Here is a 133511-nt window from a genome sequence, read left to right on the forward strand (position 1 = left end):
ATATGTCGCAGAAAACCATACATGCAGGTATTTTATTATCGTAAGACAGACATATTTGATGGTAAATATCTAACAATTGATACACAGTAGAGTGACCTCTGCTTCGAATATGTTTAATCGTTTAAATGGTTGTAGAGATGTTTGAACATGACTTTCCATAACTTTTCCTACACAACTAATCAGAGAAATAGGCCTGTAATTCTTGCCCATTTTATATAGCGGAATGACTGTAGCTGATTTCTACATGAATGGAAAGTCATATTCAGTTAATGATCTATTAAAAAATATGCATAATGGTTTACAAATTGTATTTTTACATTCGTTTATCATTCTGTTTCTAATTCCATCTGGTCCCGATGCTTTATTAATTAGCAAAGACGAAAGAAGATCAATACTTCTAGTTCTCTTATCAAGAGTTCATGATATTCCTACTTTTATGTTGGGCTTAACGTCGCACCGGTCATATGGCGACTTTCCAGCTTTGATTGCGGAGGAAGATCCTAGGTGCCCCTGTTTTACTAATAGTTTAACCATTTTCCCATAAAATCTTGAGTAACTAGAACTTGTTCCAAAGGGAGTGAATTCCAAGTTACTGAACTGTTTTGTTTTGCATGTTTAAATAAATTACTCTCCATTCAAACACATTTTTTTGTTTTAATACCTTTATGTTTTTGCGACCTTTTTGCCTAGATACACGACGTATTACAGAAGCGTACCATGGTTTATCATTTGGTCTTATTGCAACATACGTGGATTGAAAACAGCTCTTTGCTAGATCAATGAATTTATCAGTAAAGGAACTAGTTGCCTCATGTGAACTTATAAAATTACCAGTCTGTAGTTCTAAGTAACTCATTCCTTTTTTTTAAAAAGTCTGCTGGTTTATAGTTCAAAACACGTCTTTTAAACGGTACTGAAGAAGGTCAGTCAAATCTAATGTAAACAAATGTGCCTAAATGATCACTCATGTTTGCCGGAGTATTAAATGTCCCTTATATCGAGAAGTATGAATGAATGAGGCGTAATTCGCGTATTTTCCACTATAACTTGTACATATTGTTCAAAAGTACTATATCACCTATTTAATGATTGTTCAGATTAAGCTGGTCTTCATTTATGTCTTCTATAGTTACAGTTTTACTGCTAATATCGAAAGCATTTTCTATAGAAATGTTTAATCTGTCCCAAAAATCAACAGTTGTATTACGTGAGCTATATACAGTTGCAATCAAGTTTTACTCCACCGCAACATTTTACTTTAACCCACACTGATTCACCCAGTGGTATTTCTAGATAGAGAATTCTGCTACTTTGTGATACAAATTTAAAGGCCTCCTGAACGACAAATACTATCCACCAAAGTGGCCTAACATTAAAATGTTTGTGTTAATGTGCTCTCGGTGAAGCAGAGAACATCAAAACTGTCACTTGTTTCGGATACTTCTTATATTTCGATAAACAGTTATAGTCATTATTTACTGGTCCCGGATTTAACTCTCAGTATTGCCAGGTAATAATAGTTATAATTTTATCAAAGTAAAAACATAATATTCGAAAACAAAAATACTTCATCCGTTAAAGTTTCACATACGAAAAGTCCGGTTCGAAAAATTAACTAAAATACATATTTGTCATATATGGCAACAAAACGCAGAGATACAATTACGCATTACATGCGGTATAAAATTTTCAAAGTGCGGATGTGGTTGACTGTAAAACAGATAATATTTCATGAATTAACGAATGCCGTTACAAAAAAGACCTATTACCGCGCGGAAAGCACTAAAATCATTCATTATTTATACGGATATACAATGTAAACAAACAGGAGCTATTATCGTAGCAGCGATAAAACTTCTTTATCAATGAATTCATATAATTATATATGGCCAAAAAATGTAAATGTAATATATCTGCGTCAACAATGCTAATATACTGCATCGCAAATATCTTCAAATTTTATGTCTTTTCTCACAAAGAGCAGTTAAATTCATGAAGATTAATAATTGCTTTATAAATGAGATCAGTTTTCACAATATATTAAGCGAGGCATACGTCACACTAAATGATCTCAGCTATGTAGGTGTAGCTTTTATCTTCTATGGCAACAAAATCTTTAAGAAATGTTAATGATGTTTCATTCGGAATCTGTACATAGTATGCCAAAGAAATTGCTGAAAGGTCAGATATTATCAATCCTGTTACACATTGTCGTCTTCAGAGGACGTGGCAACAGGACATCATTTGACAATGAATTTGAACTTAATCCAAGGGGTTTTCTATAAACTATGTTTGCTCTATGAGGAGAAAATTGAAATGAATTATTTTATCCCTCTTTGGGGAATAGGTTTCACATTGTCCCTTCATCAGTCCGTCTGTTTGTTTGATTTAATAACCAGTCCATCTTCTCAACCGATTAAATACAAAATACAAATACATGGCATTTATATAGCGCAAAAATTATAAAATATTCTATTGCGCTTTACAATTACATAACACACATTTAACATATATACATACAAAATATGAACAGGATTCTAGAACTTAGATTTAAAGATTTGGACATATATAAATACTATTTTACACCACTTCTGAATATTTTGTATTTTAACAAGACACCCTCATTGTTCATAAAACTGCCTAAATAAATGTGTTTTCAGTTTTGATCTAAAGCTGGCTTCAGACTGAATGTTTTTCAGATAGCTAGGCAGATCGTTCCACCATTTGGGACCAACGACTGCCATAGATCTGTCTGCTAGTTTTGTTCGCCGTCTAGGGATGTTAAAGTTAGTGTCACTTTGTGAGCGAAGTCTGTATCGTTGTCGGGTAGGTACAAACATTTCCCTCAGATATACTGGAGCTGTACCATTGATGACACGGAAGACTATTACTAAAACTTTGAACATTACTCTAGCCTTAACTGGAAGCCAGTGTAATTCTTTCAGAAGTTCGGTACTTGGTTTTTCATAGGAAGCATTCTTGACCACTCTAGCGGCATGATTTTGGACTCGCTGTAGTTTATTGATTTGGTAGGCTGGAATTTCTGTAAATAAACTGTTGCAGAAGTCAATGTGAGAATGAACCAATCCATGCACTAATGATTCAGTTGACTTCTGTGTGAGATGTTTCCGTATAGCCCTAAGGTTTCGTAACTGTACATGAGCTATCTGACACTTTTTCTGAATGTGATGGTCAAAGTTGAGTGTATTGGTCATAGTTACACCTAGGTCTCTGACGTGATCGACGCATTTTACGTCACACCCACCAACGTTTACACTTGTGATGTCCAATTTCGCTAACTGTTGTCTTGTTCCATACATAATAATTTCAGTTTTAGACTGATTCATTTTCAGTTTGAAGGTTGTCATCCATTTTATGATTTCATTTAGACAACTGTCGAGTTGTTGAAGGACAGTTGTCTCATTTTGAGAATTTCCCGCTTGAATTTTTAACGCAATCTTGTGGTCGTCCGCGTATCCATAGAGATCAGCTGGATATTTCTGCACCACTCGGTTAAGAGCCGATATATACAGGGTAAAGATCACAGGTCCGGCACAAGAACCCTGCGGGACACCAAACCTTAGTGGCTCCGTGTCAGATGCTGACTGTTCGACTAAAACTTTCATTGTTCTGTTCGTGAGATAAGATTCTATCCATTTCATGGGTGTGCTATGTATACCAAAGTCATCTTGAAGGATTTGAATCAGTATCGGGATATCGATGGTATCGAACGCTGCACTCAAGTCGATCATGACCACGATTGTTATTTGATTTTCATCTATGGTTTCCAAAAGATCATTATACATTTTGACCATTGCTGTTTCAACCCCATGATATGTTCTATAGGCACTTTGGTAAGCTGGGAGGAGATTGTTAGCTTCAATATTCTTGTTGATTTGATTTAGTGCAGCTTTTTCAAGAATTTTGGAGAGGAATGTTAAATTTGACACTGGGCGATAGTTTTGCAGTTCAAGTGGGAGACCTTTCTTCTTCAACAAAGGTTTTATCACAGCACTTTTCCATTCATCAGGGAACACACCAGATAGCAGTGATCGATTTACAATTTCTGTCACAACGGGAACAAGTTGTGAAAAATGCTCCTTTAATTTCTTAGTTGGTATCACATCAAGTTCACAAGTTGTAGATTTTGATGCATATACAAGTTTCAAAATATCGTTTTCGGAAAGTGGTTTGAACGCAGTAAATGTATTCATAGTCAAAGGTGGATTTGAGTAGGAAGAATTACCATTGGGTGTTTCAGTTGATATGTTGTCAAGATCATTTCTCAACTTGATTATTTTATCAGCAAAGTATCGTAGAAAGTCATTTGCCAAAGATACTGCACTTGTGTGTAATGGGAGCGGATTGTCTTTCGACCTTCCCAGTAAATCGGATGTTACGACATACAGCTTTTTGATGTTCCCTTCTGCTTCTCCAATCTTGTTCTGGTAATACTCATCCTTGGCCCTAGAAAGCTCAGTGCTATATACATTTCTTACACCACTATACACTTTCTTTGAAAGGTCAGATTTGTCATTCATAAAGATTTTTTCTATTGATCGTTTGTATTGTTTCAGCTGTTTTAGGTATCCAGAGTACCAAGGAACTGTCGGTCTACAGAGAATAGTTCTTTCCTTTAGAGGGGCATGTTTCTGAACAATGTCGGACGTGATTCTAGTGAACTCAGACACAAGATCATTGACATTGGAAGTGTTCACTACAATTTCATTTAATTGACCGAATTCTGATTGTAATATGTCTTTCAGATTAAGAAATATTTTGAAACTTGGATGGAAAATTCATCTCATCAGTAATACGCGCAGAACCCATGCTTCATTTGTACTAGTCCTAGGTCAATGTCACAAGTGAAGATCAAAGGTTGAATCACGGGTTCTTGTCAGTCTATATTTTCTAAACTAAACTAAAGGTGAAGAACATATATTAACCTTCAGTTGAATGTTCGAGCAATCAAGACCTGCAGAACCTATGTTCCAGTTGTGTTAGCAAAATGTCAATGTCAGAACTGTAGGTCGAATAATTTTGCCTTTGGTATTTGTCCAGCTCATATCTTTTAAATCTTCCACTGATAGCGAAACGGTTCAGAGCCGATGTTTACATTGCACCAACATAAACTAAAGCTGAAAGTTAGTGTCTCAGCCTCAGATTTCGTGCTCGTTTCATGTCTTATAAACTCCTCCTTGACGGATATGTATATGCATGAAACTTGAGATGAATGCTCCACTTCCAATAACGAAGTGCAGAACCAATGTTTGAGTTAACACCAATTCCACCAACTGATAGTGTTGCAGATCCAAGGCAAAATAATAAGATTTGGATTTCGTGTCAAGTCAGTATCTTATAAATGCCAAGCATGATATTTATGTAACTTAGGCTGAATGTCCGTCGTAAGATAAATTGCAAGACCCGTGTTTATTTACATTCCCGTAAGGTAATTGCCTAATCAGTAAATCTCAGACGGTTTGCGCATAATTTATTTTTGCTTACTACAGTTAAAACCTAACACTACTTCTCGCTGTTTTTGTGCTCTCTCTCTCTCTCTCTCTCTCTCTCTCTCTCTCTCTCTCTCCAACCCCAACCGACTCTCTTTATTTGGTAGAAATGATTCGACTGCGTCCGAACAGCTATCTATACGCTCATGTTTATCGAAAAAAGTATTTGACCTAGTCATCCAACATCATGGAATTGTTATTCAGCATGTGAAGTAAAGCGTCTGTGTTTCAATCAGCAATATTATAATGATAATGTAAGTTATTGCCCTTGACTTAGTCAAAATATACATAAAGTGTCTAAAAGTTTCTGTCATATGTTCCTCAAACAAGTGTTTGACCTAGCCGTGGAACTTTATAAGAATGTTATTCAGCATGTGAAGTTCAGTACCTAAGGTTTTATATGGATTTACGCCACCCACAACGTACATTCACATTATTTCTTCACCTTCCGCACACATGCACACGTACACGCACACACACACGTGAACACCCACACCCACCCACACACACACACACACGCGCGCACGCGCACGCGCACACGCACACGCACACGCACACACACACACATGTCTCTTTTATTCTATGATTCTAATTGAAGAAATCTTTTTCCACCCCACGCAATATGAAGTTTATTGACGACAATTAAAAAGCGATCGTACAATGACAGTAAGTGCTGTGACCATACATCTTGCTTTTACATTAATTCTGTCATCCAGTGAACCTAAATTAACTATCACATATCCTTTGATTCGATAATGGTTTCATCTTAATGACAGAATTAGTGTTTTATCATTTTCTGTTAGTGTTGAAATCCCTTTTAGCAATGTGTGAGGTTATCTATCACACTATTCACTTTTCATTAACAGGAGTTAATGCTAACTAGTTATTCGGAGCATACGTTACTGTCATGTTTCAACTGAAGCAAGCTCGATCAAATCACATTTTATCGAAGCTTAAGAAACAATTTCTTTTCTATCTTTAACTAAAAGATTAGCAATGCCAGTTCAGACATTAAAGATACTTTAACAGAGTAATTATCTGAAATGTTTAAATATTTTCCATTATACTTTGTCAAGCTATCGTGAAATTGATGTCAATTGATATTCACTGAAACATTATTGCATTTGAGACAGAATAGTTAGAATTATATTATTTGAAAAGTTTTAGTGCCAAATCAACAAGAAAAACATTGTTCTCTACAATTCATTAAATTTACTCTTAATATAAAGTATGGTAGAAAGGGACGAAGCTAGCCAGTGATAAGATAACCGAAAACAGAACCAGGTATTGCGAGTTAGATTCCCCGCTCTTCCACTTAAATTCAGTAATAACATTCTTTAGTTTTTATACCTAAATACAAGGATAATATCAAACAGGGAAAGTCACATTCAAAACATTTAGCCTCCCCAAATCTAACAGCACGAGGACGCGCACACAAACAACACACACACACATATATATATACTCACACATGGCAAACACACTAGGACAAAACGAAAATAATAAAGGAACATAGTAGGGCACCGCCTTGGAACGGTCAGCGGCATAAACCAACCCTGTGGAGTTTAAACCGGTTTATGGTGCACCTTACCTCGCTCTTACCCCCATCATTTTCCAGTGTCACAGGACAGTGTAAATAAATTATCCCCGCCAGGTGAATCCTTAACTTACGCAATGGCAACAGAAGGCATATTATGTAAACCATAAAAAATGATCTTTATTTATATAAATAGCAAACATCAAGAACCAAAAACAAATGTGCTCAGTGCCTCTGCAGAAGACAGGACAACAAAGGAAACCCTGAAGCACCCGACGAAACAGACCAGAAGACAGAAATCAAAATAGCCAAGTCCCGGTGGGATTTAAGAACTACTTATCATAGAGTCCTCCATTTGTTCCGTCAGACACAATCAAAGAGGGAAGCGTAGTGTCTTACTGTAAAAGGGCTGAACAACAAACATGCTAAATTCAAGATTATTTTGCATTAATTGTGTGCCCTTCTATTCAAGAATATTTGCATTTGGCTTTTCAACAAGGCGATTATTTCAGATACCATCAAACACTTGCAAAAACGACGTTATCTACTTTCATTTTTCTCTTATGAGAATTTTTGTGTTTCTTGAATAACAGAAAAAAAAACTCAAAGACTACAATGCAGCAGTGATTAGTGCCTTTACTTCTATTTTTACATATTGTATATATGTGACAACACAACTTTGAAGCAGGCTGTTAATTTATAAAGACCGACTGGGCTTTTGTTATGGAAACATATTTCCTTTCAATTTTGTTTTTGAAACAATCTTAACATGCGTATCGTTATAATTCGTTTAGAAAAAAAACTTTTCTTTTTAGCGTGACAGAAATCCTATTTATCTTAAAATATTATATTTTAGAAATTGTTTTCTTATCGTACTGACGAAAGACGTTTTTAAAATCAGTATTTCTGATAATGAGTTAATCTTTATACATGTATAAGGTATGTAAAACGGAACGCGGCTGTCCATAGGTAAGATACCAACCTAAGAAACTTCTGTCCTCTTCTAGTTAACTTTAGTAAGTTTTTCTACGTGACTTTATCTATTGTTCAATTTTCTAGATCTTTGGGATCAAGGAGTTCATTCAATTTCGGGGCCTCCGTGGTCGAGTGGTTAAGGTCGCTGACTTCAAATCACTTGCCCCTCATCGATGTGGGTTTGAGGCTCACTCGGAGCGTTGAATTCCTCATGTGAGGAAGCCATCCAGCTGGCTTACGGAAGGTCGCTGGTTCTACCCAGGTGCCCGCTCGTGACGAAATAATGCACGGGGGTGGGGGATCTGGGGTCGTCCTCCACCATCAAAGCTGTGACTTATAATATGACAATATGACTTATAATTGTGTCGGTGCGACGTTAAACCCAACAAAACAAAATAAATCATTCAATTTCATTATAATAGAAGTCCGATTAAGTCAGTGCTATTTGAGGAGAAGGTGGGGTTTGAGGAAGGTTATACATTTCATTACTTCACATGAACATATTCAGTCAATCTGTGTCTGCTATAATTTTGTTTGCTTGAGATTTATTCTTCACTTCAAATGTATCTTATTATATACTTTTTAAAACAGATGTTCCGTTTTTGTTTATCTTGCACATTGTAGAATCAGGAGGATGGGAAGCACCTTCTGTTTCTCGCAATGCCCTCCAAAGAAATTGAAATGACATAAACGAGGGAACGAACGAATGAATAATAATAATAATAATGATGATGATGATAACGATGATGATGATGATGATGATAATACTTACACTATCAACATTAGGATTATAATAATAATAATAATAATAATAAATAATAATAATACATTCATTCCGAAAATACTCCCTTATTTTCAATACGGTCTTCAAAAGAAAAAATGAACTGTCAATTTCAAATATTTTTTTAAACGATTTGTGTTTTACGGTGCAGTAAGACAGTGCAGGTCACACGACGCCAAACAGTACCAAAATTTTAGTTTCATGTCTCAATAAGTATGTGGTATGGAATCTTAACTTATATACCTGTAATCAAGAGTTCAGACTCTATTAGTGGCCTTTTACGATCAAGCAAGGGTAGTGGTTCCAATTCTTTTTAATATACACAAGTTGTCCCAGAGTCACATACTACAGTGGTTATAATAAGGATGCCCTTCTTCCTCGACATGCTAGCTATTTTGTTTTCTATAAGAAATTCATACAACAATAGAAAATATGCAATATGTTTATATAATCAAATTACCTGTTCTACAAAAAGGACAAATAATTGTGTAACACAAAATTAAATTAAATTATAAAATGATATTATGTCGCTTAATGTATTTATATCAATATAAAAGTGATCTGTCTTCAGAACTTGAAACATTTAAAACAGTTGATAGATACTTAGCGGCTTAACATTTTGCACGGGTAATTTTATGAAAAGTATATCTAAGGGAACTCATATCATATATCGACTTAAAACTGCAATAAAATCTGTGAGACGATCTTTGGAAACATAGAATGCAACCAAGAAAAATAACAGCAGGCTCGGTTTGATTGAGTCTGTTAATGAGAGGTAATGAAATGCGCAACACCCTTTAAGCCCCCTAGCACCGGCTTTAGCAGAATTATTTTATGGTAAAAGTGATATTCCGTACTCCCAAAGGACCAGGAAATATAACAATTTCAGGGAGAAGTTTAATGTCGGCATACGGCACTTAAAGACTGTTGTTGTGTTAACCATTTTAATGCATTTTTACGGGATACAAGCTTTCCTAAAGTATTTTCTGCAATGGGGAAAGTGCTGCTTTTTAAACAACTTGATTACTTGTTAAAGGTGTTATATAATCAGAAACATTCTGTATTTCAAACTGGTAATAGTTCAAGAAATTAACATTTTTTCATAACAGAGATTTTCTACACGTAAAGGTGCATTGCTACTTCGTTGTAACTCTTGATTTTTTTTTTTCAATTTTTCAAATTGATATATTGTAACCATAAATGTTTAATGTTTCTTTGCTTACTTCCTTCCAACCGTTTTGGACATACTGCTACCCTTTATAGTTAATATCTACTCATCTCTCTGTTTTCGTTCCTAACATGATGTTTTCCTTTTTTACACCTGTAATATGTTTACAGCTGTTACGTTGATTGTCCATTTTAACATTTTTACAGCTGTATATAATTTATTTTGTAGCTAAAACATGAACTCTACAATTATAAATGCAATGTTCTACATGTACTCTACAGGTCGTAATTTAAGAAATAAAAACATGACTGTTATTCTGCACAAAAATACAGTCTTTGACTGCTGTAAAATGCCGTACAGGATATATATCTTAGAAAATCAAATGACTTTGTCAAAAGTAGTTTATTATTGTGTGTATATCATAGTTCACAGTACATGTCAAATTATTGTTAAATATGTAATAATTTTGTACTAAGAATGAATCGTGCTATGCCAAATTCATAAAACAGCAGTACGCAGATTATGAAATCCAATAACATCTCAGGAACCGATGAGCAGCAATTTCAGGATATTTGTTGAGTTGTATCAGCAGGAATATTATGTTAATAACGATTTTATTAACTATAATAACAGCCGGCGGCAACTGTAAAAGTGCCCCGTATTTGGACTTTTCTGGTTATTTAATATAATGGAGTCCGTTTAATGCCTCCGTGTATTAGAGGTTCACTCAAGCTGGTGCTAGAGGGTATGAAGAATATTGAACATTTGCTTGGCCACAAGCTGGTGCTAGAGGGTATGAAGAATATTGAACATTTGCTTGGCCACAATCTATGCTTCCATAGGATCTTCTTATAGATTGTATTTCCTAAGAATTCATATCATTATCTTAATGTAAAATCTCGGTGTCCGTCTTCTGGCTGTTGTTTTTTTTTTTTTTTTTTTTTTTTTTTTTTTTTTTTTCAAATATTAGCACAATTTTTATATTTTGTTTCTTCTAGAATAAGCCTGATTTTCTGTCTTCCTTTGTAACCTGAAGTTGATTTTTTGTCTCTCCGCATCCTCCGAGCACTAAAATTGTTTGTTTGTTTTTTTTTTGGTGGGGGGTGGGGTTGTTTTTGTTTTTTTTTTAACTTTTTTATTCAATTTTTAAATCTGTCCTTTTACCAGTTGTGAAGTGTTGTAAACTGTTAAATCACTCAAGATAAACGGCATTTATTTTAAGTATGCTTTATATCGAGGTCGGACATGTTGATATCACTAGAATGCTGATATTCCCGAGCTGAAACACTGTATTCTTCCATATATCCACTATTCTGATCCTGCACATTTGTCGAGGCAAATGTCGAGCTTTCCCTTCCGGAAATATTATTCTTCCAGCAGCATATAACCATCCGGAAAAATCTCTGTCTGAACTGACGACAGCACATGATGTAGACAAAGAAGTTACTCGAATGATTCAGTTGTTCAAAAGACGTGGCAACACCAGAAAGAATTATATATTCTGTCTTTTGTGAGCCGAAGATAGGTTCATTTGTCCAGAATGTGAGAATTAGAAGAAGGGTGATTGGCGTCACACAAATTATGTAATTTATTACAATGCCAATTAGCATTACGGTTACACGAGATGTATCTTTTGCTAGTCTGGAAGCGTTGTTGAGTTGCAAATCTTGTCGACGACGTTGACTGCGGTAGAGTTCAACAACTATTAGCGGTGTCAAGGTCAAAAGAATGGCCATCGGAGCGATAGAGTAGCAAGTGGCTCCGATAATAACAAGCGACTTATGTAAACTGACACTAACGGGCGAAGTAACGTCAGGACTGCATCTGTCGTTTACAACGTCAGTAGAAAATGTCCAACTTCCAGAAAGGGTAAGCATTATTATATAAATTATTGCTATAGCGATACAAACTGTCGTTTTCGTGAGAAAACGCTTTGCTTTCAGTGGAAACAGTATTGCGACAAAGCGTTCAATAGCGACTAAAACTATAAACCAAGATGACGACATTTTCCCCGTTCTGTACATGACAAAGAAAAATTTACACCCTTCACTTGAAAGGGCTCTCACATCCCGGCCCCAGATTTCCTTCATGAATTGTTGATTGAATGGATTCGTCAAAAGCAACAGAGAATCGGAGGTCGCCAGCGCGTACAACATATACCGGGACGTCATTTGATGAAACTGGACATGAGAAACAGTCAAAATTGTACACAAATTACCAATAATTCCAAAAACAAGCAATGTAGGACAAACAAAATACTGAGCTGTATTCATTTTCTCCTGAATCAGTTTAGCAGCTGATTTGTTGGACACCAACATTGGTAATAATGAACTAACATTATTTCCGTCATCCATGATTAAACTGACTTCCGTTGAAACGGAAATTGTGTGTGTAAATGTCTCTTCTGATGTGTTAGCCATTTTTAATTATAATATTTAATATTGTACACTTTTGGTATTCTTTCTGAAATGTCGTCAAGCTAACTTTTTGTTTAACACAAACTGTATATATTTTTAACTCTTTATTTTTTAAGAATTTCCACACAAGATCTTGAATAATTTCAGAATGTTTCTCATGTACAGAAAGACGTTGTTTTTTAAATTATTATAATCCAAAGAGTGTAACTGTTCTCATCACATATGGCGTGTGTACCGCACTGTAATGTCACATTTATAGGACTAGATTTCTATTGACTTTTCTTTCAATCAAATAACGTTCCAGCGAACCAATGATGCTGATTCCTCATTTACTGGTGTGTTGACGCGATCCATTTATTGTTTGTAATTCGACATGCTGTGTTTGCCTGAATCGAGCCGTCAGCTGAATTTTTTAACGTAATATAAGAAAACATTTAACTTTTTCATAATAAAGGTAAAAAGCAGAACTTTGTTGAAAAACAAATGTATATAAAACGAAATATATACATAGTAATTTAAAACTGGAAAATTATTTGATTTTACTGTCAAAATCCAGTGGTATAGTCACTTTTCAGAAACACAGATACGTCAAAAAAAAGAACTTGAACAGAAGATGCATGGATGTTAAGATGATTGACATAGAAATATGGAGATATAGTAGATATTTGGCATGTATCACAGTGTATTGGTCCCCTACAAAGTTTGTCTAAGATAACAATGCAAGACTATTATATACCGGTTAGACTTTTAGAAATAGTGCTACATATCAGCGGTCTGCTTGTACATGCTTCTCACAATATAAACATATTACATTGGAACCTGATCACGATTATCATTACAGAAATAGTTCCATTGTATTGTGGTGTGTGTGTGTGTGTGTGTGTGTGTGTGTGCGTGTGCGTGTGCGTGTGCGTGTGTTCGGGTTCAACGTCTTTTTCAACAATTTTTCAGTCATACAAACGACGGGTATTGTGGTATGTAAACACAGTTTTGTTTGCAGTGTAATTCTTTATTATATTGCTTAACGGCAAATCATTTTGAATAAAATAAAGTGTTAAGAGGAAACATCTTAATTGCGTTCTGTTTGCTGTAGATCAGTGCAGAAAATGTTCCATTCTTTGATCTTCTTGTTTTGGTTCTTATATATATAAGTCATCATAGCATTGCATGTAAATGACCATCCAACGCATTTCATTATCACTTTAATTGCCAGTATTATAATACATGTGATACACTTGTTCCATTGGTTATTAGTCCCCAAACAGTTGGAGATTGCGCTTGCCCGCTTTGTAATTTCTAAGACAAGGAGCGATTTTTAAACTACGTGGCACACCAAGATCCAGGGCAAATATCTTATTGACTTTGAGATGAAGGTTTATAACGATGATGACCATTCCATGATTCTGTAATCCGTCAAAAGATTTTCATATTTACGATTTACTTCAAACAAGTATTAGCCATGGAGAGACAATGTGTCATGCGCAAAACCCAGACCCTTAGCTCTGAGGTGAAGGTCACACTAATTAGTTAAAGATTTGTTGTCATTATTTCTTGTCCTGTAAAAAACTTTGCCATGCATTGGTCTATATTCAACTTCACACACAATACCCATCAGAAGACATTGTTTTTGCGCGCAAGATCCAGACCCGTATATCAAAGGTTGAAGTCAAACTTGAAGGTGATAGGCTAATCCTGACTGTTTCGTTTCCGCTCTATAACTCTGCTATCCAATAACTAATAGTTCAACATTCTATATTTACAAGTACACGTTCGAATTGCACATGTTTACTGGAAGGCGTAACAACTACAATACGACGATATTTTTTTTATTTGTCTTCTTTCCGTAGTTTCGTGGGCAAAACAACGACACAACTAAAGGACGACAGATTTAATGCGCCGTTAACGGCGCGCGCGTAGAAACTGTCTTCATTTCGTTCTTTCTCGATTCCTGCCACTGAAACGGCGCGCAAAATCATCGTCGTTTCATGTTTTCGCAGGGAACAAAGGGACAAAAAACGAAATGACGTCGAAAACGTCGTCCTTCCGCGGACGAAAACACGACAGAATGAAAAATCAGCAGCAGTGATTGCAAATATAATCAAACAGAATCTTCTTACTGTTTGTTTGTAAGTACGGTATATAAATTAAAGAAAAGATAACTTTCCCTAGTATGACCTTTTTTATTATAATAAAGGTAATGCAATTATTTTTGTCCAAAAACAATAAATAATAAATCGAGGTTTTACTCTCTATATCGATGTATGCATGCTAGATTTGCTCCCAAAATTACATAGACAAAGAGACAATAGGTAGACACATTCCACTAAAACCAGACATAAAACATATGTTGCATATGTAAAACAGTAACATTAAATAGCAACTGAATTCAAAATAAGCTTATTATCATTACATGTTATAACCACCAAATCCTTACGAAAAAATAAGATATGCTGCAGAAATTATCAAGATTTTAGGGTAATACCTCTGCAATGTTACCTATACCTTGTCCTGATTTGCGTGACTTTTTGGTACGAGTGCAAATATTTAAACAATTTGTAAGACTGAAATATATGTACGTAATTGTTTTAATGGAATTTCTGTTAATGTTTTAACATGTAATGAATATAAAGATACTGAATCTTTGTCTTACCAAAACATCAAGCTGGCTGGAAATTTTTATTCAGTGTATGTGAGAATCAGCTAGCCATTTAGATCATTTGTTACGAGTCATTAATGGTCTAATGGTTCCTATGAAAAAAGACGAAGGACTCTATACTTTTTACAGGCAATACCATATAATCATGTCAGATAATTATATACCTTCAAGGGTATTAGATTTTTTATTTGTGAAATATAGTCTAATAAGCCCCGGGAAAAATAAGCTCAGGGAGCTTTGATTTATAAGCCAATATACTCATTATTTGGTTGGTGTACTTTCTGTGATATATACGATATATATTACTCAGTTAACAGGTTTTGCAAGTTCATATAGTTATGTTAATAAATATATCATCAATAATTTCATTCAGCAAGGGTAACGTTATCATAAACTCCAAAATAAACATACCGACGGCTGATGTTAAAGAGCCTTTTACTAGCAAGAAAGGCTTAATTCGCAGCGGTTCCGCAATTAAAACAAAAAGTATCTTTAAAATTGATACACCGCCGCATTATTAGTCAATGCACACTTTAAGCTACGATACGTGCATGCACTCTGCACTTTTACATACGATCGGGTATTTATAAAGCAAAACAACATGTAGTTTTTAAAGTAAAATTTTCATGTTTTTATGTAGAACATATTTAACAGAACGCATATTTTACATCATAATTATATTAATTATAATCTAGGAAACTTTGACAAAAATAAGACTAAAAAGGAGAGGCCGAAAAGTGGGGGGACGAAATGACCATTTTTAAAATCGTAACTGACTTGGGGATTCCGGTTTATGACGTAATCTATTTCCACAGGAGTCTTACAACGGATTATACTGTCTAACAATACAGCTCATAGCACCTGCACATCCCGTTAGAAAATATTATTTATTTCATTCGAAAACCTGTGGAATTTCTCATCCACCAATCAAAATATACAGTTTTAATCAGTTTTTAAATGATCTTTACCTAAGATATTTACAGGAAGTAAAGGTGGAATCAATACCGGCTTGCCGCAGGAAAAAAAGGTAATGATGTACGAAGGAAAACCGACGAATATCGAGACTCGACTGTGATGCAAGCTATTGATTATACATGCTCTAACATACACTGCATAGGAACTTGTGTGCTGGCAACATTATTATATATTCACTTTTGCATATGTATCGTACTCTTTCTTAAGCATGCCCTCGTCGCCTTGGAATAATATGTAAGAGTCGCAAGAAAACTAAAAAGCAGATTGAAAAAAATAATTGTGAACCTTAACAAACGCCGCCTTGCCTTCCTTAATTAAACTGCAACCCTATAGCATTATATGTAAGAATACGTACATAATTAATATATTACAAGCAAATCATATAGGCATCGAACAAATGAAGGAGCACAGAAGGACACCGCCTTAACACTGTCAGCGGGAAGTTTAAATCAGTACACAAAACTCCAATTCTTTATCCCCACTATGTATCCGATTTACAGGTCAGTGTAAACAAAAGTTATCCCCGCAAGGTGTCTCTCTTAATGCACGATATGTATAGCACAAAAAAATAAAACCTAGCGAACCATAAAGGCATATACACAGTGTCCATGCAGGACGCGGAATAGGAAATGTAAACACCATTTAGGACCTTGAGTATCTAAGTTCCAGTGGGCTTTATTGGCTGTCTGTCATGGTGTCTTCTCTCCTCTCCCACCAGACACAATCAAAGAAGAAAGTGTTGTTCCACACACGCATGTTAACTGAGTCACGTCGGCTAGAATAGCAGCCTAGCCAAGCCTACCACCCAAACAGTCTACATTGTCTTGTCGGAATGTCACATAGAGCAGCCTAACTGAGTCAGGCAGTCCTGCCTGCCAGTCCGTCTGAAAGTAATCATAAGAAAACAAGACAAGAGCCATCTGATATGTCTCAACTGAGTCGAGAACGTTTACGATCTTGTGTAAATGCGAACTAGCCTTTGTGCTTTTATTGCTGCAGATAGGGCAATGCATTTCACAATATCGTACTTGCAATGTGACATGTACTTTGTTACTATTTTAAGCGGCTTTTGGTCGTGAGAGTAAATATTTAATGATTGTTACTGCATTTTCTTGGTTGCTCCGAATGAAATTTTTGTTAATTCTATTTTCAGGCAAATTATTTATGAAAATGACCTACCTTGTCAGTCATTTCCATAAAAAACACCCAACGTTTGCTCTAGATGCAGGATTAAACCAAAGCTAATGCGGACAACTCATCATATGTCACGAGTCATTAATGCCGTAATGGTTTCAAAATAATGAAACACAAAAATAAAAAGATAAAGGATTCGTTTTCTTTATTGGAAATGCCACACAAATCAAAGTTTAGTGATTAACTTATTCTTGCAGTTATGAACGACGTTTGATGTAAATGTTAACCACAAATTGTTAATTCCGTGAATACTTCCTTTTGGCCGTTGTAATGATTTGCATTGAAAGGTATACAGGGAATTGATTTTTCAAGCCTGAATACTAAAGAAGGCATCTAATAATTACAGACCTAGTTTTGTCTGATAAGACGTTACAATATCAAATTTTTTATAATATGTCGCTTTCCGTATAATCCGGCCTTCCCCGGAGAGCTTGTACACAAATGGCACTATGCCTGTATATAATGTGAACACACAAAAGCCGTAGCCCGTAGCCGCCTATGGTGCCCAAACAATACGCAAGGAAAATCGTACACTAATCAATCGCACGGCGCCCGGGTCAAATTTTAGGAATATTGGTAGCTGTGATAAAGATTGTGAGACGTAAGAACGAACAATGTTGGCGTTTTTGCGCACGCCGTGGATCTAATAAATTCTAACGGAATAAAGAAGTTGATTAGGTATTTTGCAATATGCATTGAGATTCCTCAGCACGAATAGTCGGTATAATGAGACAGGTTTTTTTCTTGTTTGCCCACATTCCTGATTAAACATTTATCCAACTTGATAATGAATAATGGTCTTGAAAACATCTGAGCTAAGACTGAAACTCAGTCATTTCAGATAAACAACTACGTCACCAGACTGAAATTAAGAACAACCTTGTGTACACAACACATTTCATTCCATATACCGAAACTTAGAATAAGTCAGTCAGTCAATAAGTAGGTCACTAAATACAACCATAAAAATCCTGCTCAAAACACAAAGACAAGGTTTTTTCTCCAACATTTACGAAACCCCATCAGACTGTCTGTTTGCCTAGGGTCTACAACAAAGACACCAGCATCGTCAATTCACCTGTTCTATCAGTACTACATACATTGCTTTGTTTGGCGCGGGGATTTTTTACGAAGTCAATAGTGTTATTTGCAACCAGTGACACAAGTGGTTAATTGCAAAGGGATCAATGTGAAAACTCAGAACACGCCCAAATTATTTTATATTTTTTCTGTCGGCATATACTGAAAAAACAATCAATATAATTTTTTATCAGAGGGCAAGACTCAGTCTATCGCTTTGTTAATAATACGTATTTTGTGATACAACGAAGTGAATAAAAGTACACTGAACGTGTATTGAGGGTATTGAGGAAGAGACAAACACTGCAATGTTTGACTTATAGTCTTTAATATATATAACGTATAAACTCAATGGGATGCAACTGTTCACTTCAAACTATAATTGTTTAATATTATTACATCTTAAATGAAATCATTTTCTGCCCTGACACTTCTTGTAAAAGAAGACAAAAGCTTGGAATATGAATAAATGAAGAAAGACTTTACCAGTACTTGATGAAGGGTCTTAGTTAAACTGGGTACGTTTACCAGGTTATACGAATATTAAGGCAATTGATTGTGCTGGATCTTATAAAAATTATAATCAAATGAGTTTTGCTGTCTATGGCTTTCTAGAAATTTCCAACGGGGATCTTGTGGCATTTGTGTAATCATCAATACTGCAAACTTATCTGGACATTCCATTTTTCTTGTTATCAAAAGTGTTTCTATAATGTAATGTCTGACTGGGATCTTAAATTTGTGTTATATGCTGCTGTTGTTTGTATTATGAAACTTAAGGAGATATTTGCCTTTCTTGTTATATCATTTAAATGATGGGCCCTATTTACATAAGAAGATATTGTAGCACCAAGATATTTTGTCGAGTCAGATGTTTTAATTCGGTTCCATATGAGGATGTTAAGGAAGATAATACCAGTTTTCTGTCTCAGGAAATCCATAATACTTCACTCATGATACAGACTTTTCCAAATGATTCCAGAGAGCAAAAATCTTTTTGTAACTTCAGCATACGTCTGAGAGTTTATGGGAATGTAAACTATTATATTTTGAGCACAACAAATTAGCAGACGCTGTATTCAGTCGGTATGGATGCCTACACATTTACACGTACCCCTATGTCCCTGTGGAGTGTTGTATGGGTGGCTACTGTCTTTGAGTTGCCTGTATCTGACTACCGTATAGCGGGTTATTTCTTCGGGGGGGAATATTTCTGCGTTTCTGAGGTCTCTCGTTAGAATCGCAAAAATATTTCCAGCAGAATATTCATCAAGCAAAAATTTAAAACGCAAAAAAACTGCACCTTTTCACTAACGTTGTTTCACGCTATGTTTCCCTATGTAATCCGAAGTTCACAACGGCATGGTCTAATTATTGGAAATTACCGTCGCCATCTGACAATTACCGATAATGTTATAATTAGGTGTGATGGTCAATCAAAGTCCTAACTGTTAATACCTCAGAAAACATTTTTCCTCTCTGAATGAAATAAACTGAGTGAATTTCTTATTAACACCTTGTAATTAAAGATATTCCTAACTATACTTTAATAAACTTTAAATAAGTTAACCGTTTTGCCGATATACCGTAGTTTGCAGTTGTTGTTTGTGCAATTGTTGTTGGACTTATATTTTTTCAATTCTACACATAGTCGACCTAAAAATAAAGGTTAATTTGTGGGAAAAATCAGGCATATAATGTTTTAAAATGCTGTAAATGAGATTACAGAAACAAAACATCTAGCTGGCTAGAAATCTTATTCGGTGTATGTGAGAATCAGGATAAAATTGACGGTAGCTTTGAAAACCCATAAAGATTATTTGTAATGAGTCATTAATGCTCTAATTGTTTTTAAAGATACACAATGCAAAGATTAGGAACAGAACTTTTAATTAGAAATACCATATAATCAGGTCTCATGATAATATACCTTAAAAGATTTTTTTTTCTATGATATAAAGCTTAAGAAGGTCGAAAAATAAGCTCAAAGAGCTGTAGTTTATACGCTTATCCACTAATTATTTTGGCGCTAATTGTCACTGTCGTGTTTGATGTTTGCTTTCTTTTTATATACTTTCTCAATTAATAAAATTTTCAAGAGCGTGTGGTCAATGGATTCAGTCAGCAAGGTTAACAGTATTATCAACTGCAAACATAAGCTAATAAATTATACTGTCGTTTTTCAGACTTGGTCATTATATGAGCCATGCCATGAGAAAACCAACATAGTGGGTTTGCGACCAGCATGGATCCAGACCAGCCTGCGCATCCGCGCAGTCTGGTCAGGATCCATGCTGTTCGCTTTCAAAGTCTATTGCAATTAGAGAAAATGTTAGCGAACAGCATGGATCCTGACCAGACTGCGCGGATGCGCAGGCTGGTCTGGATCCATGCTGGTCGCAAAGCCACTATGCTGGTTTTGTCACGGCACGGCTCAATTATTTAATAATAATCTAAAGATACTTCTGCGACAAGATATATAAACACGTCAGATCATTTACAAAGTTATAAAATTCAGGACCGTGGAAATTTTCAAATTATACCTGGTAAAATGATATAGCTAGATCCATATACTTTTACAAGAATTTAGAACACCACCAAAATATAGAAGGAAACTGATTGTTGAATAGTATATAACACATATACATTATAAGATAAAACGATTGCTACATAACTGCTGCTAATTTAAATGCCTTGATTTTCGAAAGAGGACTGCACAAAGGGACTCATTTTCGTGGAGTTCAACGAATTCAAAACTCATCATTTTCAAACAAATGTTACATATGTCCGTTTTGATGTACATGTATTTGTAATAATGTTCCAGTGCTGAAAATTCATAAAACTAAGTAAACATTGGTTTTAGCAAATTTGAAAATGGTTTATTTTTATTTCTTTACAAAAAGATTTTTTTTTAAATTGGGACAGCGTTTTGAAAACTATTTCCACATCCAGAAGTTAAGTAGTGAAACTTCAAATTCGAGAAACAGTCTATAGTTTTTCCTACTTCCAGAGCTGGAAACTATAATAGTCATTATAGTAAATTGCTTCCCGTTCGGGAAGCAAAGTCACCATTTTTTCTTATTTTAAAAGCTCGGTGCATAATAATATACAAGGTATCATTAAATAGTCAAATCGAGATATATTTCTGAATTACTACCGTTCAAACTGTTTATATGTTGAATAAATGTTTTATTTAACCAGAGTGGGAAGCTTGACTTCCTAATCGTGAAACTGTGATATAAAATCAACATTAAATTGTATGTAAATTTGCGGGAAAGTCAGTTTACTGAAGTGTTCTCATATTATGTACAGCTGATATTAGCAAAACTGCGCAGAGTCACTAGAAAGAGGTAGAAAATTAACTTGAAAAATCCTATTTTCCTCCAGTTGTCGATTTTGATATCCCATATTACATAATTACTAACACGTCTGATGCTATGGGATTTTTATTTGCATTGCTCTAAACATCCATAAAACAGATTAGACATGTTTTAATTTTTGCATTGCGTTTTTTTTTTCTTATTTCTAAAGAGATGTATTCCGTAAAACATCTTTTTCGGCATAGCTGTCTATGTCAACTTTTGACCTGCCTACAGAACCAATAAAAATTGTAAATTTATAACTATTCAACCAGGACTGGACAGAAGTATACTTTTTATTGGCTAAAATTAATATACTGTGCAAAATGTTTCGTTACAATATAGATGCAGAAGGTACTGTCGGAAGAAGCACAAATGATTACTATAGTCAGGAAGTATTTAAACACGTAATATTGGAGATTTATCTGAATGATAATTTGTTTTTATTACACGAATCTTGGAACTCCAAATTTGAGTAACTTTTATGTATAGTGTAGTTAACGGTCGTGGTAAGCTCACTCTGTAGTTTACACATGGTACATACGGATTGATTTCCACCGCTTTATTTAAATAATAGTAATAGAAGCAAGTGTGTGATATGATTTTGAATCATAAAATGCCGATATATCTACAGAAAAATGTCAGAAATGCAGTATTAATTTAAAATTGCACTCAAAATTTTGTCAAGAAGTAATGTATTTCCTATTTAAACAATGCACGGAACACTGAAAGTAATAGTGATCTCATGAAAGCGTGCACAGTATGAAAGAATGATTATACTTCTTTATCCCGGTCTAGGCACTTGAAATTTGTGAGATGCTCTTGAGTGTCTCCCATCTAACTATGAGGCATATATTGGTTCTTTCCAGGAAAACGGCTTCGCGTGTATTGAGGCTATACACCGGGTACGTTAAAGAACCAGACTGTCTATTCGCAAAGAGCTATGCTAAGTTAGCCGGAAAGCCTGTATCTAGAAACGATTTCTCTCTATCTGTTCTACTCTGTCTCTCTGGTCATATCGCTATGTTAGTCATGCATGCAAAATAAGTCGTCTAACACAGCAGCCTAGCCAAGCCTACCAGCCGAACAGTCCACATTGACTAGTCAAAATGTCATATAAAGCAGCCTAACCGAGTCAGAAAGTACCGCTTGCCAGTCCATCTGAAGGTCATCCTAAGAAAACAATACAAGTATTATCTGATCACACATACATTGCCTAGATCTCAACTGAGTCTCTTCTTTTTCCGGTTGAAAGAGGACATTAATGCGAACTAGCCTTCGTGCCTTTATCATTGCATGAAGGGCCAAACGAGATTTCAAAATATCGTACTTCTGATGTGACATACCTTATAACTGATAAATGCGATGTTGGCAATGGGGAACATTAGTCAGTTACTTCCCCTGATTATATCCAAGAAGTAGATTGGTCCTTCCTCTGTTTTTATCGTTGACTTCTTTGTAATTTTCAAAAGCAATGTCTATACTTAATTTCATTGGACTGGAAAATGATTAAGGGTAGGTTTTCTTTTAGTGGCCCTCTGCCAAATTTAGGTTTTATTAATCATTTATATTTAGAAACCTACACATAAAAAGCATATTTATTATGACCAACTGCAACATCTTGGATAAAGGTTATAACGAAAAAGTCAGAGGAATCCAACTGAAAGGGGCCAATGTAATATTTGGTTATCCTTGCGCTTTATCATACAACTTTTCTAGGGAAGTAACAAGCTAATGTTCCTCATTGCCTGTACTAAATTGCTCTCAATGAAATTTCTGCTACTTTTTAATTTCAGACAGATTAGAGGAAAATGATTTACCTTGTCAATTACTCCCATAAACAAAACAGCTGAATTTTGCTCAGTGCATACGAGGAGCAAGATTAAACCGAAGCTAATGCGGACAACTCATTATCTGCCACGAGTCATTAATGCCTTAATTATGTCAAAATAATGAAATACAAAAAAAAGAAGATAAAGGACTCGTTTTGTTATTGGAAATATTACATGAAAGTAATCAAAGTTTAGTGATTAACTAATTTCTGGCCAGATGAATGTTACCTTCCCTTCTTTGACATTAATGTAACATTAAAGTTTTTATGTAGCTTCAAGCAGCCTACCGGATTATCTAAGAAATATCATTGAATCGGCTGTAAGCCTATCAAGTAATTATTTGTGCAGTTATGGCCGACCTTTGATGTAAATGTTAACCACAAATTGTCAATTACGTGAATACTTACTTTTAGCCGTTGAGATGATTTGCATTCAGAAGTTACAGGGAATTTTGCAAATGTATAAAATCAGAGATGTTTGTAATATGTCGCTTAATGGTATTGGTAGCTATGATAATATCGTGAGAACATAGGAACGAACGGTATTGGTAATCAAAGCCCTGAGAGGACTGTACGGAAGCGTAGCTGAACCGGTATGCATTTTAATCGAGAAGCCAGGCAAGAAAAAATTTCATCATTTTGCAATATTTCACTAATGCTTCCAGTTTTTTGAACTCATTGAACCCAAAAAGTAACCTACATCAAGTCCAAAGTCAGTCTATATAAAAGTTAACACCCTCTTTTCTTTTTGTTTTTCTAAAGTAGCGATATAGTTCTTTATGGGAATATAAGTCTCTAAAAATCTGATATGCTAGAAAATGTCGAAAAACCGTTATAAAGTAAGTGGATTTTATATGAAATAAAGAACAGCCGGATTTAGTGGTGTTCAGCCTATAAAAGGTAGCGCTGAACCGGAACCGTGTGTTCTCGGTCTTGGTCACGTGATAAATATTTACGTCGTAAAGTAGTACAACGCGTAGACAAAGTTCTGTACAAGAACTTATAATCCCTGTCATATTTTTCATTTACAAATCATAAGTCTTCACATTTATTGCATAATTATGCTAAATAAATGTTATCGATCTGTTTACTATCAGACCCTTGGATTTCACAGAAGAACTGAACTACTTTTATAGCGTATGTATGGAGAAAGGTAGTAACGGCATTTGTAACTACAAGTTCACCAATGTCTGTAATACGTAGTTTGGCGACTTTGGGAAGACTAAGCTTGCCAATAAAACCCATAAAGCAACAGTGTTCTGTGGAGTTTTGCGCACGCTTTGAGATAACAGATATATTATGAGGGAATCAAGAAGTTTGCAATATTTACTGAGATTCCCAGGTAAATCGATGTAGGAGACGTGTTTTACAAAATTAAACCCTTATACATGTATTTAAGATAAAATCTGTAAACCGAGGTTTGCTTAATAATTTGGTATTAACTGTAGAAACCAAGTACGGAAAGTAGTCGCCTCACAATTCTGAGACTTGCTCAATATAATTTTACATTTCCTTTAATCACAAAATACGTTTTATAAACAAAGTGGTAGCTTGAATTTTGCCCACTGAAAATTATACAGAATAAAGTTGTTGTTGTTGTTTTTTTTTTTTTTGGCAATTCCGGATTCAATTTACATTCTATAGTAATTATTTAGGTGCGTTCGAGGTTCTCATGTAGATAACTTTGCAAGATACCATTAGTGTCATTTGCTGCAAAGAGCATCACTGACGTTTGTAAAATGGCGAATGGAACCGTTGTTTACTTCCATAAGCTATAATTTTATTTTACAAATATTGTAGTTTTAGGTATTGATACTCAGTAATAACGTTTTGATACTTTCATAATGCCGCACTCACTTCAGTTGACAGGTGCGCAATCTAGATCATTTCCTTCGACACATAATGTTTACAAAGTTTTTATCAGCTGTCGTAGATATTTTTTGAAATACTTCATTTGTCCCATTTATAGGAAACAACATCATACGTTGGTCATTAATTCATTTTCCTCACTTTTCTTCTACAAAGCATGACTACGAGGGATGCAAAGTAAATACTTATTTCTTCACATATCACCAAATCGTGATTAGACTGATACATAATGTAAGTACGGAAGTGTTTATCGATATGTAAAAGTCATTTTCCCTTGACAAACACTAACCAAATGCCAGTCCCCATCCTAGAGTCATGTTACGCTGTCCCTCTTTTTCCTACTTTGCATTCGCTCAAACACTACTTGTCACTTACATGTTTCCAATTACACGTTACGTTAAAAACATTAAATGATAAATATGACACCTTTAAAGTCTTTGGCAAACTTATTAATCCATGCTGAACGGGGCGATTGCATTTTATGTTAAACAGAGACAAAATTGGTAGCTGCATAATAAAGGGTCTACAACATTTAACCAGTTGTATGGGAAGTTTAAAAGTAGCTTGGAAAGTACGACTGACAACTCGTGGTTATCACGTTAGAAGACAACAACGTCAAGTTGAAATAATTAGTACAGCTTTGTCTTGGTTGAAAATACTTCAGTCATTTGATTAAAGGTATGTTAAATGGTTGGACAGGAATCAACAATTTATACATTCCTGACCGACGTCATGTATTGACCGGCGCTAAGAAAGCAACATGATAGCCCAATGGAACGTCCATATTTTGCTTCCATGACGATGATTGGTATTTGTATTATTTCAATATTTCAAAATGTTGCATGTTTCTGGATGTTAGCTAACTGGAAATAATAGAAAGCAGATATAATGAATTTATTTTGGACGTCCACATGTGTTTTTAGAAAGATACACGGCATAAGACAGTATTCGTAAATCACGAAAGACGCTTTTGGTCTATTCCGTATACTTTAGATATGTCAACAAATGATAATTTTCCCCTCTAAATGTTGACCTTTGGAACCGCCTACCTCAATATACCGTAAATCATCCTATGCTGGAGAACTTTAAAGTTGTTCTATGAAACATCAACATATTCTAACGTCAGATTTTTGTGACAGGAAAGGCCGTACCGGCGACAGTAACCATCAAAACAAATCAACACCCTTTACAATATTTACAAATTTATTTACATAAGATGATTATTAACAATGAATAGATGATATGAAACAAAACTGATTATAAGAAAAAATAAAATAAAAGTTCAGTATCGCCAAATACAAAGTTCGTATAGTTCCATTCTAATGTGACGTGGTACAGTTCTTTAATTTAATTGCGAATTTTAAGTAGCACAAACAATATTAAAACGTATCTTGAAATAAAGTCCCTTTAAACCGTGAATACGTTGATTCCGTATTGGCTCCCTATGGTGGTAGGTGATTGCATCCCTAAGCTGACTTCCGAGGATAACAAAAATCAGCGTCTTTGCGGTTTACGGCACAACCATGGGACGTAAGCTCTGGGCTGGGAATATCACATCCAGGCGAGTGAAGACAAGTGAACCACGGGCATTGTACTTCCGGGTTATGACATCACCAGGAAAATCGTCTGGCGGAAGAAGCTAAAATAAATAACATATGGTAAGTACCATAGCAAAACAAATGTCAGGGCATAAAACTGCTCCTTTGGGTACACCATACCTCCGTAGGCTCCCATAAATAATACATGCTACTTATACAAAACATATGTGCTACTAAGTTCAAACGTCACATGATTAAAAAACGTCACTTATTACTTCCATTATTATAAAGATTACTTACTTAAAAGACTAAAGTTAAAGTATGAAAAAGATATGAAAAGTTTATGAAGAAACATTATAGATACTGAAATGATAAACTGCAGCCATTATTTACAACTACAAATTAACAAAATTCAATGTAAATCAAACGTTATATCATAGTTGGCATCCATATAATATCAAATGCCATACACTACAACGGACATTAATTAGATGTGCTATAGACTTGCACACAATTTCATATTACAATAATATATACATGGTACTAGACTTGCCATATAGATTTATACATAACAATACAATGCAGTAATGGCGTTCCATAATTAACAAAATGTTTGACATAAGTTTTTAAAACAGTGCTTTACAATTATCACGATACAAATTTCAGTATAAATCTAACATCTTATATAAACGAAACATTTTTTAGATTCCTCTTTCGAAATAATTTACAAAAGTCTGAAAAATTTAATAAATCATCCTGACATACTGAAACTAGCCAAAATCATATGCCGAAAAGTAAATGTTACAGAATTCTGTAGAATGAACAAAAATTTACCAAATAAAAATCGTAATGCAAAAATCATACAAAAATCTAACAAATAAATTTTTTACCTCGATCGAGCATAAATTTCTAGCAAGAAAATAATTCAGACATAGATTCGTCTATAATGTCGGAAGGTGGTGTGCGCAAGGCATATCTAGTCCAGTCTATTTAAAGGGTAATGTCCCGCCAAATACTAAATTTCATGGGATTCACGGCCTATGCGTGAGCTATGACTATTGTCATTTTCACGGGATTCACGATATAGCCGGGGAATCTAACTACTTTGGCGCGGATTGAAATTGACAATTTGAGGCCCATTATAGTGGTTTTGGGGATAAAAACATAAATTACTGAAGTTTATAAAATATCAACTTTCTTATTACTGAACCGAATTTAATGAAATTTACATGGAAATTTAAGTTATGAAATACAGAAAAACATTAGAGGTATTTTATGCATGGAATCTGACATTTACCTCAATAACTCAAAAATTTACAAAAAGATGATGCAATACCTGCATTTACAATACAGATAAAATAAGGCCCGTATGTCAACTTGTGACACACGTCCCCCCTTAAAAAGAAAATTTATAATTTTCTTAAATGAAAACAAAATGACATACTGAAAATAGCAAACACAACAAAAAAAAACAAAAAAACACTGTCACTATCTGTACACATATAATATAGCACCTGTCTACACTCTACTCAAATAATCTGCACCTACATTTTCTCTACAGGAATTGCTCTTATACTGATCCTATATGGCTGCAATGCAATGCCCATCTCATCAACCTGGAATGCTAAGTTTCGCTTTATTCAAACAAGTGAGCGGCTGATGATCTGTCTCTAATACAAAGTCCTTACCGAACAAATACGGTGAAACTTAGCTATGCCCATACTATCGCTAAACACTCCTTCTCTATCACTGAGTACTTTTGCTCCCTAGGTAGCAATTTCCTACTAGCATTACGCTACAGGTAATTTCTCTCCATCACTTTCCTGAAGTAATACTGAGGCCTAAACCTAAATCTGAAGCATCTATCTCAATATAAAAGTCTGATCTAAATCTGGCAACTTCAAAATAGGCGGACCCATTAAGCTAGCCTTCAAAGTCTGGAAAGCCTTTTCTGACTTTCACCCCATCTACAAGATTTGGCTGACCCTTTTTCGTCAAATCTGTAAGTGGAACTGCAATGGCGGCAAAATTTGGGATAAACTTTCTGTAAAATCCAACTACACCTAAGAATTGAACGTATTGCCTTCTGGTTTTCGGTCTCTCGGCATCCTGTATAGCTGTACCTTATTTGGAATGGTTCAAGGATCTGGACATCTCCTAGCATGTGCCTAACATTCTAACTTCTGAAAACCTATAAAACACTTATGTCGGTTTTGCGGTTACTTAGCCTCTCTTAGTTGGTTAACAACTCAGAAAGAGCTATTACTTGTTCTGGACATGTGATTGTATACACCAGGATATCATCAATGAAGCTATCTGAGTGCCCTAGGTCCTTTAAAACCTTCCGCAATCAGTTAAAAAACGTTGCTGGTGCGTTAACTAATCCAAAGGGCATCTTACGGATTGAAACAAACTTTCGGGGTTTCAAAAGCAGTCATGGGTTTAGCCTTTTCAGACAAAGGAACCTGCCAGTAACCTTTGCTCAAGTCTAGTTTAGAAAGTATCTATACTTAGATAGCTTTGAAAACATCTCTCCATGTTTGGCATAGGTTCAGCATCGAAAACCGTCAGTTTGTTGACTGGCGAAAATCTATACAGAACCTTATACTGTTATCTTTTTTCCTTATGAGGACAATAGGGGAGGAAAATGGAGCATTTGATGGTTCGATTACTCCCAACTCCAACATTTTATCTACTTCCTCTTTCACTACTGGCTGCGAATGAAAAGGAATAGGATAACCCTTTACTCTTATCGGATCTGTAGTTGACAACTGAATATCATGTTCAACTAAGTTAGTATTTCCAGAAATATCTGTCAGTACATCTGAGAAATTTTCTAACAAGTCTACTACTTCCTGTTTACATTCTACTGGTAACTACGTTTCTGTACCCTGCTTTATAGGACACAAAACTATATCCTTTTCTACTCTACTCGAAAACTCATCACTACTTTCATTCGGATCTAATCTGTCATAATCTCTCTGATCCTCCTCTACAATAGCTGCTCCAACCTTACTTAATATACCCTTATCTGGTATAGACTTACTATCATCCTTCCTTTCACAGTACTGTTTCAGCATGTTTGCGTGAAAAGTTTTCAACTTTCCGTCTACATCTATCCTGTAATTAAATCTATTTACTACCTCTACTACTACATAAGGACCCTTCCAATGTAACAACAACTTATTATGTTTCGTAGGTAACAATACAAGTACCTTACTACCTGCCTTAAACCTCCTATCTCTAGCCTCTATTGTAATACTTCTTGTATCTGCACTACTTTTTGCTAACTGTTGCTGAGCTATCTTACACGTATCTCCAACTTTATTTGCAAATCCATAACATATGGTAAGTGGTTTTAACCTCATCATTCTCCGTCTTACAGCCCATAACTCTCTTAGCACAGTTATCGGTCCACGGATTGTTCTACCATAAAGTAACTCAAAGGGAGAAAATCCAAACTTTCTTGCGGAACTTCACGATAAGCAAACAACATAGCATTCAAATACCTATCCCAATCTCTAGGTCTCTCACTACACATACGCTTCAACATTTGCTTCAAACTAACGTTAAACTTCTCTACTAAACCGTTACACATAGGGTGATACGGTGATGTAGTTAACTGCCTTAATGACAATAACCTACTAACTTCTGCCATAAGTTCTGACGTAAACTGCGATCCACAATCGGTAAGCATTTCCTCTGGCACTCCTAATCTACTATACATATCTACTAATGCCTCTGCTACTCTCTCAGTTTCAATACTAGGTAGTGCTATAGCTTCTGGATATCTAGTAGCATAATCTACCATAGTCAAAATGTACCTGTTTTTCCTATCAGTCATAGGTTCGATCGGACCAACGATGTCGACAGCAACTCTCTTAAACGGAGTATCAATCAAAGGCATTTTTCCTAACGGAACTTTACTAACTCTACCCTTAGCTATAGTACGTTGACAAATACTACGTGACTGACAGTACCTCCTAACCTCTGCCATTACTCCTGGCCAGTAAAATTCGCCTAATACCCTATCACTAGTTTTCCTTATACCTAAATGGCCTGACAGTAACGAATCATGTGCAACTTTCATCACATTTTCTCTAAGACATTTAGGTACAATCAACTGTCTGCTTTTGTCTAAATTCTGGGCGGTATACTCTCTATATAACAATCTATTCCTAATATCAAACCTAACTGAACCTTTACCTCTACAGTGCTTAATCGTACCTTCCTCAGCCTCCTTTCTACACAAATCTAAAGTGCTATCTTTCAGTTGCTTTTTTGTAAGAATTCTTCTCTAGATACATCTAAAATCTGAGACGGAACTTTAAGCTTTACTTGCTTCTAAACTTTGGCTTGCGCCCTAGTTTCTACTGCTGACGCTAAGCTACTAAACTGAGGTTCTACAGCTCCCTCTACATTACCAATTATAACATCATTGGTAGGATTATCTGCAACCAACGCCTCTACTGTACCAATGAAATACGGACAATCAATATCGATTCTAGCTACATCTAGCCTATGTTCACTCCCATCTATGTACTTACATCTACGTGTTTTCTCTAAAAACTGACTTGCTTCTACTAAGTCCCGTTTCACTATCACACATGTACAACCTGTATCTCGCATAGCGATTACATCCCTACCATTACAAGTACCTGGTTTTGTAGGACATGCACTTACACTAAGCATACCTAACTCCTCAACATCACTGAGTTCTATAATACTATTTCCACTCTCTGACCTACTTGACTTACTCCTATCTCTATCTCTATTTCTTCCTCTACCTCTACTCTGAACGGTCACGGCCTCTACTCTATTTCTATTTTCCTTACTATTTCTATTCTCCCTTTACTACTTTCTGCTCTACCTCTACCTCTGCTGCTGCATTAGCACTATTACCGTACTTTCCACTCCTACAGTAATATGAACTATGCCCTATACGACCACAATTACTACAGTTCAGTACACCAAAGGGTTGATAACCTCTACTCTATTTGCAAACATTGCTACTACCTCTATTACTAGTGCCTACATTACGACTACTAGGATACTGTCTCTGAGGTATTTCATATGGTTTATGGTTCCGGTCCTTATTGGTTCGATTCACGACATACTTGGGACCTCCACGGAGTCTTTGCAAACAAATCTGCATCTTCTGCTACATCCCTAGCTTTAAACTAACCTCTTACTACTCAAATTCTGGTATAGTTCTCTATTACATACATCTAAAAATTGGTCCTAAGTATAAAATCTAATAATCCTTCGTACGTTTTCTCTACCTCACTCAATCTAAGCCAACCATCTAAATATCTACTTAATTTGGCTAGAAACATCACAAAGGTCTCATTATCCCGAGGCCTTTCAGTTCTAAACTTTTTCTTATAGCCGTCGTCAGTGAGTTCGAACTGACGTAGCAAAGCGGCTTTCAGTTTATCATAATCCTTCCTATCTTCCAACGGAAGCCTATCAAAAACCTCTCTTGCCGTACCCTATAGAAGGAACAGTAAGTTAAGTGACCATATCTGTTTATCCCAATCCTGCGCAACAGCGTACGTTTCATACACATTCAAGTACGCATCCATGGAATCAATTTTCTCATCAAAGGGAGATATCTTAACCTTTACCTTTTTCTTACTCATCTTTTCTAAGTCTGTCTTAAATTTATGCTCTGTTTCTAATTTCTACTTCTGCTTCCTCCTTCTCTGTTTCTAACTTCCTAGCTAACATTAACTTATCCTTTTCCATTTCTAACTTATCCTGTTCTAACTTACGTTCATATTCTATCTTTTCCTTCTGCAACCTAGCCTCTAACTCTAACCTTACTCTCTCTGCTTCTAATCTTTCCTTCTCTGCTTCTAAACTACTTTGTTTTTCATATTCTATCTTTTCCTTCTATAACCTAGCTTCTAACTCTAATCTTTCCCTATCTGCTTCTAATCTATCCTTCTCTGCTTCTAATCTACTATGTCTTTCCTCACGTTCCCTAGCCTGCTCTTCCTTAACAAAATTACGTAACTCCTCTCCTTCATAACCTAACTCCTTTCCTACCTTCGTTAACTCTACTACACTAGTCATGTTTAAACTAGAACTGTCACAGGAGTGACTCATACCCCCACCATACGGTCTTGTCACAGAAGAATGGCAACCATAAGGAATCTTAAAAATACTTTGGAGTACTTCATCCTGGGCTTCCACATATAAGTAATACTAGTATAATACTAGTATAGTAATACTAGTAAATATATTAAATCTCTAATATTAGAGATACACTAAAAGTGAATACAAAAAAACGTCTTACCGACCCATGTTACCACGGAAAAATGTTTTTACTTTTTACATAGGACTTATAACAAAAAGTTAGAAAAATACCTAAAATATTGAAAATCTAAAAATAGGATTTCTAAAATAGACTTATTCCTGGAATTTAAGGGAAGAAACTCAGTACAAAGGTTAAAACAAGGTTACTTCCCTTTGGCTCTAAGACAATCAGAATGAGATATAGTGAAAATACATCAAATTAACCTTAAATTTCTAGGTAAAAGGGGACACAATTCAAGAAAATATAGTGTCAGAGTTATGCACCTTGTGTCACATGATGTGGGTGATGAGGTGGAACATCTATTTTAAGTCTGAATCAAATCCATTCAGTAGTAATTGAGATAGTGAAAATACATCAAAATTAACCTTAAATTCTAAGTAAAAAGGTGCATAATTCATGAAAAATTGGTGTCAGAGTTATGCACCTTGTGTCACATGATGTGGGTGATGAGGTGGAACATCTATTTTAAGTTTGAATCAAATCCATTTTATAATAATTGAGATATAGTGAAAATTACATCAAATCAACCTTAAATTTAAAGTAAAAGGGGACATAATTCATAAAAAATTTTATGTCAGAGTTAGCACCTTAAGTCACATCATCTGGGTGATGAGGTGGAACAACTATTTTAAGTTTGAATCAAATCCATTTAGTAATAACTGAGATATAGTGAAAATACAACAAAATTAACCTTAAATTCTAAGTAAAAGGGGACATAATTCATGAAAACTTGGTGTCAGAGTTATGCACCTTGTGTCACATGATGTGGGCACATGATGTGGGTGATGAGGTGGAACATCTATTTTAAGTTTGAAACAAATCCCTTTTGTAGTAACTGAGATAAAGTGAAAATACATCAAAATCAACCTTAAATTCTAAGTAAAAAGGGGCATAATTCATAAAAAAAATGGTGTTAGAGTTATGCACCTTATGTCACATGATGTGGGTGATGAGGTGGAACATTTATTTTAAGTTTGAATCAAATCCATTTAGTAATAACTGAGATATAGTGAAAATACAACAAAATTAACCTTAAATTCTAAGTAAAAGGGGACATAATTCATGAAAACTTGGTGTCAAGAGTTATGCACCTTGTGTCACATGATGTGGGTGATAAGATGGAACATGTATTTTAAGTTTGAATCAAATCCATTTGGTAATAACTGAGATAATAGATTTCGGGACGCGACGCGACGGGACGGGACGGGACGGGACGCGACGGGACGCGACAAAACTGACTCTTATATACTCCCCTCAAACATGTTTGGTGGGGGTATAATGAGTACACTGCGTTAACACTATATAATACTACAGTACAACAGCTACTATAACAACCTGAGACACTAGTTAAACAAACGTGAGGGAATACTAGACTACACTAGTTTACACTAAGGCTATACAGTTACCACTGAAGCCAAAACAAAGTACTATACACTACGTATATACTACACAAAACGTCCTCACTAAAATAATAATACACTAAGTTGCGCAACAGTACTATGTGTCAATCAAGGTTGCATAGGCAACAATCAACAATGTACAGTGACAGTAGGCTGCAACAATACCCTAGCATTATCAAATATCAATCAACTGTAACTAGTGTTAACACTTTAGTGTAACAAATAAAACAAAAATAAATCAAAGTGCTTTATCCTAAGATAAAGTATAGGTATAACACAACTGTGTAGCACTAAAACTTAAAAGTAGGTAAAAGTATATGCAAGTAAACAAGCTTGCTAACACACACAAAGTAAAATACTGTATCTAGTATGTATACAGTACACTAATACCTAACAGGATCACTGGGAGAAGTAGGGCGACGCACCAGTAAGAGTGAGTAGGATAACTCTCCTTGTCAAGGGCGGTCACTCTCAGTACAGATATATGGTGGCTTAATCATAGAGTGACACAAAATAAACCCAAAAGAAAAATAAAAGGAACGAACTCACCCCAGAATCCAAGTGTCGTAAGCAACTGTCTATCAGTCTATGACCACTAAAGCTGGTTAGCTGAAGCTATGGATCTGTCTTGTCTTGTCTGAGGTAAGACGTCACTCTGAAAAATGAATAAAACTATTATATGTGTAACAATAGAACAAAACAAGAGGAATCTTTACAAATTATTGCTGCAGTTAAATGGGTGTTAATAATGTTCGAATAGCTACTGTGTCTGGTCGACCAATCCCACTTCTGACACCATTGTGACAGGAAAGGCCGTACCGGCGACAGTAACCATCAAAAGAAATCAACACCCTTTACAATATTTACAAATTTATTTACATAAGATGATTATTAACAATGAATAGATGATATGAAAAAAACTGATAAGAAAAAAAAAATAAAAGTTCAGTATCGCCAAATACAAAGTTCGTATAGTTCCATTCTAATGTGACGTGGTACAGTTCTTTAATTTAATTGCGAACTTTAAGTAGCACAAACAATATCAAAACGTATCTTGAAATAAAGTCCCTTTAAACCGTGAATACGTTGATTCCGTATTGGCTCCCTGTGGTGGTAGGTGATTGCATCCCTGAGCTGACTTCAGAGGATAACAAAAATCAGCGTCTTTGCGGTTTACGGCACAACTATGGGACGTAAGCTCTGCGCTGGGAACATCACATCCAGGCGAGTGAAGACAAGTGAACCACGGACATTGTACTTCCGGGTTATGACATCACCAGGAAAATCGTCTGGCGGAAGAAGCTAAAATATATAACATATGGTAAGCACCATAGCAAAACAAATAAGTCAGGGCATAAAACTGCTCCTTTGGGTACACCATACCTCCGTAGGCTCCCATAAATAATACGTGCTACTTATACAAAACATATGTGCTACTAAGTTCAAACGTCACATGATTAAAATACGTCACTTATTACTTCCATTATTACAAAGATTACTTACTTAAAAGACTAAAGTTAAAGTATGAAAAAGATATGAAAAGTTTATGATGAAACATTATAGATACTGAAATGATAAACTGCAGCCATTATTTACAACTACAAATTAACAAAATTCAATGTAAATCAAACGTTATATCATAGTTGGCATCCATATAATATCTAATGCCATACACTACAACGGACATTAATTAGATGTGCTATAGACTGGCACACAATTTCATATTACAATAATATATACATGGTACTAGACTTGCCATATAGATTTATACATAACAATACAATGCAGTAATGCGTTCCATAATTAACAAAATGTTTGACATAAGTTTTGAAACAGTGCTTTACAATTATCACGATACAAATTTCAGTATAAATCTAACATCTTATATAAACGAAACATCTTTTAGATTCCTCTTTCTAAATAATTTACAAAAGTCTGAAAAATTTAATAAATCATCCTGACATACTGAAACTAGCCAAAATCGTATCCCGAAAAGTAAATGTTACAGAATTCTGTAGAATGAACAAAAATTTACCAAATAAAAATCGTAATGCAAAAATCATACAAAAATCTAACAAATAAATTTCTTACCTCGATCGAGCATAAATTTCTAGCAAGAAAATAATTCAGACATAGATTCGTCTATAATGTCGGAAGGTGGTGTGCGCAAGGCATATCTAGTCAAGTCTATTTAAAGGGTAATGTACCGCCAAATACTAAATTTCATGGGATTCACGGCCTATGCGTGAGCTATGACTATTGTCATTTTCACGGGATTCACGATATAGCCGGGGAATCTAACTACTTTGGCGCGGATTGAAATTGACAATTTGAGGCCCATTATAGTGGTTTTGGGGATAAAAACATAAATTACTGAAGTTTATAAAATATCAACTTTTTGATTACTGAACCGAATTTAATGAAATTTACATAGAAATTTAAGTTATGAAATACAGAAAAACATTAGAGGTATTTTATGCATGAAATCTGACATTTACCTCAATAACTCAAAAATTTACAAAAAGATGATGCAATACCTGCATTTACAATACAGATAAAATAAGGCCCGTATGTCAATTTGTGACAATTTTGTTTTACTAGCCTTTTAGCTTTTTTATACAGTATACAAACGGAGACTTTTAGTCTAATTTAGATGTAAATAGTTGTCCCTGCACATGTACAGTATTTAATCAAATCGCTTGTAATCTCTCTCCTCGAGTGTGAGCATTGCTGAAGATGATGATGATGATGGTAATCAATAATACTTAGGTACTTTATTGTTGATTTGGGCTAATGTATCCCAGTTGTATACAATTTGTTATAGCAAGGACTCGTTGTCAAATTCTATGTTCGAATTTTGACGAATCAGAAATAAGACGTTCTATAAATAGCACCAATCAAAACGCCCCGCTTTAGATAGCGCGAAAGCGCTAGCTTACAAGCAGGTGAGGTTCAGCGTTATTGGCGAAGTACAGCCAAGACATCGTGGTCATACCTTTGTGGTAGTTGAATAACATATATAACAAACCTACACTTAACATCAAGGAGTCAGGGCAAATGTATTGAGTTGCCGCTTCTATTATAAAGACAAAGGCGGAAAAACTATGCTATATGACTTGCAAGTTGTTGATTCACTGAAACTTACATTTTTATTTTTATGCAATTAGTTTTAAAGTTTTAGTGATTTGCCTGTTCCATTGAATTATTGAGCTCGTAATCGAGATCAGTTTCAAAATCGTTGGTTAACGAATTATATAGGCAAGGTACTTAGAAAAACAATCTATATATTATAATTATAGGTTATTACCACGAGTTCTTCAGCGGAAATATTGCGCGACTTTAGGAGCGCAATACTCTTCCGCTGAAGAACGAGGGCTTATTTTCCGATGTAAAGATAAAGCCTTTTTATTACATACGCATCTATACGTATAGATATTATGTAAATATCATAAATATGTTCAATAGCCTGAATAGAATTGACAAAACTGAACTAAATAGAAAAAATAGTGCAACAATACACGCTGAATTACGTCACGCACCCGATATGAAATTCAGGCGTCAGTGTATGGAAAAATATGGGAAAAAAATCCGGTACCAGTGTAATTTAACGAGGAATAGAAACGAGAATGTAATAAGATATATATATCACCAGCGCTTTGAATTCACCATGTGAGAGTCATCCAGCTGGCTTGTGGAAGGTTTTTGGTTCTAGCCAGGTTCCCGCCCTTGATAAAATAATGCACGGAGTGGCACCTGTGGTCTTCCAAAAGTTTTAAAGTCGTCATGTGACTTGTTATGGAGTCGGTGTGACGCTAAACCCAACAAAACAAAACAAAAAATTATAATGAATCAACTGAATTGGCAAATGTTTCCGAAGAAGTGGTAACACTCAACATGTGTCATCTAAACCAGTCATGCACTGTAATTACATATAATTTGATTGTTATGCCCACGTACCAGTTGCAGAATAATCTAAAACCCCGTGGTTCGTAAAAGCAACTGCATTAGATGCAAATGTCGCTTTGTTCAGAATATAATAGAAACACTATGCTTGATTTAACTCCTTTTGCAGATGTACTCTCCAAACCCATATGATCTTAAAATAAACTTATCAAATATTCATTGATTCAATGGTGGTTTCTACTTCATAAAACGATTTGCGTTACTTATTTATTTTGCTTCGTATTAAAACTACCCTTAGTAATTTCTGAAGTCATTTTTGTGTAATTCAGTTTCATTGACAAGAGAAAACGAAAACTGATAACATATCATTAAACATGTACCACAAAGTCTCATGACAATAATCTGACTCCAGTGCTCTTGCAAATTAAATTAATAAATCTATATTCTGTGTTTAAAGTTTGGATTTCCCTCACTGAATAATTGTCTGTGATTCTTGTTGTTTTTGTAAATGGAAAACTACTCATTCCACCTACTGAAAACTGACAGATGATCGCTGATCAATTCTTCAAAAATTCTCACGGAGAACTTATCACTCGCAAATAGGATATACAAAATGAATAACACTTTTGTATCGTCAAGTGACTAATGTCAATCCGACCGTCCATCCACGATTTTTTTTAAAAATGCTGTAAAAAGTCTCCCCGTACTTGGATTCAGTGTTGTTATATTTTCTGGTCTTTTGGGATCATGGAGTCCATTCAACATATGTGTAATGGAGTTCCGCTTAAGCCGGTGCTAGGGGGCGTGAGAGGTGTTGCACATTTCATTACCTCTCATGAACAGACTCAATCAAACCTAGTCTGCTATTATTCTTCTTGGTTGCATTCTTTGCTTCAAAAGGATCTTTTTACAGATTTTATTAACTATCACAACAGCAATCTTTAATTGCCGTGTGGCGGCTGTAAAAAGTCTCCCCGTATTTGGATTCAGTGTTGTTATATTTTCTGGTCTTTTGGGATCATGGAGTCCATTCAACATATGTGTAATGGAGTTCCGCTTAAGCCGGTGCTAGGGGGCGTGAGAGGTGTTGCACATTTCATAACCTCTCATGAACAGACTCAATCAAACCGAGTCTGCTATTCTTCTTCTTGGTTGCATTCTTCGTTTCCAAAGGATCTTTTTACAGATTTTATTCTTTAAATAACATTTCCTCCTAAACCAACACGACAAATCTTAGAAGAATGTGAAGAATGTTCCTTTGTTAGTCCTCTTTTAAATTCCTTAAAATAAGGTAATCGGTGCAGATTTATGGTTACCACTGCAAAAAAAGTGAAATCAACTGATGAACTATTTGTGTCATTACCCACTTGCCAGATTTCAAAATAATGTCATGGATATGTTCGTCGATGAACCCCTACCAAATTCTTTCGAATCGTTCTGCTACATTAAAATAGAAAAAGTAGAAAATCCACAGGTCGCTCAACTCGACAAAAATAAAAATGTTGATTGCTCGGTTTGATTGAGTCTGTTCAGTGGAAGTGCATGCTACCGTCCACGCCCCTTAGACCGGGTTGAGCAGAACTCGACATCTACACATGATGTTACAGGTACCAAAAACTATCAAAAGATATCAAGATGTGTTCGTACTGCGGAGTACACGAAACCTTCAATGATACTCTAGCGTGTAATGCCATGAAAAGCGGGTATGGTCCAAAGATGAAACAGTAGGCTTACCCCTAAACGAGAAAGAAATGGGTAGAACAAACTGGAATTAAGAGAGGGAATCTGAGGTTAAGGAGCCTGCATATCACAGAAACTGAAAAAAAGACAACATTTCTGCTATTAGGGACTGGACATGTTCTATCTGATATAGACAGAAATGTTAGGGTTCTTCCTGTCAATCACTGATGGTGAGATTCCGATTTAATTTCACAGAAATTCTAAATTGGTAGTCGTCTAAGAAATTCCTTTGGTTCATTTGAATACGTTAACGCTTGGCTGCTAGGGGTTGGCAGACGCGGGTTCCGGGTCGAATATGATCTACATATAGTCAACCTAAAATAAAAATTAATTTTGGAAAAAATACAGGCATATAATATTTAAAATGCGGTAAATAAAAAAAATGAGATTACAGAAACAAAACATCTAGCTGGCTAGAAATCTTATTCGGTGTATTAGAGAATCAGACTTAAATCAACGGTGGCTTTGAAAACCCATTAAGAGTATTTGTAACGAGTCATTATTGCTCTAATGTGCAAGGAAAATAATAAAGGAGTCTACTTTTAATTAGAAATAGAAATCAGTATACATGATAATATACCTTAAACGATATTAAATTTCTTCTCTGTGATATATAGCTTTAGAAATTCGGGAATTTATCTCAAAGAGTTTTAATTTATAAGCTTATCCACTAATTATTTTGTCGCTAATTGACGCAGTCGTATTTGATATTTGCTTCCTTTTGGTATATATATTTCTCAATTAACAAGATTTGCAAGAGCGTGTGGTCAATGAATTCAGTCAGCAAGATTAACAGTATTGTAAACTGCAAAAATAATTTAATAAATTATACTGTCGATTTCAGATTTGGTCTTTATATTCAATGATTATCTAAAGATGCTTCTGCGACAAGATATATCAATACGTAAGTTTTATGGAGATGTTATTTACAAAGTAATCAAATCAAATCAACGAAACACTTACTTATTTCATAGGAAATTATTTTAAATATAAATAATGTACACGTTTTACAGCTCTAGAGTTATAGTATCGTTTTAAAAACTTCCAACCACCTTGTCTTTGCCAAAGTCTCTCGTTTGTTTCCTTATCAGCAGACGTTGAAGCAGCTCAAGACCGAAAAGAATGTAAAGAAAAACATTTATGATCCAAACCCATACACTTCATTTTTGACTTAAATAAATCCTAACCTGTAGAGTAACATAAAGTTGTTTTCTCATTTTGGCAAATATTCCCTTAAAACAAATTTCTTAACCTTTTACATAATTTCAGCCCTGAAAATGTATTTAGAAAACTCACCTCAAACAAATATCTCTCAAGCAAAGTTACAGGGCAAGATGGATTTCCTGTTCTACTTACAACGACATTAATACCTTCCCTGAAAACGTCATGGTAATTTCGCAATAAGATGTTAACAAATTAATGTCAGATTTCTTTAAATCAAGCACTTCACTTATCTTAAATGTTAACTGTTAACACAAGCAAATCGTGTGACAAAATTCTTTATTAGGTTAGGAGTAATTGGCTCTTTCTAGCGTACAGGTTTGGCTCTAATACGAATACAGCCATCTAAGCACAATTTTAGCCAACTATCAAGACAAGGATTGATTACATTCGAAATAATATGGACCCAGTTAATGGTAAAGAAAATAAGAAAATATACAACAATTTTGACTTACTGCAGTGCTCGCCATTTTGCGTAACGTGAACTAAATACAGCCCTACAGTCACAGGCGAGGCCGGTTACATTTGTAACAATCCATATAATACATGTCTCAACAAACTCCGAACTTCTTAAAAACTCGAATTACTAGTCGTTTAATTTTCACTCCCTCTGAGACACAACCGCCTCGGTAGCCTAGTGGTAGAGCGTCCGCTTCGAGTGCGGGAGGTCATGGGTTCGATCCCGGCCGCGTCATACCAAAGACGTAAAAAAATGGTACATGCAGCTTTCTCGCTTGGCGCTCAGCATCAAGGGGATAGTGCTAGGACTGGTCAGTCCGGTGCCAGTATAATGTGACTGGGTGGGGTATCATGCCAGGTGTCTACGGCGTGATATTCCAGTGAGGCAGCACTATAAAGTTGGGCATTGTGCTCACTGCTACAAGCAGACACCGTCGTTTATATGACTGAAAAAAATTGTTTAAAAAGACGTAAAACCCGAACACACACACAGAAACACCCTCTGAAACACCTCCTAAAAACAAGTCAGCGCCCCTTGACCAATAATATTTGCTTGCAGTTGTATATCATTCCATCTGATCGTTCAAAAATGCCTGTAACACAAAACTATCTTCCTCACAACATTTCGTTTCAATCGACGTTTAAATCATAATAGAAATAATCGGGGAAAAATCCAATACTTATCATTCTCACTTTGGACAATATCACTGTTTTTCTGTTTTGCACCTGATTAGGTTTGGGTAGAGATCTGTCTGGCGTCTTCAACGGCTCCGGCGGAAACAGGGCGCTGGAGGTGTGCGGTGTAGGTGCAACCGGAAGAAAGCATTACCAACTTTTAGTAACATCGATCTATTGGAAAATCGATAAATTTGCCTATATAAACAAAGAAGGAAAAAATCACTTAAACTTCAATAGAAAAAGTTCTATTTGGAAATCAAAAATTCGATACCCCACAAATTAAAGTTTAATTTATTCCGGATATTATGAATGTTTTTTTAAAAAATATTTTAATATTTGGTTGGTCCTTTTTGACTTTAAATAGACCCACCTCAGTTCATATAGACTCTGTAGGAAACGGATAAAAAAAACTGACTTTTTCAAATATAACAGATAAAATGAGATATTTTCCGCAAAAAATCAAAAATTCCATACCCCTAAACATGTAGAAAAATTATTAAATTTTCGTTATGTGTAATTTGTTTTAAATTTTATAATGGTTTGTTTGGTCCTTTTTGCATTTTAGTGTGTACAGTGAACATTTCTTAAAAATTCCGGCATTTTCCGCCGTTATCCGTAAGTACTCGGAAGCTGTTACGGAAAATATTGTCGTCTGCTAGTCTGACTTTGGCGGTACAAATTGCTATAGATTGTAGGCAACTTCACAGTGACAAAAAAAAGAAGATTGTAATTAGAGAATTTAAAACAAATTAATTGTTGAACTCAGAAACGCCAAAACCTAGATCCGCTGTCGTTTAAAATAACACTATGGAGGATTTAGTCTTTAATTCGCAATTGCTTTTAGTTTTCATCGCAAAATATACTTAAAGCAACTAATTCTCATGTGTTTCCGTAAAATATAGTCTGTCAGTAATTGAAATGTTCTATGTGTCCATAGCTGAAACAAACGTCTTCCCCTTGTCTGAAGTGTTTGCTGAATTGTCTCACCATGGGAGGGCAGGAGGCGTTTCTAGCATCAGAACTACAGAAGGAATTTAATTGATTTGCGGGCTTCTCTGACTTTTTCTATGTTTAATCTTATCTAGAGCTTCCCCTAAATATTCTTTGACTTTACCAGCGTCACGTAGTTCGATAGCATGGAACGTGGCAGACAAGAGGTCGGAAACTTCGAAATTAAATCCAAACTGTTTTTTGTTAGCTGCGCTTTTGAAAGGAAAAAATTATCTTAGCTTTCTTCCGAGCAGACTCCACAGCCCAATCCGAATATGCTTTAATGTCTCAGCGAAATTCGTTGAATTTGGAGCTGAAGAAATCTTTGAGCCCGTCCACCGCTTTTTTCTTCAAGTCTCTGTCCGGAAACTGCTCATTGTCACTCATTGTAGTACATAAAAAGAAACACCTAACGAAGTAAATCGCTGCCAATAATTCAAGGGGGGAAAACGTGCCAGTAAACCGCCAAATCTCATAAGGGGCAGTAGCTAATCAAACAAAAGAACTTTCAGATAGATTCAAAACGAGAATACGTAATATTGGAGACTGACCTGAATGATGATTTGTTTTTAATATACGAATTTTGGAAATTTGAAACTTGTGTAAATTTTATGTATAGTGCACTTGAAGGTCGTGGTGAGCTCGGCTATCTTCGTTAATCCTTTAGTGTACGTACGGATTTATTAAATAACAGTTATAGATGCAAGTGTTTCATATGATTTTGAATCACAAAATGCCGTCTTTTTGCTGGTATATCTACCGAAAACTATCAGAAATGCAGCAGTAATTTAAACTCGCACTCATTATTTTGTCAAGAAGTAATGCATTTCTTATGTAAACATCGCACGTGGCACTAACACGTCGTCTAAAACAGCAGCCTAGCTAAGACTACCAGCCGAACAGTCTACATTGACTAGCCGTGATGTCACATACAGCAACCTTTTTTTTCATGTGTCTCAGTGATGTACGTGGTAAGGATGCATATTAAAGATTCAAGAAAGACCATTTCTTTAAATGATAATCAATTTTGTTTTGCATTATTGCTATTTCTTTTTCTAGACAAATTCTGATATTTAAATAGGATAAAAACTGATTGAATACGGGAACCTTTTGTCTATTTTTCATTTGAAAAATAAAATATTTCATCAAAAAAATCATGAAATTTATGGTATTGCATTTTAACCCCGTTTGCACAGTGCCAAAACTTATACATTCTAGATTGAACAGGCACGATATTCCCTTTTCTGCAAGAAAGTTACTTAGTCTATTCCACAAAATTTGAACATGATTACATTCCCAAAATAGATGTTCTATACTTTCCACTTGCATGTTACAAAAATCACATAAGTTTGTTCTAGACAATTTCATTTTGTACAAGTATTTATTTGTTGGAACTATTCGCATTAAAAATTTATACTGGAAGTTTCTAATTTTTGTGTCTATCGTTGCTTTAAAAATTTGTCCATAAATTTTATTCCATTTTATGTTATTGTTTTCAACAGTAGATCCCCATTTCTTTTCTGATTTTATTTCTGGTTTAAGTTTTACATTTAATTGTTTGGTGTATAGTAATTTGTTTGGTGCTTTTGCTGCTTGAATTTTATTAAGCAGGTTGTCTGTAGTATTGTAAATAATGTTTTCTTTTTTAAGTGATTCTTTTAAATCCGGCTTAATGCTGGTGATAATTTGATAATATTTTAGGAATTCATTATCTTCTAGACTGTATAAATACTTGAATTGTTCAAAAGAGTAAAAATCTTTTTTCCTGTAATCAAATAAGTGTTCTAAATATTTTATTCCTTTTTCATACCATTCTTTGTAATACAATGTTTTATTCCCATTCCTTATGTCAGAGTTGTTCCAGATTATCTGTTTTCCACTTATGTCATTTAATTCAACCTTCTTAATGGTATGCCATGCAATAAGAACATCTTTGAGAAATGTGTTGTTTTTACATATGTTTTCAATGTCTTTATCATTTAAATTACATTCAAATACTAACTTTCCACCTGCTGGTTTTAGAATTGTATTATAGAAAGTACCCCAAATTACACTTTCACTGTTACACATAAATCGTTTTATCCAACAGGCTTTTATCGAGTTCAAAAAACACTTAATATTTATCATTTTTATTCCTCCTTTCTCGTAATCAAGTTGTAGTACATCTCTTTTGATTTTTTTCAGGTTTATTGTTCCATATAAAATTATACATTATCTTTATTATTTCCCTTAATTTTTCTTCAGACGGACTTGGTAAAACTGTACGGAGATATATAAGCTTCGGTAACGCAAAGGTTTTAATCACTGTAATTTTTCCTAGTAATGTTAGTTTTCTGTGTTCCCATTGTTTCAAACAGTTTTTAAAGCTATTTAATTTTGGGTCTAGCTTAAGGTCTACATTTTTATTAATATTGTTCGAGAATGTCATACCAAGTGTTTTTGCCGATTCAGATGTCCAATTAAATTTTTTATCATTACAAAGTTTCATATTCGTATTTACTAAAGATCCCGCTCTTAAAATTGTTGATTTGTTGAAGTTAAGTTTTAGTCCTGATATGTTTCCGAAATTAGTGATGACATCAATAAGTTTTTCGAATGAGTTTCTTTGTCCGTTGTTTAAGAAGGTTGCATCATCTGCAAAAAGTGTTTGTTTAATTTCTTTACCATTGATCGTCACTCCTTTAATAGAATTATCGGTGTTGATATAATTTGCTAAAAATTCAATGCATATTATGAAAAGCAGAGATGACAATGGACATCCTTGTCTTACACCCCTCTTTATTGGAAAGGATTCGGACAAGTTTCCGTTATTTATAACTACGCTACTTATATCGTTGTAAAATAATTTTACCCAATCAATAAAAGAGACATCAAAATTCAAGTGGTGTAAGCACTGAAACATGAAAGTATGATCGATGCTGTCAAAAGCTTTTTCATACAGCAACCTAACTGAGTCAGAAAACACCGCCTGCCAGTCCATCTGAAGGTCATCCTAGGAAAACAAAGACGAATTATCTGACCACCCATGAATTGCCTAGGTCTCATTTGAGTGTTTTCTTTTTCCAATTGAATGAGAACGTTGTTTCTGTTGCGTCTCGTCCTCTCGTGCTTTTATTGCTGCATGAAGGGCCATATGAGGTTTCAAAATATCGTACTTATGATGTGAAAAATACCTTATTAGTTAAATTAGTTAATATTACTGATTGATGCGAAGATGACAATCGCCTGTACTCAGTTGCTCTGATGAAATTTCTATTTCATTTTAATTTCAGGCAAAATAGATGGAAATGATTGACAGTACCAGTTACGTCCATAAACAAAACAGCTGAATTGTGCTCAGTGTATACGAGAAGCAAGATTAAACCAAAACTAATGAACACAGTTCATTATCTGTCACACAATCATTAATGCCGTAATGGTGTCAAAATAATGGAAGATAAATGACTTGTATTTTATTGATCAAAGTTTAGTGATTAACTAATTTCTGGCCAGATGAGTGTTATCATCTTTTGATTGATGTTACATTAATGTTTTATGTAGCTTCAAGTAGCCTATCGGAATATCTAAGAAATATCATTAAAAAGTCTGTAAGCATATCAAGTAATTATTTGTGCAGTTATGGCCGACCTTTGATGTTTATTTTAACCACGAATTGTCAGTTCCGTGAATACTTACTTTTAGCCGTTGTAATGATTATGAATTGCAAAGCCCAAATATTAAAGAAGGTATCTTATAATTACAGAGCCAGCATATATTAAACCAGCAAAGATATAAAATCAGACATGTGTATGATGTGCCGCTTAATGGTATTGGTAGCTATGATAAAATCGTGAGAACATAGGAACGAACAGTATTGGTGATAAAAGTCATATAACAACAGTGTTCTGTGGAGTTTTGCGCATGTTTTGAGATAACTGAGACATTATTAGGGAACCAAGTGGTTAAAAATTTTGCAATATTAATGGAATTCCAAGGTATAAATCCATGAAGGAGACGTGTTTTACAAAATGAAACCAATATGCATATATTTTAAATAAAATCTGTAACCATGGGTTTGCGTGATAATTTGGTAACCACGGTAGAAACCAAATACGGAAAGTAGTCGCACGCTCTATATAATTTTACATTTCCTTTAACACAAAATACGTATTATCAACAAAATGGTAGCTTGAATCTTGCCCACTGATAAAAATTATACAGAATAAAGGTTTTTTGGCAATTCCGGATTCAATTAATATTCTTTATCAATTAATTATTAAGGTCGTTCTAAGTTCTCACGTAGATAACTTTGCAAGATACAGTTGGTGCCATTGTTGAAAATTTCGTCTCTTTTCCTACTTTGCATTCGCTAAAGCACTACTTGCCACTTACCTATGTTTCTAAAATTACACGCTACGCTAAACATACCATATGATAAATAGGTATGATACCTTTAAAATCTTTGGCAAACGCATTGTGTAAATTCATTCGTTAGAAGGCAATAGCGTCAATTAGAAATAATTAGTACCCTTCTATGAGGGAACTTTGTCTTGCTTGAAAATACTTCATTCATTTAGTTAAAAATATGTTAAATTGTCAGACAGAAATCAAGAATTTATATATTCCAGACCGACGTCATTTATTGACCGGCGCTAGGAATGCAATCTGTTAGCCCGTTGAGAACGTCCATATTTTGGTTCTATAACGATGGACTCGTGACATTGGTATTTATATTATTTCAGTATTTCAGTACTGTTGCATGACGCTTTTGGTCTATTCCACATACTTTAAGATATGTCTAGAAATAATGATATTATCCCCGCTAATTTTTGACCTTTTGAACCGCCTACCCCAATATACCGTAAATCAGGCAACGATAGAGGGCCTTAAAGCTGTTCTAGTATATAGAAACACATTCTAAACGCCAGATTTTGTTTTACTAGCTTTTTAGCGTTTTATACAGTATACAATCGGAGACTTATAGTCTAATCTAGACGTAAATAGTGTCCCTGCACATGAATTGTTACAGTACTTTAATCAAATCGCTTTAAACTCTTCAAGATTGAGGCCATTTCTGCTGCTGCTATTAATACTGCTGCTGCTGCTGATAATGATGATAGTAATCAATAATACTTATAGGTACTTTATAGACGATACTTTATAGCTGATTTAGGCTAATGACAGTCCTAGCGGTATCCCAATTGTATACAGTTTGTTATAGTAGCAGGTACTTGTTGTAACGTTCATTGAATCAGAAATAAGAAGTTCTATAGATAACACAAATCAAAGCGCAAAAGTGCCAGCTTAAAAGCAGGTGAGGCTCAACGTTATTGTACCTTTATGGTAGTTGAATATCAACAAACAGACACTTGTCATTGAGTTGCAGCTTCAATTATAAAGACAAAGGCGGAATAACTATGCTATATGACTTGTAAGTTGTTGATTCAAAGACATCGTCTGAGGGGAACTCTCATTTTACTTCTATGTAATTAGTTTTAAACTTTAAGCGATATGCCTATTCCATGCAATTACTGAGCTCACAAGCTAGATTAGTTTCAAAATACATGTATTTGGTAAACGAATCATTTAAGCTAGATTTTTATATATATATATCACCAGCTCTTTGTGAATTATCATGTGAGAAAGTTACCCAGCTGGCTTGTAAATGGCTTATGGTTCTACCCAGGTTCCCTCCCTTGATGAAATAGTGAACCTGTGTTGATTGTATTATGTGCAAAATAAAAATAAATGTTCAGCATGCAATTACATTTAATTTTATATTGTTATGCCCACGTACCAGTTGCAGAATAATCTAAACCCCCGTGGTTCGTAAAAGCAACTGCATTAGATGCAAACGTCGCTTTGTTCAGAATATAATAGAAACACTATATGCTTTATTTAACTCCTTTTGCAGATGTACTCTTCAAACAAATACGAACTTTACATTTACTATCAAATATTCATTGATTCAATGGCGTTTTCTAATTCATAAAAAGATTTGTATAAATCTTTTTGATTCGTATTTAAACAACTTTTAGTCATTTCTGAAGTTATTAATTGTGTAATTCAGTTTCGCTGACAAGATAAAACGAAACTGATAACATTTCATTAAATATGTACCACAGAGTCTCGTGGCAATAATCTCATTCCAATGTTCTTTCAAATTTGCAATTAAACTGATAAATTTAACACCATCAATTTATAATTTGTGTTAAGTGTTCAGATTTCCTCACTGAATAATTTTCAGTGAGTAATGTTCATTAACAAAACTACTCATTCCACACACCAAACGATGATCGCTTAGAGAGTAATCACTTCCAAACAGGATATACAATAAACGAAACGAATAACATTTTAGTATCGTCTGTCCGTCTTCCTCAATTTCTTTAAAGAACATTTCCTCCTAAACCAACATGACAATATGAAACGGTTCCCAAAAGGATGTTCCTTGCTTAGTCCTCTTTAAAATACTTTTAAATCAGGGCATCTGTGTGGCTTTCTGGTTACCGTTGCACGTATGTATAAACATCTTGTGAACTATTTGTGTCACTAGCCCCTTATCAGATTTCAAAATAATTTCATAGAAATGTTCGTTTATGATCCCTTACAAAATTATTTGTATCATTCTGCTACATGCCATAATATGGCCGCCATTAGACGTGGGACATGCTCTGTCTTATATATGTAGAATATAAGATTCTTTCACTGGTTGTAGGTGCAGATGCGAATTTCCAGTCTCGAGGGTAAATGTTGAGGCCGTTACGAGGCATTTCTCGATTTAATAGCTTTATCTGTGCTGTCAAGTAGGTCATCAATATCATATCTGATTTGGTATTGTTCTCATTTGATAAACTTTTTAAAGAAAAAGACGACTCTTTTCTGACCTATTTTCTAGTAGTATCCACTGAATCAGTCTGAACGCTCTTTTTTTAAATCATTGAATTTACTGTTAAAAACAGTCCTTCGGCAATCTCTGATCGCCTCTCACTTTCGTCTTCTCTCATTTTGTATATGACAACAACACATGTATCCACTGCCAAATATTAGTGTCGAGTGAAGAAAGCCGCGACACAGCTATATAAAATAGATGGTTTATACTCACTAACATAGCTTAATATATCCGGTACGATAATGAATTATTTTTCTGGTGAATACGGATTCATCGAGGAAGACATTAAAATATTCAGACCTTAGTGTGATTTCACAAAATTGCAAGAACACTAGTATTCTTTGAGTATTGCTTGCTATTAATCACTGAATAATAGTGAAATACTGAAATGTATGTCCGCGAAAACACTTTGACATCTGTGTGTTACATTTTATTATCAAACTGTAAAGCAAGTAACAGCTTATAAAAGCCGAGAAAAAACGGACAAAGACATCTAAAAATGTATTGCAGCGATACCTCTGTATTTGACTGATATTATCGCAAGGAAATGAAAAGTTGTGCAATTAATTTTGCAATATGTAAGTCTCGGTGAGATATTATTTATGAAATGAAGCTGTTTTTCTTTAATTTATTATATTTAAAGATAAGCTTCATTCCATTTTATAGTAAATGTGAAAGTCAAGTACAGTCATCGTAGATATACTAAAATTTATATCACAGACGTGTCTTTAACTGGTGCGTTGTAAAACGGTAACAACGTTAACCAACAAAAGAAGGTCCTCCTAAAGACTGGTAATAACAAAAGTGTAGAATATGGTCTTTGCTACCACCATCATCGTACGGGTGAACGCCGCCTCTGCCTGATGAATTTAACGTATCTTCGTCGTCCCATCGAACATACACGTCATGTACACTCATACCATGCACAGACTGACATACGGTACCGTATCGTAATAAGATAAAAGGTCTTTCTGTTGGTAGAATTATTTCTGAACTTGTACGTCCATCGCCTCTATTTAGACAAAATGAAAAACGCATTAAAACACAAAAATATAACAATTTTTCAAAGCTAGATAACGTAAGGTTCTTACACTGATTTTTTTTTTTTTTTTTTTTTTTTTTTTTTACTTCTTTGATAGTTCTGATAATCTTCTGTATTTGTTCACGTGGCAAATCCACACAAAGAATTTTCAAAAAAAAAATAACTGACTACTTGGCAACATAAATTGAAAGTCTGTCTTGTTCGACGTTCCATGTGATAATTAATCGCTCGTGACTTATCAGTTCAAGCTTAGTTCTAGACTATATAATATTAAAACATCTTAAGGTTGTACAGAATGGTTAACAAGCTGTACTACAAACCTGCAACAATAATATATTTTGGTATTACCATCGTATGTCCCATCTGGAAGTGCACCACCATGACTGTTACCGTTTCCGGAATCTTCATCGTCCCAAAATATAAACCCGCTTCTAAAACCTTAAAGCAATAACTGGACACTTAAGCAATTACTGAATTTTGTAAGTAGAAAACAATTTTATAAATCAAAAGGTTCTCGTTCGATTCCAAGGCGATGCGAAAGATCTTCGTGACGATATGACAAAAGATAACAATAAGGTAGAGGACACGTTATTATACTCGGTGATTTCCGTATGGTAACGTTGTCAGTAATACGCAGTTCGGAATTCTTCGGACAAAAAATATACCTCAAAGTATACATGACTTTCCGTTAAAACCGGAAAATGACGGAAAATGACGGAACCGCATACGGATAATTCGTACTTTGTTGACTGACATTATTGGGTCCACTGCTTTAAGTCAAATTGGCAAACTCTAGCTCTTACTTTTGTGGGGAAGATGTCAAAACTCTAAGTAGTGGTTTAGAGTATTGGAACAGAATCTAAGGTAAATGGTAAGTTAAAGTAGTCGAGTTTAAGGTCAGGAAGGTCATTTGGGTGATATATACAATGGTATGTGGTTATAAACTCGCCATTGTCTATTGTTTAAAATAAGCGCATAAGCAACAAATGTTTTAATTGAGTATTAAATTCTAGTATACATGTCATTTTAATCAAAAATATTTTAACTGAGTGCGGTGACATGCAGACAATGCTCCACTATATTGGGTCAGAGGAAATCAAATAATAGCGCTACCTGCTGGACAATACTTATGTTTGAGTATGCAATATGTTCCCCTAGGCCAAGGTTTATCATATCGGCTAGTAGTCGCTGTATCCTTTATACAGAAAGCTGTCGCTAAGTTGTTGCTTGCAAATTCACCTGAAAAGAAAACAGATACTGGCATTATATTTATGATCTAATAATGACCTCATCCCAACCTCTCTCATCCTTTTTCATTATTATTATTATTAGAACTTGATAATATTATTTGACTAAACACCAAACGAAGTTCCTATCAAACAATACAGTCAGCAGCTGTTTTTTTATTGTTTATTAATGTTATGGACGGCTATTACTAATTGTACTTACTTTTCCTTATAATAGATCTATCGACTACACAACTTTCGGGATTGACATTGTTACTTGTTACTGAACTATTCTTATAGACCATTCCTGTAACGTATATCGATTTGCTGCTTTGCATATTCTATTAACCCTTACCCTGCTAAATTTCTATAATGAATGTGTCAGTCTTTCAATTTGGACAGTACCATTAACTGTCAAAAGGGGTGCATACCAAAGAGATACTGACTGAATGGCGAGCAGTGCAGGTCATGATCAGACTGCACGGAAGTGTAGGCTGATCTTGCTGCGCTCTGTTCGCAAAGGCAGAATCAATCGTGTCCAGCATGGCAAGGTTTAATTAAAGAAACAGCGTATATAAAATTCCTGTAAACACGTAACATGTTTACTACCTCCAAGGTAGTTCTGAATGTTAGCAGAGAAATAGTTATGTGAATCACTATCCTCTGTATCCTGTTTTCTATAACCTGTAACCCATCGTGTGTTGCCCCCTGGACATCCCTGTCTTGTTTGCATAAGACCATATGTTCCTATCGGCCACGTGACTGGTGCCGGTGTTGTAGTAGGCCTCTCTGCAAAGAAATTAGTACTGTAACTTATATCTTCCTAATATACAAATATATGTACAAATTGATAAGAGTAGTAATATGAAATATATTTAAATGAAAATGCACGAATCATTATTTAATGCCAAAGCAAAGATTACTGCACATTACCAATAACAATTATTAAACAAGAAATATCTTTAAAAATGATGGTCGGCGAATTGTAATAAGGAAAGAAGTTTATGAATTTTTCATCTAACATTCATCTTTCATCTAACATTTTTCAAATTGCAAAATTAAACACCGCACTTTAACAATTTAAATGGTTCTCTTTTAATTTTTCGCAAAGGTTTCGTAGGGCTGCAATTTTGTTTCGTTTATCCTTAGACGAATAATTACAGTAGTAGTTTGATGAAGATTCATGAAGCTGTTCATGAGAAGAGGTCATTAAACGTGTTTATATTTTTAGCTAAATTGGTCCCTATCCCCATTTGTAACGAAATAGCAGGAGACCTTACGATAATGTTACACATCGAGTTTGATAAAAATCCATTACATTTTAGTTGTTAATGCGAAGAAAGGCATATCTACTTTTAGCTATAGTGGTCCCTAATAGGGCCCAAGTTCCTATATAAATAAATTTGGAAGAGGACCTTATAATGATGCTCCAGACCAAGTATGACAAAGATCCACCAAGCTGTTCATGAGACGCTGTATAAAGGCATTTCTAGTTTTAGCTCTAGCAGCCCCTAAGAGGGGTTAAATGTCCCAGCTGAACAAAGTTGGCTGCGGGCCTAATAAAGATGCTACAAATCAAGTTTGATTAGAATAATTGAGAAAAAAACAATTAAAGGATTTTTTTATTTATTGTTTTTATCTATTTCTAAAATAGGCCAACTGATCCCGCTTTAACAAATGCATATTCGCTATTCATGAATCTTTGGACAATGACGTCACACCAATAAAAAAGTGAAGGTCAAGCAAAACATACAATTGTAATTATTTCAATATTTCTGTTTCATAAGCAAAGTTTGACCGTAGTCATATCGCATAGATAAACTGTATGCAGCGTACCTTCAATTCAGGGTAAAGAGATTCATTCGTTATATAGCATATATATAATAAAACAGATTTCAACTGAGTTCAATATTTGCATACCATACTAAAGAAAAATATTCATATATAATAAATCAGTTAAATATTTTATAACTAATATATCAAAGCAAACAAGTACTCATTTTAATATGCAATCTGAATAAGTCACAAAAGCAAGAAACCTTTTCATATACAGACGACAATTGTAACAAGGAAAATCTTTTAAAAAGCACTTCTCTACATAAAAGACTCTTATCACACCCTTATTCATGTGATACGCAGACCGTATTCAGCTCTTTCTTTAATTTGATATATGTTGGTATTTGAACAGGTTTTTATCATATTTATTAAACTTACTTATCATTTTGAGATATATCAATATTCTTGCTAAATATACTGAGCCAAAGTTAGCTTTAAAACTGTGAACAGCGTCGTTTAGGATAAACGCTTTGTCTACATTTTACTCAGCGTAGCACAATCAACAGAGTGAAAGAAATTGACACTCTCGTCCAATCAGGCAGTGTTGCATAAATCTTCCATTTTGATAAATTATCTATAATGCGTTATCAAGTAGTTTGATTTGCAAACTGAAGTCACGTGGCATAGGTAACGAAAACGAATTTAGACGGCGTTCGCCGAAAAAATAAGGTTAGATTTAGCTGAAAGCAAGAGCCATCCAGAGCCTCTTATCGCCAAGAAGGCCCACCAGAAATAGAAACTGTATTGGGAAGAGATATTAGGCGAGTTGCTTCAATTATCCATCAACAAATGCATATTTAATTATATGAAAGATTTAAAAATGGGAATGACGTAAAGATGAAAAAGATGGTTTGGAGATTCTGGGGATGACAAAGAAACAAAAGATGATTATCCAAATGAGAAAACTAACCTAAATACATCCTCGTCCAAATCTAAATTTGGTTGCTTTCACCTTTATAAAGGTACTGTCTAGGCGCGTGAGAGATACGTCAGCAATAATAATAAAGGTACTATGTTATCTAAAAGTATTTTGAAAATGAGCACAAATGTCAACGTAAAAAAGACAATCAGACTTGAAATACCTGTCGTAGTGGGTGTTGTAGTTGGGGTCGTAGGACGAGTTGTAGGGGTGGTAGTTGGTACTTGTGTGGTTGGCGTTGTTGCACGCGTGGTCATTTTTGTTGTGGTTGAAGGAGTCGATGTTGTTGTAGTAACAGTAGTAGGTCTTGTTGTTGTTGAAGGTGTCGTAGACGTATGCACTGTTGGTGTATTTGTTGTTGATCTTTCTGTGCTTGGAACTTGTGTAGTAGTAACGAATGCAGTGCTTGTACTGGTTGGCGGAGTGGTTGTTTGTTGTGTTGTAGATCGAGATGTTGTTTTTGTAGATGTTGTCAATGCCTCAGTAGAGACAACATACTTCATTGTCGTTGTTGTTGGAACTGAAATGAAATGCTAGTATGCAATATTCTAATTACATCAGTCACAGTGCCTTAAATTGTCGTATTATTTTATTGTCTCTAAGAGTCGCCTCATTGCAATTTCTGACTTATTTGCCATACAAACTTACCAGCATGTATTTCAAGCGCGATAATAGAATGTAGTCAGTTATGATAAAGAGATGAACTCACTGCGATCTCCATCTGGTGGTTCTCCAGGGCAGATTTGTCTTTGAACTTGCTGTGACTTGGCTATGTAACCTACCTGAAACATGTGACATTGTTATGTAGTCTACCTGAAACGTGTGACTTTGGTATGTAATTTACCTGAAACGTCTGACATTGTTATGTAACCTACCTGAAACGTGTGACTTTGGTACATGTATGTTATCTACCTGAAACACGTGCCATGGTGCTTACTTTTATGCAATTATTTTTTAACAACTTAGTATACTTAAAAACATCGTTCAAAAGGACAGGTGCATGAAACCTGTAAACATGTATTATGACTCGTATTTTTTAAAACTCACTCCGACTTTAAAAATATGCCATATCTATAGAGTATACACCAAAAGAGTAGTGGTGTAACGTTTGTCGTTAATCTGGATTTTTGCTTACTTGCTTTTCATATTGAATACCGAAAAAATCGCCACCCTTGTCCTCAAATTCAGGCTTGCAATCAAACTCGTACATGTATCCGATCGGTTGACTGTTGCCGTTAGAGTTTGGATAAATTGCGTTCTCAACGGCGTAATTGCATATACAGTCATAGTCAGCCATTGCGCATGTCACCATGGAAACAATTAGGAAAGATGTTAGGAAATTATGTTCTTCCATTTTAGAACTGAAAATAGTATGTAATAGAAGGAACGTTAAAAAGTTCATATAGGCTAAAAGTGTATATAGGCCTACATTTGTGTGTATTTGAAAAATTTAGTAAACATAATTAGGCTATCTTTATCATTCTGCTGCTAAATTATGTTGTTATGTTATCTTTATTGAATGTTCGTTATCATTATTTAAGAAATAATATATCTCATCCAGTGTTTTTTGTCGTTGAATAAATCATTGTTTGGAGTTCAGATGCGAAGGAATTATATCACGAAGGCGTAGCCCGAGTGATATAATAATACGCATCTGAACGACAAACAATGATTTATTCAAGAGCAAATCACTAAATGAGATCTATTATTTCGATTCTAACACGTTACAAAGGATTTTAAAGTACATCCTTGATGACATGCATTAAGTATTTGCCCGTTTTCAATCGGTTTCTTTTCCAGCGCGCCGCTATGCCGTTTGACGCCATGACGTAATAACTGTGACGTCAGAACAGTGATTTGTTGTATGATAATTCACTGCTTTTTTCCTTCTTTGGTTTAATAGGAAAATGGATCGGATCGTGTTAGAATCAATGTTTTGTTATTCGTATCATAAACTTTGTTATTCTGATCTCCTTTATTTTTACTGTATATGTGTTGTCTATACTCTCAATGTCATTCATATTCATGATTTATTTGTACATGTTATAATTGTTATTGTATATCCGATTATTCAGGCTCATTGTATATTTAATATTAAACTGTTTTTAAGTTTTAAAACAAGGAAATAAGGGATTTAAATCAGAAAACTTTTGACACAAAGCCCGTTATGTAAATCGTAACATCACTGACTCACCTTGAAAAATACTACAAGCAGTTGTCTGTCCTTATTCCCTATGCGAAATCGTACGATCGCTACCAAAACTCTATTTTAATTTCTTTTAATCACGATAATTTAGGATCTCTGTACTTTATCGTTTATCATGACTTCGCGTATAAACAACTATGACCTATAAAATTTTGAACCAAACGACTCGGAAGCTCTATCTCCTGATAACGATTGCAAAGCAGTGTAGATATCTGTGTTATTTCATATATATGTGGTCAGGGTGGTCAACCCACGTGACTTTTGGATATCATACACATGGGGAAAATGTCCCGATTCGGGTAGTATTTTCAGGGGGTCGGACGTATATAATGTCTCTCGGGTTTTTAAGCGAGAATTCAATGTCATCTTGACAGAAATGGCGATGTAAACAAAGAAACGGGAGTTGTTTTTTTTTTCTTCAAAAAACATGTAAGAACGTGCTCCTTTTGGCATTTGACCGAACTGCTGATTTACTCTTTCGATAGCCACATGTGTATGGTGAGATCAACACATTCGTTTTTGGTCGTACAGTTGACAGTACAAAAACTATTGAAGGGACAAATGGATTTGAAGTGACCGTTTTTGGATTTCTGTCATGTTTTTGTGCAAGTTTTGACCAAAAAAGGCATTCTGCTCGTGTTAGATTGACTGTATTACGTACTATATTACTACATCTCAATTTCGGAAATGTTTGCACGTTTCTACAACCTGGCATTGCCGGGTTTTTTTAACTTTAAGCATATTTGGATGTCTGTCGGGTCTATTTAAGCAAATTTAATGTATCAACTGGTTTCAAAGCATTAGCAAATCAAATGCTAATTTTGAAAAAGTAAAACTTAACTTAAACCAATATTTGCATTACCATGTTACATTCTAGACCCTTGTATGTAAAAAAAAATTTTTTTTTTTGGTCTTCAATCACGTACAGTAAGATTACATGCATTAACGTTGTTTGAAGCCACCGCAGCAAGTAAAAGGTAGCCCTTTCGTATTATGACCATAGTGTCTAAGGATTGAACCTTTCCAGCGTTCATTTAGGTCTGTCTGTCAGTGTAGATCGTAGATATATTGTAAATAAGATACATTACTAATACGTTGTAAATTTACCCTCTCCGTATTTCCGTTCCTCTCTCCCTATCCCCCTCTCTCCTTACATCCACCCCTCTTTCTATCGCTCTCTCTCTCTCTCTCTCTCTCTCTCTCTCTCTCTCTCTCCTCAATTCGACCCCCTCTCTCTCACTCCCCCGTCCACCTCTTTCTATGTCTACGCATGCTGTAAATATAATAGTTACGAATATCGAAATAATTGTCCTTTAAGTCATTTTAAATGCACATGTATACATCTATACAGTATGCCGTTCACTTCATTTTGTTAAATGGGGGTATTTTAAAGGGATAGGCCCACACATCGCAATCATGTAAAAAAATGAATAAGCATAGAAATAGTTGTATTTATAAAGAGGGCTCTGAAACTAGGCTATTTACATATTAAACGTCTTGGTGAAACCTCTACCCCGTCAGTTTTTTTCGGACAGACAGGCGCAAGGAGTGGTTCACGTACCGCTAATTAAGAGCCCTCTCTCTAATGGCGGAATGCGCTGTTTTGAAACTAGATGATACATTACATTTGCTTAAATAGGCCCGACAGACATCCAAATATGCTTAAAGTTAAAAAAACGGCGATGCCAGGTTTTAGAAACGTGCAAACATATCCAAAATTGAGATATAGTAATATAGTACGTAATACAGTCTATCTAACACGAGCAGAATGCCTGTTTTCGGTTAAAACTTGCACAAAAACATGACAGAAATCCAAAAAACAGTCACTTCAAATCCATTTGTCCCTTCAATAGTTTTTGTACTGTCAACTGTACGACCAAAAACGAATGTGTTGATCTCACCTTATACATGTGGCTATCGAAAGAGTGTATCAGCAGTTCGATCAAATGGCAAATAAGCATGTACTTACATGTTTTTTGGGAAAAAAAACTCCCGTTTCTTTGTTTACATCGCCATTTTTGCCAAGATGACATTGAATTCTCGCTTAAAACCCCGAGAGACATTATATACGTCCGACCCCCTGATTTTACCTGTATTTTTCTAATTACTTCACGGATTTTAAAAGTGGAAAAGCGTCAAAGATAGAAAAATGTGTATTTTCCACCGCATAAAACGTCTGCAATCGGTTCTCAGTACTTTTCTTTGACATTCGCTCAACTGTGTACGTTATCTATACAGATAGTCAAGGAAAAGCAGTAAGGCAAAATGTTTGAGAGAAGTACAATGTACTGTGAACTGACAGATGCTTTGTGCGGAGGAAAACACTCATTTTTCTGTCTTCGACGCATTTAATTTTATGAAAATCCGTCAAATAATAAGGACAATGTTTGCAAATTGATACCTGAATGTCATGTGGATTGGCCACCCCTATGTGACTCAAAGCAAGACATAGACCAAAACGAATCTCTAAAAGTACTTGATGTTAACTATTTTAGATGTTTTTCTATAGAACTAATTATGTTGTCAGGTGTTTAGCTCACCTGTCACGTAGTGACTAAGTGAGCTTTTGTGATCAACCTTCGTCCGTCGTCTGTCCACAATTTCTTGACCACATTTTGCAATGAGTTTTAATCAAACTTTCACACAACTTTGCGTAATGTCTCAGTTCCTTTCGAAAACTGGCTCGATCCCGTCATAGGTTAGAGTTATGGCCCCTTAAAGGGCCAAAAAAAATTATTTTGGTTTGTGAACATGATAGAGACCACATTTTGCAATCAGCTTTAATCAAACTTGCACATAACATGTATTGGCATAATATCTGAGTTCCTTTTGAAAACTGGCAAGATCCTATCATTGGTCCAGAGTTATGGCCACTTAAAGGGCCAAAATTTGCTATTTTGGCTTTTGCAGACATATAGAGACTTCATTTATGGTTTGATTTGATACAAACTTGCAAAATATCTTTAACAACAATAGATCTTGAATTCGATGATGAATCCTTCAGATCCAATCATAGGTTCTGGAGTTACGGCCTCTGATTGACCCGTGAAAGAGCCAATCTTTGTTATTTTTTACCTTGTGAACACTATAGAAGTGACATTTTATATTCGATTTTAAATAAACTTACACACAATTTAAGTCACAATAAAATCTTGGTTCTTTTCGAAAACCAGCTAGATTCCATCATGGGTTCTAAAGTTACTGCCCCTGAAATGGACGAAATTTTCTATTTTAGCCCTTTCAGCCAAATAAGGGTTACATTTATGCTTTGATTGATACAAACTGGCACAGACTCTTTATCTTGATGATCTCTAGGCCAGGCTAGAAACTGGGTCATGTGGGGTCAAAAATTAGGTCACCAGGTCAAATCAAAGGAAAAATTTGTTAACACCATAGAGGCCACATTTAGGACCCTGTCTTCGTGAAATTTTATTAAAACGTTTATGTTGATGATTCCTGTGCAAAGTTCAAAACTAGGTCAGATGAGTTCAAAAGCTAGGTCACCCGGTCAAATCAAAAGAATTAACACTCTTAAGGCCATAATTATGACTCGTTCTCCTTGAAACAATGTTTATCTTGATGATTTCTAGGTCCAGTGTGAAACTGGGTCATAAGGAGTCAAAAACTAGGTCACACGCTCAAATCAAAGGAAAAGCTTGTTAACACTCTAAAGGCCATATTTATGATCCTATCTTCAAGAAACTTGGTTTGAATGTTTATCTTGATGATTCCAAGGCCAAGTTTAACAGGTAGGCGATATAGGGTCATTATGACCCTCTTGTTAAATTAGCCACTACTAACCTGTCATTGACATGTTTAAATCGCGAACGTTTCTTATTGCTCGTGGAATATATATAAGCTTCTGGAATGCTTTTTAAAAATCAAAATTATTTCCTAAAATTTATAGTACACATTCAACTACTTACGCTATATAGTTTCACACTACATTCATCTCCATTCGTTTTCAACATTGATAATCTAGACTCCATATTGCATACTTATATATTTACTAAAAGAATATCCTAAATACAATAATTAATGGATATAATTATTCTTATTCTTAAACATCAACAGAAAATATTTTTATAGTCGAGGTCTTTCTCACACATGGTCCGGGTCGTGCAAACCGTTTATATAATAAACATAAATAAATATATATATACAATAAACATAATAATATATAAACACTAAGAACATAAAGAAACTTTATTGTACACGAACTTTGGAATTAAAAACGTTGTCCTCTACGTCAACGTCTTACTAGTATACGTCGGATCAAGTCAGCATTTCCCACTGCAAGACCAACTTGAGGCCAAAAAGGGCATGTGAAAACTTCTGTGAACTGCTAATCTATACATGAACAATGATACAAATACCCAGGGTGTTCAGAATGCGTTGATTTAACATTGATTTCACGATTCTAAACGTTGTGACTATTGTTTCCACGTACTTCCCCACAGACGGATTGATGTACACAGGTTGTCGGAAGGATTGTTCTTGACTCTCCTAAAATTCAGTTTGAGTCAACACTGTATTTAAAGTACAGCTTAGATTTGCAAAGTGTAACGTTCCTAAGCGTCTCAGTGTATATCTAGTTGAACGAACAAAGTGAATAATTTCATTAATGAACATGTTCAGATATCTGGAAAACCATGATTATTGCTCTATTTCAATGGAGTTAATGTCTCTCGATTCCAGTGGCGTTGATTTATCACGGTTCAAATATTGACCGCTACTCCCACGTCACTTTTCTTCTGAAATACGCTAATGCCTGCTATATCAGTTCGAATTACAATGTATATACAGCCAGGCGCTTTGTGAATAGCCGAAACCGTAATCAAAATATTAGACAAAGACCAGTGATATAATTCAGCTCAAACAGTGGTAGGGGGCGTTATCGATGTTGCTCAGTGCATTACCTATCGGGGAACAGGCTCAGTCTAATAGAGTATGCTGTCATTTTTTCCTGGTTGTGTTTTATGTATCCGAAAGATTTTCTTTTAAATTTTATTTTAAAAATTTCAATAACTACTACCCAGAAAGCGGATAATCAAGTGTCAAAAGCCTGTGCTGGTGCCTATGTGCAACCTCCGACAGCGACTTAGACAAGCCGGTGCAAAATGAGCTTAACCTTTAGCCTGCTGGCGGCAAGTGATTCTGCCTTTGCGACCAGTGCAGACCAAAATTTGCCTGCAAACATTGTCTGCACTGTTCACTATTCAGTCAGTTAATTTTCAGTTGACACCTCTTCGTATAATAAATGGTACTGCTCAGATCGAATGATGGACCAGTCCAATTTAGAAATTTAGTAGGCTAAGGGCTTAAGGACTACAATTTTCGTTGAGATTTAAAGATTTCTATGTTGTTATTGCAAATATAACGTTAAGTCTTGAAGTAAACAAATCTTTAATTCCATTCAGTTATGTTACACATGAAAGCTTTCCACCAATCATAATAGCTCAAAATTAGTATTTTTCCAGGAAATAAACAAACTTAAAAAGGTAACCTCAAAGTATTACACTCGGACCTGGACTTCATACACATCATATTAAGAACAGAAAATGTCTAAGGCCTACTATTATTTCAGTGGAGGAACTTTCCCCGGTATGGCCTCTTGTTTACTGGGAGAAGTTTCTTCTATAGTATCTATAGCGACCATTTCCACGTGACCAACGACGAGAACTTCTATCCATATGTATGGAAATATGATTCCATCATTCTTCACGCTCTTGTATGTCTTACTACTTCTATCAAGAATCAGCATTTTGTTGTCAACCATATTGACACGTTTCAAACAATTCTTGTCACACCAGTCGTGTTCCTTTTTGTTCATTTCAGCGTCTACTAAAATCAGTCTAACAATTTGGTTTTTAGGGTTGGATTGAAAGTAATAAAATGATTCTAGAAACAGTCTTGGTTTGAACATGTTTTGTACAATAAAGTGACACGGAATTTTTATTCTGTTCTCACCATATGGTGATGTCATTGGATGTTCACTGTGATAAAGGCTTGCGTTAAACCATACACCGATTGGTGAATTTTGGTCACGTGCTAGTTTCGTCCAATATGGCGATTCTGTGTTTCTCGGGATCATAACTCCTTCTTCGAATATTTTGCGGATGTTTTGTGTAGTGGTCATGTGATAAAAGTATTGGATCGGTTCCAGTTCTCTATGTTCCAGAGAGTTCATAAATGCCTGAAAATGTATTAAATGTATCTGTAGTGAACGATAATACAGGTGATCATTGTGTAATACAAATCTTGAGCAACGAACAGTTGATGCCGACCAACATAATCATTATTCTGATGTGTTGCTGCTGTAATTTACCAAATATCCGTCGGAATTTGGGGAAAAACTTTCATTAGAAACTGTTTTACATATAACAATTTCAAGCACCAAATAAAATGTAAATTCATTATTTGCCTATTAAGAAAATGAAGGTTTATGTTGGTAAAACGTATGTTTTATTGTTTTGTAAAAGCATCCCGAGGTATTGATTGGTACCCTACAGGTTTAGGCAGTAACGTACCCCAATGGATTCTGCAGATGCTATCACATGAAACAAACATGAATAACCATTATCCTGGCATAAATCAATCGTGTAAAATGAATATGGAGAAGTGTTCAATTTCTTTTCAGAGTTGTTTTAATTCTAAGTTATGGGGTCGTTAAATTCTAGAATGCCTGACAGTGTGTAAAGAGCACGTGATCTCCTTGTAAACATACGTTTACTCTCTTGCTATATACAACTTAAAATTGACATATATTGCCAGTATATTATCATTTTAAGGGGTGTGTTAACAGGATGCTAAATTTATATTAACAATGATACCATGTGGTGTTAACACGCCTTTCTTTATTTCTGCACGATCCTTGAAAACGCAAGAGTATTATCACCCTGTACCGCAGGATTAAAACAAATTTTTCAGGAATTAAGTGATGTAAGTATTGCCTGGTATTGATTTTAGGAAACTGTATTAAAATCCAGTAGCAATTTGGTATTTCTACTGGCATTTTAACTGAATATGTGAATTTACTAAGAATAGAGTAACCGTGGTTACTAAGTATTTATTCACACCAGTTCTTTAATCATTTTTCTTTATTGCTGTTATCTGTGTTGATCGTAAAGAATTAATATAGAATAGAAATTAATTGAATTAAATTGGAGCAAAATAAAAACAAATCGAATTTAATGACAAAAATGGAAGTAACATTAATCTAAGAAAATATAAAGAGGAGTAATTCTGGTGAAATTCTCCTGGTCGTACATGATATTGTTGGACAGAAACTTAACAAGTCATATTTGACCTTATTTTATTTTACTTTTAAGATTCACCCTTGGATTACTCAATTAAGGCTCTAGGTCTTACATGTGAAACATCGATTTCTTCTGTTGTGTGTATGTGCCAAGTTGTTCTTATATCATTCTATGAATAGATGTAAAACAAATAACAATAGTAAATTGACCAAAAATATTTGACCTCTTAGTGTAACCTTGACATTTAACCTTTAAGCTAGGGATCTAGGTCTTGCGCTTGACATATTGTCTTTTTATTGGGATCACTCTTACCAAGTAAAATCAGAATCCGAGAGCTATTCTTGCTGAGAATGACATAGGCCCTGTTAACCTTTGACATCCAAGTGCAACATTGGCCTTCAAGGTACGGCTCTCGCGACATATTGCCATACATGTGCTAAGTAATATAAAAATCCCGTGACGGATAGCAAAGAATGACAGGAAAACAGACACATGAACTGGAAGAATAACGGACTGACAGACGGACTAGGCACAGACCTAAAGTCCATGAAAGTAGGTTTCCACCAGTACAGAACTAATAAAAGCGTAACGATCAGATATTAATATGTTAGGGTTTTGCATGTTTTAGCTAGAATATCGTTCAGACATGTATTTTTATTATAACTTCTGCAGAATCTCCATTGGGACATGTTGGTACCATCTAATTTAAGGGATCGGACATAAAACAAATCTCTCAGGATTCAGCAGTTTTATGCACGCTACAATTTTGCTAAGTCTTGGTATTTCAAGTTTACTTTTATCGCTGTCCTGATCGTTAGAATATAAAATTCAAACCTCTAGTTCGTTGGCCTCGTGTCCATGTGCATGGCTCTTCCTAAAGTCCCCGAACATATCTTTTTTGGTCCTTTTACGAAGTCTATTAAGGTTTATTACTTATAAAGAAGCCTATTTGTTACTAACAAATAACATGTTACAGTGGAATGCTTACGAATACGTTTAAGTTATTCAAACAATTCACCGTTTCTTCTTTAGTTGTTCCAAATCAGTGAACCTTATTATTAAATGTCTCCGATCCTTTAGTATCTAAGGGCGACCAGAACGTAAGTCCTGTTAAACCATAGCTTTAAGACGGAACGAGTTAACTTTCCTTATACATACGATTGGTAGTGAGGCACCAATGCAAAGGTAGGAGATATTCCGATGATAGGAGTGTAGCACTGTGTACCTACTGAAACATGTAACCAAGTGATCATTAAATGTAATGTAGAAAGGTAGAAGGAGAAGCTCCTATCATAGAAGACGTTGTGCTAAAACCTTCAAAAGGGTCATTTATTGTTCCAAATCAGCGAACCTTATTATTAAATGTCTCCGATCATTTGGTATCTAAGGGCGACCAGGACGTAAGTCCTGTTAAACCATAGCTTTAAGACGGAACGAGTTAACTTTCCTTATACGATTGATTTTTAGTGGTTGGACACCAATTATAATGTACATGCATGCGAAGGTAGGAGATAGAAATTGTATTCCGACGATGGGAGTGTAGCACTGTGTACTTACTTAAACATGTAGCTAAGGGATCATTTTTTCTTAAAATTATTTCTAACAACCCTAATGATCAATTACCGTATACTATAACATATTAATATCCAGATCATACTTTGCATGTTATGGACATAAAATTTAATTTTGGCCAAAACATCATACCCCAAAGATTTGCCTGGCCAAAACATCCTAGGCCAAAACATCCTAGCTGGCCAAAACGTTCTACATTCATTTTAAATACATCTGAACAGGCGTAATAATAGAAAGTGTGTACATGTCTTATAAGTCATATATAACATCACAAGGAAACTCTTATGTCAGCATATAAAAAAGGAATGAATTAGGTGTTTTTGAGTCTCCTGGTCGACATTAAATTTAATAACCTGACCTCAACATTTTTACGCTTCTACTACGCTTCTACAATCGAAAGAAAAGTGGATTTTGATGTGTTTTAGAACACAGAAGTAGATATAAGTAAAAATAATATTAAAAAAAAATAAATTTAGTCAGTCAGAAACGCATATATTTCTTTATCAATAGTTTTATATTCAACTGCAGAACCAGTGGTCTATATAAAAACATATTTGTAAAAATTTTGATCAAGAAGAAACATAGAAATTTAATGTTAGAATACAATTTACCCAGATGTTCAGTGCTATATCAGCCTTCAGTGTTGGGCCATAATTCACTGTGGTCAGTTAGCTTGTCAGTGATAATGAGATAACATGCTGGGCAGCAAACCACAGATATTTTCTGGGTCTGGCCAAGATTCCTTAGACTGAAAAGGGTCATTGACAAAGCACCAATAACATAGCGATCTAAGGGCGATTAGAACGTAAGTCATGTTAAACCATAGCTTTTAACACGGAACGAGTTAACTTTCCTTATACATACGATTGATACCCGTCCTGAATCTTTTAAGCAGTGGGACAGTAATTATTACGGCCGCAGGAAATCTTTCGACTTGTAATGTACATGCATGCAAAGGTAGGAGATAGTAATTGTATTCCCACAACGGGAGTGTAGCGCTGTGTGCTTACTGAAACTTGTAGCGAAGGATCATTAAAGGTAATGTAGAAAGGTTGAAGGAGAAGACAATTATCAAACTTTTCGTCCTATCATAGAAGAAAAAGATTTTTTTGTCCTAAGATCCTCAAAAGGGTAATTGACAAAGCATCAATATCACATAGTGAAGAAAAACATTGCAAAGCATGACAAGATTGCGAGATAGATACTCTGCAGTAGGAATTACGATTTTATTTCTATAGCTTGTCGAATAGAGATTAAAACATAAATGAAGCACACTTTCACATACTAGTAATATCCATTCCTGAGTTACTATGTTCAAAATATGATTAATGCGTACTATTTTGGCATAACCACATAACAAATGCTTAAACTAATGTGAAAAAAAACATTACATCATTTATAGCAAGGTAAGTAACGCTTGCGCCTTACCGTGCTAAAATGGGAGCACTCAGTAACCCTTGTCTCCGATCTAAAAATATCAACCGTGCTAAAATGAGAGCACTTAAGTAACGCTTGTTCCTTGAGTAACACTTGTCCCTTATCTAACAATATCAACCGTGCTAAAATGGGAGCACTAAGTAACCCTTGTTCCTTATCTAACAATATCAACCGTGCTAAAATGGGAGCACTAAGTAACCCTTGTCCCTTATCTAACAATATCAACCGTGCTAAAATGGGAGCAGTAAGTAACCCTTGTCCCTTACTAGAATCTAACAATATCAACCCTGCTAAAATGGGAGCACTAAGTAACCCTTGTCCCTTATCTAACAATATCAACCGTGCTAAAATGGGAGCACTAAGTAACACTTGTCCCTGATCTAACAGTATCAACCGTGCTAAAATGGGAGCACTAAGTATTACTTCTCCCTGATCTAACTAAATTAATCGTGCTAAAATGGGAGCACTAAGTAACCCTTGTTCCTTATCTAACAATATCAACCGGGTTAAAATGGGAGCACTAAGTAACACTTGTCCCTTATCTAACAATACCAACCGTGCTAAAATGGGAGCACTAAGTAACCCTTGTCCGTTATCTAACAATATCAACCGCGCTAAAATGGGAGCACTAAGTAACCCTTGTCTCTGAGCTAACAATATCAATCGTGCTAAGATGGGAGCACTAAGTATTACTTCTCCCTTATCTAACCATGTCGATCGTGCTAAAATGGGAGCACTAAGTAACACTTGTCCCTGATCTAACAATATCAACCGTGCTAAAATGGAAGCACTAAGTAACACTTGTCCCTATTCTAACCATATCGATCGTGCTAAAATGGGAGCACTAAGTTACCCTTGTCCCTGATCTAACCATATCGATCGTGCTAAAATGGGAGCACTAAGTAACACTTCTCCCTGATCTAACCATATCAAGCGTGCTAAAATGGGAGCACTAAGTACCCCTTGTCCCTTATCTAACAATATCAACCGTGCTAAAATGGGAGCACTAAGTAACCCTTGTCCCTAATCTAACAATATCAGTCGTGCTAAAATGGAAGCACTAAGTAACACTTGTCCCTAATTTAACAATATCAATCGTGCTAAAATGGGAGCACTATGTAATACTTGTCCCTGATCTAACTATATCAACCGTGCTAAAATGGGAGCACCTTGTAACACTTTTCCCTTATCTTACAATATCAATCATGCTGAAATGGGAGCACTATGTAATACAAGTCCCTGATCTAACTATATCAACCGTGCTAAAATAGAAACACCTTGTAACGCGTGTCCCTTATCTAACTATATCAACCGTGCTAAAATTGGAGCACCTTGTAACGCTTGTAACTTTATCAATCGTGCTGAAATGGGAACATGTTGTAACGCTTGTTCCTTATCTAACTATATCAATCGTGCTGAAACGGGAGCATGTTGTAACGCTTGTTCCTTATCTAACTATATCAATCGTGCTGAAACGGGAGCATGTTGTAACGCTTGTTCCTTATCTAACTATATCAATCGTGCTGAAATGGGAGCATGTTGTAACGCTTGTTCCTTATCTAACTATATCAATCGTGCTGAAATGGGAGCATGTTGTAACGCTTGTTCCTTATCTAACTATAGCAATCGTGCTGAAATGGGAGCATGTTGTAACGCTTGTTCCTCATCTAACTATATCAATCGTGCTAAAATGGGAGCATGTTGTAACGCTTGTCATTTATCTAACAATATCAATCGTGCTAAAATGGGAGCATGTTGTAACGCTTGTTCCTTATCTAACTATATCAATCGTGCTAAAATGGGAGCATGTTGTAACGCTTGTCATTTATCTAACAATATCAATCGTGCTGAAATGGGAGCATGTTGTAACGCTTGTTCCTTATCTAACTATATCAATCGTGCTGAAATGGGAGCATGCTGTAACGCTTGTTCCTTATCTAATTATATCAATCATGCTGAAATGGGAGCATGTTGTAACGCTTGTTCCTTATCTAACTATATCAATCGTGCTGAAATGGGAGCTGAAATGGGAGCATGTTGTAACGCTTGTTCCTTATCTAACTATATCAATCGTGCTAAAATGGGAGCATGTTGTAACGCTTGTCATTTATCTAACAATATCAATCGTGCTAAAATGAGAGCATGGTGTAACGCTTGTTCCTTATCTAACTATATCAATCGTGCTAAAATGGGAGCATGTTGTAACGCTTGTCATTTATCTAACAATATCAATCGTGCTAAAATGGGAGCATGTTGTAACGCTTGTTCCTTATCTAACTATATCAATCGTGCTGAAATGGGAGCATGTTGTTACGCTTGTCATTTATCTAACAATATCAGTCGTGCTGAAATGGGAGCATGTTGTAACGCTTGTTCCTTATCTAACTATATCAATCATGCTGAAATGGGAGCATGTTGTAACGCTTGTTCCTTATCTAACTATATCAATCGTGCTAAAATGGGAGCATGTTGTAACGCTTGTCATTTATCTAACAATATCAATCGTGCTAAAATGGGAGCATGTTGTAACGCTTGTTCCTTATCTAACTATATCAATCGTGCTAAAATGGGAGCATGTTGTAACGCTTGTCATTTATCTAACAATATCAATCGTGCTGAAATGGGAGCATGTTGTTACGCTTGTTCCTTATCTAACTATATCAATCATGCTGAAATGGGAGCATGTTGTAACGCTTGTTCCTTATCTAACTATATCAATCGTGCTAAAATGGGAGCATGTTGTAACGCTTGTCATTTATCTAACAATATCAATCGTGCTGAAATGGGAGCATGTTGTAACGCTTGTTCCTTATCTAACTATATCAATCGTGCTAAAATTGGAGCATGTTGTAACGCTTGTTCCTTATCTAACTATATCAATCGTGCTAAAATGGGAGCATGTTGTAACGCTTGTTCCTTATCTAACTATATCAATCGTGCTAAAATGGGAGCATGTTGTAACGCTTGTCATTTATCTAACAATATCAATCGTGCTGAAATGGGAGCATGTTGTAACGCTTGTTCCTTATCTAACTATATCAATCATGCTGAAATGGGAGCATGTTGTAACGCTTGTTCCTTATCTAACTATATCAATCGTGCTAAAATGGGAGCATGTTGTAACGCTTGTCATTTATCTAACAATATCAATTGTGCTGAAATGGGAGCAATATGTAACACTTATCTCATGATCACAAAAAATAAAAATTTCACATGTCCCCTCAGTGCTATCTTTTCTTTTATTTGGTGGAGATTTTTTTCTAATTTTCTGTAACTGAAGGTATATCCCTTTAATTGTTAAGATTTTGTGAGCCTTGAAAGTTGTGTCAATATGGACAATACACTTTGCAATGACATAACATGGAGACAGATTTATTGTCAGCCGTTATATAAATTTTAAATCCGTAAAAAGTACAAAAAGTATTAAATATTTAACATAAGTGGCGGATCCTAATCCGGATAGAAAGATTTTTTTTCTAATTGGATTTACAATTTTGTTTTAAGCGAACAATTTGTTCAAATAAATACCAATGTAAAGAGTAATTTGTATTTATTTTTCAGAGAGCTAACAACATATTTCAGTGAAATATATCTCGTATTTTCACAGTGAAAAAAAATCAAATTTATTCATTTAAATAAGATTTAGTCAAAATTGTTTAATACAGAAGTCATTAAGATTCGTAGATCCTGGTAAATTTAAATTAATTAAACCTTTAAAAGTAAAGTAAAAATAACTGATTTGCATCACCAAAGTAAAGAAAACTACGACCAACACTTGAGGCATATCAATAGTTATTTTGTTGTTGTTGTTGTTGTTTTTAAATAGATTTTAAAATCAAAAAACAAAAGAAAGGAACTTTAGAAAATGTATATTTAACGGGTCTTACAATGACTGATTGGCGGAAAAGCTTCATGTTCTGGTTCCGAGTTCTTATTTCAGTAATATAGTTTGGAATGTCCCTTACAAAATTCCATATATATTTTAAGGGTACCTGTGTGAACCGAAAAGGTATCGAAATCTGTACCCGTGTATCTGCGGAAGGCGACACATTTGGTATGTACTCCAAGAAAAGAGAGCATGTTGGTACTAGCATAAATCTAACAGAGCTCGGTTTGAGCCAAATGAGATTAATAGAACAGCGCACTTGTTCTGATTTGAAAACGTTAAAACGTGTCTCATATACATTTGTCTTAAATTTAGATCATAGATTAACAAAGCAGGGATTTTTATTGAATCCATTTTTGTATGCTACTGACAGTATACGTTTTGTGCAACATTAAAATAAGTGATTTCAGATCGTGTAATTATGCATATAATCTATTTTGACAGCAGCTTTATCTATTTTAGCACACTTGTTTGCACTAAATAGGTGCGAGCTTTTATAAAATAAAATGTTATTCTATCAATTTAGTAGCGTGAAATGTGCAGTTTATGCAACTTTTGGTATCAACAATGCCAGACCACACATAACATAAGATAAATTGCATGTAAATTTGAAAAAAAGGGAAGTCTCTTTAACGATTTTCTGCTGTTTTTCTTCTTTACAATGTCGGGAAACAGTGTAGCTTATCACACAAAACTGTCAAAAAGTTTTGTTTGTTTATGAATGGCGACAAAGCGGCGTTAATAGATAAATCAATGGACTTTTATTAAATATAAGGTCAAGAAACGTCGTACAATCTCATCGATAACTTATTGTTTGCATGTCAAGCCAAATTGAAAACCGTAACATTTATAGTTACGATATATATCTTTATTGTTCGTTCTGAATTTACTGCAGAAATGTGAAAAGGTTTAAAAAGCCCTGTGAGAAAGGCGACCAAACATCAAACATTGTTACTGTTAGAATACGAAATGTTTTTGAATCCTTTGGGGCGTTTTTGATTAACAGAATAAAAGGTCAAAACAAGATCAAATCTGGTTGCATAGTCATAACTTTCGAGCAGTTTGACATGAAATAAATAATATTTGTAAAGAAAAGAAAAGCGCCCCGGGTAGTTTACAACAGGTTTAAGCCTACCTTGTTTAGCTCAGTAGTTCCGTAACTGGCATAGCTCCAAGTAAGTATTGTATGCATCAGGCCTGCACACAGTTTGTTATGTAAAAGTAACTTTAGGTGGGTGGGCCGGTGGTCTAGTGGCAACACGCTTGACTGTCAATCTAGAGGGTCGGGGTTCGAATCCCGGTCCAGGCACTGGAAATTTCTGAGATGCTCTTGAGTGTCTCCCGCCTGACTAAGAGGCCTGTACTGGTTCTTCCAAGAAAAGACGGCTTCGTGACGGCGCTATACACCAGGCACGTTAAAGAACCAAACTGTCTATTCACAAAGAGTAGGCTAAGTTAGCTGGACAGGCCTGTATCATAAAAGGATCTCTCTATCTGTAATGAGGGCTTTATCGCACTCTGTCCCTCTGGTCAGATCGCTCTATGTACTAGCAGAGGATGAATTTCGCGCCCTGTGTGGCTGCGTTTGCTATATGTAAAGCGCCTTTGAACGTATTTATCATGAAAGAGGCGCTATATAAATCTGGTATAATAATAATAATAATAATAATAATAATAATAATTAAATGGGCGGAATTTGAGTTTAAACTCAATTAAACATACGCGTTTATTGTGTTGTTTTTTCTTTTCCTAAATATGCGGGGACACTCTTCTACATGCTCGCGGACTCTAAGCCAAAGAGTCTGGGATTCTGGGTCTGCACACATATATGGTATCTGCCATTAATCAAGAAATTCGAGAGTTTGTCCCCCGAGAAAGGCACAATTCTCTGTAGTCAATCCGTCTGAAGTCATTCATTCTTGACCTGTGCTCCATGTCAGAAAATTTTCAGTTACAGGTTTGTACTTGGAGGAGTATAGCAATATTGGCAATCTCCCTTAAAGAGTTGTTTTTCTTCCTCCCCCGCTTCTGAAGTAGTCAGGGAAAGAGATTGGATACACTGTTAAAGTTAAGGGACCGCCAGTACATAACCTAAAATTTTATTGAAACTAATACTATATCCATATAGAAAGAACAATAATCGAATCGTCAATACCGACGTTTCATATTGATATAGACCTATTTTTTTATCTTACAAAATTAGAAAAAAAATACGATTTTATCATTAAATCTAACGTTTTAGTGTTTTCCTATGGTTACGTTATGGGTCCACGCTGGGATGCTTGGAACCAGCTTAAACATCCATAGCAGACCTTAAAAACAAATGATGTCAGAGGACTCACCATCTACATGGAATATAGCGTTGCTCGTTTTTCTTCCTTTTTCGGATAAATTTCTATTTATTTTAGCTGTTTATGTTAGTCTCAGGGCCCGTTCCAGGAAGCCTACTTAGGACACAGTGAGAACTAAAGGAGTTATGTGTTTCATGAACATCATTTTAAGTAGATTCGTTTTAACTCTTCGGCTGTTCTTAGAATCTGTGCATAAGAGTAATAAGGTAGATTTGTTATAAAACTGAATTAACAACACCTTTTACAAATAATACAAGTTATAATCTATGAAATAAATGAGCCGCGCCATGAGAAAACCAACATAGTGCGTTTGCGACCAGCATGGATCCAGACCAGCCTGCGCATCCGCAGTCTGGTCAGGATCCATGCTGTTCGCTTTCAAAGCCTATCGCAATTAGAGAAACCGTTAGCGAACAGCATGGATCCTGACCAGACTGCGCGGATGCGGAGGCTGGTCTGGATCCAGACTGGACGCAAATGCACTGTTGGTTTTCTTACGGTGCGGCTCATTTAGAGTTTGACATACATGATAGATCTCTACCGAAAATGAATATACTTTATGTGAGAGATCAGGGGCCGTATTCATAAAGCATCTTAAGTTTAAGGTTTGACTTAAGTTGAAGATTTTACATAAGTTTGTTGTGATTTCAGCTTAAGTCTAAGTAAAAAACTTTAAGTCCTATTCATAAAACAGCTTAAACTTAAGATACGTAAGAAATGACTTAAGTCAGAAAACAAAATAGCGCCGCGAGTACGATTAAAGTGTTGTTTTTCAGATAAAGGCACTTTAAACATAATTGTGCATGTTGTATCTGTCTGAAATTAATGTTGTTGTTTTTTAATGTTTTCGTCCACAATAAAAGCCAAGAATTACTTATTAAGTTGTTTTATGAATAACAAATATACTTGAGTAAAATAAATTAAGTAATACTTAAGTAAATAATCAATTTCTTATAATTATACTCAAGATGCTTTATGAATACGGCCCCTAGTCTATAAAAATACACAGCATTTGCACTTCATTTCCTATATCATACGAATAGTAATAACATAAATCTAAAAAATAAGATGTTCAAATGTTTTTTTCAAATGAGTATCCTTGATCGCAATGAGGAAACGATGCGTGAAATTGAAAAAAGAAAATAAAAAGACGACAGGTAGCGATTTATCAAACTCAATCTTTTACTGAAATGGACTATTTTAACGACAGACCGAGAAAATACATTACGTCTTATTCGCATCATATACATGTATGACCCTAATATGGATATCTGAGGTAAACATAAAAGACAACACGCAGCGGTCTTTGCTTTAAAATAGAGTCTGTTATGATATAAGATTTTCCTTCTATTCAATGTTTTTCAATGGTTTGAACTAAATTTTGTATACAAGTCGTAGCATTTATTTGAAAACTTTAGTATTCTTCATTGGGAAATTTTCAGATATATTTCACTCTCATAATATGTATCATACACTTTGAGTGGAGACATAGCGATAGGTAAGCCTGGTACTTGCCACCATAAACCATAATCATTATTGATTTTCAAATGATTTTCTTGTCCATTCATCTTAAAATCAAGATTATATGCCAGCATATAACTGAATAAAGCAAAAAAAGGCGTGAAGCGATAATCAACTTTTATTATGATTTACATAAACTATTAAAATTCAATATAGCATATAGAACATGATTGTAATTATGAATTTTCACAAATTTAGATTAAACATGTACTGATGTTTACTTTTGCATTGGTTAAAGCATGCGCAGAAACTTAGTTTTGTTGGGTTTAAATTCAGCCAGTTTTCAGATTACTTGCGACTACAGACATCGTATTCCTCTGTGGTCAATATTACAGGCACATATGGGCGTACGCTGGGTAGAACCACCTAAATGCTAAAAGCTAACTGGTTGGCTTATCCATCAGCGGGTGAGGTGCAAGAGGTTTGAGGGCCACAAAGCCTCTCCCTCCATCGTTCAAAAGCAGGCATCCTAACACTTCAGCTGATCAAATCAAACTATTACAGAACTCTAGCAAAATGATTTTAAAGAAGCACATTTACAAAAGGTTTCAAAGAGTCACACATATCACAAACAATGGATTGCCTATATTTAACGTATGCAAATGCACATCTGTATACTGAAATATGAAGCAAATGTATATTTACTAATAAAGATAAGAAAGAAACATTATTTTACAATTTTGTTATGGATTAAGACTGGTACCATGTCCTGATGGGCTTGACTGGGTCCATGACCTTTGATCTTTCTGTGACTTTTGATAGGTGTCTTTAACCTGTAATCTCAATTGATTCCACGCACTTTGATCTAACCACTGTTTCTAAGAAGTCTTGATTTGAAGCTCTATGTTTTTAATCTACAAACTGGTTCCGTCTAAATTTTAGACCAATTGCATGCCCTTTAAAATTTCGTTTCAAGAAATGAAATCTAAACTGGTTTCACGACCTATCCATTGACTTACAATGTGATGAATTTTAAAACAATTTTCAAAGCTAAATTTTTATCCCACAATCGATCTCATGACCCCATTTACAAACCGAAGCACTTCTTATTAAGTTATTTCTACAGGACCATGGTTGCTTGAGAACAATTCACCTAACTGAAAACCAGACCAAAATACTTTAAAAATGTGTAAACGAGAATAAACAATGAAATGAACGCACTTTGTCTCTGCATAAAAAAGAATTATGTATATAATGTTTGAAAACTACTGCATATGTGTCAAATAACTGATAAGTAAACATATTTTGTATATAGTGTTATACAGGTATAGCATTCTACCAATATGTATAGACACAACTCACAATTCATATATATACATGCAGATACATGTCAATGTAATGTTGTAATAATCATATACATACAACAAAAATAATATCATTTCAAATAGTTAACAAGAATATAGATCCTACAAACAACACTTAACATTTTTACAGAAGCACCTAGCTTCGTAGCCAATCAATTTAAACTAGCTAAATTACAATATTAGCCAATCAAACGCAATAACTGAATTGTAACATTAGCCAGTTTAAACTTGCTAAATTATATTATACAATCAAAACCCGCTAAGCTATAGCACGAGATTTCCAAAAAAAAACTGTGTTTTCAGTATAACAAAAACTGTGTTTTCAGCATAACAAAAACTGTGTTTTCAGCATAACATTTAAATTAAACAGGTGCTGTTTGGACACGCAATTTCACTCATTCTAGAGTGCAGTTCATTCTCCCCCTTACTGTCAACTAACGGTAAAAGATGTAATTGTCGAGCACTCATGACGCACTATATAAAATAAAATAACACGGAAAAGTATAAGCACAGTCCGTGTCACATTAAAGATCATTTTTTCCTAAAATGCGTTTCATTTACCAATTTTTAACCTTTTTACATAATATCGTATATATCTTTAGCCATATCGGTAAATGACATTTAAATAACATGAGTATTTAAGCTGTTTCAATATTCTTAATTCCCGTTAGGCCGGCTTTTCCATTCTTCGCAAACTTTATAATCGTTTTCAAGTGCTGCTATAGCATGAACGTTTAAGTATATGAAAATATTTATGAAATAAGGTATTAACACATTGTTATGTCCGTATATCCACTATAAACTTATAAATCAAATTGAACAAATATTTCATGTTCAAGCAAGGAATGCATGTATTAACTGTAGCTGTCATGTCTATTAACATTGACTGTAAGTTCCTCCTCAGACTTCAGTTATTTCATTTTTACAAGTTTAGTTTCAACACTGAACATAAGGAATACGTAGTTTCTGCTACAGTTTCTGTAATATTTGCCACATAATCCAAGAATGATTTGGTATATTTTCGTCTGAACAACATTGTCTGTGTTACTTTTATTCTCATTTATGTTATTTAATCACATGTTCATCACGTACGGATCACCACGCCCTCTGACGGGGTTTCTTTATACAAGTCAAGTCCACTCACGTCAAGCAAATCGGCATCATCATTGTCATGCTTAACAATATTGTTATTTTGTTCCACAACCACATTTTGAACATTTGTATCAACACCATTAGTTTCTTTCACAAGAATTGAGGACCGAGCTTTGGCCGAATTTGACCTATATGATAAGCTGTGGTGCTTAGCATCAGGTCTGCCGATATAAACTTTATCAATTGGCTTGGCCACAGTGGTTGAAAGACCTCTGCTAGCGCGAAGGGATTGCGTTTTTCTATCTTGCATTTTCACAACTCGTGGATTAAATGAAACGTGTTGGTAGGCGGGCCCGAGGCCGACATTGTGGTGTCTGACTTTAACTCCCTTAACATGGGTGCTGTCTACAGCATCTGTGGACCATGATGGTAACGCTGAACGTGGTCTCACAGAAACCACGTGACTTGCACGGTTATCACGTGATTGCCATCGTATTCTCTCCGGCAAATCGCTGTAACGAATAGCATTCCGCTCTATTGTGTTTTTCTTCCAATTTTCGTACGAAGTCGTTTTGCCTTTTTGCTTCACCACCTCGTAATTCGGCTGAGATGTCATAGTCACGGTGTGATTTTGTACTTCCGGTCGAGACGTTGTGGTCACGGTGTAAGATGATGTTCCCTCGCTAAAATTTCTATAATCTGGGACATTGACACGTACATGGGTAACACCCTCATCTCCCGTCACGTGGTAGCCATTTTCCTGGTGAGTCGTTCGCACAGGCTCGTTAACAACAACGGTTTCGTACTTCGGTTCGCTGTATGTCGTGGTTCTCTTGACATGGACTTGTTCAGGCTGCACTGAGTGCGTATGCACCTGGACTTTTACTGGTTCAAATTCACGTGGTGATCCAGGCTCGGAGGCAATTCCTGTTGATTTCTCAAGCATTATTTTGATATCACGTAATTCCTGTGACAAATTTTCAAGCTCACTCCTCAAAGCAGACTCTGATACCTCCGACCTATTGTCACTCACGTCTGATTCAAATGACTCACGTTCCATTCGTGTAGGCCTTCCCTTCCGGTATAAAGGGATGCGCACGCCGTTTTCAAACACTTCCGTATGTCCATTTGTCATCACTGGTTGCTCCTCGTCATCATCGATATGAATTGTTGTTCCGTTACCAATCTTGTGTACCACCGCCTTTTCTCCATGTAAATCCACCAACTGTTTAAGTTCTCGTTTCGAATTATCGTACTCTTTACTCCGTAATGTCCAATTAATTTCATCATCTTTATTTCCTTTTGGCTGCGGAATTACCGTCTTGACCACCTTTACAGTGCGCAAATTCTTATGCAATGTCCTGAACGTACCGACATAAACACCAGCGTCTAAACCATTTGCACACCTAAACGCGTGCACCTGAAATTAACATAAAACTTTTATAGCAACACAAAAGAAAACGCATATTTGTCAAGAAACCGAATTTGTATGTAATATATGCAGTTAATAAATATTTCAAAATTTGGAAAAGAGGAAGCGTTTTTAAATCTGCTTGAACTATTTGAAATACGCTGGTAAAACAAGTGAAAATAAGAGCCATGTTACACATGGCTAATCCCCCCGCCGGGCATATTATAATTGAAGGCTAAAGTTCCTGGCAAGTTAGTGTCTGAAAGTATTAATTTTGGGGAAAGCTTTGAAGAACCGTTTAGTTGTGGTCCGCATCAGGGGCTTTAAAGTTAATCTTAAAAAAAAAAATAAATAAATGCAAGTCCACACAAAAATCTCTATCAGGTAGAAACTGGTCAAAATACCCTCAAAATTGGATATAGCATGCATGTTGTACTACAGAAAAGTGGTCTCGATTTTTCCCTACTACTTGCAATAAAAGCTATTTATAGTAACAACAAAGGGAAGTAATTCTAAAGAAGGGAACTGCGCATGACACTTTGTCTCATGATGGTGTATAATTAATTGTGCCAAGTTACATCAAAATCCCTCCATGCATGAAGAAGAAATGCTTCGGACAAAGTCATTCTTGTATCTGACCTTTGGCATCTAAGTGTGACCTTGACCTTAGACCTAGTAACCTGGATCTTGCGCGTGACACTCCGTCTCGTGGTGGTGAACATTTGTGCCAAGTTATATCAAAATCCCTCTATGCATGAAGAAGAAATGCTCCGGACAAGGTTTTCATTCTTGTATCCTTTGACCTCTAAGTGTGACCTTGACCTTAGACCTAGGGACCTGGTTCTTGTGCATGACACTCCGCCTCGTAGTGGTAAACATTTGTGCCAAGATATATCAAAATCCCTCCATGCATGAAGAAGATATGCTCCGGACAAATTGTTTTAAGAAAATATGATAAAGGGAAATAACTCAAAAAATAGGCAAGGTAGGGTTATTGTTCTTGCACACTGCACTTCCTCCCAATGTGTTCTATCAGTGTATGAAGTTTGAAGAAAATCCCTCCAGTACTTTTAGGGTTATGCTCCGGACAAAATGTTTTAAGAAAATATGATAAAGGGAAATAACTCAAAAAATAGGCAAGGTAGAGTTATTGTTCTTGCACACTGCACTTCCTCCCAATGTGTTCTATCAGTGTATGGAGTTTGAAGAAAATCCCTCCAGTACTTTTGGAGTTACGCTCCGGACAAAATGTTTTAAGAAAATATGATAAAGGGGAATAACTCAAAAAATAGGCAAGGTAGGGTTATTGTTCTTGCACACTGCACTTCCTCCCAATGTGTTCTATCAGTGTATGAAGTTTGAAGAAAATCCCTCCAGTACTTTTGGAGTTATGCTCCGGACAAATTTTTTTAAGAAAATATGATAAAGGGGAATAACTCAAAAAATAGGCAAGGTAGAGTTATTGTTCTTACACACTGCACTTCCTCCTAATGTGTTCTATCAGTGTATGAAGTTTGAAGAAAATCCCTCCAGTACTTTTGGAGTTATGCTCCGGACAAATTTTTTTAAGAAAATATGATAAAGGGGAATAACTCAAAAAATAGGCAAGGTAGAGTTATTGTTCTTGCACACTGCACTTCCTCCCAATGTGTTCTATCAGTGTATGAAGTTTGAAGAAAATCCCTCCAGTACTTTTGGAGTTATGCTCCGGACAAAGATCGTTGCGGACGGACGCACGGACGCACGCACGCACGCACGGAGAGCATTTCTAATATCCCCTTCGCCTTTGGCGGGAGGATAAATAATTAATAGCTGGTCAGCAGATGGAAGTAATTTTTTGCAGATACCATACTGAAATAATGTTTCATGTTTCAAAACAATCTGAAACAAGATCTCTGCCTAACGGGGCATAATACATCCGTTCGCAAACGGGCGGACGTTCTTACAGACATTTGTTCGGTATTTCTTTTGTAACAAATTACCCAACAAGCAACTGATAGTACCCATTTAGTAGAACAGAACGAATATAGTTTACCTTTACCTACTGTCCTGAGAAACCAACAAATGTCCTTTCGATTGCTCGGACAGACGGAGGGACTACGGACATCGCCATTCCATAATACGTCCGTTTTATTTTCAAAACAGACGTATGCAAGACGGAAGTGAAATAAAGAAAATCAAATATACCTGAAATTTTGCGGCATTATCCCCAGACGTCAAGGATATAACCATTAGAAGGTCAGGTAGATTCCGACTAACGGTCATAAACTGTATTTTATCCAGAGGAATGAAGTCATGAAGCATTTTCCCCTGTATCATAGTGGACTTGACCACACGGATTCCATCCCTGGACAGCTGCAACTTCACACGATTTCCCTTCTCTGTAGCAATCTGGGAGTTGATCTGTGCTATCGTCTGCAATATTAAGGACAGTACATGATTTTGTGCCTGATTTACTGCATACTAGTATACTGTATGAAAATAATTGAAACATATTACTTGCCAAGACAAGTACTGTAACATTAAGTTTGCATATTTTATTTACATTCTAGTTTTAAGTGCCCTCTAACTAAACAGTCTAGAGATATCTTTCGGAACCGAGTACATTCTCTGATTTTTATAAGGTTTTACTGTATTTATGTGCTCTATATACCAAGAGAAACTGGTTTAACATACATACTTGCCATCAAATGTGCCTAGCATAAACATGAGCAAATTTATCGCAGAATTTGACCGTTTTGTACCTAAAGACTTAGGTTTAATCTATAGTTCTTTTATATATACAGTGGCACTGTACGGATATGAACCCATCGAGGCAACTTTGTCTGACATTCACAGTTGAATTAAGTCTGAAACATTTACCTGATTATCTACACGGTTGTTCTTCCAGGATCCGAGAAAATGGACCTTCTTTTCTATGTATTCTGCCATTTTCATACGTTTTTCTACCGGCCCTTATTTGAAGTAATTTTAGTTCATACTACAACCTGCAGACAAAAAAGAAAAAACACTTAGAACGTACTTTGTTAACTTGGTTTATTATCCTCTGACAGCACTACAAATTTAGAGGTCGGTAACACTGACCAGGCAAATGTTCCACGGGACGATCGTCTCCACTTCTGATTCATGTTAAGAAGTTGGCAGCTACTTGAAATGGGAAAGTAAGTACTTGTGCGGATACCAGCAAAATAGACAGGCTAACTTATTGTTGTTTTTTATATGCATAATGGTATTAAAGCTGTTTACAGACCTCCACAAACCGCCGAAACTTAAAGTCTAAACAAATATTAAATGAAAAATGTCTCTTTTCCTTAGTGAAATTGTAGTCCTTTTTGTGTATAAAACTGAAAGGATAGGGTAACAATTTACAATTTTATCAATCTTTTCCATATAAATTTAAGCAAACTTCCAATGGTTGCAGTATGCATTCATACCTGTAATTTTGCGAAAACACCATATTGGCTAATGACAGTGACATATATATGAAAAAAATATTTCGAGTCTAATGCACTATAACTGTATCCCAAATTGTTATATTTTCTTTTTGCTTTGTTTTGTTTCTTAGGTATAACGTCACACCGACACAATGTAGGTCATATGGCTACATTCCACTTTTATGGTGAAGGAAACCACCCAGATGCTCCTTCCGGTATTCACTTATTTCAGGCATGTACGAGCACCTTTGTAGAACCACTAACCTTCCATAAGCCAGCAGGATGGCTTCCTCACATGAAGAATTTTACATCCCAACCGAGGTTTCAAGTCTACTGCGGTGAGAGGCAAACGATTTGAAGTCAGCGACCTTAATCACCCGGCCTCAAAGACCCTATACCAAACTGTAGTGGTGGTGTATAACCTGATTAATTTCGTATATTTTGCAACTGGCTTCATGAATCAGAATATTAGATAACATTTTACTACTTTTAATCTTCTTTTACCGACATATAAGGTTACTTTTAGTGCAATTTCATTAGTATACAATTTATGAGAACTTCTTCAATTTAAAAGAAAAAAAACTTCAAACCTGGTTTCTATTTCATTGTCCTTGGAAAAATGATCACACTAACACTTAAGTTTAATATGTATAGGATATCCTAAATAACACAGTAACTTCAAAATATTCTCACAAAAACATACAACGATTTATGCCATAATCATAATATGCAAAAAAACCGTTTCAAATTCATTTAACTCTTGACAACTTCATAAACAAGAGCTGTCGGAGGACAGCAACGCTCGACTATTCAACAGCCTTGTCAATTGAATGAATACAAAAGTTGAAAAAGGAGCATAATTTTGTAAAATGCAAAGTAGAGGTATTGAACCTCTGTACTGCATGTCATATCATGACAGTGAACAAGTGTGTGAAATTGATCAATCCTTTCCAATTTGTGGATACTGAGCTCCCAGCTTATATACAAAAACTTAACCAAAAACTGTTAAGTCGAAAAAGGGGCATAATTTTGTAAAAATGCAAAGTAGAGTTATGGGACCTTCACAGTGCATGTTAGATCATGACAGTGAACAAGTGTGTGAAGTTTCAATCCATTCCAATTAGTGGATACTGAGATATCAGATTACATACAAAAATTTAACCAAAAACTGCTAAGTCGAAAAAGGGGCATAATTTTGAAAAAATGCAAAGTAGAGTTATGGGACTTGCTTTGTGCATGTCAGATCATGACAGTGAACAAGAATGTGAAGTTACAATCCATTCCCATTAGTAAATACTGAGATACCAGCTTACATACAAATCTTAACCAAAAATTTCTAAGTCGAAAAAGGGGCATAATTTTGTAAAAGAGCAAAATAGAGTTATGGAACCTGTGCAGTGTAGGTCAGTTTATCACAGTGAATAAGTGTGTGAAGTTTACATCCATTCCCACAAGTGGTTGCTGAGTTACCAGCTTACATACAAAACCTTAACCAAAAATTTCTAAGTCGAAAAAGGGGCATAATTTTGTAAAAAAGTAAAATAGAGTTATGGAACCTGTGCAATGTAAGTCAGTTTATCACAGTGAATAAGTGTGTGAAGTTTCAATCCATTCCCACAAGTGGTTACTGAGATACCAGCTTACATACAAAACCTTAACCAAATCGGGACGCGGACGCCGACGCGGACGCAGACGCCGACGCGGACGCCGACGCCGACGCCGACGCATGGGCGAGTCCAATAGCTCCACTATTCTATGAATAGTCGAGCTAAAAAAGCTTACAAAAAAACAAGTGTTAAAATATTCATAACGACTTAAAATTCAAGCATGTTAACAACTTTGTCTCAATTGGATACAAATGAATTCCTACACAAATATTTTGTATGAGCATGTATTGGTGGGGAAAAATATCTAAAAACTTATTATGTTTTCATATTCGGAGTATTTAGCCTTGGTTTAAGATAAAATAGATAAAATACTATACAAATCAAAGGTTTTTCCTTGTTGATAATGAATGAATACGAAGTCATGCAAAATATTATACGTGTTTGGCGCAGATCTTCTCTCAAAGGTCGACACATAGGGCTGTGAAATTCAGAAAAGCGTTTCATAACCCTTTGAAAAGCTTATAACAAAACTTAGTAAAACGATAGCGGACTCATTTTTTTTCAATGGCGAGATGTAGTAAGCGCAACACCCATAAAGCCTGCCTGTCAGGTCAGCGGTACAAACAGATTTAAAATTTCATCTGACAGTCTCATCCTAGAGGTCGGAAGTTCGGTCCCTGGGCAAAGCAAATGTTCTCCGTATGTCAAGAGTAATTCTTCCACTTTCACCCGCTTACGCGAAAGAAGTAAGTACAATGTACTTGTAAGGAAACGGCGACTTTTTCTTATTAGGATTAACGACACAATTACAAAACAAGTGACCGAGTATTAAAGTGGCAGTACAGAAGTCCCCTACCGGTGTAAAACTTTGTTAGTGTTCGTCCCTTGTGGTTGTTGGCAATAGTTTTAGGACTAAAATGCTTCAATGCATTTAGGAGCTAAGAAACAAAAACTATTTTTACTTAAATTTCAATAGTGACGACTTACAAGCATATGTACGCGACACATTGTTTCACCATGGGGAACATTTGTGTGCAGTACTAAGATAATCCATCAATGCACATAAAAGGAGCTTAAACAATTTTTTGACATTCAATAGTGACCTTGACCTTTGACAGACACCAAGGTCATGTGTGTGATACATAGTCTAATCATGGGGAATATTTCTGTGTAGTAATATGAAAATCCTTCATTGCATTTAAATGTTTTAATTGACCTTCAATATTGACCTATGACCAACCAGAACATGTCATGTACGTGCATAATCTACATATTGCCCTCTATTCACATACCAAAATTTATGAACCTAGCTTGAATATGTTTGAAAAATTGCAGGATCCAGCTTGGCGGACGGACGGACGGACGGAAGGACGGAGGGTATTTCGGTTTGCACAGGTAGGGGACTAATAATAATTTCAAACAAATTCTTAATCTAACCTTCTACTTAAAGATGGTATTTAAATAAGTTTAAACCTGCAATTAATCATTTAAAATGTCATAGTATACTTTTCGACAATTTTCAATTAAATCTAAGCTTTTTAGTAAACATAATACATAATGTAAGTCCATTCAAGTATTTTCCATGCACTTCAATTTTTCACATAATGCCAACACTTATGTCAATTTAAACAAGAAAAGGTGTTATATTACGCTGTCCTACAGCAATCGAACAATGCTGTAAATGGCAGAATTGACGCAAAACATGACACATTTACACAGCACAGTAGGGTTAGTCTCTCGTTTGTTTGCAATTACTGAAATATGTTTATTCTAGCAGGTCAAGCATTAATTTCTCCTGAATTTGCAACCACATGTACATATAACAAGAGCACCACCTATGGATGTCATCGCTCGTCTGCAAGTGCTGGACAGTATGTAAGAAAAGATTTATAGTTAAGAATTTTAAGTACAAAAATGGCCATAATTCTGACAAAATGCAAATCAGAGTTATGGCTCTTTGCCTACATAGTCATCTAAAGACGATAAGTAAGTGTGCAAAGTTTTAAAGCTGTAGCTCTTACAGTTCTTAAGTAAAGGTTAACCTAAAGAAAACATTTAACCAAAAAAACTCAAATTTTCTAAGCACAAACTGGACCATTATTCTGACAAAATGCATATCAGAGTTATGGTGCTTGACCTACATAGTCATCTAATGATGATAAATAAGTGTGCAAAGTTTCAAAGCTGTAGCTCTTACAGTTTTTGAGAAAGCTGGACCTAACGAAAATTTTCAAAGAGAAACACATTTTTTTCTAAGTACAAAACGGGTCATAATTTTGATAAAATGCGTATCAGAGTTATGGTTCTTGACCTACACAGTCACCTAATGATGATAAATAAGTGTGCAAAGTTTCAAAGCTGTAGCTCTTATAGTTGCTGAGAAAAGATGGACCTGAACAAAAAGTTTAACCAAGAAAGTACAAAAGGGCCATAATTCTGACAAAATGCATACCAGAGTTATGGTTCCTGGCCTACACAATCATCACCTAATGATAATAAACAAGTGTGCAAAGTTTCGAAGCTGTATCTCTTACAGTTTTTTTAGAAAAGGTGGACCTATACAAAAAATTTACCAACGCCGACGCCGACACTGATGCCATCGCCGATGCCGACGATCAAGTGACGAAAATACCAAGGTTTTTTCTTCAAAAATCAGGCGAGCTAACAATGTTAACAAGAGATATATTTTATGTTGTAAATTGCTACGATATTATCATCTACATAGTTAAAGGTTGATTTTTATCTTGTAAATGTCATTTAAAGATTTTTTATTCTAATTAAGTTGAACTGGTGGCCATTTGATATTGTAATAAAGTTGCGAATAGGTAGACCAGCCCTCGTTTCTTCGCTTATTATTAGAAGATGCGAATAGACAGTCTACCCATTTCTGTCTCACTTTTTGTTCTCTATGTCCTTCTTTGCTTCGCTTCTTAAACTACGAATAGGAATAGGTACACTATTTGTTTTCTCTGCCTATAGGCAGGCTACATTTTCTTCACTTTATTTGCCTGTAACGAGCTACTAGTATCTTTTTTTTTTTTTTTACTTTTTGTCTTGCCTTTCGGTAGGTTATCCCTGTTCCACTTTTTGTTTTGCCTACAGGCAGGTTACTCCTTTTTACTTTTATTTAGCTTACACGAAAGTTACCCTTTTTTTCGTTTTGTTTTCCATGTAGACAGGCAAGTAGTACCCTTTTTTACTTTGTGTCTTGCCTTTAGGTAGGCTATCCTTTCTCCAATTTTTGTTTTGCCTAAAGGAAGTTTACCCTTTTTACTTTTTGTTTTGCCTATAGCCAGGTTACCATTCATTTACTTTTTGTTTTACCTAAAGGAAAAATACCATTTTACTTTTTGTCTTTCCTTTAGGTAGACTATATCCTTTTTCCACTTTTTGTTTTGCCTAAATGAAGTTTACCTTTTTTACTTTTTGTTTTGCCTAAAGGAGGGTTACCGTTACTTTACCTTTTGTATTGTGTAAAGGAAGGGTGCTCCTTTTTACTTTTTGTTTACCATAAGGAAAATTACACTTTTTTACTTTTTATTTTGCCTATAAGAATGCTACCTTTTTTCACTTTTTTGTTTTGTCTAAAGGAAGGTTACCAATTTGCATTTTTTGTTATTCCTAGAAGCAGGTTACCCTTGTTTACTTTTTTTGTTTTGCCTTTAGGTAGGGTATACTTTTTTGTTTTGCCTATAGACAGGTCATCCGTTTTGCTTCCCTTTTTATCCTGCGAATGAGCAGACTATCCGTTGTTAATCACTTTTTTGCTCTGCTTTTAGGTACTAGAGGAACTATCTATTTTTGGTAAGAAAAGATGTAAGAAGTGGCATAAATGGAGCTCTTTTCAGACATTTGTATTCTTTGTGCCTCCTCAAAAGAAGGAAGTTATAAAAGAAAATATTCAATTTTCGTTTTTTGCCATACTTTAATACTTTTAAGCCGGAGAACAAACTATATACATTCGAAAATCCATATCTTTATTTTACCAATACAAAATACCTACTTAAAGGTCCAATACTAAGGAAAGTGAACATTTTAATTTCTTTTAAAAAGCACAGAAACTATTTCATTTTATTGGACAATGAAAGTTGGTATGTAGAAATTCGAAATAAATCGCAGTATATGTACAATTATTTTTCTATGAAGTATGAAGAAGGTTAAAAAGACCTGGGGGGTCATTCTGTCGATTCATTGAAATTTCAACATAATACACATACATTTCTTTGAGTTCCAAAGACCTTCTGTAAATTTTGACCTGCCAATCTTCATTATTTAGTGTCTTGCAGAAGTCTATGCACTGGCTATGAAAAAAATTGCCAACTCACTTTCCCTTAGTAATGGACCTTTAAGTTCGTTAAAAACGTTTAACAACCCTCATCAAATAATAGCCACAGATGTTTTTTTGAAAACCACTGTGCACTGAATGAATGCAGCTCATATGATTTTTCTTACCACATAGCCGCTTAAAAAAATAAAGCAGCGAGGATGAAATGGATAAAATAGAAGTTTTGTTGTTCATGCTTTCTAGAATAAAGGCAATTATTAAATGTAGGTAGGATAGTTAAAAGCAGACGCATTTTTGAAAACATTTTTAGCACAATCCATTCAATGTATCATTTGTCCGCCATTTCATGAGCACGGCAGAGATTAATATAATAACTGGTTATATACTGAAATCGCCATTTTTGTATTTTCGCACATAATACATCTATATGAGATACGAAACCGCCGACTCTTATTTGCCGTTTTTCTCGCAGCTCCAACAAGCTTCTAGCTTCTGACAAGAAACAAAGGGGTAATTAACTTTTCTATGATCAAGTTTTTCCGTTGCCGAAATACTGATGCGGCGGTCGCTCCTGTCGCCCGATTCACGACGCCACTGCACAAACATCTGGGAATATTCCGATCGATTAGTTCCAGAGAATTTATCAAATCAGTAGAAATCCAGTGATACTACCACATGACAACCTGACTACAGTACAATTTATGTAAGAGACAAAAATATTTTCTAAATTATATATTTACCAAATCATTAAATTCCATGCATTTGGTCACGTTAATTTCCAAAATATTTTAGTAATCTCACTGTACGACTACGTCCCGGCTTCTGTGTTTATTCATCCAAAAGAACCATGTTAGACGATTATATGAATTCAACTGACTAAATACATAAAGTATTTGAAATTTGGGTCAATTGAAATGTTATGCCCGAGCGCACCAGATGAAAGCAGATTTTCACAACACGATGATTAAAGGTGAACAGAGGTAGTAAAGGTAATTTGTGACAAATTGAAAACTTTTCGACAGCCTGCTCGTTTTCAACATTTCTTATATATAGCGAATAAAATTAACACGTAAATTTGTTTATTTATATATAATAATATATTCGTAAAGCGCAAACTTCTGGTTGAATAAGGACCGCCAGATATTTCTGCCTTCTTGAAGAGGTTAGGGTACCCCTCATCTTTTTTGTTACATGTTAAAGTCCACAGAGGACCAGGATTATTTTCCGGTTTTTACTTTAACTACGTTAAAAGCTTTGTTGGAAACAACAAAACCTTAAAGTTATGTATAAGATAATCCTCTGTTTAGGCCAGGTATTTAAGGAAATTATCAAAATAGATTATATAAATATTAGGCATTGAAAAGATATTCCTATTTGGTTAATCCATGAATCAGATCTTTGCATACTGTCGATTTCTTTTCAAATCATCACGCAGTATTGTGCACCCTGGAGAGAAGCTTAAAAAGTTTCACAACATGATTTTGCGCATTAAAAGCACATACTTTTAACCACCTTTTCAAACAGTAGGAAAATTACTTGATAACTGGCCGGCAAGCCATTCAGTACATGTATACTATATTACTAAATCTTACAAACTATGAGTTAAATTTTAATTTGTAAGTTTTGTTTTTCTTTATACATGTAATAAAAAGTTAATTTTGATATCTAATGTATGGTGTACGATCAGGATAATGACAAGGCATGTAACACCCCATACACATGACTCCCGTAACTTCTGCAGGATTTACCCCCAATATTTTATAAGTTTTGTAAAGCTTATCATCATACAGCCAAAAAAAAAACAAGGATGAAAATGTCTTATTATTTCGTTTACAGATGGGCAGCTGGGTAGAACCATTGAAATTCAGTAATCCAACTGCCCGCCCGTGCATGAAATAATGCAGGGAGGACACCTGGGATCTTCCTCCACCATTAAAGCAGGAAAGTCGCAATATAAGCTACACTGTGTCACTGTGACCTAAACCCCAACAACAAAAAAGAAAAAAAAATACTTTAAATAAGTGTGTATATCTGTTGGCACTCAACCAGCCCAATACTGATGACACGGTAAAATGAATTGTAGACATTCTGTGCGTAGACACACCTAAAGTTATTTCGACACAATCTATAATTATGTTCTACCATTTCAACATTAATCATAAGGGATGTAACATGTCATTAGTTTTGCACGTCGCCTTTATTGCGCATCTGTGTGCGATGCGGAATTTCAAAGTATCCAGTTAATCACGCAATATTACTGAACATGTCAACAGTGTTTTAGTGTTTTAGTGTTTAAACAAATCATGAAAACAGAAATTATGGAAGCATTTCCATGATGTTGTCCGGACATTGTGAAAATGCAAAGATGAAAATATCTTTTACAGAACGGTTCACTGTTTTCTAAGATCACGTGTTCGAATACCATATACATTTTTACTCACAAAATAGTGTCAATAATTACAATGTATATCATAAACCGATGCGAATACTGGGTGGGAACGCACAGGAGGCAATGACTGGACGTAGCGCTAATCAATACCTTATCAGGTTTCGAACATGCTTTTTTATAAATTGTAAGTACCCAGGTATCTCATTCCCCATACATTTGCTCCAGTCATGGTACAGACATTCTATTTCCTCACTCTAACCCACCGTAAAAATGGGTTTAAAAACCCAAATAGACCTCGCGTGATGAGGGGCAAACGTTTCATTCATATGTCATACCCGGAGCCACACAACGATTTATTTCAAATTTCAATACCACCTTATGACCTCGAACCAAGACTGCATTTGGCTCTAGTGACCCGGAACTAACAAGATCAGTATCTGGAGGGTTTTTAAAGAATCAGATTTCAAAACAATGTGACATTCTTGTTATTGCAAAACATAAGTAATTATAAGGTGTTCTGTCGTCAAGTCACGAGATTTGATGGACAGTTGAAAAGGACCAGTTCAACTTGCAAAGTCTGCGTTTTTTTGCATGAGAAAAAAAAAAGAATATAAAGATCTGATCTAGATATTGACAGCGGATACAAATAGTTTGGTTTTACCACATTTACCACTTCACGGCTTTATTAACAGCATTAGAGTGTTCTTAAACTGCTAGGTAGTTTTAACACGTTGAAAAGGCAGACCAGTTGCATGGGTCTGAGTTCCTGAAGAGATTAGCTAAAAATCGCCATCAAACATGATAGGGCATCATGTTGTGGAGAAAATCAGCTGTCGCTCGGTCGCTAAATTAGGCAAACTCCACTGGCCCTAAACGCTGGAATATCATTGCACCATACCAAATTAAACCAATGTGACCAAAATATCTTAACAGGACCGTCTTTGTTTTCAAGGACAAGACTTTAAGATTGATTCAAATGAGTTTCAAACTTCATACTTGAACTAGAATAAACAAAATAGATGAACTTCTGTTGTGGTAAAGAAAATGGCCTTTAGATGTGAATCATCTTTTTAATTCGCTACATTCTTGTCAACACGTTTCAAACAATTTTTCAAACCTTTTGACCACTGTTTGATCTTTAGTAATTTGAAAAGCATGCACCGGTCAAGGCGATCAGAAACTCCCTTAAATGAAGAAACCTGTTATACTTTCTGTATTGAAAACATTTTAAGCACTTCGACTAATATCAATTTTCGCCTAAAGTAAAAGTGCACGATGACCTTAACTTGAACTGAGAGAAGCGGTAATAATTTACGAAAATATCTAGACACTGTTAGGCAACAATTAACATTGCCTATTAAAGTTTTTTTACAACCGCGTGACCCCAACAACAACTTGAAATTCTGAAGGGATTGAGAAACGTCAAACTGTAAAATATGTTGAACTCGGATTTAAAAATCTGCATCTATGGAGATATTTTTTTCTGTCCGATATTTTTCGTAACTATCTACGGACTACTTTTGAAAAACAAGAGGACCATCATGGTCCTGAATCGCTCACCTGTCCCCACATAACCCAGTTTTGAACTGAGTATGACGTCGTTTTTTCTATTATTTGACATAGTGACCTAGTTTTTAAGCTCATGTGACCCAGTTTTGAACTTGACCTAGATATCATCAAGATAAAAATTCTGACCAATTTTCACAAAGATCCATTGAAAAATATGGCCTCTAGAGAGGTCACAAGGTTTTTCTATTATCTGACCTAATGACCTAGTTTTTGAGGCAGGTGACCCAGTTTTGAACTTGATCTAGATATCATCAAGGTGAACTTTCTCACTAATTTTCATGAAGATCTCATGAAAAATATGGCCACTAGAGAGGTAACAAGGTTTTTCTATTTTTATACCTACTGACCTAGTTTTTGACCGCACATGACCCAGTTTCGAACATTATCTAGATATCATCAAGTTGAACATTCTCACCAATTTTCATGAAGATCTCATGAAAAATATGGCCACAAGAGAGGTAACAAGGTTTTTCTATTTTTATACCTACTGACCTAGTTTTTGACCGCACATGACCCAGTTTCGAACATTATCTAGATATCATCAAGTTAAACATTCTCACCAATTTTCATGAAGCTCCATTGAAAAATATGGCCTCTAGAGAGGTCAAAAGGTTTTTCTATTTTTAGACCTACTGACCTAGTTTTTGACCGCAGTTGACCCAGTTTCAAATGTGGCTTAGATATCATCAAGATAAACATTCAGACCAACTTTCATATAGATCCCATGAAAAATATGGCCTCTAGAGAGGTCACAAGGTTTTTTTTATTATTTGAACTACTGACCTAGTTTTTGACGGCACGTAACCCAGTTTCGAACTTGACCTAGATATCATCAAGATAAACATTTAAACATTCTGACTTATTTTCATGAAGATCCATTCAAAAGTATGGCCTCTAGAGAGGTCACAAGGTTTTTACTATTTTTAGACCTACTGACCTAGTTTTTGATGGCACGTGACCCAGTTTCAAACCTGACCTAGATATCATCAAGATGAACATTCTGACCAACTTTCATGAAGATCCATTGAAAAATATGGCCTCTAGGGAGGTCACAAGGATTTTCTATTTTTAGACCTACTGACCTAGTTTTGGACCGCACGTAACCCAGTTTCGAATCTGACCTAGATATCATCAAGATGAACATTCTCACCAACTTTCATAAAGATCCTACAAGCAAAAGTTTACGTACGCACGGACGCACGCACGGATGACGGACGCTGCGCGATCACAAAAGCTCACCTTGTCACTACGCCTTATTTAACTAGAAGGGCGATTTTTATGTAATATCTGAGCACAGTTCAACGAGTTGGAACGACCTTAAAATCGACAGGACTGAAAGATGCATTCTACATGTCGTCTCAATATAGAAAAAAAAATGTGTGACATAGAAAATTCTTAGAAACCGGTAAAATTATATAAAGCGGAAACAAATTGCTGATTACCAGACATATGATCCGGCCAAACGACATTAAACCGACATTACTGAAAGCTGCATTCTGCATGTCGTCTCAGTACAGCAAAATATTTTGGTGCCATTGAAAGTTCTTCAATCAGGGCAAAATGGTAGAGAGCGGACATGAATTCTGCTTATATGATATCTAAACCGGTCATACAACCTTGAACAAACATTTCTGAAAGTTTCGTTCTGTCTGTCGCCTCAGTATAGTAAACATTTGAGGCATTCATTTGTCAGATCTGAGAATCCTTTTAAGGGGTAAAGAGAAACAGTGTATATGAAAACATTACTGTTCGACCTCTGACCTTACCGTACGACCTTGACACTGAGCTGACATGACTGAAAGTACTGTTTAGTGTTTTGACGGTCCAAAATATCATGTTCCTACACCCTCCCGAATTTGGGAACGCACTTTTAGATATATCCGTACCTTTTGGGGATGTTGAGAAGGTGCACCTTTTCTTTGAAAATTATTTTTTACCCTTACAAGCTGCGTCCAATAAAAATATGTCCGATATGTACTAGACCGCTTATATTGCATTTCCAGACCATAGAAATAGAAATCTGACGGAACTTTAGATAGACGGTCTTCAACTACAATAGTGCTTAACTGATCCAGTGTAATTAAGTTGCAACATGAGACGATACAGCTGAGCTGTTGAATACGATATGCTGTGACATCAAAGTCCGCTATATGTATGTAACAAACCTCATTCTTGTGAACCATGCGGGATTTATACGTCTCAACAGGTATCAAGTTTATAACAAACTTAAGTTTATAATATGTCAGGAATTCTTTTTTTATGAATGTTATTTGAAAATTTTCAGAATGTATAATTCATGAAGTTAATATCAACGACCAGATAATTATATCGTCACTGAAATTAGTTAAGTTTCTCAAAATCGTATTTCATTGCATCTTTAATAAGGTTTATGGTCATCAAACGTATACCATCGGATATGGTGCATGTATTATCTACACTTGTGATAATTGCAAGATCCACAGTCTGTTTTTCAAATATTGTTTTTTCACTTTAACGATTATTTTAATTATAACAAATCATAATAAGGTAATTTCTCAAATATTCTACGAAAATGAATATAGGAAAATACACTTTTATGTAACAGATGGCAATTTAAATGTACATGAACAATGGTATAACACATGACACATCCTATTCAAGGTTACACGAATGTTTTCATCTGTAACTCTTTTATCTGTGGTGATCTCCAAAATTTGAATAGGTCTTAATAAACGAGGTATGACCTAAACTTTCTATTTCGATGAATAAATTTTATATGATACTATTTTAAAATTGGTATGTATTACACTATGAATTCAGTATATCACGTAGTACAAGGTCAAAGAACGACAAAACAGCAACAAACATAAAAAAAAATTGCTTACCTGTTTTTTTGGGGGGGATTTGATTCAAATTCTAGCCTTCTGTCTGAAAAGATAAGATAAAAAGATATTTATTCAAAACTTAAGGTAACAAATTTCGGCTTCAAATACGTTGTTTGTAAATAGAATCATATTGCACAGAATGCTCTCGAACCAAGTCACTTTTTCCATCTGAATTCAAATCATAGTTTCATTTTTCTTTATAATTCTGAGAAAGCAATTGGTTTCATATTATAAATAAATCTACGTAACACTGTTTATGTATATATTTATATCGTATCAATCTATGCGCAATAATTTTATTCATGCAGAATTCTTATTTCCATATTTCCCAAAAAAATAAGGGTGTATGTAGAGCCTTCATAATTTCTTAAAAACAAAACATATTGTAACACATGATATCCTAAATCATGCCAAATCAACAGCTTGCTTTTCTTTCTATTTATCAACGAATGCGAGTATAAAGTTCCATACATATGATCACAAAAAAAACAAGATCATAATAGTCTTTATTTTTATAGGACTCCTTACACAAATCGCCAGTCCATAGTCTGTGCTATATACCGGTCTATAGTTCAGCACTTAATTATGCTGGACTTTAGTCAAAACTAGAAGAAAACAAAAAAAGTTTTAAGATTTATTTCTGATGTCATGTAATCAGAAAGTATTGATGGCTTACCATCTGATAATCAAAACTATTGCCCTAGGTCCGAAAAAAATACAGAATGGCCTACAGAACAACAGTCAAAACTATTTCCCTTGGATAGTAGTTTTGACTACTAGTATTTACCTGCTATAACCATTTAGTACCTGTATGTTGTATCATTTACAAATGTATGTTGCTAAGGTGAGAGATGTCTCCATGATTCGAATATTACAATACTTTTCAACATAATCAAACTGAATGTTAAATTTACAGTAATGAAAAGTCTACAATGTATATGAATGTATTTAAGATATCTAAAAAAGGTCAGACTGTAAAATGTGACATCTATCCAAAGAAAACTGAAAAGCATAAAGAATTTGAAAGTAATTGCCAGCGATTTTACCTCAGATGGCAGGCCATGATCTATCTTGTACAGACAACAACGTACTTAATAGATGTCCTTCTTAATTCCTTTTATAAAGTGGAAAAGTTCTTAGTTAAAATAAAAATAGAAGTGGTATCATGGTTCATGCAAGAAAACCTTTTTCAGTCTAACAAACATTTTAAAGGGACAACATATTTTAGTGGTAGTGTTTGACCTTAGTTCCCATGTGCATTTATTTTTTTATGAAAATGCTTCCCAAACGTGGGGAATAGAGACCTGTCTTTTGATTTGAACAGGATAACGGAAGTCAGCAAGATGATGCAAATAAGCAAAATAACACAAGATTACGCACCAACAAGATAACAGCAACAACAAGGTAACGCACCAACAAGATAACGCATCAACAAGATAACGTACCAACAAGATAACAGCACCAACAAGGTAACTCACCAACAAGATAACAGCACCAACAAGGTAACGCACCAACCAGATAACGCATCAACAAGTAAACGCACCAACCAGATAACGCACCAACAAGGTAACAAACCAACAAGATAACGCACCAACAAGGTAGCGCACGAACAAGATAACGCACCAACAAGGTAATGCACGAACCAGATAACGCACGAACAAGATAACGCACCAAAACAAGGTAACAAACCAACAAGACAACGCACCAACAAGGTAACGCACCAACAATGTAGCGAACCAACAAGATTACGCATATTAGCAAGATAACGTATATCAGCAAAGATTACGCACCAGCAAGATAACGCAAATCAGCAAAAATAACGCACTAACTAGATAACGCAATATAACGCACCAGCCAGATAACGCACCAACAAGATAACACATCAGCAAGATAACGCGTACCAGCAAAGATAACGCACCAACAAGACCCCAAGATAACGTATCAGCAAGATAACGCACCACTGACAAGTAATGCAAGATAATGTATCAGCAAGATAACGCACAAACAAGTTTTTGCATCAGCAACTTACCGCAATGCAAGTTAACGCACAAGCAAGACTACGCACCATCAAGAAAATCAGCAAAAATAACGCACAAACAAGATATCGCTAAATAACATACCAGCCTACGAATGCACCAACAAGTATATCGAAAGATAACGCACCAACAAGATAACGCACCAGCAAGTTAACGCATATCAGCAAGATAACGCATGTCAGCAAGATAATGCATATCAGCAAAGATAACGCACCAACAAGAACGCAAGATAACGTCTCAGCAAGATAACGCACCAAAAAGATAACGCGTTTCAGCAAAACAACGCATCAGCAAGAAAACGCAAGATGACATATCAGCAAGATAACGTAACAGCAATATAACGTAAGATAACGTTTCAGCAAGGCAATGCAAGTAACGTATCAGCAAGATGATGCAAAGAAGAGTGAAGGAAAATGCTCTACACAATAGAAAAGGCTCGGTTTGATTGAGTCTGTTCATTGATTATAGTGGAAATGCAAGCTACGTCCCACGTCCTCTAGCCCCGGGTTAAGCAGAACTCAACATTTATACATGTTAAAGAATATAATTTAGAGACATCCGCAGATGTATTCATACGGCGGTGCACATGGAGGGGATTTGTGGTTATGGAGCCTGCATATTACAGAAACTGCCAACAGACAAAATTAAAAAGCAGGCACCATATCCAATGGGTGATTAAACAGTACCCAATGCTGTTAAAGCGGAAGAATTGGAACCACCCGAGCCGAAATATTCAAGCAGAAAAATTAAACAGTACACGAACACAACATAAATGTCGCGCTGAACGATCTGAAGAGATAAGAGAAAAGTAATAAACTGAGAACTGCTTAAATCCGCTATTATGTGACTACAATTTTTTGATCTTCTTAAAACGCAATATGTATAAGAAACATTACAACTTCATTGCCGCATGTAACCTATTAAAACATGTATATTGACAAACGCTTTACCATTTACTGACATGTCCATATGAGCTATATGCAATTTAAAGAAAACAATTTAAAAAAATAAGAACACAAAAAGTAGAAAGTCATTTTCGCCATACAGAGCATTATAATATTGTTGAATAGATAATATTTGAGATGTTCTTTTTGCTAATATTGTCTAACAGAGCAACATACGAATTTAAAACACTCGTGAATAATTATTTGCAATATATCCAAAAGTATTGTGTAAATACGGGTCGCGAATTCTTGTAAACACGAAAAATGTTTGATGTCCATGAAATCGCGAAATAATTTTGACGCGAAAATTATTCCAGCTACAGTACTCAAATGTTTTGTCCTTCGACGGATATTCTGCTCATTCTACCTATCCTAAACAGACAGGTGATAAGTGTTAATTATATGTAATTGAGAAGTATTTCTAAAGCAGTTTCTGGCTGACAGCCAGCTGTTATTAATGTTAAGAGAATTAAAAACAGTGTAGATATAATCAATATATTCATTTGATAATATGAGATGAAAAAAAATGAACGAGAAAGACGCAGGGAAAAATGTAAGGAGAAATAATAGAATTGGAAAATTGATTTAGAAGAAAAAGACGAAATTAACATAGTCAAATTCATTTCGTTCCTACAGATTCAAGAGAGAACATTTTATAGGGTCAAAATGGGGTGTGTTTTTTAACAAAGCTCCCAGAAAGTTTGTTTTGAACATAAATTATATTAATTTGTTATTTCCAATTTTCGGAAATTCTTATTTCAAATATTTGTCTTAGGTTATGATCATATCCAATAGATGTTACAATATGTAATGCCATGTTATGGTGCATATATTGCAGCTGCTTTATCTGGTTTATCAAATAGTGAAAGCACAATGGAATTTTAAGTGTGTACGATTTAGCAAAACGGAACAAGTTCACAAACATGCTAAGGAAAGAAACACAACTTGATCAAATACCGCTTCCGAACTGCAGCGGACACTCAGCATAGAACAGACTTTAAAGATATAAAAGCACACTACCAATCATATACACACGAGCACATCGGTCTTTACGTAGTCCGTGCAACGTTTATAGAACCTAACAGTTTCATTCAAGAATTACAAATTCGCCGCAACTTTATTTACAGCGAATCCACACTTCTGGTTTTGTAATTCACAAATCGATATTCCGACATTTTTCCTCAAAATTACTTAGTCGTAAAACAATATAATACAAAACATACAGAAAAAAAACATAACTATTATGTATATACCAGCAATCAACACAACAATTATGTATATACCAGCAATCAACACAACAGTTATGTATATACCAGCAATCAACACAACTGTTATGTATATACCAGCAATCAACACAACAGTTATGTATAACCAGCAATCAACACAACAGTTATGTATATACCAGCAATCAACACAACATTTATGTTTGTTTGTTTGTTTGTTTTGGGTTTAACGTCGTTTTTCAACAGTATTTTAGCCATGTAACGGCGGGCAGTTAACCTAACCAGTTTTCCTGGATTCTGTACCAGTACAAACCTGTTCTCCGCAAGTAACTGCCAACTTCCCCACGTGAATCAGAGGTGGAGGACTAATGATTTCAGACACAATGTCGTTTATCAAATAGTCACGGAGAACATACGCCCCGCCCGAGGATCGAACTCACGACCCTGCGATCCGTAGACCAACGCTCTAACTACTGAGCTAAGCGGGCGGGCTCAACATTTATGTATATACCAGCAATCAACACAACTGTTATGTATATACCAGCAATCAACACAACTGTTATGTATATACCAGCAATCAACACAACTGTTATGTATATACCAGCAATCAACACAACAGTTATGTAAATACCAGCAGAACACATAACAATTATGAATTATCAGCAAACAACACAACAAAGTAATCCAGTATGACTACTAACACTTACAGAAATACGTGAAGCCAACACACAATATTTGGTATTAAAAGTACTGCTCCAGATAGGTACCACTAATGGTCGTTATAATATAGTAACGCTAGTTTTGCCTTTCAGAACCTATGTGGGTGTGATATTTCAAAATGCTGCCACTTGCATAACATTGGGCGAACCGATATACATATAATAACTCCCCATACACCTACGGGTAGATCTTTTTGTCAAATATTGACAACGAAGACATCCATATAAGGTGAAAGAAAATAGATCTCTGTAAAATACATCAAACATACAAATACCACAAATATGTTGTAATGTTTAACACCTACACATGTAGTGTATACTGTAGTATAATGACATTTCAAATAACTATAATATTACAGCTTATTTAAATATCGTTAACCGCAAACGACTTTGAGCTATTTTTTTTTAACTTTCTAACAATGTAGGCGAAATAAATATATTTCCAACAAGTTTAAAGCCTACAATTGGTCTTGTGTGGAATTGTCTAGCTTGGAACATGCTTTCTCTATCAACATTACCAGGACCTCAAGATTTTAAGGCATTACATCCATCATTGACAATATGTACAAACTGAAAACAAGCAATATGCTAGATAATCTATGAACGTCATCTATATGCTTATGATTATATTGTTAATAGCAATTGAAAGGTATTCCAGTTGAAGATTTCGACTCGATGATAATAGGTGGAGTGCCTTAAACAAATGTTCACATTGCAACGTCGCAAATATGTCTGTTACTTTACAGAAAATAAAAAAAAAACGTCAAGATGCAGCTTTCAAAATAAACAACAGAAGAGGATCAATTTCCAGACAACACTTCATTATGTAATTCAAATACTTCCCTTTACAATACTCAGGATGTCAATTTCCATACAATATCTCAAACAAGACCCCAGACAAGATCTTTTTAACCACCTCTAGAGCGCCTGCATGCGACAGGTTTTGGATTCGCGAAAATGGTACCAGCATCGCCCTCGCTGAGTTCTCTTCTCTCATACCCTCATGGTGGCGGATAGTGTCAGGAACAGTGTGTCGAAAGTGATATAACTTGTAAGTCCTCTTTCACAATATACCAAAAAAAAAATTATATAAACAAAAACACCTGAGTCCACTTCGTAAAGAATGTTATAAACTGTGTATGTTAATTTACTATTTGTAGAAGTTCCAGCTGAAAACAATACCGCTTGGAGCCTGGGGGAGAGATTTTTAAACGAGAACGATACATTTTTGTGCAATTTTTAACTGATTATATATTTCGTTGCACAATAACATTTCGAGTGTACTTTTTGATGACAAACTGTTTGTTCGGAAGTTCGGACGAAAACAGTACCTGCAGCTTATTTTTATTGAAACTTTATTATAATGTTATACATTTGTATTTGAAAAGCGCGTAAAGCTGGCAGTGCGATGTAATGAAATTGTACGCTTGCACAGCAAGATAGTCTGATTTACATTGAAAGCAAACCTTTGTAGGTGGTCCAGCGAAACCTGGTATTTAAATCACATTTCTATGCAGCCATAACATGTCTCAATTGAGGTGCAGTGACAATGCATATTGTAAAAACAGACTTCAATATTCAAGATGTACGCATTCACTTGCCTATTTGGTTATTCTAAGGATCAGAGTCGAAAAAAAGGCTTGTCAAAACTTCAATCGATGCATATTTTGAGACAATATCTATGGAAAATGCAATGCACAATTTCATATTTAGGGAAAACTTTCCCCCTTTTTTAAACGAATATTACGACACCGTGTCAGTACTTCTTTTTTATTAACACAAAAGTTCTAAAGCATTTATACAGTCGTATAAGTATGTTCTCACGTATTTGCCCACTTTTCCAGTAGTTGACAGCGTCGTATTTATGGCCACTTACTTGCAGACTTCACGCGAAAAAATTTTTGGATTAATAGATGTGAAGAGAACATAAAATTAGTTATACATTTGAATTCAGTGTGTTTTAATGATCTTTTTATACTGTCGTAAAATTCAAACCATGTTTTATGACGTAAAAATGATGTAAAATATGAAATAAAAGCCGCACTACTGAAAGTGAAAGGTACAAATGTTTGCTATTTGCGGAAAGTAAAAGGTACAAATGTTTGCTAGGTACAAATGTTTGCTATTTGCGGAAAGTAAAAGGTACAAATTACGCTATTTGCGGAAAGTAAAAGGTACAAATTTCGGATGCCGTGTTGTTTGAAAGACATAATTTCACGCAACTTTAAAGGCAACAGCTTTTTGCCAAGACAATTTGACATCGCCGGAGTAAAGTTACAACATGTTCTTTAACTCATAATAAAGAAAACTGGCATATTTCCTGGTGCCGCTGTATTTCACACCACAAACACTTTTAAAATGTTTTAACTACAAATGTAGTAATTCTTAAAGAACAAATAATTTCTATTGGGCATCAGAGAACAAACAGATATCCTGTTTCATACAAGGATTTCTTGCAGGTCACTACTACACAGTACAACTGTTCAGAAGTTTGTCCAAGATTTTCAATTGTAGTGTATGACCTACGTTACCAAGGTAGATTCTGACCGTAAAAGACCATTCATCACATTAAGTAAATGGTGGAAGGGAAGCGATATTCTCTCAACAGTACGAAACTCCAGCAAAAGAATTTGGCATTATTTGATTTCGTCATTACCGGATTTTTTCTCTTCATGTGTAATTATGCAAAATGTGTTTGCATGCGTAAATCAGTAGCATTCGGATTTCCCCATTGATAACTTCTGGTACATTTTTTGCCATTAGCATACAAATAGTAATAGTATTTAGCAGCGGTGGCTTAAACAGGTAAAAGTATCCAAAATCCCCAGTTATGGGTAATTTTACCAACGAGAAATGAGGCTTCATTCAAAATGCTGCCAAGAGACCATATTGGAATTGGTGAAAAATGAAATGTTTTCCTTGAAAAATGGCAACTTAAAGCATGGCATGTATTTTTAACGACACGAAACACTGAATAGTTATCTACCGTTCGCCAAGGTTTTAAACGTTGGTTCCGGTGGTAAGTTTCCGACAAAAACGAAACTCCATTGAATACCATTTACGCATTTACATACCTTTGACCTCTGGTTGCATATCTCGTGACTGTAATACAACTTTATACATCTTACTCAGTAAAAGAAACAAAATGCTGTCCTGAAAATTGTAATCAAACGACTCTTAAAATCTTTTAGAGTTCCAATGTATAAGAATCATGGATGGGTCCGACAATTCTTAAGTTGTGTTTATAGGCTAAAAGTTACTAAAAAGTGCTTAAAAGTATTTTGATAGGAGTCAACAGTTGATACAACAATTATTCTGACACGATCTACATTGAGTGTTCTTTAATGGTCTGGTCATATGTCATCTTTCAGTGTTCCTGATACTGGACACAAAGTTTTGAGCGTCTTTAAATAAAAAAAAATGTTTTCTTTTCATAAAGTGTTTACATGCTGGACTGTCAAAGAGCTAAATGAGTCGATCATTTACACGACAAATCAGATTATACATGGTCTAATCAACACGAGCTTTACACGAGAATGAATTTTTATACACTTATTGTATGGTGTTGCCGCTACGGGATGGATGGAAAAGAATATAAAATTTAATGTTAAGCAAAGCGTGTGTTTTATGTGTTGGTTTTGCATTACTTCCCGATTTCTATTTTTTCATTCTAGGCACTAGGAAGGAAGTCAATCAGTTAGTGTTTAAGTTTAATTACAGTCCATCCGCCCTTTCAGACACAATGAAGCATATAAATGCCCCGTAGAGTATATAGACCGCAGGAAGGTGGGCAATCGATAACTGTTATTTAAATAGCCAGCGGCTCACCAGCTAATCTCTCTGCAATACCCGTGACCACCGCAGCTCGTGTGTTTACCAACTTTTGCCACAAATCTTGCAGATTATGCACAAAAAGTACCAAGAAGTCACGCAATTATCTTTATGTTCACTTTTTAGATGTATACAAATATTAAAGTAGTTCTAAAGTTCAGTCACATGACTCTGGATACGTGCCCTTATTAAGAGTTGAAAAGTGTTCCTACACCGGAAATGTACCGAACCACACGCTGTTCTGCTACCATGTTCACCTCATGACCGACCTGTTCAGTTTCTATAGTATTTGATTACTCGCTATCGGAAACGCGATTGAACGACGCAATTATGAAAGTTGTTTTGTTAAAAGTGTGGAATCTAATATCAGAAATCAATAAAATCCCAGGAAGGAATGTATCGATCAGTTTATCTCTCTTTTATTTTGATGGAAGCTCGCGATGTTTTTGTTGAATTAGCACTATTTTTCTCACCAGTTATGTTTGTGTCATCATTACAGCAGACTACCTGAACGCAATAAATGTTTTATGTTTGAAAATGCCATGACCATATACATGTGCTCCATTTTTTGACACGTACAATCATCAAACTGTTCAGTACTGAGCAGACAATAACTACAAAATGAATGGTTAAAAAGTCGACATGATTAAGTACACGAGTAGCCCAAATATACTAATATCGTACCAAGGTCTTCTAAAGGCCAAAGACCGCAAGTAAACGTTGAAGGAATTTAACACCAATAAGTCGCTTAAAAGATGAGCAACTAGCCAGGGCGAAACAGTTACATTGTCATTGAATTAACCAGCTCAGCAATTTTCTGTAAGCACGACTGTATAATACAGTCCCAACTTTAAGGCACAAAATAAACGCTCATTAACACTTCGAGTCTGAAATTCAGACCAAAAATACAAACTTTAAATACAAACTTTTCCATCAGATTATTTTTGGCAAGTTAAACTCGTTGCTTACAAGTCTCTTTTCTTACAATTGCAAATGCGTTGTAAACATTTGACAATGTTAGGCAACTTTGATATTTTGGTGCTTTGAAATTTTAGCTCTTGTTTTACCAAGAACATTGACGAAGACCGATTGCCGTTATTCCACGGATGATATTTGTGAAGTCTAGACACCTTACGTTAAATAATAAAGCTTGATATTGTATTCTGAATTTCTATGCGCCCAGGTTGATATTAGATTGTCTTTGCAAGACAATAATGGTTATTTAATAGAATAGATGTGAGGACATGACCGCTGTATCATCAATAATGATTTAGACAGTTTCAAATTTCGGAAAAATGTTCAAGTGTTGTGTTCATATTAAAAATCGATGTCGGAAGTCCGCGTCAACATTTTTTCATGTTTGCAAACATTTAAAATCTACGAAATACAGGAAATGACTGAATATTTTATTCTTTTTACAATTTACTATAATATACTTTTATTCTCATTAATTTTCTTAAGTATAACTTAGACGTTCTTTCTAAAATGTGAAGTTTATATCTGCGCAATTTATTAAAACGCAGGCGATATCGAGTTTGAGAAAATGCTTGTTTTTGCTTTTTGAAAACTTAATAAAAAGCAAAATAAAATTGAAGTGTGTAATCGGTTATGTGTGACACCAGATAAATATCTGCAACATTCCTTTTACATGACACACTTAATCTTACGATGAAAATTCAAAGCCGTCTTAAATAATCATTTGAAAACGTAATTTACCGATCGCTGTATAGTACAAACCTCTAAATATATATCCGAAAGAATTTCACAATAACACTATGAAACAAAGGTTTGTGACAACTAATTTTCTCCGCATGTGTTCAACAAATGCGACGGTCAAATTGATAATTGGACAGCGCGGAATGAATGAACTCTTTAAGAGTGAAGATCCAAAAATAACAACAATTTGATTTGCTCGACCAGCTTCTGTACGACGTCAATAGAATCCGGATATGTCAATGGCTAATGCTTTAGTATTGACAAACATGGAAAACGGGTAAATAAGATAGGTTATTAGTAATTTACACGACTTCTTATATAAATACCCGGTCCATAGTTTAAGGTATTGACCGGACTATATTTCAGCGCTCAATTCTGCAGACCTAAAGACAAAACTTGATGAAAAAAGTGATGAAAATTAATTTCGAATCACTCACTGAATGGCTTGCCGGTCAATACTTTTTGAAAGCCATCCAATTAATGTATATATACGTACAAGTCAATATCTAACTCGAATGCGTATAAATCTGTCAATATATATGTGAGTATAGAGCGGACTGCCTTAGAACTACAAAAAAAGTAATTTTCAGCTATGTGACAACAGTACCTTACGAATTTATTTTAATGAAGTAAAACTAGTAGAAGCAATGTTCTTACTTGATATATCGCGGCAAGGATACAACTAGCTAACTGCAATATAAGTTTAGGAGGGATTTTGAGCAGTATCAATATATACACAGGACATTTAATACTGACTCAATGCAGAATTTCCCCTGCCCTTGAACCTTTTATAATGACAAGCTGTTTTCTCGAATTACGAGTAGAGTATCAAATTTAAATGACTGTGGACAGCGGGTACTCCACAAATGAGACAAAATCGACTGACAAATTTTGTAGTTAAACACTGGAAAAAAGAAATTCATTACCGACATATTTCACGGATGACCCCCGGTTTTCTTCCAAGCGATTTAATACTCTTTTCATGACCATTTGGTGTACAGAAACATGTGGTATTTTCTCAATTTATATGGATATGGTTAAAAGTTTACGATGTTCATTCTATATTTTGTTTTCTCCCTTTTGTAAATATGTCAGTCTAATATAAAAATGACACACCAACAGAAACAAAATTCAAATTGGCAAAGACATGGATCATAAAATAACTCGAGATGGCCCTTTCATTATCAGCATATGAAACTGGCCATTTTTACCGCTCTGAATAGACAGTTAACTGTAAAATGTATCTCGTCGCATTTGGACTGGACTGAATTTGAATTTCTTATTCGTCGGGTTCGTGGGGTTATACATTGTAAATGCTATCAAAGCCAGGCTTGGGGACCAGTCTTAAAATGCAATATTGTCATTGGTCAGTTTCAGACTAAGCACAAAATCAACCAATCAGATGCGAGTGTTCTTTGTCTGATCCTAAAACGCCATTATAAAACCTTGGTCCCTGTTGCAGCAGTTTTCCCATGATGCAGATCGTCCTTAATTATTGACAGGTTTAATTATCTTACACACTGACAAACGACTTTACTGTCATAAATCAAATTCAAGAAATATATCAATTGAAAAAAAATCAACTGATTAATCATGAACGTTAATATTTACAAATACATCAAAAGTGACAGCTAACTTTACAACTCTTATATTCCATGTTGACAAAACATTTATTCAGACACTAGCGATTAATGTAGACTTGAATTTAGAAATCATTATACAGCTTATAGATAAAACCATCAGAATTACGAATGCATGCGGCTTTACTTTCCAAGCTACGTTCAAAGTTACTGTTGTCCCGCCACTCCTGTAAGCGTTTACATTTGTTTCTCTTTAACCTTTACCCTGCTATATTTCTAAAATAGACTGGTCCATCGTTCAATTTGGGCAGTACCATTTATTATTCAAAGGGATGTTCACTGAAAATATACTGACTGAATAGCGCGAACAGCTTATCTTGCTCTGCACTGGTCGCAAAGGCAGAATCGCTTGCCGCCAGCAGGCTAAAGGTTAACTGTAAGACACTACTTTTGTTTTGTTTTTTTGTTGGGTTTAACGTCGCACCGGCACAATTTATAGGTCTATTGGCGACTTTCCAGCTTTGATTGTGGAGGAAGACCCCCAGGTGCCACTCCGTGCATCATTTCATCACGAGGGGGTACCTGGGTAGAACCACCAACCTTACGTAAAGCCAGCTGGGTGGCTTTCTCACATGAAGAATTCAACGCCCCGAGTGAGGCTCGAACCCACATCGGTTAGGGGTATGTGATTTGAAGTCAGCGACTTTAACCACTCGACCACGGAGGTCCCGTAAAACAGTACTAGACATAGTGTACATCGTGCTAAAAATAAAAGGAAATTTCTAAAATTTCAAAATATTATGAATATATAATAAACTTTTCGATACTGTGTTTCCGCTGTAAATTTCATTCATTTTTACCTAAATCAGGAGTGTCGGAGGACAGCTTCGCTCGACTAGTCAAAAGCGTTTCACTAAAATAAGCCAAAGATATAAACAAGTACAACAGGGGAAACAGAAACAACTTGAATCGTAGAACTTTCCCCTCTTATGACATTGTGAAAAAGACTTAATGGTGTTATGGTACCTGTGCATTGCATACCATGCCATCGCTGTGAACAAGAATGTGAACCCTTCAGCAGATACCGAGATCAGCTTACATACAACAATAAAAGTAAAAAACGGAGCATTACTTTGTAAAAATGCAAAACAGAGTTATGGAACCTACGCACTGATATCAGATCAACATAGTTAACTAGTGTGTAAAGCTTCAGTCTATTTCCACTTGGGTCACTCATACCATTAACTGAATCGGGACGCGGACACCGATGCCGGCGAACTTGGCCTATATTCGAATAGTGGAGCTAAAAATTAAAACTTCATACTGGAATTGTGGATTGATTAAACTTGCATATCTTTGTAAGCATTCAAACTTTTGTTTGTTTTGTTGTTTTTTTTTTTCTAAGGTGAAGTTTCGAAAAAAAAATAATTACCACAAAAAATGCCAGCGAGTCTCTTACAATCCCATAAGACAGACACCCACCAACACTTTATGTGTACAAGAAGCAATGATTGAAAAAAGTTGATTGCGTCAGGTATGAATTTAATGAACCTCAAAGAAGTGATTCAATATGGAAAATCAAAGGCACTGTTCATACCTGTAAAGCCCTTTCAAAAACACGTAATATTCGAACCACAGTAAAGTAAATTCAATCAACTTTTTCAATTTTGATATAACATTAACATTGCATAATTAAATAAACTCAAAGGCTTATTAATTCTGCTGGGCTAGGTTTCAAAAATGATGTTATAAAAGCTCTTCTCGAGCTTATGTTTCCTGTTATGATGTCTTGCCGACTTTAAATAAAATGCATTGTATTGTATTGTATTGTATTGTATTGTATTGTATTGTATTGTATGTTAAAGTATTTAATTATAGTAATACAGCTAGTGCACAATCAATCTGCATGTCACATAAAATGCATTGCCGCTCAAGTTATGATGATTAAAATGGCGGCATATGTAGACATGTATTTGAAAGATCATGAAGATGGAAAAATAAAAAAAAAACATGCCAAATACCTTTCTTTGTCGAAATAAAGGTAATTTGCTTAATATTGCATTTATACTGCTAAACGTCAAATTATTTTAAACAAACTGTCTTGCCCCGTATATACACGTACATGTGATGCATTATATTCAACATATACAACCAAAAAATAGTCTATTGTCTATAAATGTCCTATCTAAACTCATAACCTTCAGAAACCTCCTAGGAAAGAAGGAATCAAGTCAATGAAAAAGAAACGAAATGTAAAAATAAGTAGACAGCTTAGGTTAAAAGAATCAATTAAAAAAATATTTAGATGACCCCGCTTCATTTATATGGGTACACAACTTACGTATTAATGTCTCTTTTTGCTCGTACTATTGACTTTTTCCGGGTGGTGATCGGGTTTCCTCCCACACACACCCCACCCTCTTAGTATTCAGTAAAAACCCATTTAAGCATAATGAGAGGTACTGTCTGGTCTCATTAGTGCAAAGGTTAAGATCTGTAGGAATAAAACATTTCTCAAAAGTGTCAGCTTTCATAAAAAAAGTCGTTATTACATAGTTAAACAGAGGCATTTCTTTTATGTTTATATAAAATGATATGCAACCTGGTGGCGAGATTTCGATGATCGCAGATGCTATCTCGGCACAGCACTAAGGAACTCATTTATTATAAAAATGACACTAGTGATGGATTGGAGTATGAACAAGTGTGGCTGTAATGTTTCTGTGGGTTCTTAATAGGATATAATCTTGTATAGTCATTAGACTAGAAAGACACAAGTCACTTTGATAGTTACTAAATCTATTCTAATTCTAAAATTCAACAACATAACAATTATATTGGTATCAGAGAGGTAGTACAGTAGGCGGGGCTTATCATAGCAGTGGGCAGCTTGCTGACCAATAGTCTTAATACATTACATCGGCGTTGTTTTAAACACCATGTCTTGAATTCATAGATTAGATACTAGTTCGTTAAAACATGATGAAAACTAACAGAATATATATCTCCGATACTAAGAAAAGATCAGCCAAAGTTTGAGAGTTCTATCCCTGAAGTGGGCAAACCTTTTCTGGTAGATATATTTTCTATAAGTAAAGCGCCTTTGAACGTGTTTATCATGAAAAGGGCGCTATATAAATCTGGTATAACAACAACAACAACAATAAAAATAATAATAGATCCCTAAAAGACAGAATGCCAACATATCTTGCTGTGAACACAAATGATGAAATAGGATCAAAGAATTACCGTAACTGTCACGTACCGTACTGAACTTTCATTTGAGCCATGCCATGGAAAAACCAACATAGTGGGTATGCGACCAGCATGGATCCAGACCAGCCTGCGCATCCGCGCAGTCTGGTCAGGATCCATGCTGTTCGCTAATAGTTTCTCCAATTCCAATAGGCTTTAAAAGCGAACAGCATGGAGCCTGACTAGACTGCGCGGATGCGCAGGCTGGTCTGGATCCATGCTGGTCGCATACCCACTATGTTGGTTTTCTCATGGCACGGCTCATTTTTCTTTTATCAAGGCTATAAGTCTGCATTTTCCTCACTTTCGTATCACCCTTACCATTTTATTAACCCTTACCATGCTGGACAGGATTGATTCTGCCTTTGCGACCAGTGTAGATCATGATCAGCCTGCATATCCGTGCAGTCTGATCAAGATCTGCACTGTTCGCTATTCAGTCAGTATCTTTTTGGTAAGCACCCCTTTTAACATTTAATGGTACTGTCCAAATTGAAAGATGGACAAGTTCATTATAGAAATTTAGCAGGGTAAGGGTTAAACGCATAGACTGATAGAGTCTCATTTGGTTATAGCGAGATGTCGCTCTATGGTGTTATGAGAGTTTTAGGTCCGATTCATATGTACGGCTTTATATGGAAATAATAACATACATAAGAACTGTACGCATGTGAAAGGATGTTACTTTGTATCAATAACCAAGTCATGTTTTTTTCCTACGGACTCTAAGTGATTTTGCAGAAGTTACAACAAGAAACAAGCACAGAAGTTTTATGCTATTTTCTTTAAGATACCAAAGATATAACAAATGATTACACTCTACTGATAGCACTGACATACTAAGCGAAAATCTGTCACAACTTACTGCATTAATTGTCACTAATTAAAAAGGTGTTATTGCAATGATACGCCTGTTAGTTTTTCGAAAATTATTGGGAAGTTAATAGTCTTCAAGTTTTAGTTAACTGCTTTTTTTAATATCATTTGACCCAAATTACATGTATTGTTTTACTTCAGATCTCGTAGAGTGGCGTTTTTTGTCGAGATGACACGAGGTCAATGAAGATTTTTTCTGTTGATAATACAAAGTTATAAACACAAACAATAGTATGTTTGAGGCCTACTTCGCAGATGTATACGTACACACATATTTTATCTTCTATGTCTTTGTAAACTATTATCGTCAACAAACTAGCTACACACAATCTCATAGTAAGATACATTAATGACAATAGAAAACTTTAAACCAGACGTTCAGAAATTTATGTATATAGTCAAAAATATCATCTTAAAACATCGCTGGTTTTGTATCTTTATAATTAATTCCTGTCTTTAAAGTCAAAATTTATGCATCAGGAAAACAACACAAGAATGAATAACGTTAATAGGAGACGCGAAACTGTTTTCCGCATGTCATGTTGCAGATCGTTTAAAACAGCTTATAGGGACCCGTAGCTACCAAGGAGTTAAGCCCACAAACCTAGGTCAATTGACTGAATATTAACTCAGATGTCATGAACTGTTAGCTATAGCCCAGAATCTATGTTTCTTTAGGAAACACTAAGATTGGCATCTCAAGAGTAGGGCAATTGTTGTACCTCAAAATGGTAGCAACGCAATTTGGTAGTCGCTACCAAAATTCGTCCGAGTTTCGGTAGTCACTACCAAAATGCGTTACACTCAACGCAATTTGGTAGTTTACAAAAATGTAGTATACCAAAATGCGTTGGATATGTACACATCCAACGCAAAACGGTATTAATAATAATCTCACGATTTACAGAATACGAATAGACAATATTATTTCAGAAAGAATCGTGATGGAACTTTCCCTTATAGACCACACCTCGATAGTTTACATAAGAACTAGAAAACAAGAAACACTTGTGTTTTTGGTATAAGCCGTAGGGAACCGACAGACCGACTGTTTTAATTTTTCCAGCACAACATATCATACACTTTTCCAACATTATTTTAAGATAAACATAAATCATTATGTATACATGACAATGCTCAACATAATCAAGAAATTACGACAAAGCATTAATATCAAATGTATCAAATTCATATTGAAGGTAACACATCTTTCAGCCCTTAAAAAAATATAAACGTCTATCGTGTTCTGTTCCCAAGGCTGAATGGAAAAAACTTTTCACTCTTATACGCACGAAAACTTCGTGCAGAAAATAATACGACGCCTATCGGAGTTACTGGACAAAGGGAAATAAATTTTCGTCTAATTCATCACTTCAAACGACGAAAATTACATTAGTCGCTTATCCGACCTTGACCTTTTGATCTTGAAAATATAACGGTCCTAGATTCAGTCAAGTAAGACTACTGGAACACACGTGAGAGAGGTCAATGCAATTCTAACTTTGACTTACATCGCGAGATATTGAAGGAACTTGGCACAACTGTTCACCACAATCATTCGATGCGTCGTTCGCATGACCCTGGGACACAAACGCCCATAAGTAAGTATAGACTGTTTGGGATTAAAATTCAGGAGATTCACGAGAAAAGGTCACGGGTTGTATAATACCTTTAGAAAATAAATCTAGGTTGAGGACCCACGTGCCATCCTAACATTTATATAGTAGTCGCATGGTTGACTTGGGCTGATTATTCATACCGATGATTTCATTATAGAAATCAAGGCTGCTTAGGTTAGCCGTGTATATTTATATGGAATTAGTTTGTATACAGCGCAGTATCAAAGTATATATACTTACATTTCATCAGTTAAAATCTCCCAATACACTAATTTATATTTACCCAAATTTATATTTCTTTTTTCTCGTGCAGCTCGTGTTTTACGTACACTCCTTTTCAATAATAGGTTGTGCCTCATTATGTAATATAATGCAAAGTTCAACTATCGGGGTCAAGTTGCGTCCACTATATAGTAGTCGCAACTTGACCGCGATGGTTGACCTTAGGCTGATTATTCATATCGATTATTTCATTATAGAAATCAAGGGTGCTTAGGGTAGCCGTGTATATTCATATGGAATTAGTTTGTAAACAGTGCAGTATCAAAGTATATATACTTACATTTGATCAGTTAAAACCTTCCAATACAACAATTTATATTTACTCAAATTCATATTTCCTTTTTCTCGTGCAGCTCGTGTTTTACCTACACTCCTTTTCAATAATAGGTTGTGCCTTATTATGTATTATAATGCAAAGGTCAACCATCGGGGTCAAGTTGCGTCCACTATACTTCATTTTACAGAATTCAACATTTTCGTGCTTTAAAAAATCTCGGTGGACTATCTCTCCGACAACACTAGCACATTAAAACAACAAAACAATATGTAACGTTAATGCATAGAAAGCGTCATTGAGACCCCTTTCACACACTCAGGAAACATGAATCCACATTTTGATTGTTTTTATACGAAACAATATCTCGGGAGGGGAACTCCTAACCCCCTCCCCCACCATTATATAGGAGACATTCCCTCCTTTTATCTCTCTCTCTTTTGTGCGTGATGGCAAAATGAGCACAGCCTCTGATGTAGAAAAAAAACTACCAAATACATTCCATTCCATGATCCTTAACCTATCATATGTACCCTTGCAACGCATTTTGTAGCGACTACCAAAATGCGTTGCTACCATTTTGAGGTGTAACAAGGGTAACCTTATGGTTTGGTAAAGTTTCCAATCTAAAGGCTCTTTCTCCTTAGCTCCTAGTTGGCATTTAGCTTTTATAAAAAATGTTTTAGCATGTTGGTTTTAGACAGACTAAAGTGTTAATCTTGTAACTCAAAGCAGAAATGTGTCCACGGTCGTACATATTTATTTAACCTGTTAAATATTGTTAAATATTACATCGTCTTGTTGTGGTGAAAATCTGTATTATGTTATTTCAGTATCCTTCTATACATGTAAGTTACAGTCCAGGTAAGAAAAACGACCTCTAGATGTTATCTTGACCTTTGATATTTAGGGGTCTACGTCATTGTATTATTTTGGTGAATATTTATGCTAAGTTATTTGAATATCCATCTATGTGTAGTTACAGACCGAACAAGATAAAAATAAGCAAAATATATGACCCTTGTAATATTGACCATTGAGCAAGGGGTCTTGATCTTAACACATCATCTAGAAATGGTGGATGTTTGTGACAAGTAATATGAGCATCCGCCCATTCGTACAAAAGTAATAGCCTTGAAAATTGATGTATCTTTTATTACTTCTAAGTGTAGCCTTGACCAGATACGCTTGAAGGTCTGGGATGTAACACTTCATCTTATTATAGTAAATGTTTGTTTTATGATAACTGAATATTCATGCATGCAAAAAAGGTTGAGAAAAAATGACTTTATTATTATTATACCAGATTTATATAGCGCCATTTTCATGATAAACACGTTCAAAGGTGCTTTACATATAGCAAACGCAGCCACACAGAGCGCGAAATCCATCCTCTACTAGTACAGACACAGAGCTATTTGACCAGAGGGACAGAGTGAGATAAAGCCCCCCGGGACAATATGGAGAGAAATCATTGTAGATACAGGCCTGTCCGGCTAACTTAGCCTAGCTCTTTGCGAATAGACAGTCTGGTTCTTTAACGTGTCCTGTGTATAGCACCGATACACGCAAAGCCTTCATTCCTGGGAAGAACCAGTACAGGCCTCTTAGTTAGGTGGGGGACACTCAAGAGCATCTCAGAAATTTCCAGTGCCTGGAACGGGATTCGAACCCCGGACCTCTGGATTGACAGTCCAGCGTGTTACCACTAGACCACCCGCCCACCTTTAAACCATTGACCACTAAGTGTGACCTTGACCTTTGAGCAATGGGTCTGGAGGTTGCACGCCACACATCGTCTTGTAATGGTGGTTATTTGTGAAATGTAATTTGAATAGTCATGTATACGTAAAAAAGGTATAGAGCGGACAAGAAAATGTTCTTAAATCTTAGACATTTTAATGTGGCCTTGACCTTTGAGCCTGGGTGGCTATATCTGACACGTAGTCATGTTATGGTGAATAGGTGTGCTAAGTTGCATGCATAAAAATGTTAAATACAAGAAAAATGACATTATATCTTTGACCTCTAAATGTGACCTTGAACTATAAGCTTTGGGTCTAGATGTCACACATGACATGTCATCGTGTTATGATGGTAATTTGTGCTAAGTTATTTCAAAATCCAACAATGCACAACAAAGCTAAACAGTGGACAATATTTGTGACTAACAAACGGACAGGGGTAACACTATATTCCCCAATCCATATTTTAAAAGGCGGGGCACGTAGGTTCAAGGAGGTCGTGGCCGCGTCATACAAAAAAAAAACACATATAAATAGTACTAGTAACTCTCTTGTTTGGCCTTCAGCAAGAAAAGGAAACTGACTACTTATCTATACCTTCATGGAGATGGATTCCAGCAGGAATGAGGTGCCAGGAATGAGGTGCCGACAGTGATTAATAATATAAGGGTAGAAATTGTTTTACAATCAACCTAAATTATTTACATGTAGTATAAACTAAGGGTTTCAATCAAAATAAGAAACTAAGAAAATTAAGTGACAGAAATTAACGTAAAACTCGCAAAACAACCTATATCTCAAGTTAGCCGACTATAATTGCCATTCTTTTGATGTAACATAAAACTGTTCGCTCACAAAATGAATTGCGTTTGGACAAAGTCGAACCTATACCAATTTGAGTAATGGGTATCAATTATGTAATAGCTTTTAATGTAATTTTAACATACTGAAATATTTTAAATGGAATGTCTACGTAAGGCCTAAACAAAAGTAACAAAGTTTTTACTCCAATTTGGCAAAGTGTAACAACTATTTGTACAGTTTTTCAAAGTTTAGAAAATATATAATTAATCTTGTTTATTCTTACCAAATTATAACCAAACCATCTTCCACTGCTCAGTTAAAAGCAGGCTGTATGCACTTATAGTGTGTCTGCAATATATCATTCGTAATTTATGCAATTTGCTCTTGAATTTGAAATGAGATTTCTACTTTATCAAAGTCGGCTAGCTGGTTCATTACATGTAAATAAATCCATCACTGTAAAGTCTTTTCCTTTGAAAACACACGTTTTGTTTTTGTTAGTGGACGGTAGCATTTCAATTAGACAAAATTAAATGCGTATTTAATCTTAAAACAAACAATTTTTATGAATGGGTTGGACTAGTAAACAAGTTTTAACCTTGATTGATTTCCTGCTTAGAATGATGAAAAGCTTTTCTGCTCGTAAATAACCGTTTTTAATCGTAAAGCGGACATTTAAGCAAAATCTTCTCTAATTGTAGTGCCGATATTTTTTTTCCAGGTCAGGTACAAGCTATCCATTTTTTCAGGGTCGCGGATTATGCCCATATTCAGAATCATGCAGCGTCTATTTTACTAGAACGATGTAAAAATATAGTTCTTTCTTGCACACTTCTCACAGCGGCCTTTTAATTGACACAGAGATAAAACTTATGCCATCATGAAACCGGTCGAATTATAGTCAACACAATTTTCGTTAAAAAAAAGATCAGCAAAGGCTCAGTCCCAAGATTTTTACCATAGATATCGTGTAATTTCAGACTAACATAGAAATGGGTAGGAGTACAATGACTAGCAGTTTATTTTCTGACCACAAAAATCCATGCATTATCTCAATTCATTAATTCATCTGATTTAATATAGAGATGCACATTCAACTTCCATACGTCCGAATTTTAAAGAATATTTGAAATATTCATGAACAACTTTGTATGTAAAAAAACTCATCACTTAAAACTGGTTTTTTAATGACTCCATATTTTGTGCTTTTGACTTGTCTGTACAAAGCATGTCTGTTGAGTTGAAGTCAAATGTTGACAAAAAAATGAAATTTATTTCTATCTATCATGCAATAAAAACACTCCAGTCAATAGTTAATACTATTAGCCTTTCAATCATCGGACAATAGTATTGACTACTGACCAGCATGTATATTTTAGCGGGCTAACTGATTGATGAATAGATCTTATTAGACATATAAATGGTATCCCGTACACCCGCCGCCCAAATCAACAATTATTTTCTGTTAAAATTTAACTTACTCGGCAAAATCAATGTACATGTCGCGTCTTAAGTCAATATTTTATAAATATTTAAAAAAAATACTGCAGACAGGTTTCTTTGTAGTCGTAGTACACATTCCAACTGAAAATAGATATCTTTAAGAAGTAAAAAATCTTCATACATACCAGTATATTGCCAGGTGCGTCCTAATCCTAAAATGTATCTTTTAAAACTTTTACAAGATCAACACTGTGGTTTACAATTTCAGTATGTATCTGACGGGCTGTGGACCGTGTAGACGTCTCATGAATATTGATGAGTCTGTCACCATTAAAATCGATTCAAACACGATGTTATTAAGGTAAACCGTGCTATTACGGTTATGTCCATACAAGTGCGCGTTAATTAATCTGTATACGCCAGCCGATGCTTTTAATAAGAGTATTGGGAAACTGAATAATGGTCTCGGGAACTGGCTCACATCATTAGGGCCCGATGCTCAAAGAGGGCCCAGCATGGTGATCATCTAACTTTACAAATGTACAATGTGGTGACGATTTAACCACTAGGAGTGTCCAACAGGTCAACATTTTAATATCACGCGGGTTCAATATGGTGAGGCCTTTACACCAGTCAACACATACATCACGGGGGATGTGCCTGTGCGGTTTAACAATATCAGAAGAGTCAGATGCAAAATATTGTCAAATATGGCAACAGTGAACGGAAACGGCTCAGCATCTTGATGGTCTTATACGATATTGAAATAGATGTGCAATATGGAAATTATCTAAAAAGTTCGAAATGGTCTAATATCATGGGAGTCCAATTAAGAATTCATCTAGGAACTTGAGGAGTGAATTATCACAATAAGAATTTAATATGGAAATTGTTTGTTATCTTGGAGGTCCGCGGTAAAGAGATGGTCAAACATTCCAATAAAGATTTAAAAGATTCATTGGAAAAGGTATACATGGTATAGGGAAGTCCGACACAGCAGGGTCCGCTGCGACTTGAAAGACAGAAACTCAACTTAAGTCTTAATGTTACAATGTATTGTAATCAAGTTGTTCAACATTTGTCTCTGCGTCAGTTTGACAATGGAAATAGCCAAAATTATGAAATTCCTCTATTAGGCTAGGGATTCTGAAACATCAGCAACCTGTTATCTTAGGGTCGGCTTAAGTCTACAGTGCGATGGGATAATTTTCTTTCATATGCGCCATATTCGAGTTCAGATTTGTCGTATCGCGATGTATGTCCTACCTTGTGAACTCACTGCATTGAGACATGTCTAGCTTTTCACTTTCTTTCCTCATCCAATATTGTAAACAACATCTTTTCCTATTTAAGTCACCTTATCCTGTTAAACAAACGAAAACCTTGAACTTTTGTCCCTTTTCCCTTTAATGCGCATTTTTGCTTGACTAAATGGTGCAGACAAAGATATCACCCTTCAGTTATTTGATGTGGATAGAATCTGGGATATACTGATACGTCTCTCAGATTGAATGTAATTGATATCACTGTATGCTGTCACATGACCTGGTGTACGGCGAGAAAAATGCAAGATGGCGGACATGGATATTGGGGAAAGGTAGGCTCCTTGTTTGTTCATTGATTTCTCTGTTAATATTTCCTTTAAGGGAGAATGTTTTGTCGTATAACACGGCACTGACATTTGTCTTTCATCGGTTGTATACCATTACCACCGACAACAGCTTAAATTTCTAGACTTTGCTCCTGAATGCAACAAAAACAACGGAAAATAAATTTAAGCGAGGAGAGACTCGGTTTTTCGAATTTTCCATCCCTTTCATCCACGATTTCTGCCAAATTATGAAGTACACATAGGCTATGTACATAGACAAAACGCGTGTATCAGCCAGTTCACTGAAAACCGCATATTTCCTAAAAAAATATTCGTTTTAAAATTTGCCAAGTGTACGGTGGGAAGGCCGAGGTTATTCTGACGGTGTACAGTAAGACGACGGCCAAAAGTGTACGGTAAGAAGACGAAAAATCAAATATTTTGCTACGAAATGATGTACGGAAAGAAGACAAAATCCTGACACGATCACCAGCTGCTTTACCCGGGAACTTAGAAGGATTAATGTGGTCTATTTTTCGACATTAGTGCTGCCAATTTTCAATGTGTTTCCAAAGAATTCTCCAGTCTCTCTAAACCGTACAGAATTTTAAAGATTATTGAAAAATTAGAATGAACTTGTTTATGTTTTTAGCTCATTTGAATGATGTTTAATATCTGCATATAATCTGCATATTCTTTCATGCACTTGCTTTGGGGGACCTTAATTTTTTGGGAAGCAAAGTATGGAGAGATAACAGTATTGTGTTTTACCTGATCATGTGAGCTAACTTGAACAAATGAATATACAAGCTACAATTTTCTTTCGATTTATCACTGTATGTCAAAAACAGATGCCTGCATTGCAATTTGTTATCAATTTGATTGTGATTCTGTCATATTTTAAGTAAATAAGAGTCCAGTCATAAATCAGCCTAACACAAGCTGTGTTATGGTTCGAATCACGGACTCGGAGTATTTCCGCCAATTTTGTGAATAGTTCTTCCAGAAACATTGTCATAATAAAGGCCGAATTTAGAGTAAATACGTACTGGTCAAAATGTTCACAGAAAACATCACTAAATCTAAAATTGCCAAAACAGCTATAAGCACAGATAACATAAACCGTAACACAAAAGTGTTTAAGGTATTGCATGAATAAGGTTTCTGTTTTTGCAGTCAGAGCATACACCTAATAACATTAAAAACAACATAACGCAGGTATATACTCACATTTTCCGTTACAACTTTACATTAAGTAGCCAAACTTGATTTCCAAAAGAGTTTGGAGCTCTTCACTCTTTAGTGTCATACCTACTAAATCAATACTTTATAATTTTTATTGTTGTAAGTGTATTTTCTCTATTAAGAAATACTGAATTTCATTTTGCATCAAAAGGCGTTAAAAAGCCACCTTTTGATCTCTATCATGTCTATGTTGATTTCTTAAGGATGTACGAGCGTTTTTTTTCATATCCGCCATTTTGAAAAATGTTTCTTCGAGCATTGAATTTTAACAAAAGTTTTGCCAAAAATTAACGCTAAATAATTAAAATTTGACTAATAATGTACCATTTAACAAAATAGATTCTACTTTTTGTAAAAAAAAATCACCCTTATTTTTGGCTGGCATTTGCTTAAAATTGACGTAAGATTTACAATGGGGTAGAGGTAGGTAATTTCAAATATCTACGAAAGTAGATCAGGTTTGGTTTTGATATTTTCCTGACTGATACATATAACAATAGGCTATAACTGAAATAAAAGTTTTCAAGATAGCACTTTATTTTATCTAGAAAATATAGATTAAAACAAAAAGAACAAAATAATATCAAAATTCACCAGTTTTTAACAGTTTTTTTCTTCATAAATCTCTTAGATACACGGTGATCCCAACCTTTTTCTTTCCGTTTTGAAGCATTTTTGTGTGTCATTAAAGCTGCAAAATATTTTGAAAACAGAAATTTTCTGTAGATCTAAATACATTTTCCATTGAAAATAAAGTGGGTGGGGTAATTATGTCAACATGTAAAAATGAAAGAGATGTGTTAGTGACATTTATGCTTATATAATGCTGACATCACATTGTATTCCTATCAACCTGTAAGACATGAAATCCCTATAGCATTAAATGGGATATTACATGTTTTATAAGGTACCACCATCGGTGACTTGTGTTTTTTCTTCCCTTGTTTGTCTTAGAAACTAATATTCGTCAAGCTCACAGAGTATGAAAAGATTCTTAACGTTAGAAAAAAATGTGCTCCTACATCCTTAAACATTAATGATAGTACCTACAAGGTGTTAAATATACCTATGGAAAGGTGTTCATTTGAACTTCAACATACTATCATCAGTATTTAGCATATTTCAGTAAATGATCTTATTGAAAATCAACACCTGATCTTGTCTAAGCCGATACGTCAAAATACATTTCAAATGTCGATCATAAATAACTTCTCAAATGGCGACTCCAAAGTTTCTTCTAAAATAGCAGCATGCCATACTTTAAAATCGTGTTAAATATTAAAAAAAAATTGTATTTGCACGAAGGATTCACATAAGTATGACATAAGTGAGCTCAAATGTTCAGGTAAAAAAGAACACTACAAGGTTAGAATCCCTCTGTACTTTCCTTCCCAACAAATTAAAATCGTCTAAAGAAAACGTATGTAAGAATAGATCTATCAGATTATATGCCAATATACTTATCATCCAAGACGATTCTGAGTCAAATGAGCTAAATACAGAAACATAGTTTTTCATTAATCTTTAAAATTCTATTGTTTTGAAAAAACATTGAAAATTGGCAGCACTAATGTCGAAATATAATCAATAAATGATCGTGTCAGGATTTTGTCTTCTTTCCGTACACCATTTCGTAGCAAAATCTTTGAATTTTTGTCTTCCTACAGTACACTTTTGGCCGTCGTCTTTCCGTACACCGACAGAATAACCTCGGTCTTCTGACCGTCCACTTGGCAAATTTTAAAACAAGTATTTTTTTAAGAAATGTGCGGCTTTTTGGGAACTGGCTGATACACACCTTTTGTCTATGTACATAGTCTATGTCTACTTCATAAACTGGCAGAAATCGCACAAGAAAGTGATGGAAAATTCAAAAAACCGAGTCTCTCCTCGCTTAGATTTATTTTCCGTTGTTTTTGTTGCATTCAAGGGCAAAGTCTAGAAAATCGAGACGTCGTCTGAGGTAATGATATACAACCGATGAAAGACAAATGTCAGTGCTGTGTAATACGATAAAACATTCTCCCCTAAAGGATATATTAACAGAGAAATCAATGAACAAACAAGGAGCCTACCTTTCTTCAATATCCACATCCGCCATCTTAACTTTTTCTCGCCGTACACCAAGTCACGTGACAGCATACAGTGGATATTATACCTTGAACAAACACACAATTCTGAACCGCTTAAATTGTAAAAATGTCAACAGAATATTCAAACTAAAGCTTTTATATTTAAACGGAATATGTAAAACAATCTTCTCTTCTTGGTGGTCCGGCAAATAAGAAGGGCGGGCAAATGCTCTCGATCAAACAATCTACATTATTTACCGGGTTCACGACACGGATCTATTAATTTAATTAAAACATGCAGTTATGGCTGGACTAGCGAACGTTCACCTAAAAACTGTACATGTTACATTTGAATCAACGTTTTATTTATTTTGAGTAAAAAAAGAGTCACACACTTACACACGAGGACTTCGGTTTTATGTCACACTGATAATGGTGACTTAGCTTTGATCGTTGAAGCCACCAGTTGCCTCTCTGAGCCTTGTTACAGGCATGAGCGAGCATTTGGGTAGGACCACCGACCTTCCGTCAACCAGCAAGAAGTTTTCCGAGTTTTCGAACTCACAGTGGTGAAGGGTATATGATTCAAAATGAGCGATTTTAACCAACACTCAAACAGGAGCCCCATATTAAGGGGCATAATACACCTGTTCTCATAAATGGGCCAAGTAAGTAAAATGAGCACTAAACACATATAAACATTAATAACTTTTGAGGGTGTTCAGGGGAAGGAGGGTATTTATGGTGGAGAGAGGGGTGCGAGAGGTGGATGAGAGGTACCAAGATAAATAACAAGAAACTGAAAAAAGTAAAAACAACTAGACCCACTGAGCCTTTAATGAGGAAAAGTCTTTTGAAAATTTTCAATTTTAGCCCTAGCAGACTTTAAACCCATTAGAAAAAAAGCTGAGAGAGAACCTGATAATGGGGCTACAGACCTAGTTGGATGAAGATCCAAGAAAAGGTTGTTTAAGGGTATTTCTAATTTTAGCTTTAGCAGACCATAGAAGGGGTCAAGTGCCCCCAATTAGGAAAGGACCTTATAGTAATGCCACAGACCAAGTTTGATTTATCAAGATCTATCCAGATCAATCAAGTGGTTAATGAAAAGAAGTTGTTTAAATGGTTTTCAATTTTTAGCTCTGGCAGTCCTTGTGAACCATTTAAACAAATTTGACAGAGGTCCATGTCTGGAGATGCTACTTACCAAGTTTGTTGAAATTTTGACCAGCAGCTTCTGAAGAGAAGATGTTTAATAAAAGATGATGATGCAGGACACAGCTAGGACACCAGATCATCCACCTTATACTAATAGTTCACCATGAACAAAGTTGAGGTGGGCTAAAATTCAAACACAGAAGTTCGAATAATATGTGTAAGACCACTTCATATTGCTGTATAACAAAATCTGTGAAAAAATCCTTTGGGAGCATAGAACTCAACCAAACAAAATAACAGCAGGTCTGTTCACGAAAGGTAATGTCACATGCAACATCCCTCTAATCCACTAGCATCGAAAATACTTTTACAGTGAAATTTCATTATTATAGTAAAAATGAATGCTCTCCATGATCCTGAAGGACCAGAAAATACAACAACATTAAGTCCCATATTAAGAGGAGTGCATTACACAAGAAAGTATGAGGGTTAGGATGGAAAGACTGATGGACAAACAATTCAAATACTACATGCCTCCCAGGTCTTTGAAACCATGTTCTTAAACAGGTGCTTATAATTATAATAAACATTTTTAATTTCTGGTAGCCAGTGACATGATTTTAACATTACCTGGTATATACATTATTATTATATATACAACATTACATACCATAGGGTTATTATAACAGTAGCTGGATCTGGAATGCAGTATTCGGCTCGAGTGGATTTTGCTAGATCGGATCTTGCAAAATCCACGAGAGCCGAATACAAAGTCCCAGATCCAGCTACTGTTATAATGACCCTTTTATTATATACCTTTACCATTTTGATTCTTGTTTTGTTCTTGAACGAAATCTTCAATGTTTATCAATATTAATTGGAACTTAGTGAAGTTTTTATGTGCGCTATTTATAGAAATGTGTCGTGTCATGCATATTAATGAAAATAGTCCGGCAGCATACAATACGGAAGGTACAATACGGAATTCAAAAGGTACAATACGGAATTTTTGTCTGTGTGTTCATATTTAATTGTAAAATACAAGCTGATTTTTTACAGAATTTATTTAGGTATATAATAAAACATTATATACAACAATCATTTGTTTGATGAATATCAAAGCAACTGTTGTCTCAACAGCAATATGCAACAACAGGGAAATCCCAGTAGCTATATATTACCTCCACTGGAGTACCTTAGACTCAAGTTTTGTGTTTAGTAAAAACTTCAGGTAGAACATGATATAAAATGTAATTTAAAAAACACATCAGTGTGATGTACCAGTCTCAATATCACATAAAAATCATTGTAGTATACCGAATATCAATCTTTTTTGCATCAAATTGTATTTTATTACCTTAGCATAAAATGAGGGGGTGGAGAGGAAAAGTATTGTAATATCATACAACTGTTTTCACAAAAAAAAAAACAGATATTTATGCATCTTTCTACTGTATCGCTACTGTATGCAATTCAAAATTATTAAAAAAAACTACATTTATAAAAATTTCATTGTTGCATTGTTGAATGGCTTATTTATTCCAGCAGATTTTTACTGCCTATATAATGCAGCACCGACATCAATGTACAGTTTTATCACCCACATATTTTTTACAAGCATGTCAATCAAAGAGCTCAGTGACCTTTGAAGTGACCTATCCGAGCATGAAACTATCTTTATTTATTCAGTCCTATCTTCAAATAAATCTGTATTCAAAAGTGTTCTTACCCTGCTGTACAGTACATCTATTATGCAGAGTTGTTTTAACAAGATCTATCTATTAATATATCTATCAAAAAGATCGACAGATGTCTGGTTATAACTATAAAATAGGTTATGACTGAACATGTTTTAACACAAAATCAGATTTTTTTATTGCTTAACATATTAGCTATAATAATTCACCAATGTTTTTGTTTTGCTCATGTATATAACATTTTTGTAGGTATATATATTATACGGGTAACAGTGAAAAAAACTGAAATTAATTAATTAGTGTGTTGTTGTTGTTCTTTACAAAAAAAAAAAACACCAAAAAAACCTAAACTATTTGCTAAATTTATAATCTGCTATAGAAACATACATAATTTTCTTTTTAAAAATAGATTAATGGGCAATTAAAGCTTTAGAAAAAAAATTAAAACATAAAATCAGTTTTGGGCAAGATGTTGCATAAAATGTTGCATACCGTATCTAAAGTGTCAATTACCTGACGCTATATATATATATATATATATATATATATATATATATATATATACTCTGTATCTATACATTGGTGAACACCAGTTCTCTGTACATTTAAACTGTATCTGTATATCAAACACCAATTTTTAACTCCTTATATATATATAGGAATGGTCTAACTTTTACCTTGCAGATAAGGAGTTAAAAATTGGTGTTTGATATACAGATACAGTTTAAATGTACAGAGAACTGGTGTTCACCAATGTATAGATACAGAGTTTAAAATGACATTCCAAATTGCAAATGATGGCATTCAAAACAACACAGACACAGAGTATAGAATGAATGTTCGCCAATAAACAAGAACCGAGTTTGAAATTGCTTTTTATCTAATAATGTACAGAGATTAGAGGTTCAAAAGTGTATGTATATGTAATTTAAAATTGGTGTTCACCAGTGTATGTGTATACTTGTTTAAAACTGGTGTTCACCAGTGTACAGATAAAGAGTTTAGAAGAGGTGTCAAACACTTTATGGTAAATACTTTAAAAAGGGGCTCCACCAATGTATAAGTACAGAATTAAAAATTTTAAAATGAGTGTTCATTAATGTACTGGTACAGAATTAACAAGAGCTGTCGGAGGACAGCAATGATTGACTATTCAACAGTCTTGTCCATTGAATGAATATTAAAGTTGAAAAAGGGCATAATTTTGTAAATTTGCAAAACAGGGTTATGGAACCAGTGTGCAATGCATGTCAGAACATCACAGTGAACAAGTGTGTGAAGTTTCAATCCATTCCCATAAGTGGGTACTGAGATGATTACGAGCTTACATACAAAAACTTAATCAAAAACTGCTAGTCAAATAAAAGGGGCATAATTTTGTAAAAAAGCAAAGTAGAGTTATGAAACCTGAGTACTGCATGCCAAATCATCACGGTGAAAAAGTGTGTGAAGATTCAGATTCAATCCATTAGTGGGTACTGAGATACCAGCTTACATATAAAACCTTAACCAAAAATTCCTAAGTCAAAAAAAGGGGCATAATTTTGTAAACTTGCAAAATAGAGTTATGGAACCTGTGTGATGTAAGTCAGTTTATCACAATGAATAAGTGTGTGAAGTTTCAATCCATTCCCCCAGAGGTTACTGAGATACCAGCTTACATTAAAAAACTTAACCAAATCGGGAAACTGACGCATGGGTGAATAGTCAAGCTAAAAATTGATGTTCACCAGTATGGAAAAAAAAAAGTTCAAATTTTTAAAATTGGAGTTCACCAAGGTACAGATAGTACAGAACTGGTGTTCAACACTGTTCAAATGAAGAGCTAAAAATGAATGTTCACCAATGTACAGAGCTTACAATGTGTGTACACCAATGAACAGAGTTTACAATGGGTGTACACCAAAGTACAGAGTTTTCAATGGGTGCAAACCAATGTGCAGAGTTCACAATGGGTGTACACCAATGTACAGATACAAAGCTTAAAAAACAGCACTGCCTTGTCTACTAAATGAACATTAAGAAAGCATTAGAATTTCTAGCAAACATTCAGTCTGCACAGTCAATAGGCAGAAGTTTTTGAAGTTATATGTTATGACCTTTTATAGTAGCTTAAACATCAGGCATCAAAGTAAATGTGTGTTTTAAATCACAAAAAAACAGTCTGTCATTATGATATATGTATTGTTAAAGCCAGAACAACCAATAACTAGAAAATGCTTTTGTAAAAAAGCGCATGTCTCCCCCAATGCAAAGTCCTATAGGCAAGAAGTCAATAGAGGTCAGGAGCGAAAGTCAAAGAGACACTGATGGTTGGCTGCAATATGGATTATCTACTTGGCATGTCCAGTCATCCCGCTAAATTTCAACACTCTTGGCCTAGTGGTTCTCAAGTCACCGTTCAGGCTCCTGTGACCTTGACCTTTGATCAAGTGACCTCAAAATAAAAAGGGGTCATCTACTCTGCATGTCCAATCATCCTATTAAGTTTCAACATTGTAGGTCAAGTGGTTCTCAAGTTATTTCCAAAAAATGATTTTACATGAACAGGCCACTGTGACCTTGACCTTTAATAGACTGACCCCAAAATCAATAGGGGTCATCTACTCTGCATGTTCAATCATCCTATGAAGTTTCAACATTCTGGGTCAAGTGGTTCTCAAGTTATTGATCGAACTGGTTATCAATGTTCAGGCCCCTGTGACCTTGACCTTTAACGGAGTGACCCCAAAAACAATAGGGGTCATTTACTCTGCACGAACAATCATCCTATGAAGTTTCAACATTCTGGGTCGAGAGGTTTTCAAGTTATTGATTGGAAATGGTTTTCCATGTTCAGGCCCCTGTGGCCTTGACCTTTAACAGAGTGACCCCAAAATCGTTAGGGGTCATCTACTCTGCATGACCAATCATCCTATGAAGTTTCATCATTCTGGGTCAAGTGGTTCTCAAGTTACTGACCGGAAATGGTTTTCCATGTTCAGGCCCCTGTGACCTTGACCTTTCACAGAGTGACCCCAAAATCGTTAGGGGTCATTTACTCTGCATGACCAATCATCCTATTAAGTTTCAACAATCTGGGTCAAGTGGTTCTCAAGTTACTGACCGGAAATGGTTTTCAATGGTCAGGCCCCTGTGACCTTGACCTTTAATGGAGTGACCCCAAAATCGATACGGGTCATCTACTTTGCATGTACAATCATCCTATCAAGTTTCAACATTCTGGGTCAAGTGGTTCTCTAGTTATTGATCGGAAATGGTTTTCCATGTTCAGGCCCCTGTGACCTTGACCTTTGATGAAGTGACTCCAAAATCAATAGGGGTCATCTACTCTTTATGACCAATCATCCTATGAAGTTTCAACATTCTGGGTCAAGTGGTTCTCTAGCTATTGATCGGAAATGGTTTTCAATGTTCAGGCCCCTGTGACCTTGACCTTTGACGGAGTGACCCCAAAATCAATAGGGGTCATCTACTCTTCATGACAAATCATCCTATGAAGTCTCAACATTCTGGGTCAAGTGGTTTTCTAGTTATTGATCGGAAATGGTTTTCAATGTTCAGGCCCCCGTGACCTTGACCTTTGACGGAGTGTCCCCAAAATCAATAGGGGTCATCTACTCTTCATGGCCAATCATCCTATGAAGTTTCAACATTCTGGGTCAAGTGGTTTTCTAGTTATTGATCGGAAATGGTTTTCAATGGTCAGGCCCCTGTGACCTTGACCTTTGACGGAGTGACCCCAAAAACAATAGGGGTCGTCTACTCCAGCAGCCCTACAACCCTATGAAGTTTGAAGGTTCTAGGTCAAATGGTTCTCCAGTTATTGCTCGGAAATGAAGTGTGATGTACGGACGGACGGACGGACGGAAGGACGGACGGACGGACGGACAGGGCAAAAACAATATGTCTCCTGGGGGAGACATAATTACCTAGCTCAAACCTTTATGCACATCCATCAACAGATCAGACTGTAATTATCATTACAAAGTTAAACAAGACAATTCCCCAGCAATATAAGTCTAGCTCATACTGGATGGTGTTATTAAAACTTAACTGAAGAACCTAGCACATATTCTTCAAATTAACCTACGACCTAAGTATGTCAAATTTCATGAAAAAATCTCTTGTACTTTTTAAGCTAATCACTGTTAAATTTTTGGAATTTGTTGCCATACAATAACATTTGTTGTCATATTAAGAAAATACAAAGCCACTGCTTGAAAGTGTCACTGACTCATGAAATAGGTGCAAAATGAATTTTAAAACCATCTTCCAAAGTTTTAAAGCTATATCTGTAACAATTTTCAAAAATTGTCATTTTTATGAATTTTCATAGGCTGATTTCTTCAAGGTCAAGGTCAGTAGGGGGCCAGGACTCACTACGGGGGTGTAAAATGAGTTTTTGAACCATCTGACAAGGTTTCAAAGCAATATATGTAACAGTTTTTGAGAAACTGTCATTTTTTTGTGAATTTTCCAAGGCGTCAAAAAAATCTATAAGATGCCAATTTCTTCAAGGTCAATAGGGGGCCAGGACTCACCAACGGGGTGTAAAATGAGTTTTTGAACCATCCCACAAGGTTTCTAAGTAATATATGTAAAGGTTTTTGAGAAATTGTATTTTTGTGTGTGAAATTTTAAAGGCGTCAAAAAAATCTAAAAAATGTTAACTTCTTCAAGATCAAGGTCACTAGGGGTCCAGGAATCACCATGGGGTGTACAATGAGTTTCTGAACCATCCTACACAGTTTCAAAGCAATACATGTAATGGTTTATGAGAATTTGTCATTTTTGTGATTTTTTCCAAGGTGTCAATTTTTTTTTAAAATGCTAATTTCTTCCAGGTCAAGGTCACTAGGGGAACAGGACCATCCATGGGGGTGTAAAATGAGTTTTTGAACCATCCTACAAGGTTTCAAAGCAGTATAATATTATGTAAGGGTTTTTGAGAAACTCATTTTTGTGAATATTTTAAGGCATCAAAAAAAATCTATTATTAAAAAATGCTAATTTCTTCAAGGTCAAGGTCACTAGGGGGTCAGGGCTCACCATGGGGTGTTAAATTAGTTTCTAAAACATCCTACAAGATTTAAAAGAAATACAACTATGTAACGCTTTTTGAGTTATTCCCAATTGTTGACGCCGCCGCCACCTCTGGAATTTGGATCGCTTAAGTGGGCGAGACAAATATTATGCATGCAAAGAATTTCCTGTATCTTTTAGGTAATAACAGGATCCTTCTTTGTGTGATAGACTGACAGATGGACAGATAGGTGTTGCAGCTCATAAGTCCCCTATAGTGAAACACTAATACATGACTAATCATGTACCATATGCATAATAGTACAATAAATTCATCTTGATCAATTATAAGTTTTCTAAGTTAGTCCAGAACTTAAGAACAACTATTGTTCATGCTAGAAATCACATAAGCTTGCTAGGAGCTAAACAAACTTAACACTTTCAACAAAATTTGATGTAAAATTACATGATATCTGTCTCAATTCATTACTGTCTCTTGTCTGACTTCCTTATGTAAGATACATTTTATCAAAAAAATACCTAATCAAAGACAAGTCAAAAACAAGTTGCGGGATCTTTGTTCAAGAGAAGTATTCTGTACTGATTTTTAGCCAAAGAGAAACATTGAAACTGGCAGTAATTACTGTTTAACTACTACTGTTTTGACCTTAAAGAAATGCACAAAATGCTTTAGGCAAACTTTATATTAATATCATATTACATTTTTAATCAAAGTGATAAAAGAGGGAAACCTTTGATACTGATATCAAACAAAATTGCAGAGAAACAAATATTAGTAAAAACTATTTTTTGCACTAACTGGATATGCACTTCACTTAACTTCAAACAGTCTCAGTTTTATTGTATGTGTAATTTTGCATATCAAGTTTAACCATGATAAAAAAAACTTATATGGTTATAACTACATTATAAAATGAAATTCATATTTTTAAAATTCATTCAAAGTTGCAGAATACAGTCAAACCTGTATTAAGAAGCCAGCAAGAGAGTGACACTGTACGGCTGTTTAAGGCAGGTGACTGCTTAAGACAGGTGGAAAACAGAACAAAATGAGCTGCGCCATGAGAAAACCAACATAGTGCATCTGCGACCAGCATCCGCTAATGGTTTCTCTAATTGCAATAGGCCTTGAAAGCAAGCAGCATGGATCCTGACCAGACTGTGCAGATGCGCAGGCTGGTCAGGATCCATGCTGGTCGCGAAGCCACTATGTTGGTTTTCTCATGGTGCGGCTCAAATGTCAATTTAACAAGGCTGTCTGAAAGACAGCTAAATCCCCCGCCACTGCTATGGATAGTGAAAGGGTTAACGCTTGACCTTTAGCTGTGACCTGGACCTTGAAATGACATGGCTGACTCATGAATTTTGCGCAACGTCTTTATGAGGTGATCATTTGACCCAAGTTTCATGAAAATCCTTCAAGGGGTTTAGGAGATACAAAGCTCAAACCTTTGACCTTGAGTTGTGACCTTGACCTTGAGTTGACATGGCTGACTCATGAGTTCTTGATAAAGTGATCATTTGACCCAAGTTTGATGAAAATCAATCAAGGGGTTTAGGAGATACCGGGTGGACATAAAATGGAAGGCTCAAACCTTTGACCCTAAGTTGTGACCTTGACTTTGAGCAAGCATGGCCAACTCATAAGTTCTGCACAGTTTTGATGAGGTGATCATTTGACCCAAATTTTATAAAATTCCTTCAAGGGGTTTAGGAGATAGAGAGCGGACACGAAATGGAAGGCTAAAACCTTTGACCTTGAGTTGTGACCTTGACCTTGAGCCTGCATGACTGACTCATGAGTTCTGCATATCGCCTTGATGAGGTGATCATTTGACCCAAGTTTGATGAAAATCCTTCATGGGATTTAGGAGATATAGAGCGGACACAAAATAGAAGGCTCAAACCTTTCACCATAAGTTGTGACCTTGAACTTGAGCCAGCATGACTGACTCATGATTTCTGCACATCGTCTTGATGAGGTGATCATTTGATCCAAGTTTTATAAAATTCCTTCAAGGAGTTTAGGAGATATAGAGCGGACACAAAATGGAAGGCCCAACCCTTTGACCTTGAGTTGTGACCTTGACCTTGAGCCGACAAGGCTGGCTCATGGGTTCTGCACATCATCTTGATGAGGTGATCATTTGACCCAAGTTTCATGAAAATCCTTCAAGGGGTTTAGGAAATACAGAGCGGACACGAAAGTGTTACAGACAGACGGACGGAAGGACAGACAGAAGGACAGACAGAGACCATTCCTATAACCCCCCACCACTTGTGGCGGGGATTAAAAAGTGAGATGACTGGATGGTTAAGGCAAGTTGCTGCTTAAGGTGGCTGCTAAGGCAGGTTAACTGTTCAGCAGAAGTATCAACCTTTATCATTTACAACAGTCTAATTACAAATGTGTTCAATGCTTTTAAAAATTATATTACTTTAATGTGTCTCCATAAGCAATGATAGTTCAATTACCCAGGCTGAGTTGAGCAATTCATATAAATATATATTTATACATATGTTCCCCAACCGTGTTCTTTATACATTTATATTTTTTTCCACATCTTTTTCTCATCCCATTGAGACATTTGTGTAATTCCCATGTTTTACATTTTTACCTGGTGTCAAGTGGGTCAAGTATACCAGTCTAACACTTAAACTATTAAATGTCTTC

The 133511-nt window shown here is 35.3% G+C and overlaps 4 protein-coding genes across 8 annotated transcripts; 1 reads left to right on the forward strand and 3 right to left on the reverse strand.

Moving 5' to 3' along the window:
• Positions 1 to 50886: 50886 nt before the first annotated feature.
• Positions 50887 to 57846, reverse strand: LOC123534751 (mucin-5AC-like). The gene is made up of 8 exons (XM_053520097.1): positions 57689 to 57846; positions 56630 to 56855; positions 56204 to 56276; positions 55658 to 56014; positions 53349 to 53528; positions 52627 to 52752; positions 51834 to 51951; positions 50887 to 51483 (listed from the first exon to the last, which is right to left on the reverse strand). Exons 2-8 carry the CDS (start codon positions 56846 to 56848, stop codon positions 51231 to 51233), a joined length of 1326 nt encoding a protein of 441 aa, XP_053376072.1. The 5' UTR covers positions 56849 to 56855; positions 57689 to 57846; the 3' UTR covers positions 50887 to 51230.
• A 5243-nt stretch (positions 57847 to 63089) lies between these two features.
• On the reverse strand, positions 63090 to 65962 carry LOC123534784 (uncharacterized). Its single transcript, XM_045317207.2, has 2 exons — positions 65794 to 65962; positions 63090 to 63896 (listed from the first exon to the last, which is right to left on the reverse strand). The coding sequence occupies exons 1-2, from the start codon at positions 65848 to 65850 to the stop codon at positions 63279 to 63281; spliced, it is 675 nt and encodes a 224-aa protein (XP_045173142.2). The 5' UTR covers positions 65851 to 65962; the 3' UTR covers positions 63090 to 63278.
• A 3372-nt stretch (positions 65963 to 69334) lies between these two features.
• On the forward strand, positions 69335 to 74161 carry LOC123533366 (uncharacterized). Its single transcript, XM_045315009.2, has 2 exons — positions 69335 to 71141; positions 74097 to 74161. The coding sequence occupies exons 1-2, from the start codon at positions 69335 to 69337 to the stop codon at positions 74159 to 74161; spliced, it is 1872 nt and encodes a 623-aa protein (XP_045170944.2).
• Positions 74162 to 75826: 1665 nt separating this feature from the next.
• LOC123535455 (uncharacterized) lies at positions 75827 to 118355 on the reverse strand. 5 transcript variants are annotated; one of them, XM_045318136.2, is made up of 5 exons: positions 118214 to 118355; positions 95686 to 95724; positions 82396 to 82523; positions 81721 to 81948; positions 75827 to 79542 (listed from the first exon to the last, which is right to left on the reverse strand). In XM_045318136.2, the coding sequence occupies exons 3-5, from the start codon at positions 82468 to 82470 to the stop codon at positions 78115 to 78117; spliced, it is 1731 nt and encodes a 576-aa protein (XP_045174071.1). In that variant the 5' UTR covers positions 82471 to 82523; positions 95686 to 95724; positions 118214 to 118355; the 3' UTR covers positions 75827 to 78114. The 5 variants fall into 5 exon arrangements, with proteins under 5 accessions (XP_045174071.1, XP_045174069.1, XP_045174073.1 ...); XM_045318134.2 differs by having other exon boundaries at positions 82396 to 82520; positions 95682 to 95724; XM_045318138.2 differs by lacking the exon at positions 118214 to 118355 and adding an exon at positions 100592 to 100607.
• Between the last annotated feature and the right edge of the window lie 15156 nt (positions 118356 to 133511).

The sequence above is a fragment of the Mercenaria mercenaria genome, chromosome 12 (assembly GCF_021730395.1).
Source record: "Mercenaria mercenaria strain notata chromosome 12, MADL_Memer_1, whole genome shotgun sequence".
In the NCBI taxonomy this organism is placed as follows: Eukaryota; Metazoa; Mollusca; class Bivalvia; order Venerida; family Veneridae; genus Mercenaria; species Mercenaria mercenaria.

Excerpts from the sequence above, each read along its gene's own strand:
- LOC123534784 (XM_045317207.2), bottom strand. The coding sequence starts at position 65,850 with ATGTTCGGGGACTTTAGGAAGAGCCATGCACATGGACACGAGGCCAAC. Across the intron at positions 63,897-65,793 it reads ACGAGGCCAACGAACTAGAG|GCATTTATGAACTCTCTGGA; the intron begins GTTTGAATTTTA and ends ATACATTTTCAG.
- LOC123534751 (XM_053520097.1), bottom strand. The coding sequence starts at position 56,848 with ATGGAAGAACATAATTTCCTAACATCTTTCCTAATTGTTTCCATGGTG. Across the intron at positions 53,529-55,657 it reads TACAACACCCACTACGACAG|AGAGGCCTACTACAACACCG; the intron begins GTATTTCAAGTC and ends ATTTCTTTGCAG. Across the intron at positions 51,484-51,833 it reads AAAATATATTATTGTTGCAG|AGGCGATGGACGTACAAGTT; the intron begins GTTTGTAGTACA and ends TTGTCTAAATAG.
- LOC123533366 (XM_045315009.2), top strand. The coding sequence starts at position 69,335 with ATGGGAACATGTTGTAACGCTTGTTCCTTATCTAACTATATCAATCGT. Across the intron at positions 71,142-74,096 it reads TGCTGAAATGGGAGCAATAT|TGTTTTCCTATGGTTACGTT; the intron begins GTAACACTTATC and ends CTAACGTTTTAG.
- LOC123535455 (XM_045318136.2), bottom strand. The coding sequence starts at position 82,470 with ATGAAAATGGCAGAATACATAGAAAAGAAGGTCCATTTTCTCGGATCC. Across the intron at positions 81,949-82,395 it reads ACAACCGTGTAGATAATCAG|ACGATAGCACAGATCAACTC; the intron begins GTAAATGTTTCA and ends TTAATATTGCAG. Across the intron at positions 79,543-81,720 it reads ATAATGCCGCAAAATTTCAG|GTGCACGCGTTTAGGTGTGC; the intron begins GTATATTTGATT and ends TGTTAATTTCAG.